The sequence below is a fragment of the Asterias rubens genome, chromosome 4, assembly GCF_902459465.1.
Source record: "Asterias rubens chromosome 4, eAstRub1.3, whole genome shotgun sequence".
Lineage (NCBI taxonomy): Eukaryota > Metazoa > Echinodermata > Asteroidea > Forcipulatida > Asteriidae > Asterias > Asterias rubens.
Window position 1 is genome coordinate 10,005,628 of NC_047065.1, and position 123,313 is coordinate 10,128,940.

Below are 123,313 nucleotides of genomic sequence, written 5' to 3' on the forward strand. Positions count from 1 at the left end.
ACAATGTTTTATACTATCAACCTCCCCCCATTTCTTGTAAACAAACGAGGTTTTATGCCGATAATTATTTTGAGTAATTACCAATAGTGTCCACTGCCTTTAAATTAACAGAAACTGATTTGCTAATAAGTAAACATTATTCATATATATGTGGGAAGTTTTGCTTGTAAACAAAGAGCATACTTATAATTAAAGGTATTTGTACTTTTTGTAGGACAAAAAACACAATGTCCACAGATTTACACTAAACTTACAGTTTGAAGATAATGATAGTTGAAAGCTTCCCTAAAAATATTACGTGCTGAGGTGCTGTAGTTTTTGGGAAATGAGTAAAACAATGTCATGAAAATAATTTTGGTCTCATGAGACCAAAATTATTTTAAGCATTTACAATTGTATTTTCATGACATTGTTTTACCCGTTTCTCAAAATCTACAGCACCTCAGTTATTTACATTTGAAGGGAAGCTTTTCACTATCATTATCTTCAAACACTGTAAGTTTTATGTAAATCTATGGACATTTTGAAATGGTACCCAAATCTTTTAAGAGGCATGTACCCTAAATAGGCTGCTCTATCAATTAATGAGTGTTGGGCACTGAATTCATTGGACAAAATGGCATTACAATATCGCATTGAGTGCCAGTTAGATTACTTACGCTTTTGTAAATAGGTTATAGCATTTTGATAAAAAATGGATCTTGAAATACGTATTGCATTTTCATGTTCACTCTATACACTGGTGACAATCCAAGAATATTTTATATGGATTGATTGATTGACACCTCCGACAAGTATTCACACGATTATTTACTACAAGAAGAACAATTAGTACTCAAGTTTAAATACAAATGTACACAGTTTTTACACTCAGCACCCGCATTTGTCAGTTATCATATTTGAGCAGAGCAAAGATTGGTGTCTGATGTATTGTATTTACACACACTTTTTCCAAGTGCAATATGAGCACCTGAAGGTCACGACTTCTGTCCCTGGGTCATTGTTTTATGAGCCTTCTCAAGGATCCATGGATGAGCTAGTACACCAGCGAGAGGGAGACGGTGGGAAGGGTTGTGCTTCAAAAGCTGTAGACAAATGGTAGATTAAGACATTGTTTTTATTATTGACCACTCAAAACCAGATGCAAGCACCCACAACTTTTTAGGGCACGCGACTAATCCGCTTTTGTAAACACCAGAATATTAAATGACACGCTTAGATATGAATAATAAAAATAATAACTACACAGCATTTATAAAGGCACACTTAATCTGATGTAAAACCATTCAAAGGCACCAAGCAATACAAGGGTACATGTATCAGAATTAATGCTCAAAATACAGCATATAGCCAGGGGTTTTGTGCTTCACAATGAACAAAAATTGATTTACTTTGTTTAATCAATGTTTAATCAATCAGCAGATTAAAAAAAAAAATTGAGAAAATATGAGTGCCTACTCGCTGTTAATCGCAGAACCTTGGCTGTGAGCCAGAGCCTATGATGGAAATTATGTCAGGATCTCGGACTTTACTCGACATGAGGTGGCTAGCCTATGTATTATAACTAACTGAAAACTTACCCCAATGTCATTTTGCATCTAAAGTGCGGCTCAATTTGTTCCATAATTTTGAAAAGTAGTTTCATTCATCCTACTCAAGCTATTTGGAAATCATTCCTGTTGGCAAATCTAAGTTTGCTGAGGACACGGTCCCAATTTGAGAATGTTTGTTCTTTAATAAAGCCAAGTGTCCAAGACTAATGGATATTTCATTACCTTCAACACTAAATCTCTTGCACCTGCCGAGACATGACTAGGGAAAGTAAAATCCACCTGTTAAAAAGAAAACAATTGAAATATGTGATTCAGCAATAAAGTTTCTTAGAACATTTGGTAAGTTAACAAACGCATCTTTCAAGTTATAACAAACTGAGTTGTTTTTATAAAGAAGAGGAGTGATGAACATACTACAAACAAAGATTGCTGTTGTGGATGTTCAAAGACAGAGTCAGAACTTAAGTGAAAAGAGTCAAAACAAGAGTACGAAAGAAACCCAGCAACACAGTGTTCCTCAATAGCTTTTGAAAATACTAACCTTTGCAATTTTCTTGTAAGTTTCACCGTGTCCTTGTGATTCAAATGGTGGTTTGCCAACCAAGAACTCATAGCATAGTACTCCAAGGCTCCAGAGATCTACTGTTTCATCATGGGTCTTGCCTTCGATCATCTCAGGGGGTAAGTAGTCCAGCGTACCGCACAGGGTTGCTCGCCTGTGAGATTAAAAAACAAAATAAAAACACTATCAACATATTTAATCGTCCAGTGCAAACAAAACTAACAGCAAAAACGAGCTGCTTAAAAAAATGTAGATTATAAACGGATACATGTACCAAGAGTTACATTTAATGTGGAAGTGTCGTGGCCGAGCGGTGAAGAGCACTGAATTCAAACTCTGGTGTTTCTGATCAGCAGAGTGTGTGTTCGAATCCCCAGCAAGACACTAGGCCTGGGCGAATTATTTGAATATCCGGTTAGTGGCGAATATGTTTTCCTATCCGTAACCGAGAATGCCTTTTTTTCTTAACCGGATAACCGCATAGGGCGCGAATACCTATTTATAAACCGGATAGTTCTGTAATTACAACCAAGTAGCCGGATATTCTTTTAATGTCCGAATATCCGTGGACGTCGGGCGACAACTGATAGGAATGTTTTGTCTGAATCCTTATGAAACTTCTATTAAGACAGCATAAAACAGCATACATTACGTATTTAACTATGCTCTCCTCCGTGAAGAGTTAAAACAATGACATTTCTGACGTAATCTGTTCAAAAGTTTTCCTTCACGTAGAGTCAATCACGATCAAAAGAAAAAGCAAATCGCAATCTTTAAATTAGATGGGGTTTTTACTATGAATGAACCGACTGACACTGTCTAAAACTAATATCAATCCGCCCATACGATCTCATTCAAAAATGAATAGCGCCCTCTAGCGGCGAAAAAAACTATTCGAATATCCAGTTAATTTTGGACAGTTGGCCAGTGGTATCCGAATATCAAAATTTCACTATTCGTCCAGCACTACAAGACACACTTGTGTCCTTATAAAATGCAAGACACCTTACCATTGCTTCGTCCCAGTGCACTAATCGAAAAGAGAAGGGGTTCGCCCCAGTGTATTCCTGGCTGTGGCTGCTGTATGCGCCGTAGCACCTTGTAAACCCTTATAAGGTGCTAAATAATTGGGTCTCAGAATTCATGACTGCAATAACCTATCTTTCTGAAAGTTTGCATATACTCACAGGCTAAGAGTACATTGTGTGGTAGATACGTGTGCGATATAAGATTTCAATATTATTACATTTAGCGGTGCGCATAAAAGATAGTTTTGATTTCTATAGACAGATTAATAAATTAATAAACAAAGTGCTAAATTGTTTTGTATTAAACCCTGCATTTGTATTTACCTTGATGAAGGGGCATGGACTGACCAACCAAAATCAGCAATCTTGAGACCACCTTTTATTCCTAGAAGTAGATTCTCTGGTTTGATGTCTCTGTGAATCACCTTCTTAGCATGGCAGTATACAAGTGCTTCAGCCAACTGGGCGATGTACTGCAATGTACAAGGGCATTAAAGATAAATAAATGATTTAAGCACTTGCATTTGTTACAAAATAATAGACTAACTTTCTTTTAAAGTCACCTGGAAGTGGTATTTTGCCAAAATAGAGCTTTTGTCACTAGTAGTGTGTTTTGGTGAGTGGAATGTGAATAAACAGTTAACTAAGGTTCATAAAAGTTAGTTCTTATCTTATTTACAAATTTAAGAGTAGGCCACAACCCAAAGGGTGCTGTTCATGATGTCAATAGTGGTGCGATATTTGAAGAGAAAATGCTTTACAGCGCTGAAAAAGGCGTTGAACCGTACCACTAGGCACTATTGCTCATTTGAGTCTGACCAGCCATTCAGACTGACCCCATCTTTAGTTGTTTTGCTGCATCCAGCAGCAGTACACTTGGTCGGCAATGGCATTGCCGGAAAAATGCAAGAAAGGTCAGTGATGATTAGTTCATACCAGTAGGCCTATATTAATATCAAGATAAATATTTCTGTTTGACAAACCGTCACAAACCTGCCAACATTGAAACCTCAGAACTGCTCAGAAATAGGAACACTAGTTTTACAAGTACTCAGGTGTGCAAGTAAAATTTATTACATGTTGTATACAAATGATGTATGTTGAATTTTTTGTTTTTAATCACCATATCCCGCAAGAAATTCTGTATCGTCACAAGCAAGTGCCACCCTCTTTGGCTCAAACTTTTTGATCGTGTTCATTATTGTCTCTTGTCAGAAAAATCAATGTTCTGATTGTGTGCGGCCTGTAATCTCAATAATCTGGACAATTCTAATTAAATCTAAATGTTCGCAGGTATGGTATCACTGTCAAAGTTAGGTTACCTTTTTAAGACCCTAAATTTATCATTGCTGTTACAGAAAAAAACAACCTGTTTTTAAAACTCACCTTGTCTAACTTCAGAAGCCCCATCTTTGCCATTACAAACTCAACCCAAGTCTTCTGAGCAGTTTGAAATATCCATTTTTAATTGAAATGCACAAAATTGGTGATGAAAGATAAGCCACCGCCAATTAAAGTGTGACAGACAAATTTGATAATTTGTTTACATATGTTTTGTTGTATGCAGTGTAAATACAACAAAAGCCAGTTATTTACAAAACTTAACTTCCCTCTGATTATTCAGACCATCTCAGGATGCGTGATACTATGCACTCTGCCAAGCGGTTACTGACTTTTGTTTAAAGGAACACGTTGCCTTGGATCGGTCGAGTTGGTCTTTGAAAGGCGTTCTATAACTGTTTGTTATAAAATCGGTATGGTTAGAAAGATGTTGTGAAAGTAGAATACAATGATCTACACAAATATGCCTTGATATTGTGTGGTTTTTGTTTTACCTCGTCGACAAACACGGTCGGTCAATTATGGGAGTCAAAAATCAAAATTTGTCTCCCACAAATGGCCGACCGTGTTAGTTCGTGACGTAAAATTAAAACCGTGCAATTTTGAGTGATACTTGTGTGGATCATTATATTCTACTTTTAAAACATCTTTCTAACCATATGCATTTCATAACAAACGGTTTCAAACGCTTTTCATACACCAACTTGACCGATCCAAGGCAACGTGTTCCTTTAATATGGAGAGGATCTATAATCAAACTGTGTGTACAGAGATAAATGAGATATTTAAATTTGTTATTGTTTATATTAACTCACCGTTGCTGATAATTCTTCATCAAAATGACCTGATTTCTGGGATTGCATCTCTTTGTACAACTCCCCTCTTGGTGCATACTCTAAGATAAGATACACTCTAGTGTCATCATAGAAGTATCCATACAGACGTAGAATGTGTTCATGTCTGTCAAATAATCAATAAGGACAATCAGCTAGTTGTCTAAGTACACAACTGTTAGAAAGTAATTTGCATGCTATGTCAACCTGTGGTTTATAAACCAATGTGTTGTTGTCCTTAAAGGCACTGGACACTATTGGTAATTTGAAAAGTAGGATTTGAAACTTTGCATGGTGGAAGTAAGATATAGAAAAGTTTGCGGTAACACCATGTAATAACAATCTCTAAATGAGTTGGGGTGGTTCTGAAAAGAACCGTTGGATTAACTCGACGTTTCGATCAGTATGCTCTGATCGTCTTCTGGAGAATGATCGTCTTTCTCCAGAAGACGATCAGAGCATACTGATCGAAACGTCGAGTTAATCCAACGGTTCTTTTCAGAACCACCCCAACTCATTTAGAGATTGTCATTACATGGTGTTACCGCAAACTTTTCTATATTGGTAATTACTCAAAATAATTGTCAGCCTAAAAACTTACTCGGTAAAGAGCGTCGAGCAATGCAGAGCTGTTATAGTATAAAACATTGTGATAAACGGCTCCCTCTTACGTAGCATTATTATCTTGCAATTTCAATAACCAACTGAGTTCAAATTTTCACAAGTTTGTTATTTTGTGCATTCATGTTTATGGACACACCAAGTGAGAAGACTGGTCTTTGACAATTACCGAAGGTGTCCAGTGTCTTTAAACAAACAATACTGCATTGGTATCCTATATGCCAGTGAAGTCTGGCCTGTAAATGACAACACTATGGTGCATTAGATACAATAAGCAAGATGGACACTGCACTGGTATGGGCACATCCAATTAATGCATGAAATACAAATTGAGGGAGTTTGCCTTTGTAAATGTGTGTGTAACTAATGGGCCCTGGTATCATGACATGGGTAGACAGTACACCTGAAAAATGCATGTTTAAATGCGATTAAATTGTCTAGGCATATCAAATACTTTCTAGCTTCATTAGCCAAGATACTGGAATTTTAGACACAAAAATAAATTGTGTTATCACCGAATATCTCAATATATTTAAATGCTAACCTTAAATTTTTAATGCTAACCTTAGATGTGACTGGATCTCTATTTCTCTTCTCAATTGATGTTCAACTTGAGCCTTCTGCAGCTGAGACTTGAACAACACCTTGAGTGCTACAATGAATTTAGAGCCCTTCTCTCTGGCCAGATACACATTGCCGAATTTGCCCTTACCCAAAGGCCTGCCAATATCAAAGTCAGCCAGACACCATTTGGATCTGCAAATAACCAAAAAACAAGAAAAAACCTTGAAGTAAACCTGAAGATCCCCTTTTTTATTATTTAAATACATTTTAAAGAAAATTCTATTTTAAAACCTGACACCATGCTTGGTGGATATAACAATGTGCCCCATCCACATGGTTACGCCTTACAAAAAGTGTGAAAAAACATGTTCTTAGTTTAAGACTAAGGGAATAAACGATAGCGACGAGTTTATAAACTGCCATTTAAAACCAGCAGGGTTGTGGCCATGCGATAAAGGCCCCAGCCTTCGGCTTGACCTTTTATCGCACGGCTACGACCCTACAAGGTTTGAAATGGCAGTTTAGGACCGAGTCACTATTCTTTTATTCCCACGGATTTATAAATGCCTGTTGGTTAAAAGGTGTAATTAAGTAAGAAACTCTGTAAAACTTATCCGTTTTCCGATGTCAAGCGTTGTAGCCACGGTGGGCGGGCCTGCCCAGCACCGACAATTTCCGCCCGGCACTTCAGCTGAAAAATTGACTGCCGCCCACCACAAAATTTCCCCCAAAATTAATAAAAAAAATTAAAGTTCTGCCGATATTGATTCACATTGCAAGACTAAAATGTCATGTTTTTTGTGTTTTGTAATTTTAAATGCAGTGTGTAATTTTTTTGAGCCGGAACTTCGAGAAATAAAAACCTCTAACGTGTTCCACACGTAACTTGCCTCTTTTGTTGCATCAATTTTCTTCGTGAAATGTGCCCTGACGTTTTTATTGAACGAACTATAGTTCAGTGTAGAAGGCATACCGTCTACAGTCTTACATACAGACGCAGTGTGCTGGTACCATGTACATGTACATGATGTATTGTACATGTGGTGTGCACCAGCCCTCGCTGTGGTGGACCGTAGAGTGCACTACAAGTCTAGTCGTGGGTTTTTCGCAGGGATTGCATTACTTGTACACTCAAACAGTATCGAGGGGTGTGTAAAGTCTAGTGTACCAGTTCGCGTATCCCGGATGTAGGCATGTAAACATGTTCGCTTTGTCCACCTGTTGTCATGCATGCTTGTGTGGACAGCAAGCTGGGTTTTAAATTGATACGTGTAAATTTTAAGATGGCCTCGCAGTGTACATGTAAGTTGGACGATTTGTTTTTGGGAAAACTGAAAAGATTGGATAATGATGATAGCAGTATATCTGGTGGAATACATGCGCGTTGCTCGCAATCTCTGACCAAATTTAAATTCAGCTGCCTACCACTAAAAATGTCCTAGCTACAACACTGCCGACGTCCTTTCTTTGAGCCCTGTATGTGTGTTGCATTTTTATGACTGAGATAGTTTTTGGATATGCATTTGTGGGCATAGTAGTAGGAGTATACATCCTCGTATTCATGAGCCAAAATGGGACAGCAAGATCAATCACCCATTAGAACAAGGTTGTGGGCTAACCCGCACAAACGTATCCAAAAACAACCGGTTATAAAGAGCTCCAGCTGGTCATCATCAATCGTTTAAACCCCCACATGACGCGCTCTCAATCAATAGGAATAGCAGCACCGTCTGAGGTATGAATATCTGCTAACAACCCAATGAACCCTTAGTAATAAAAAATAAAAAAAAAACCAAAACCCCAACATAATTATGTTTATGTATAGTACTAGGTGTAATAATACCAGCAAAAGCTTACGTCTCTTGGAGCTTCCGAGTTGAGGGGTTTGCTTTTGGAACATTATCTGCCTGTGAATCCTTGAGTGCTCGACTTGGTCCTGCTGGTTTATGTTGTTGATTATGCGACATGCTGTCTGGTTTATTCTCACTGCCGGTGTCTGGTCGATTGGGCACCATTCTTGCTGCAGGTTTTTGAATCGTCTGGTGAAACCCTGAAGCTATATTATGTCTATCTTGAGAACTACTGCTACTTGATGTCAATGGCTGTAACAAAAGCACAAAATCACTAATTTTAATCTCATCCGAATTCTGGAGAATAAAAGCAAAGGTTGATATTATGGGGATAACAATAATGATGGCAAAACTGCTACATAATACACGTGTAATTGTTGAATGAGTGTCTTACCAACCTTTCTGGGTCTAAACAACATAACACGTAGTAGGCAACTTGACAGGTTTTGTGCTTTAATAATTGTGGAATTGTTTGTGAAAATGGGGCTTCATGTAAATTTCTTTTATAAACATCTCTTACAGAAGAGACCTCATGCCCCAAAATCTTACACAGAAAAGATCCCCCCTTATTATAGCATCTTTTAGTTTTTAAATTAAAGAGGGTGTGCCTCCACAATCATAGTAAGTGACTAAACAGCCGTGTAAGTGACCACGCTTTTTTGAAGATAGATGAGTTGTCTAAAAAGAATATTTAAGATGAGATCTCAAAAAGAATATAATGATCCACACAAGTATCACTCAGAATTGCGTGGTTTTCCTTTTACATCGTCGACAAATATGGTCGGCCTTTTATGCGAGTTAAATTTTGTACTCCAACAAATAGCCGACAGTGTTAGTTCTTGCATAATGCGTTGCAGGAAAAGGACATCATCAAAGGGGGTTGTACCTTGCCATTCTGCAGTATTCTCGTTGCTTGTGTAGATAATCCTGCTGAAACACTGCCACCCATATTACCATAACTCCTATTTTGTGATGACATTACTCGTTTAGGAGCCATGTTGTGGCGAGGTGCACCAGTAGGTGTTGTGAACTGTAAATTAAAAATGTCCCACAAGAATTTTGGGTTAAATTCTAAGTTTTTTTTAACTGCAGTTTTTATTGATTACAAATAATAACTCAAAGCTCATTATTATCTCATTTTGATGGTGATGTATGGAATGGAACTTCACTTAGCAGTTTAGAAGTTTACATAATCAGTCAAAAGTCAGTGGGTTTAGAGTTGTGTGTTTTTGCTACTCTTACACTAAAAACAAAGTGAGCTTTTAAACTTGTTAACTTGATTTTCACACAAGTGATGTTTTTTCCAAACTTGTGTTTTTGCCCCGTCACATGTGAATAAAATGTGACTGTTTATTGAGTGTGAATCACACTGCGTTTACACAAGATCCAGAAAGATGGATTGATTGATTTAATTTATTTAACGACCGCAGATCAAGATCCACTGTGACTGATCCACTTTCACACATGCGCTGTATCTAGCTTCGATCCCACTTTGGAATCGGGTTTTTATAGGCAGTGACATCAAAAGTTTTAGGTTACGTTTGCTTAAATAAAAATTGAGTTTTAGAATAATTAGAAAAACAACAACCACGGAGTAACACAAATTGTTGGTTCTCAACTTCTTCATAGATAATCTGGACGCGCTAAAAAGTCACATGCTGAGGGCAATGCAAAGAAAATGCGTTAAATCTTGCTGAATCTTGAACCGGGTCTGATCCAGCTTTCTTGCTTATTTGTGTAAACTGGGTCTCAAAGACCAAGTTGTAAAATCTGGAGCATTCTGATAGACCACAGCCTAGTGACAAGGGCCCATCTTCTTTTCAGTTAGGCTTACTCTGTCATGATCTCAAGAGTTACATGTACTTCTTTTGATGTTTTCAAGCAAGAAAAATATAATTCAGGTTTTACGAAAATAAATGCTACAAGCTCATTTATGATTTATCAGTAAATTGCTGCAGATAAAAGGTCCAAAAAGGTCTGCATTTTACTTACCTTAGATTCAAGCTTGTAGGCAGCCATCCTTTATGTGCTTCCTTCACAGATGGACAAACAATGATGTGATGTTCTTAACTTTAAACAAAGAACAAATAAAATTCTCAAATGTAGCTTTAGACAAGCTTAATCAGCATTGAATTGCTAAATTGTTGATACCTGGGAAATAGATTTGTTTTAGAATAGCAATTTATAGGACATACTATTAAACTTTCTGCCTCTAGGCTATGTTTTCCCGCTGAAAAGTGAAAGATACATGTACATTGTAAAGTTCTTACTGAAGAATGTTTAATCGGACGGCAGTTACATTTTGGATGACATTAAGTTGATAAATCTAAAATATTTTGGGAGTCATTCCTCATTAAGAAAATATTATAATATTTGGTGCAATTTTGTTTTCATAAATTGAAACTCAAAAGCCTAAAAGAAGTCCAATCAAGCCTCAGCAGAAATCATTCATAAGTTGGATGCTATGAATTAATTTCCAAATTAATAATTTCCGCAATTAGTAGACAGTTCATTTCCAAACATGTGAAATACACCTTCGTACGAGTTGGTCATGTTGGGAGAACTTGGGGCACAAGTTGACCAATTAGTGTACGAGTTGGCAGGCGTTTGAGCATGTTGAGTTGGCATGCTGCGTAATAAGCAAGATGACCTGTTTTCGGCTACCCCCATCATCATAAAATGTCAGAAAATTATCAAATTAAGCATACAAACTACTCTAAACAATAACAATAAGTTAATAACATTTAAAACTAACAAAATATACAAAACAGTTGTCCATCCTTATTAAACAAATAATTAGGCCCTACCTAAATATAAAAATTATACAAATAAGGGGCTGTTCATAATTGTTGATGTTTTAAAATTTCTTTTCCAAAGATTTTTGACCCACCCAACCACCCCCAATTTCGATTATAAAAACATTGATTTGTTTATGCAGTATTACAAATAAAACTACACGTTGTTTGCATGTAATTTTACTTGTAATACATGTATATGTGCCCGGGGCCAGTAAACTAATTGACGAAGAATTTCCCAATGGCGTAGCTGTACGGGCGAGTCACTTTCCGGAAACCTTTCCATTGCTGTTGAGCAGTTGAAAAAGCCGTTTCTTTCGGATTTCTTGAGAGCAAGCAAGAAGCACAAACAAACCTCTCTCGTATAGTGAACAGGGAGTTTTCGTGATCAACGATTGTTGTGCCCAAAAACTGTGTAGATCGGTCGATATGTCGAATTTGACGTCCATGGTGGCAGCCATGTAATGTTTATCGTGGTTGAAAAGCTTGGATTCCAGGATAGAGTTATATATAAGAACTAGAGGGCGCACTGGCCTATATACGTGCTCCGGCATGTGCGCAGGTGGCCATTTTCTAAGTTGACAAAACTGGCATATCATAGCGTGTGTTTGTGCGGCCATTTTGTAAGTTGAACAAACAGCATCGCGTGAGCGTTCAATAAAAAAAAACTCAAATGTGTTTTTCATATTCAACGCGCGTGCAGAATGACGCGCTTGTCATCTTGCGGTCCCGTGCATTTGTGCACGAAGCATCACTCGTGCGCCCTCTAGTTCTTATATATAACTCTATGGATTCCAGTCAACTCGACCACCACTGCTTGCCAACTCGATTCCGACCAACTCGACCGTTTACCTGCTCGATCGTTGTTCTAAACTCGACTGTTGTGCTTTCAACTTAAAAGCTCAACTCGAATAGAAAAGTCAACTCGTCTGTTGTGCAGCGGCCCGTCCGCATATTTTTTTTCCATGACGAATGTGTGCACACATTTTATTACTCGTTTGTCCTGCTCACCCGGATGCGATCTACCCACGTTTATCCTAGGGGAAAAAAAATACGCGGCTAGTCTGGTTCCCAGACCCAAAAATCTCCGACTAGGCTCTGTCGAATTTAGGGTACGGTATCACCCAAAATCACGTGACCAAAAAGGAGGAATTCCTCCTCTTTCGAAGTTATCCGAAATGTTCCGAACGTGTTGTCGTTAACATTTGGACAGTATCGTTGATGTTCGGTACGGACTCGTAATGTCAGTCCTGTCGGCCGTAGATCCAGGAGTTTTTATGCCAGTTATTGCCAATGCAGGCGTTGTGCCTAAATAAAGCGTTTGCAAAGCGATGCGACAAGTTAAAAATATATAAACCTGGGAAATCGCTCCGGGATCTGGTAAGTTTTTGTCCTTTTTCGTCAAAAATATTTTTTCAAAGGTGTTTTTACTTGAGTGTTCATTAGACATTGATTGAGGATTAAGTTTCATGATTTTTAAAAGTGGTAAAAATGGGGCAAAATCTGGTGACTAGCTGTCGAAATTGCGTGTTGAACCAGATTGTAATTAATTGACGATCAAAATAATCTCGTAACCCTCCGGCCTGGTGGCCGTTTGGAGGAGGGTTACGTTATCGCAACTAGTAATACGTGCAGACATGGTTTACCTGGAGATGACCCCCGACCCCGACAAGCTGCGTCATGCTCTATTTTTAACCGTGGGTGATACCTGACCTAAGATTTTTAACAAGAGACGTTGGTACCCAGGCAAGTCAAACTTTGCTTTTTTATTCCTATTTACTAACTTTTTTATGAAAAGTGAATTTCGATTTTCAATTATTTACCTTGACTGAGGCTTGGCCCACCCCCACCCACTAACTCGAGAAAAAAAAACCCGAAATTTAAAAAACATCGACAATTATGAATGGCCCCTAAAGCCCTAAACAAACTTTAATTAAAAGAGAAAGAAAAAAAAGAGGTAAACTTGTCCAAGCATGGAGCGAGTTGTCCGAACGGACGAGTTGTCCGACTCTGACATTCAAACATTTTTACAAATAACAATTACATTTTGTTCCTCCGCCACACGGCACGGATCCAGTGCACGTCAACGTTCACCACAGAAAGCATCAGAAACACGGTCAAACTCGAGTTACCCGTTGAACTACAACATACTATTATAGACTACATTTAAAATTATGACATAAAATGAATTAACCCAAAAAACAATTCCTATGTGTCCAACGTCCGATTCACGATCAGGTCAATGATGAGCAAGACTTTTTTTTAAATTAAAACGTAAAAACAAATCAGACAGGTTCATTTTTCAACGGAATAAAACATATACACATCTCCTGTATTTCCTTCCGGAGAATCTTATATAGTTAATATATGATATCTTACCGAAAAAAGGGTAAATAAAAGCAATTACTCTTGGACCAAACTGTGTTGAAATCAGAGATCCGACGTCCAGTACGTGAGCTGCATGAAATCCAAGTGTGTACCTTTTAAATTCGAAACGCAAAGTGAGGCTCTTGATTGGCCATTATGAGATGCCGCTCCCTTTGAATATTCATGAGGTTCAAGTGACTCTTTATTTTAAGTTATAAAAGTATAGTTTGTTAAACAATATTTTTGATCTAACAAAAATATGAATTAATTATCAGTTATTTTAAACTTAGTATTAAGGTTATTTTCAAATGAAAAAAAAAAGCCTTTTATTTGCTAATAAAATAAAAACTACGACGAATTTAATCGTGTATCAGGTGATCAAACCACGTGATTATGTTTCGTGCGCGGCGACCTCGCGGTTGTGTTGTTGTTGACTGCAGTGTAGTGGCTCTCCTGCTGATGCGGAAGACTGTCAACATGGCTCGAAAATGCATGTTTTTCGTCCATTTCTTCATGTGGCTGAGTGTAGTAGACTCAGCATCTCAAAAACCAAATATTATTATTATGATGATGGATGATGTAAGTCAATATTTATTTGGGAATCCTTTATCATCATATCAATCATTAATCAATCACATTCAATTCATTCATGGAGTATTCCTCCATCATCATGACCATGATCATGATGACCTCCATGTATTAAATTACCTAAGTTATCTATTTATTATTCATAAATACCTCAGACAGTTTCGCTATTCCTATTGGTGGGGAGCAGGTCATGTGGGTGTGTATAAACCTGGAAAAGTTTCCGTATGGCGCCACCACTTTTTCATTCCAAATAAAATAATATACTATATATTTACCTGATTGATATATCCCTTTTTGTAAAAATGAGTGAAAAAGTGGTGGCGCCATACGGAAAGTTATCCAGCTGTTTTAACGGCTCCGCTTTACTATCGGTCTCATCACTGTCGCCACTACAGCCCACCTTCGATACATGTCTTTAACGCTAAGTTTTCAAAGGTCGCAAACTGCGTGGTAGTTTGATTGCAAATTTCTCCCATTTAAAAAAGTCCATTTAACTACCAAGTACCTCATTTTATTCCTTACATTTGTGGAATTACTATGACACATAACAGGGCTTACTAAATGATGACTTTGTCCAGATGTGATGATTTGAAAATTGGTCCAAAAAAACGTGTACAAAAATTACATTTAACGTGACATGTTCCCCTCATGTTGGACGTGAGAAGTCAGGGCACCAGGCAAATCGTGCGAGTCATGAATATCCGTTATCCAAGAGGTAATGTCACGTGACACAGTATGGCTACGCTGATTTACCAATTTGCGTGGTGTACAAAGTAAATATGAATATGTATGACGTTGTGCGATGGTAGTTTCCAGATACAGCGCATCGCTACCAGAGATGCCAAGTCCAGAGGCCAGCTATCCGTAAGCTTTTTCATAGCTCACCCCCCCCCACCCCCCCACCCCCGAAAAAAACAAATGGCAGTTTAAGAAGGCCTTTCAATTTTTTTTTAAATAAAATAAACAAAATTGCAGAAATTTAAATGTGGACAAAAAAGTGTTCCAAAATGCATCAAAAACCTCATCAGAATAATTATAACTCACATGAGGTACACAGGAGATGTTGATGGTTAATGTGGAGGTACGATTGTGTCAGATTATTTCCTTCCAAAATAAAAAAATCTACTAAAAATTATGTCCAAAATCCTCCCCTCACTTCTTCTGCCTGTTGTGTCTTCGCTAGTGGAGCGCATTTAACGAACTTGCTAAACGAATCGGGAAAAACTTGTGCACAGTAAGCGTTTTGCGTTCTGCCGAAATTTAGCTGAACCTGCTGGGAGAGCAAAAGCATGCGCAATCTGCAAATTTGCGCTCTGTTTGTACGGCAGCTCAAGTTGATGATTCTGATAAACTGCGTATAATCTGAAGATTGTGTAAAAAACATAGTAGATTGCATTTTTTGTACACACGAGCGCGATTTGGCAATGCATTGTCGTTAATTTTTATTTTTTTCCCGGTCTGGCCCCAATGCGTGAGAAAATGGTTGCTGAGCGTGAGACAGAGCCTAAATGCGCGAGTCTCACACCTAATGCATGAGACTTGGTAGGTCTGCGCTACGTCACCTTACACATATTCAGTTGTTACTGTACACGCACATAAGCCTAGCAATCATGACGTCACCTTATGGATATTCATGACTTCCAAGATTTGCCGGGTGCCCACGGTCAACAGGGAGGAGAATCATTAAAACATGGCGGCGCCCAAGAACATGTCACGTTAAATGTAATTTTTGTACACGATTTTTTGGACCAATTTTCAAATCATCACATCTGGACAAAGTCATCATTTAGTAAGCCCTGTTATGTGTCATAGTAATTCCACAAATGTAAGGAATAAAATGAGGTATGTTGGAGTAGTATAGGCCTTTTTTAAATGGGAGAAATTTGCAGTCAAACTACCACGCATTTTGCGACATGTATCGAAGGTGGGCTGTCATGGTGACAGTGACGAGACCGATGTTAAAACAGCTCAACAAGGTGGGCTACACGCGACCTTGCACCTGTTCTTATAAATAAGACAGTTTCTTCATTCCTATTATAGACCTTATGCACATGACGTCATTTCAGTAGGGCGCCCTCACCTAGAGGTCAAAAGGAGGTTGTTCATTGGCCAATCCTGTGCGCAGCGCATACAAATCTGTGCGTTTCGATTGTGTCGTCACCGTTTTTCCACTAAGATGGCCATTGGATGACGTCAATGCAAGGTCCATTGTTGGTCGAGAGCAACGGCTGAAACAGTTGTGGTGCCTCATCACGCGATCAATACGCGCGAAACGCACAGCATTCCCTAAATAAGGAGTTGTTTACCCGAGGGCAGCAGAGGACTTTACCATTTCATAGCTGGAGGGGTGTTGTGTTGAAAGAAATAATTTACCACTTTAACATTTTTGCATTTATTTTACTTTTTGACCAAAAACTGAAGATGTTTTTGACTGAAAAGGTATATATGAATGGGAATCAAAGTGTGTTGAATCGGTTTTCAACTAGTGGTTTAAACCCACCAAGGCCTGGTTCTTTATAATTTACCTCGACTTCGTCTCGGTAAAGTTATCAAGAACCAGGCCTCGTTGGGATTAAACCACTAGTTGAAAACCTCTTCACCACACATTGATTCCCTTATTAATTATGGAGGCTGGTCATCTCGCCACCTAGCAAGCTCTCCCCCTGCAAAGTCGCCCCCTAATAACCGGCTCGCCCCGAGTTGTTACAAAGTCAAAGTTGCCCCCTGACAATATTGCCTCCAAACAACGCGCCCCTAGCAAAGTCGCCCCCTGACAACAATGTCGCCCCCCTGACAACAATGTCGCCCTCAGCCAATGTCGCCCTCAGCCAATGTCGCCCCCTACTAGCAAAGTCGCCCCAAGAAAATAATAAAGGATTCTTTCGGTAATATAATGGCTTAATTATTGTATTGGTAGGGTAGAACTATTTCGGTTTCGTCCGACTATCGTCTCCCGTAACCTCATAGGTTTAACATCTCAATGTCTGAGGGGATGACCAGAGAATCCATTCCACAGTCTCAACAAATTTGAAAAATTATAAATTCTTATCCGTAATTCAGTCCCATACTACTCCGTTTTACCACTACACTACAGTCCCGAACTCTGCCGAACGCATCCCGAAGTCACGAGTGTTTGCATATTATTTTTTTCTCAGGACAAACGTGGAGAATTATCTGCACACGTTCGTCCTAGAATAAAAAAACACTTGATCCGTGCTTTGTGTACAAAAACATAGACACGCGTCTTGGAACCAGACGTCTGATTCCCAGACGGGTGTCCATATGTTTTGTACACAAAGCATGGATCGAGTGTTGTTTTTTTCTAGGACGAACGTGTGCAGATAATTCTCCATGTTTGTCCTGGGAACAAAATTATATGCGCACGCTCGTCACGTGTCGTGACTTCGCAATGCGTTTGGCAGAGTCCGGGGACAATCAGCATTTGTAGTGTTAGTGTAGTGGTAAAACGGAGTAGTATGGGACTGAATTACGGTAAAAATTTATAGTTAAAAAAAAAAATTGAGATTGTGGAGTGGATTCTCTGGTCGTCCCCTCAGACATTGAGAATACAAAGGACACATACATGTAGAGCCTAATTTTGGAGAGATTAAAAAAAAAGAAAGAAAGAGATTTGTGATTCCAAATATCATTGAACCATCATCGTTTTACGCGTGAGAGATATAAACCTATGAGGTTACGGGAGACGATAGCAGGACGGAACCGAAATAGTTCTAGGAGTAGGTTAGGGTTAGGGTTAATGTTTACCAGTTTTAACTATATTTTTTTACCATATAAGTATTGTAGCCTTAATTATTTTCCGAACAACATCTGGGGCGACTTTGCTAGGGGGAGACATTGGCTTGGGTCGACATTGTCACTAAGGGGGCGACTTTGCTAGTGGGCGACATTGTTTGGGGCGACATTGCCAGGGTGCGACTTTGTTGGGGGCGAGCTGTATCGCATGCTTTATTTATATTCATGTTAGTTGCACGCTGAAAATGTATCAATTTTGAAGTTACATGTGCGCGCGTGTAAACTCATTTGTTCATAATATGGTCTTGTTTACAGCAACATGCTACATGGACGCTGAGCTCATGCGCGCGTTTTAATGCTAAAAAAACAGCTATCGTCCAATCATTTGCCTCCTTTGACCCCAGTGAGGGCGCTGAACAGACCCATTCTTTAAAAGAGTCATTGGTTACAAATATCAGTAATGTGATTAACGCACGAAAGAGAAGGAGCCATCAAAAGCTGGCCCCTGAACATGTCTGGAAGTATCGCCGAGAGAAAAGTCATAAAATTTTGTTAAGTGTAGCAATTTTTTCCGTTAAAAAGGTATTTATTAGTGGGAATAACAGTGTTCAGACCTGGTCTTCACTTTCTTCACTGCGTGGTAATGACCTTGGTTGGTGGCTGGCGCTGTTAACAAACCTCGCCTCCGGCTCGATCCGTTAAAAGGAAAGAGTGGTTTTCAATAGAAATTAATCTGATTCAAAAACTGTCTGTAACTTCAACTTAGAGTAGGGAGATTGTGAAAACTGATTTTTGTTTCATTTGTATTCCAGTTTGAGCTTCAATGGGATTTTCTGAAGCTGCTAACACCCAGTACTACTTGAAATGTTTGTTTTCACTAGTAATTAAAACTCCATTCTTCTTGACATATTAATAGATGGGTTGGGGTGACCTTGGAATCTTGGGTCAACCAGCTAAAGAGACTCCACATCTTGATCAGATGGCAGCAGAGGGAACTTTGATGACAGATTTTTATGCGGCTAACCCTCTTTGCTCACCATGTAAGTATTCCGATGCCTAGTTAAATCCCAACCTTGTCCCCAGGGTGTGTCAAGCGGTTACAAGGTATTGGATCAGATGCATATGATCCAAAATTATTGGATACGTATGCAAATTAAAATAGTCTGGCTACTTAATAGCTTGTTTGTTCATTGTTGGTTGCCGGCGGCTGGCTGAACCTACGAATATGAAACATATTATAATATTGTTAAGTCCAATCAGGGTCCAAGTAAGGAGTTTCCCTCCCAGAGTTTACTATTTTAAACATGGTTGAAAATAAAGTAAACCATGTGGACAAGGTTGGGTTCAACCCCTATTTCCCAACAATCTTAGTGTATTTTTCTAATCCTAACCCCAATCCGAAGCCCAGCAAACAGATCTCAGGTGTTTTTCCTACAGAACATACATGTAGGGTTGTCTGAACACATGGGTGTGTGAATATAGAACAGTCACCCCTCTGATGAGGGATAGGAGGGTTGTCTAAACACATAGGTGTGTGAATATAGAACAGTCACCCCTCTGATGAGGGATAGGAGGGTTGTCTAAACACATAGGTGTGTGAATATAGAACAGTCACCCCTCTGATGAGGGATAGGAGGGTTGTCTAAACACATGGGTGTGTGAATATAGAACAGTCACCCCTCTGATGAGGGATAGGAGGGTTGTCTAAACACATGGGTGTGTGAATATAGAACAGTCACCCCTCTGATGAGGGATAGGAGGGTTGTCTAAACACATGGGTGTGTGAATATAGAACAGTCACCCCTCTGATGAGGGATAGGAGGGTTGTCTAAACACATGGGTGTGTGAATATAGAACAGTCACCCCTCTGATGAGGGATAGGAGGGTTGTCTAAACACATGGGTGTGTGAATATAGAACAGTCACCCCTCTGATGAGGGATAGGATGTGACAAGGTTACTCTAGTCTGGTATACAATGCTTAGTTATAACACAACACTTGTACCCCACACATGTACCCCATCCAACCCAGCAGATAAATAACATGTACTCCTCTAATTTTAATAAAATTCTTATCTTTGAGTTAATTTTGTGTACTTTTAAATTTGTTTCAAGTTAGGCATGTTGACAGAAATGTGCTATTTCATCAGTTTATCTTGCTTGAAGTAAAAAGTTAAATTTACTGGTATGAATACAAAACTTTACTAAAGCTTCTATATGCTAAGTTTGATTATATTAGATTATTAATAACCGCTTTTACATGAGAGATCAAAGTGCTGAACAAGAACAGAGAAGTTAACTAGGGTGTGTTGAAAAGAATTTGCAGTTTTTTAAGATGTAGTTCTTTAAACTAGTGAGAGTTCCTGATGCTAATGGAAAAAGTGTTACAAACTTAGGGGGCCAACTTTTGATAAGAGACCGAGCGTCGAGGGATTTGTAACTCGGGGGAAGGAGTGGTGGGAAGAAGTTTGTCTTGGGAAAATCTGATTCCCGCCCTGCTCGGTTGATACACAGTTAGAAGATTACACAAGAATTGAGGAGCAAGAGTTCAGCAGCGCTGCTGGTTAGGAGTCTTTAAAATGTATGTTTTTCAGCTTGTTTTTTTTTTCAGACTTGTTGAATGATCAAGGTCCAAACTAAATATATCTCTTAAATGCATGTGAATTTTTTTCAACACTAACATATATTGCTTAAAGGTTCACTTTTCCTAACACAAAACACAATGTCCACAAATTTACATTAAACTTACACAGTTTCAAGATTATGATAGTAGAAAGCTTTCCTTGAAATTGTACTTACTGAGGTGCTGTAGTTTTTGAGAAATGAGTAAAACAAATCACTTTTGTCTCAGTTTTAGGATGAAAAACCGTATTAACCAGTAATGCTATTATTATGGTATAATATCAGAACTGGTTAATGGGATTTTACATGCTAAAATAATTTTCTTCTCTTTGAGACAACAATTATGTTGTGACTGTTCACTCATTTCTCAAAAACTACAGCACCTGGGAAGCTTTTCACTATCATTTTCTTCAAACCCTGTAAGTTAAATGTAAATCTGTCAAAGACCAATTTTCTCACTTGGTGTATCCCAACATAAGCATAAAATAACAAGCCTGTGAAAATTTGAACTAAATTGGTCATCCAAGTTGCGAGAAAACGATGAGAGAAAAAACACCCTTGTTGGACTTCTAGCTAGAAGTCTTTTATTATTATAGTGAGAAAGTACCTCCTTCTCAAAAACTACATTGCTTAAGAGGGAGCCGTTTCCCACAATGTTTTATACTATCAATAGCTCTCCAATGGTCGTTACCAAGTCAGTTTTTAAGTTAATGTTTATTTTTAGTAATTACCAAACATGTACCTTTCCTTTAAGAGAACTGGATTACCAGATACAGTACAGAAAAACCTAATAACATGTGTTGTATTTCAATCCACAGCACGTGCTGCTCTTCTGAGTGGGAGGCTTCCAATTCGAAATGGTTTCTACACGACCAATCAGCATGCTCGTAATGCGTATGTGCCACAGTTTCTTGATGGTGGGATTCAAGATGGTGAAGTTCTATTGCCAGAACTTTTACGCACAGTTGGATATAAGAGCAAGATTATTGGCAAATGGTTTGTACAATAACACTCTATGCCCTAACTCATTCTGTATATTGACCATGTTGTATTGAAAATTATACTATTACCCCAAATTTTGAGGAAAAAAAGATGAATCCTGTCATTCTAAAAATTTAAAAATGTAATTGTCCTGTCATTCTAAAAATTTAAAAATGTAATTGTTTGAACAAAATAATCCTGTTGTTCCTCCCCCGCCAATATTGTTTTTTTTTTAATCTGAAGATGAGAAGAAAATATTCCTGCTAATTATCATGTAACACATGCATACAAAAAAAGGATAAATTGTGGCTTTTTCAACACAATCAGTGATCAAAAAGTGAAACATCATAACTTTTGTGGAAGTGTCGTGGCCGAGCAGTTAAGAGCACCAAATTCAAACTCCTGTGTTTCTGATAAGCAGAGTGTGGGTTTGAGCCCCAGTTGTGACACTTGTGTCCTTCGTCTTTCGAATTGGATGTGAAGCAGTTGGTCCCTTGTGTTGTGTAATGCGCACTTAGAACCCAGTGCACTTTATCAGAAAGATAAGGGGTTCGCCCTGTGTTTCTGGCTGGATTTGCTGCATATGCGTCACAACACCCTGTGAGTAATTTCATGGTGCTAAGAATAAGGTCTCATAATTCAAACGTAGTCCCACATACCTTGCAGAATATGCTGTATGTTAAAGGCAGTGGAAGCTATTGGTATTTACTATAAAAACAATTATTAGCATAAAACCTTACTCGGTAACGAGTAATGGGGAGCTGATAGTTTAAAACATTGTGAGATCTCCTCCCTCTGAAGTAACGTAGTTTTCGAGAAAAAAGTATTTTCCACAAATTTTATTTTGAGACCTCAGATTTAGAATTTGAGGTCTCGAAATCAATTATCTGAAAGCACACAACTTCGTGTGACAAGGGTGTTTTTTCATTATTATTACCTTGCAATGATGACCAGTTGAGCTCAGATTTTCACAGGTTTGTATGCATATGTTGGAATTTACCAAGTGAGAAGACTGGTCTTTGACAATTACCAATAGTGTCTTTAAAGCGCCTTGAGCATCACTGAGTGACGGACATGCGCGCTATATGAGAAGTCACTTGTATTAAATCAGAATGTTAAGTCCAACATTTTTCTGGCCTCAAGTTTTATTATAAAGAACCTCAAAAACGAGAAATTATAGTTAACATTTTTGTTACTAACTAGTAGTAAATCAGAATGGTAGGTCAAACATTTTTCCGGCATCAAGTTTTATATTATAAAGAACTTAAAAAACAAGAAACTATAGACGATGTGACGTATGTTTACATTCAAACCGCCCTCTGTTGAAAAAACACTGTATCGTCATGTTTTGCCGGGCAAAAAGACTTGTAGTCATGGTAAGATTGCATACACTTTCTAGCTGGCTGCCAAAACACAGAAGGTTTTGCCCGGCGGTATGCGCGCTCATGTTATGGTTTTCGTGTGACGTCACAGGTCACATCGTCTATTGTTAATTGTTCTTGTTACGAAATTGACTAAAACTAGCTGGCACATTGACAAGCTTTCTATCTTAAAGTTTGACTTTTCTCCCCTTGTTATTTAATGCAGGCATTTGGGCCACCAGACACAGTATTTACCGTTGAAACATGGCTTTGATGAGTTTTTTGGGTCACCTAATTGCCACTTTGGACCATACAACAACATTGGTACACCCAATATTCCTGTGTACAAGAATCAGGACATGGCTGGCCGTTACTATGATGACTTCATTATAACAAAAGCAGGAGAGTCTAACCTAACACAGTTGTATATTAAGGTATGTATCATTTTTTAAGTGTTTACTATTCTCTGTTAATGTTAGCTGTTTGGCGTTTTAAATTTGTTCAAAAGAAACTTTTGTCATAGCTTCAGAGAGAAAACTTTCTCAATGAAAAATTATCTTAAATCCAGACCTTTTTTCTATGTCTTCTGAAAAAAAGGAGGCCATCTTTGAAATCACTGAGTACTGTACATAGGTTTGAATCAGTATCTGTACATATAAATTATCAGAAGGGTGCGTCCTTGTCAGAGGCCAATTTTTAAACGCTCCTCAGTGCGCCATGAAAATTCAATCGATTTCCGGCTGTATCCAGAAATCGTTGGATAACTGTTGGTGTGATTATTTTCTTGTGTTACAAGTTGAGTTTATTTTGTAGAGGATGAAATCATCTTTTGAATGATTTTCACAGTTCCTTTGTTTGACTCACCAAATTCAAGCTTTCAGGTTGGAAACATAAGAGAGATCAACAAAAATTTGGAAACATTGTTTGCATATGAAGTGAAGGTTTGTTTACATGGAAAGTTGTGCACATAAGTTTTCTTAACTGTATTGTCGTCTGACAGGAAAACAAAGCTACAAAAAGTGGTCGAAAAAAAAACACTACATACCTTTAAAATGAAAATGAATGGCTCTATTACCCACAGATACCTTCTGTACCTAAAACACATCTTTGATGTCACAACCATTTTACACTATCACAATGTTTTAGGAGGCAATCAGCTTTATTGATGAACAACATGCAAGCAGCAATCCATTTCTTTTGTACTGGGTCCCAGACTCCACGCATACACCATTGTATGCTTCAGAGCCTTATCACGGCACCAGCCAGAGAGGTCTTTACGGAGACGCAGTGAGAGAGCTAGATGATGGCGTGGGTCAGATCCTAGCCAGGATCAAGAAGCATGGGATTACTAAGAATACCTTTGCATTTTTCACATCTGATAATGGTGGGGCGGCTTATGCCAGAGAAAAGGGTGAGGTTATTATGTGAGTTGCTGTTACTTAATACACCATACACCTTGATTCACGTAGCATCTCATTTGTTGAAAGTTTTCTTCACTACTAATTAGTCAACCTCTACATGTATGTGTGTAATGTTTTGTGTGTTTCACCTTTTTAAATCAGGTTGACTGTAGCCATTCCAAACCAAACAAAATGTTAGTCTATATAAACTGTAGCAGAAACCCTGATTCTTGAGCAGCTGCGATAACCTGACTTTTTATCACATTTTCAAAAAAACCTCAGGAAGCGCTTAGCTTTATTGAGGCTCAACATATAGCTAGTGAACCCTTCTTGCTGTATTGGGTTCCTGATGCAACTCACACTCCTCTTTACGCATCCAAATCGTTCCTGGGCAAAAGCCAACGTGGTCTCTATGGTGATGCTGTGCAGGAATTAGATAATGGAGTTGGGCAAATCCTCCAAAAATTGAAAGATATGGGTATCGACCAAAACACCTTTGCATTCTTCACTTCTGACAATGGTGCTGCTCTGGTAGGAAAGTTCCATGGTGAGATGTTCATGCATTTTTTCTTCCTCTCCTTTTGGTGGTAAGAAAAGCAGTTTCATTAGTGGCCCTTACCATTTCTAACGCTTCCATACATTTTCTTCTTTCTTTTTAAATCTGAACAATTGACAAATGAAAGAGGTGAAGCGCAATATGGGATAAACATGGGTAAATAGCTTTGAATTGTACACACTTTTGCATGTGTTAATCATGGTATAAACCTATACAGTTAAGTAAAGTACTAAAAAGTAGTTTGTTGCTATGAAAGTTCTTGCAGTTTTGTTTTTCGAATTAGTTAGTCTTAAAGTGCTACCACTACTTTTCTAAGTCAATTACAGGTGTTTTAGATTGCAGTTGCAGCAACCAATTTGCAATGTGGGCTTACAATCAATACTATCGTGGTGGCTGGTACATTTTTACGGGTGCCCCATTTTTGGGTAAATTTCCAAAAGATTGGCAATGCAAGTAATAAAAGTAGTACCAATACACAAAATCCGCTTGTAAACATGCTTCGGACGATACCTTTCCAAATATTTCCGGTTGAAATGAAAGAAAAAAACCCGGTCACAAATAGGGTATGGAACATTTCAACCTACTCACACCCTAGACTGATTGCACTCATTCATGTCTTTATACCATTGGTGACTTTAGTCCACTCACAAACATTCAACCCTGAAGTAGGCCATTTGTGATATAGCTGTAGTGTTGTCATCCTTAATACCCAAGCTCACCATCATTGGAAAGAGAACTATCAGATATTTCCATCTGTTCAAGTTGAAGTTGAAAGATCTGTGATACCAAACACCACCAGAACCCCCAATTGGTAGTGTACAAAACAGTTTGAGTTTACAGAATCACACTAAGGAAATACAGACCAAGAACTTTTAAATATAACAAACCCAATCATTCTACAGGGATACTACCCCCCCCCCCCCTCTCATTTGGGCAATAATAATAAATGCACACGGGCTCTGCCTCATTCTGTCATTCACTAGTAAACTATCACTTTACATATTGAATGCAGTCATGCAAGTAAGATAGTATTTAACCGCATTCTGGCAAAGAAAATTGCACAGGTCAAGTCACTGAATCACAGTTAGGTTTCAGTGAAGGGAATGGTACAATAGAGGCTACCTTCGTAAATCAGTATCTGAAGCCTACTACACGGCCAAGACTCCACTCCATCTGGCCTTCCTTGATTACAAAAAAGCCTTTGACTCCGGTAACCACGAGCTCATGTTTGCAAAACTTGGCGAACTCGGTGTTGATGTTGATGTACTGCGACTCAGTGAAGACCTGTACCTGTATGCAAATGGTCAACTCTGATGGAAGGGTCAACTCATACAGGTTTTTGACACCCCAGCTGGTGTGAGGCAAGGCTGCCCACACCCTCCAACACTTTTCAGCTTCTACACAGAATTTTGATGAGGGAGTTGTATTGCCATACAACGTATCTCAGAGCCCCCAATGTGAGTGGTCTCTATCAAAGAGCTGAGGTATGCTGATGATCTGGTATTGGTGGCTCTCACCAGAAAGCATTGCTTGCCATTCTTGGAGATATCTCGGAGGAGTATGGCCTTGTTATACATCCGGGTATATAAGACAGTACCTCGTCCTCCAGACGATGTTGACAGATGAGACGATTGCTTTCCATGGGGCCATGATACCCTGTCAGCAAGTGTCCCTATCTTGGCACCAGCTCAATGACAGCGAAGAGGTCCGAATAAGAATAGGGATTGGAAAGGATAATAAATGTTGGTGCTCTCCCATCCAGTGACGCTGTGTCTGTTGACTTGTCGTAAATTGAAACATGTATTGTATTGTATTAATACGATTCCAATTATTGTAACTGTGCTGTACTATTTCCACCGTTGTTATTATAAAATGGTGTTGATGGGAAATAGTTTAACCAGGAAATGTGACCCTTTAAGACCAAGTTGGTCTGTATGTGAACGAAAATGTTTTCGAGATTTGGGATATTTTTGCAGATCCTTGGGTAGCAATAACTAGTTTTCGGAAGTCATGTAAGCTTCCTCGTCAGTTGCATGTAAGGTTGCATTCAATGAATCGGGTAATCTCTTGTTTACATCTTGAAAAAGATGGGGGGAGCAACCAATATGGTAGGGTTTATGACATAGCTGTGGGTGTGTTTGTGTTTTTTTGAATAGATAACCAAGGCATGTACCGTTTGTTGGATAGTATTCAAAGTAAGGCAATCAGGTCCTCAAGTGTTTCTTGTAATTCTAGAGAATTATTTGCGGGAGAGGGATCGTCGAGGTCGCTTTCGGACTCAGTTGTGTCCGGTGGCAATTGGCTCTGATGATCATTTCCCGTATGTTTTTGTCTTTTTTGAAAGCAATGAAGGGTGTGTTCGGAAAAATTTCCGTGAGTGTTTCATCGCTTTGAATTAGAGGCCAATGTTTGGTGATTGGCGTGATATATCCTTGTGGAAAAGTGCCGGGTTGTATGTTGTGAAGACGAGAGGTGATTTATTGTTTTGCTGGTGTACTTCCAGTGGTTTGTGAATCATGTTAGCACGTTCATGATGTGATACCTTTTGTATCTGTGTGTTTATTTCATCATGTGTGTAACCTCTTGCTGTTAGTTTGTTTGTGAAGGTCTCAACTTTCTCTTGAAAATCCTCAATGTTGTTGGTGTTTCTTGCAAAGCGGAGTGTTTCCCCGTATATGAATGCGTTAAAAACATGTGGTGGGTGGGATGAGGATTTATGAAGGTATTGATATGTTTCTGTGGGTTTGGTGTCTAGTATACCGGTTTCACGGAATCTGTTACCTTTGAATATGGTTAAGTCAAGATAGTTCACTGAACAGTTTGAGGCCTCAAAAGTGAATTTGAGGGTGGGGTGCATTTGACTCATGGTATTTACCAGGTTTTTGAATTCTTCAATATTACCGCCATAGATTATGAGAATGTCATCTCTATAGTGCCACCAAGTGAGTATATTGTCAGCTTGTTGGAGGATTCGATTTTCGAGATCATGGAGGGTTATGTCACATATTTCTGAATGATTTGGCAAAACCTTCCGGGGCATAAAGTGGTCAGATTTCATAACAAACGAAAGGCTGGCTGAGCTGATTGGTGGATGTTGGTGTCTTACAGGGGAAGGCAAAGTGGTGCGCTCATGTGATCAGGGAGGCCTACCCGGTGCAGTTATAGATGGTCTGCCGATAGTACAATTGGAGGCAGAGGTCAGTCTAAGCTGCGCTGGATAGCCAATGTGACAAAGTGGAGTGGTTGGAGAGCTGAGAAGAGTAGCGATTGAAAGAGATCAGGTGATGGCGTCGACTCCAGCAGTGCGCCCTTGTTGCATTTCAAGGATGAGGCGGCTACAGGTGCAAGTTTACAGAATGATGATGATTGAATTCATAATGAGTACATTGGCACAGATTAAACCACAAGATTAAATCTGGACTGTTTCATTTCACTAAAAGAATGGAAAAGCTAGATTTCAATGAGTGATTCTATACTGGAACATCAACGAGCGAGATGCACTTTATTTTTTTTATATCTAACTTACACCTGTCATTTCTCTTCACAAAAACACAAAAAAGACACTGGAACTCGTTCACCCACACCATCATGAGCAGATCAATCAATTTATTTCTCAAGAGTCTTTAGCAGCCATTTTGTGAGCTAACTGTGACTGTTTTATTTTTAACCTATAGGATGCATTATTGTTCATTAAAGAGCAATACGAGACAGACACTCCATTCTTCCTGTATTGGGCCCCAGATTCCACTCATAGACCTCACTATGCATCTAAGACCTATCTTGGCTCAAGCCAACGTGGTTTATATGGTGACTCTGTACGGGAATTAGATGACGGTGTTGGGCAGATTTTATCCATTCTGCAAAAACTTGGGGTCGACAGAAATTCTTTTGTATTTTTCACATCGGATAATGGGGCACCATTAAATCCTCGTTTTGATTGTAAGTTGCATGACGTTTTATGATTAATATACATGTACATAAATCATTGACAGCCATTGAATCCCTTGAAACTTTGTGATGAAGCATTGGCGTAACTAGACAGGGAGCTCCCTCAGAACTCTCACCCATCCCATTGTCTCCCAAATGAGATTTTAAAGTTTGATACATTAAATAGCCTCCTCAAATGTTGCCCGTGCTTGCCTCTCTCCCAATGAAAATGTCTGCAATATTAACTTTTGCTACTAATTTGGTTGTTTTAAAATGTTTGATTTGAGATTTACTTCAAAACGGACAGTGGCATTCAAGCAGCACTGGCGAGGCTGTGTTGGGGGAGGGGGGGGGGGAGGTGTGTATGAACCATTGCCCCCTTCCCATACCCACAAGTGAGATTAACAAAAATTCACAATTGAATGGTGAGATATATCAAAAGCCCCTCCCCCATGAAAATGTCTAGTTATGCCACTGTCATGCTAACTTTGTTTTTACATCTTAGAAACTTGTACCTTTGACCATAGAGAAAGGACCATTAGAAGGAATTAGAACATTCCATCATCAAATGAACAATAATCTTGGCCGCCAGCACCAATGATTAGTATTCAAAGTGTGCACCACTCTCTTATCAAATTCTAAAAAGGACAAACGCCAAGTATTGTAACAAATGGCTGATGGCCACAGCTCGCCATCAACGGAGATGGTTCATCATTTCCTCAAAATCCTGCTGAGTTAATACAACTTTTCTCTGAATGTACTGCGTCCATAGGAAATTGTTTCATGATGTGAACATTCAATTCAATGGTTACTAATGGTTTGACAGCAGCGAAACTTTATCAACCAGGCTGACGATTACCATGGCAAGCAAATCGATGGCGACAATCATCACTGGAAGAGCAGCTGGTGATCACAATGCATTTTCTAAGGGACAAGCTTAGGGTGATGGTCTGTGGGTTTTCAATCTATTTCCTTTAGTGGTCTTTTCTCTACATGTTGTATGCTTTGGTTTTCTAATGATTTGGCTAAACAAGGTTTTGCAATTAACTTCTCGTTTTTTTTTTGGGGGGGGGGGGGGGTCATCATCCAAATGGAACTTTCTCTGTTCTTTTCTCTTCATTTATTTTCAGAGTTGCATGATTTATTGTCTTACCATTTACTAAAATGTATCATTTTTACTAATCTCCACATTTGTTAGCGATACAAGTTGCAAAATAACATTTTCATAGTAAATGAAAAAAATTGATTTGTGCTTCTAGACCATGGGATGATCGCTAAAATTTTTCAAACCGTTGCCCCCACTTTGGGACCATGCAATTTTTGTATGTAGGTATGAAATAAAATACAGAAAATCCATTAAAGAAAATCCATTGCTTGGCGAAAGTCGTGCACCGAATCCCGAAAAGAAACAATTACGGTGACAAATAGTGATCTAAAACTCCCCGGAAGCCTGCGATGTGGGTGACGTCATTCAAAGCATTATTGTGTTTTCGTTCCCACACGGTACCATTAAACAAACGGTGTATTTTTTTGAACCCCTGAATATAAGTATGTCGATTTACAGGCTTGTTCGATAAAATTATTAGTTATCACACAAGCAAGAGTGGAGTACGCACAAAATAGTGCGTCTGCGTCCCATATCCAACTCGACCGTGCGTGTGATGATAAACACAAGCACATCGTAGCAACGAAAAACAAATGGCATCGTACTTGATGTTCAATCAATAAAAATCATGGATTTTTGTTTTAGACCAAGGCCTATATATGCATGTTTAATGGGAAGAAAAGTTGAACATTAACATCGTTCACATTAACCGGTTGGAGAAAGTTCCTGCACTACTGTGCACGATGGGTAAATATTCCATATGAATATAGATATTATACAAAAAATATTGTTTTTGACAAACAATTACCCAAACATTGGTCTGTTCACGAACTGTGTAGTTTTAGAGCTTAGCAACAACCAAATTCGGATTCAGTACCATTGAAAACCCTTGTACGTCAAATTTCACGTCAAAAAATAGATCCGTTTTCAATACCCATCCCATGGTCTATTCATCATTAAACCTGAACACTTCTCAATGTTTATGAATTTGACAAGCCTTGTTGTACATCTCATATGGTTTACCTTGTATTATTAACTGTAACATGCACTCAAGTTTTCTTGTCCAGTAGTTTTCCCATTTTGGGAGTCAGATTCCCCGTTTTTGGTGCACACTTCCCATGCAGTGAAACGTTTATTTTTTCATGTATGACCCCAAAATGGCCGAGCATAGGTGGACTGTAGTTGCATTTGATGTCAGTGCGAGGGGTCTGTTATATTTGTTTCATTACATTATGTTACATTTATACTATTTTATTTAACCTAAAGGTGGCAGTAATGGACCATTCTTATGTGGTAAAGAGACAACATTCGAAGGTGGAATGAGAGAGCCAGCCATTGCATGGTGGCCTGGAACAATCAAAGCTGGACAGGTATGACAAGGTCAAACTAGATACAATCCGGAAATGTTTTAGTACGGCATAGTGTACATGGACAGGTATTTAAAAAACTGGCTTGTACATGTTATACAAAACCATTTCAAATGTTCATCCTCCCAACATTAGCATGCCTCAAATTATGTGGTTACCCTTATACGCCATGAACTAACAGGGCAAGCAATTTTGTGGAGTAAAATTTTACTCCACAAAATAGCCGACCATGTTACATGTAGTTTGTGAAGTAAAAAGGAAAACCATGCAATTTCGAGGCATGTTTGTGAAGATCATTATATTCTACTTTTCGAACATCTTTCTTTCCTTACCGATTTCATAACAAAGTGTTTCAAACACTTTTCATAGACCAACTCAACCGATCAAAGGCAACGTGTCCCTTGAAATAAAGAGACAAGTTTCTGACGGGATTTCTTCACAAAGAGTTTGATGCATTCCAAATCTTCTTCTCAAATGAAATTTTTGTTACAAAGATTATTTTTGTACCATCATTTTTCGGAACACAAATCTGATAAAAAGCCACTCTAGGTAAAGGGCTATAAGAAGAAAAAGATTAAACATGAAAATAACTCTAGAGAGCTTGAGGCAGGAATTCCTCGTAAAACAGTCCAGATTAAAGGATGGGGGGAAACATCCACCAGGCAAGGAGTTCTAAAAGAGATGCAGTTTGTGGAATAAAGCTGTTGGAGCGACTCTTTGTTCCACATCTCAACAAATCAAGAATGTATGGGTGAGAATGAGCAGAAAGTCTGGTTCATGCTCAAACACCCTAATAGCAGGAACTAGGTTGGATACACTGGTGGCACATGTACCATGGAAATATCTGTAGAATAGACAGCGGCTGGCTATAGACCTACAGTGGGAAAGAGGTTGTAACAATGACCCTAACACTTCACCAACAAGATTAATAATATGCTCTTGCACCCTATCTAATAAATTATATAAATGGGATTCCCTATATCTGCAGGTATCCCATCAGTTAGGAAGCATCATGGATCTATTTACTACGTCTCTGAGTATTGCTGGATTGAAGCCACCTTCTGATCGGATTATTGATGGTACTGATCTCCTGCCTCATCTTATCAATGGAACCGTTGATCTAAACAAACCAATTTACTATTACCGTGGTAATGAGATGATGGCTGTACGGATTGGTTTATACAAGGCACACTACTGGACATGGACCAACTCAATTTCAGAGTTTCTTGAACGGGTAATGTTGTCTAGCTTTTTGAGGAAATTTATCTACCGTTGGACCTTTCTAAGAAATTCTTAACTTTGACATTAATCTGCAGATAGACAAAATGTTGCTTCATATATTAAGGTATTTGTGCACCTACCCCAGCATTGGCAGCAATCAAACAACAAACGGGTCAAAAGTCAGTATTTGATACATGAAATTGCTAATGAGAATCCTTATTTGATGTTACCTTTTTATTCATTAAGACTTTAGTTTTAGAACCAAGGAAAACGTATACTCAAGAAGCTATAACAAAGAAAACTGCGAGTGGGCTTGGAAATGTTTTCATGACGGGCGTGAATAATAATAAACAACACTTATAAAGCGCCTTACATCCATGACTGGACCCCAAGGCGCTGTACACATTCAAAATAGCTGCAAACAAGAGCAAAATAAACCCAAAGAGCATAAAAGATTTCTAAAAATATAAACCACAAAATGGACCAGCCAATAGTTAAAACCACAAACCGCGAAATTGAAAAGTTATGGAAAAGCCCTACTATAACAACATTAGTTAAACTTACAATACTTTAAAAAGGTGTCCATAGGGAATACACTTACAATGATATCATAACAGGGGTCAATCCCGCAAAGAGTCAGGACCAGTCCCTTTAAGACTAGTCCCAAGAGATATAAAATGTATGGCCAGTCTTAAAATTAAGACGAGTAACTTAATGTCCTAACTTGAAAAAAGACTAGCCCTAACTCTCTAAGAATTCCACCCCATGAGAAACAATGTACTTAGTCATTTAAAACAACACACCAAAAAGTTATAAAGATATGAAAACAAATCACAAAAGAAAGCAAGTTAAAGTTACAAAAACAATTACATAACAAATGTCACTCAAGAAAAAAAACATGCATTATGAGTAGGCAATGTACTTAGTTAAAAGCCAGTTAAAAAAGATAAGTCTTCAGGATTGTCTTAAAATGATCCAGTGAATTAGATGCTTGTAGGTGTTCCGGTAGAGAGTTGCATAGACTTGGGGCTGGTTGGCACAGAAGATTCTTGGACGAAGACCGAAGAGTGCGATTTGGTTGGTATGGAGTTATGATCTCACTCAGATAAACAGGAGCGAGCTCATGTAGAATTTTATATGTTAGTAGCAGGAGTTTGAATTTGATTCTATGTGCCACGGGCAACCAGTGCAGACCGAAGAGCACAGGCTGTATGTGATCCCGTTATTTAGTTCTTGAGACAAGTCTCGCAGCTGAGTTTTGAATTCTCTGCAACTTGGCAATATCACTGGCAGGAAGACCAAATAGTAAACTATTACAGTAGCCTAAACGAGACGTTACAAAAGCATGTATCAGTCGTTCCGATGCCTTCTTGTCCAGGTATTTACGAATCCGACTAATTTTATGAAGAGCAAACGAAGATGATTTTGTGACGGAACGCACATGTTCTTTCATTGCCAAAGTGCTGTCAATGATGAAACCTACAATGTAGATCTCTTACAGAATTTGTTGTAGCAACTGGTGATTCTCCAATGATGATTTGAGGTAGGGAGGGAACTTTTAAAAATTGAGAACTCAGATGAACAACCTTAGTCTTTGTATCATTTAAGGCCATTTTGTTTTGGACTGCCTAAGCTTTGATGCCGCGGACACATCATTCAATTGTTGTGATGGCTTCCGAATGCGTAGAAGGATCAAATATCACATACAGCTGAGTATCATCTGCGTATTAAACTCATGTGATGTATTCCATGTGATGTATTCCATGACTGTTGATGATGTCGCTGATCGGAGCAGAATACGTTGTGAATAAGGTAGGTCCTAGTACGGAACCCTGTGGAACGCCCTCTTCAAGTGATAACTCTATTGATGGGACACCGGAGATATCTACATACTGACGACGGCCTTGAATGTAAGATGCAAACCAATCAAGTGCGGTAATCGAAATTCCGTGTCGGCAATGCAGGCGTTTAAGTAGGATGTCATGGTTTATCGTGTCGAATGCCGAAGAGAAATCAAGAAGCAATAGAATGGCTTCCTGATGACGATCGACAGCCTGAAGAAGATCGTTGTGGACGCGAACCAGCGCTGTCTCAGTTGAATGAAATCTACGATAGGCTGATTGTCTCTGTACATACAGACCGCGTTGCTGTAGGTAGGCATTCAACTGTGAAGATGCAACCTGTTCAATGGTTTTGAACAAGAACTTCAAATTTGATATCGGTCTGTAATTGTTGAGGTGTTCGACATCAAGAGATGGTTTCTTAATCAACGGCACGACTCTAGCAATTTTCAGTTCTGGTGGCACAACTCCGGTTGTCAATGATTGGTTGACAATACAGTGTATTATACACGTTATGCAAGGAACTAGCGAATCTAAACACTGTTTCATGACTGTTCCAGGAAGCGGGTCGAGTGGACATGACTTTATTCCAGATTCACTGATGACTTTTTGGATCTCACTTTCAGTTACTTCACTAAATGAGCTGAAGGTATGCTCACACAATTCTGACATATCAACAGATGTGGTAGGTTGTGGTATGGCGTCAAGGTTGCTGCAGAGATTCTTGGTCTTTGTATAAAAGAAGTCTGCGAAGTCTACTTGACGCTTGACGGGGGTAGCTCGAAAAAAGGTGTCAACAAGCTGAAACAATTGTTGAGTGTCACAGCCAACCACCTTGGCCCTATAGTACCTGCATTTAGCTTGCTCCAACATTCTTCTGTACTTTTTACATTGGTCAACGAAGAGCTGCTTATCGATGGCAAGTCCAGAAGCAATCCAGGCACGTTCAAGTTGGCGACGTTTCACCTTGATTTCTCGAAGGTCGTCAGTGTACCATGGTGCATTTGGTCGTAGTGTTATCAGTCTGGACTTCATTGGAGCATGACGATCCAACAATTCACTAAGTATCAGTTCATAGCGTGCAACAAATTGATGTAAGTCGGCAACAGGATTAGTAGCCAAAGCTGATTGTTCAATATCCTTGTTGAACTTGAGAAAGTCTATTTTGCGCAATTCCCGAGACTTAACCAGCTTCTTTATCGGGCGGGGTCGAGATAAATCGAGCTGGCATTTGACGGCATGGTGATCTGAGGGAAGACCTCGAACTATCTCAATGTCAGCGACTACATGTTCATCTATCCGGGTGATAACCAGATCCAGAGTATGGCCATGACGATGCGTTGACCCAGTGACATGCTGCTGAAGTCCAGTAGAATCCAGCATCTCCCGAAAAACTGTAGCGTCGCGATCATCGTTGACATCAATGTGAAAGTTTAAATCTTCAGCCATGGTTATATGACCTAGGTGAATAGTTATTGTCTCAAGCAGAGTAGAACAAACCGTGAAAAACATTGTACTAGTCAGTTTGTTAACTTGAGACGGTGGTGGCCGGTAGATAATGAAAAATGACGAACTGCCAACAGACACAGATAAGTCCAGACGGTGGTGGCCGGTAGATAATGAAAAATAACGAACTGCCAACAGACACAGATAAGTCCATGTATTCAAAGGATCTAAATTTGTTCTGATGGTTTTTCTTCACAACAATCCCTTGATGAGAAAAAAGGCACAGTCCACAACCACGAGGTTGATTGTAGACATTAAAATGAGGCAATGTTCTCTTCACATCAGCAAGTGGACAACTGTCACGATCATCTCCAGATTACCATGATTCGGTGATGGCGAAAAGGTAAATTTTTTCACGAATGATGAAATCGGTGAGAGAAGTTGTTTTCTTCTTCAATGAATTAGCATTCCATATTGCAAGCCTTGATTTTTGAGTTACAGTGACAGCCGGGGACGTTTCTGAAACGCACACTAAGTTATGCTCACCTACAGACCTACAGCATGGCTTTGTGAATGGTGAATGAGTTGGAGCTGTGACCACAGTTGGAATTTGAAATTTGTTACGTAACATGCCGCCACAGTATCCTCTCTTTGTAGTACGCACAATTTTAAGCACCTTGAGAGCGATCCATTTCTTGGAGGTAAAGGGTCGAGTAACGAGGTTGTGAGCCATTGTTCTCCTTATTTCAAGTAGAGCGTGTGCAGTATATGAATGCATAGTACAAGATGGATATCAATGTCAAGCTATGTACAAAACTCACATGGATCAGCGTGCTGTGCAGCTCCAAAACAGTTAAAATGAAGAAACTATGTAGAAATCATCACTAATACTGGTATCAAACTGGCTGACAAGTACCGACGACAGAGCAGTTAAACAATCAAACAGACTATATGGCACATAAATACTAAAATAAAGCAGAAATTCGATAGTGTTTGAAGAGCAAAATAAACAGCAGTGCAGCGTCACATTCAGTGGATAATGATTCAAACTTCAAATTTTGACTTTTAGGTTTCAGTCAATTTGGGTCCCACATTCATGGAATGACCCATGAACTTGGCAATGGCTGTTTCTGTGCTGCATTGTGAGCATGTCTAAATGGCCTCCGAGGGACAAGTGCTTGGTTGCTTACTGTAATGTCACGATTTGCCCTAAATGATCTAACTACACACATTCTGTTCCAACAAAATAAATAAGTTGTGTTTCTTTGTATAGTTGACAGTATACAGATATCTTTGGCTGAAATTGAAACTACAGTATGTACACGAGGGAATGCATCAAGTTTGTTCTTTTCTTTCTGTGCTGGTTTCAGGGTGTGAATTTTTGTCGAGGAGAAAATGTGACAGGAGTGATGACTCATGAGCAGACCAATCACAGCTCTTCTCCACTTCTCTTTCATCTTGGTCGAGACCCTGGAGAGAAATATCCTATCAGGTACAGATCGACAGAAATAAATCAAATCTTGCTATATAACAACGCAGTGGAGCTCTGACAAACTTTCATCAGGTCCCTTTGGTTTTTAGAAACTAAGCTTGGGCGATATCTCAATGTTATCGAAAATCGCGATTACCATATCAGCTAGATATTTTGTTAATCGAATTATCGGCAAATCGTGGTTTTGATGAAGCATATTACCTAATTGAGACAGCTTGCAACCACAAAGGGCTGTTTAAAAAAATGTAAAGTCCCAGAACCATCTGCAAGATTCCCCTTTTGATCCCGAAATGACAGGATTTCTTTGAAAAAGACAACATTAAACAATTAAAGTCTTTAGGACCAGGCAGTCTCACACAGACACTACAGAAGTAATACAATTGTATCATTTTTCCCCTGTGTGTGTGGAGCTGGTCCTTTGCCACAAAATGAAAACCACATTTGGATCATAAAACCATAAAACACACCACAACCCATCAGAAGTCACCACATGTGCATTATGGATGCTCTGGCTAGCTAGAATGAAATGGGCGGGATCTAGCAAAATATGCACACATGTAAGAACAGTCATGCGCAGTAGACACTTCAAAAGACACTTTACATGTATGTCAGTATGTGTGTGTAACTGAAAGGCCCAGGTTTGCACACCATGGGTAGACAGTACACCCGACAGATGTATACCTCAATTTATTTTTTACAGAGTATTAAAATTGTGCAACAAAGTTGTCAGAATTTTAGGTTCAGATGAATCACGATATAATCGAATATCGCGGTCTTTTTTTGACGGTACATTCTGAAATAATAAAAGCAATATTGCCCAAGTTTCTTAGAAACACAGAGTGACCTAATATGGTTAAAGTTTAATGGATGTTCAATGTAATATGTTAAATGAATTGGTTAAAAGTTGTTTTTAAACAAGTGATTTAGATTTAAATCCACTGGACACTGACTGGTAATTGTCAAAGACTAGTCTTCACATTTGATGTATCTCAACATATGTATAAAATAACAAACCTGTGTAAATTTGAGCTCAATCAGTCGTCCAAATTGCGAGATATTAATGAAAGAAAAAAACACCCTTGTCACACAAAGTTGTGTGCTTTCAGATGGTTGATTTCGAGACCTCAAATTCTAAATCTGAGGTCTCAAAATCAAATTCGTGGAAAATTACTTCTTTCTAAAAAAACTACGTCACTTCAGAGGGAGCTGTTTCTCACAATGGTTTATATATAAACCTCTCCCCATTACTCGTTACCAAGTAAGGTTTTATGGTAATAATTATTTTGAGTAATTACCAATAGTGTCCACTGCCTTTAAAAACTAACTGATGTGCTTATTTGATTTCAAAAAAATCAGTGATTCTGGTAGCCTTGCTCAAGGCAGTCGCATTATTCGCTCCGAAAAGACACCGCTGTAAACCCACCCGTATACCGTGCGTGGTGCGTGCGAACACACCGCATGGCCCACCCGTACACACTGTCACATCGTACGACTACTGTGCACACAAGTCATCCGCACTCGTACCACTAACCGCATGCGGAGGCCGTTAGGCCGACAGCCTTGTCGGGTCTGTAACTTCAGGGTTTAATGTGTTGTATTGGAAAATTTCCACTTGTGGAAAAAAATGGGGGGGCTCTCAGATATGCTAGTATGCAGCCCATGAATATGTATATCTTTCGTCAGACCTATCAGACAACACAGGATGTGAGGCAAATGAATTATTCATTTTGACGTCCAATCACGCACGCCTACCATGCTCGCTGAGCGTCCGTGGTGGTGGTGTGTGAAGACATAACTCGTCTTTCGCGGGCATTATGGTAATGAGCTGACCGTGGGAACTCTTTGCTTATTATAGTAATGAGGTCAGTGGCTTCAACACAGACCCTACAAGGCTGTCGGCCTGACGGCCGACGCATGCGGATAGTGTACGGGGGCATCGTGTCGTGCGATGTTACGCACAGTGAATACGGGTGGGTTTTTATACAGCGACTGTATAATTCGACTGCCTTGAGCAAGGCTATGATTCTGGTAAATTTATTCACTGCCCTTTGTTAGTTCTATGTCACAGTACCCACTGAAATAACTCCTCTGAAATTGTTACTTGAAGCCATGTTTCACTTCTACATAGCACCAATAGTAAACATACAGGTTCACAAAGAAATGTGAGATTTACCATAACTTGTGCATTGCCTCAGTAACATTTTGCATATAGCAGTGTACATCTTTCCCGCCATCTTATGATCTTTTTAAAGAGGATTTTGTTTGTATTTAATTTGTTCCTTCTATAATTGTTGACCTTAATTACCTTTTTAAAGAAAATAGTTTGTCAGAATTCATTACCTGATTAAACATCACTTGTCAGGCCAGTTGAGAAAAAAAATACATTAGGAGGCAAGACAAGATTGAGGGTACTCCTTTTGGAAAAGTGGGTGGGGTTTGTCAAATGATAAACTAGACTAAAAAGTTACCTATACACTGTATATACTGTACTCTGAATGTTATAGCAATGCATTCTACTGAAGTCATATTTGATGTTTGTGTTTAGAGTAGGCAATTCCTCATAAAGTATTAGTACTTTAGGTACATGTAAGTGGAGAGTTTTCATTTTTATGAAATTTGTTTAAAAGTTTTCATGCCTTTAAAACAGCTTATTTTCTGTGGGTGTTTTGTATGGGTACAATTTAAATTTTCAATATAGTTGTTTGATAAAAGTTTTCTGATTGAACACCTATCTGTGAATGGCCAAACATGGCTAAGTGTTGTTTTCTTTGTTTCTTTTTGGTAGCAATTCAACCCAGGAGTATAAGGATGTAATTATAGAAATAATGAACGTGGTCAAGGACCATAAAGACAAGCTCATACCCGGTGAACCACAGCTCAATATTTGTGATGCTGCAGTACAGGTAAAAACAGTTCTCATTCATCCCTTTGTTATTGTTTATTTTGTCTGCATGTTGTGAATTTGATGGTTTTTAAGCTTGTGACAACTTGATATTTCATTTATCTTTAAAACAAATCTAATGTAGTAGTACTCGCACAAACTCAAGTGCTACTTTTGTACCGTTTTGATGGTTCTCGAGTACCGGTACTCGCACTCGGATAGCAATCTACTCATACTCAAAGTCCATACTTACTATTCAATTGTAAAACGATCTGTACTCTGACTTCGATGTTATGTTATAAAGTACTCTGAGTCTGATCAAAATACCACTTCTTTTCCACTCTCCTACCTGTATGCGTTATGCAAGGAGTAGAGGCATAAAACTCATTCTAAAATTGAAATTGAAGTCGTCTATGATGTGTTTAAAACAGACATTAATCGTACATGTAACAAAGCACACTACAGTCAAGGAGTTAGTATAAAAAAAACACTCAATGTTTTTATACCTCATGTTGCAGTATTTGTGTAATGAAGTATTAATATTCCTACATGTATACTCATAAATATCCAAGTACTTTAGTACTCGGCTTTTGGACTGGCTATTCGGATATCAGAATACTTGGACACTTGTACTCATACTCGATGACACATACTTGAGTGAAAATCACTTGACAACACTTGTTTACATTGACCTAAAGCAAGTACATTTAGGTGAACATCTTTCATCAGATTATAAACATAATTATCTTTAAGCAGGCTTAAATTCTGATTGGTCGGTCCATAGCAACAAGAGTGTCATAAAAGCCTTTATTCATGTTATTGCACGGCCCATATCACAACCTGTGTCTTGTGTGTTATATGTCACGTGCCAAGTGTGCTTGAAGATATTCGGCCTCGTTGGATATGGGACACAGAAGCGCTATATTTTTACGTATTCCACTCGCGCTTGTGTGATAACTTATAATGACATTATAATTTGAATAAATACTAAATAAATGCGTGCTGGGCTTTCATGAATCTTAATTATTTCCTATTTTGATATACCTGGCCTGAAGTTCTTTACTGACATTGTTCTCTTTGGATCACCTGTCAGCTGGGAGCTGCTGATTCTACTTAATCATGAGCAAATATCCTTAGGCTATACATTTATTATATTTCATCTGATAACTTCTTGATTGGCAAGTTTCAAACAAGGTTCTGGCCATCTGCTAGGTAGATCAAAGGTCATTTGTCGCACAACCTAAACAAAATTAGTAGTCAATATGTGACCCAACTCCTTCATTATGTTTTGCCTTCGCAGAAGTGTTGCACTGTGTACATTTATAAAACTGTTTCAAATTCCCCACGTACTTGAACAAACTATTTTTAATGTAGTTTTTTATGATGTGTTGAGTGTCAAAGTGTATGGGATAAGTGCCTTCAATTTCATTATTTGTAAAGAAAAACCTTCATCAAAAGATTTGTTTTATTTTACTGTTAAATACAACTAATATTATAATGATTTTTTTGTTCAGTGTGTTTTATAGCTGTATTGAGTTGAACCCTCATAATTTATAAGGCTATATTTCTTGTGTTTCTAACATGGTTTTATTATCACTAGTCTAATAGACAGACCAATCCAGCTTGGTATGTACATGTACATCCATATGGCTTTTTGTACATGAACATGTATGCATGGGTACTGTATGTTTGTTATTGATTTCTGAATAATGTTTAGTGTCATTTGTATGTCTACAATGTTTCATGTATTAGTTTCCATCACGCAACTGATAAATCAATGATACTAATAACTATACCAATCAACACATGTCGACTTATTGTGATGAATTTGCTTTTTCCCGTCTCTTTAGAATTGGGCCCCACCAGGATGTGAGAAATTAGGGGATTGTCTCCCAATACCAAAGTCCAATCCTTATAAGTGTGGATGGCCTCACTAAGCATTGGATACATCTTGGTAAGCTATCCCATTATAGTGATGTAATTTAATGTCAATTAGCAAAAATAATATTAAATCTCTCAAAGAGAAGGTTCATGTTTTATAACTGACAATGTCGCTGTGCAAAAAATGAATCATCCACAGAATATTTTATGAGCCAAATTCAAAATTTATTTTACCTCAATTTCACAAGTTGGATTTAGAAACATAGGTCAAATTAGAAATTTGCAGGGAAAATTAAAGACAACAATAACTGTGTAAACTGGCTTCCCATTAAGCATCACTGCCAGTCAGGTTTAATGTTCATCATATACTCGGGCAAAAACTACACATTATGTACAGGCATAGTGTATTAAAGACACTGGACACTATTGGTAATTGTCAAAGACCAGTCTTCTCGTATGGTGTATGTCAACATATACATAAAATAACAAACCTGTGAAAATTTGAGCTCAAACAGTCGTAGAAGTTGCGAGATAATAATGAAAGAAAAAAACACCCTTGTCACACGAAGTTGTGTGCTTTCAGATGCATGATTTCGAGACCTCAAGTTCTAAATCTGAGGTCTCAAAATCAAATTTGTGGAAAACTACTTCTGTTTCTCACAATGTTTTGTACTATCAACCTCTCCCCATTACTCATTACCAAGTAAGGTTTTATGATAATAATTATTTTGAGTAATTACCAATAGTGTCCACTGTCAAATTAGCTTTGACAACTAATTGTCAATATTTATACAGTTAAACCTTCCCTTACCCATCCTATTACTAAAATAAAAATCACACATTGATTATAATATGATTATAACATCTACACACTAATTAAAGTCTCATAACTAATCCTCAATCCAAAAAAGGCTCATTAATTATAAAAATCATCAAAGTCCCGCAAAATCAATTGTACAATGTAGCTACACATCTAAGTGAATCATTGTGTGACGATAGTTCCAAGTATAAATCGCATATTCTTGTCCAAAGGATGTTGAGGGATCTTAATGCAGTGAAGGATTCCTTATCAAAATACCAGGTCATATATTTTTTTTAGAGGTAACAACATTCTTAGTGTGTTATCTGTATAGTAGTCAAGGTAGTCCATACAGCAAAAGATGCACTTTATGTAATGTCAGTTTTATTGAAACATGAAACAAAAGAAGACTCTAAAATGAAACACTACTCAGCTAATGTTCTGAGCACACAGAATACAACCAAATGATTTGTTTTCTCAAACTATTTCTTCATAAGCTTGACTACAGTGTGTAGTAGTATGGGATGGTTGTATAGGTCCCTTAAAATGGCTGCCATCATTGAGATCAAACAATGAAAGTGTGCAGTTGTATGCGGAACTCTCAGCCAATGCCAGGTCTTCATTGACCTCAGGGTGCTGTTTAGTTGACATCATATGAAAGGGATCTATTGATTAACAAGTTGCCAAAACGACACACTTTTTGATCTTATTATAAAACTGTACAGTCTTTTGGTTTTACCATGAAAGTCAAAAAGTGTATTAAAGTCAAAAAGTGTATTGGAAACAAATTAAAAAGTGTAGCTATATTTTAAGCAATGTTTAACTTAAAACTATAAATGTCAATACTTAAAGGCAGTGGACACTGTTTGTAATTACTCCAAATAATTTTAGCATAAAGACTTACTTGGTAATGAGTAATGGAGAGCTATTGATAGTATAAAACACTGTGATAAACGGCTGCCTCTGATATAACAAAGTTTTTGAGAAAGAAGTAATTTTCCACGAATTTGATTTGAGACCTCAGAGTTAGATTTTGAGGTCTCGAAATCAAGCATCTGAAAGCACACAACTTCGTGTGACAAGTGTTTTTTTTATTTCATTCATATCTCGCAACTTCGATGACCCATTGAGCTCAAATTCTCACAGGTTTGTTATTGTATGCATGTTGAAAGAGTGGGAAGACTGGCCTTTTTACAATTACCAATAGTGTCCAGTGTCTTTAATGCCAACATTTTAAACGACAAAGACAAATAAATAAACAAATTAACCGTAGAGAATTATTATTGTTGGATTGAACAGAGAGAGACAAATTTACCACCCACCTCCGAGTTTACATGTAAAAATAACAAAATAACAAATCTCACCCAATAATTGCCCAGTCAAGTTCCATTGTGGTTTATTACTTGATATAAAGAAAGGTTGCATCCCCTTACAATGCTGCTTCCCAAGTTGTGTAATAAACGAATGCAATCTACTGATATATGGTTGTATAGTTGTATGAATTTGACTGATGGCCTTGAACAGGTTATTGACAGAACAGGGACACTGCAACTACTTGACTTGTCTCGCCTCAAAAAGTTGCGACTTCAACACTAGTCAACCTAGAGGTTCAAATCCCTAAATACCCTAAATATGATTTACAATTACCCTAATCCAGTCAGTCTCTTATGTGGTTTGTTACTTGAAATATCATTGTGGAAACTTTTCTTATATTAGTTTATGTTTTATATAAGATAGTTATTTAACTACATAGTACTTATTTTCTCTACAGTATTTGTCTTTCCCTATGTTAAACAGCAGCTTCAGAATAATCTCAATGTTTTAACTTTTACCCTTTTTTGGCCAAACAGACATCGTAGATGCCGATTTATAACCATTTTACAAATTTGCATTTGGTAATAAATAATTCAAGTCAAAAAATGCACCTCTCTGCACGCCTTTTTCAGCAGAGAGTCAAAAACGGTATTTATTATAATGATCCCTTGGCGTCAGTGGCGATTTTTCCCTAATTTAGTTTGGACACAGTTCTCCAGCTTTGGCAAACTGAGGGCGCTATTTTCCACATCAAATAGCCGCCAATGACATCACAATTCCTTTGTCACGCGTGTTTGTTTGACCTCACGTTTTTCTGAACTTGAATTGGCATGGAGTGTTTCGGAGAAACCATTTTTACCATGTTTTAACGTGAGGTACAAGACTCGTTATATGGTTTTTCTGTTTCCTGTGGACTGCATCTATTACATAAAATGTTACAACTATGTATTTCTGAGCATTCTGCGGCCGCTGTTTAACATACTCAAGAGAAGGGATTAAACATGGGTGTTGTTATATGCTATCACTATACCTCAAACATAATCGTGACCGAGAGTCGAGTGCTCATTGGTCCAATCATCATCATGTGTCAGGTGTTAATTCTGCTAATTACCAAGCATGCACGCAAGTATTCATGCAAGTGGTAAATGTGCATCACAAGTAATAGCTCCCCGGGAGCTATTCTACTTGCCATGAGCACTGCCATTGCGCGCAAGACGTCATCCCAGGGCGCTATTCTCCTTGTCATGCTTTTACAATTAGAGTACTGTTTTGTATACACGCACGAACGCTCTCTTAGCGACATCCAACACATGAACAAAGTTATCATGTGAATTTTGTTTCACAGTCATCATTTTCTTTTGCTCAAACCTCATATACAGTGGCGTAACCAGAGGGGGGGGGCAGGGGGGGGGGGGCCGTCGCCCCCCTCCCCCCGCTCAGAACCCTTGCCCCCCCCCCCCCATATGAAATCAGGGAAAAGTATACTCTTATAGGCCTAATATATAAATCGTTTAAGGCTGCATGAAATGCTGCCGTAAAAAGGAAAACTTTTATTCATATCAGTAGGCCCGGTGGACTACTATAACATGAAAAATGCATGGAAACGCGCGCGCGATCGTATTGGCGGTAAAAATTGTTTGTTGTGGTTTTGTGGTTACGGAGAGTGCAGGATGTGACAAAGTTCTGTTAAAGGCAGTGGACACTATTGGTAATTACTCAAAATCATTATTAGCATAAAACATTTCTTGATTACGAGTAATGGGGAGAGGTTGATAGTATAAAACATTGTGAGAAATGGCTCCCTCTGAAGTGACATAGTTTTTCGAGAAAGAAGTAATTTTCCACGAATTTGATTTTTGAGACCTCAAGTTTAGAATTGGTGGTCTCGAAATCAAGCATCTAAAAGCACACAACTTCGTGTGACACGCGTGTTTTTTTCTTGCATAGTTATTTCGCAACTCTGACAACCAAACGAGCTCAAATTTTCACAGGTTTGTTATTTTATGCATATGCTGATATACACCAAGTGAGAAGACTGGTCTTTGACAATGACCAATAGTGTCCACTGTCTTTAAATACGTTGTGGTCTGAACGCAGACCAATGGCTCCGTTAACACAACTTAGTCAGATCATGGAGGTAGAACCTCCATGGTCATCTGACCGTGGAGGTAGAAATTTCTACATCTGCACTACAAAGAAATTTACTACAGCAAAATGGCCAGCGAAAAAGGTTGCTTAGACCATTTCTTCTCCTTTGAAGCAAGCAGTGCAATGGGAGACTTTCTGGGACGATAGAGGGCAGCAGACTTACCGGGTAAATCCATTGTTCTCAGAATTATGCGCATGTTCAGAACTACGTAAACAATGGAAATTTACCCAATATGTCTGCTGCCGCCTAGCGTTGGAAAGTCTCCTATTGAGAGGTATGCCTATTTTAAATATCCGTTTCATAACTAAAATGTGATTATTAAACACCCACATTTCAATCCTGTTTTTTTTTACACTTGTTACAATAGAAGTAAAAAAAAGAAGAAACATGTTTAGTGTGTGGGTTTCTCAAAAAAAGGAAGGAGGAGGGGCTTTTCATTTTTTATTTCAAGATGGCCGCCATGAATGTCAAATATAAATTGTTTTTTTCTGCTGCTGAAATACACAAAACATTAATGAAACAGTTTGGTCAAGGCATTCAGACAAGGCATTCAGATTTTTTTTGTTTTTGCGGAGATCATTTAAAATAACCCTTTTTCAAAAAAAAAAAATTTGCATAAAAAAAACTTAAGAAAAAAAAGGAGGTGTCCTGTAAAAAGGAAGCGGGCGGGGACGCTTAACATTTCTATTTTTATATATTTACTTGGCCTAATAGTATTATGTTTTGGTTATTTACGCACCCACAGAGCCTATTTGAGAATGCCGTGTACAACTCTAAATTGGTACTTGGTGATCACAGTTGGAAAGTTTTATCTTATACAAAATGACAAGTTCTCTAAGATTTTGTTGTTTTCGCAATCTTTTGTTACCTGCTGACTTTGTAGACTGTTTTAGAACTGCATTGGTGTGTATCAACTATATATCAGTTAACATATTTAATGATAATCTTGCACTTCTTTGGCCCCCCCCCCCCCCCCCCCCCCCAATTTAATCTTTGCCCCCACTTGCCCCACCAAATGAAAATGTCTAGTTACGCCGCTGCTCATATAACATATAATATATATGAAGTACAGTAAAATAAATACATGTATAACATGGTTTATTTCTGGTGACTAGTCGATGAGCTCCCCTCGGTATTGGAAGTTGACAAACTGTAGTTCCCTCGGAAAACACCTCGGGGAGCTTATATCGACCAGTCACCCTCAAACCATGTTATACTTGTATATTAGTTATCACAAAAGCAATAGTGGAACAAGGAAATATTAAGCGTTTTTTCGTCCCATTTCCAACATGGTGTATGGGACGCAGGCATGCTATATTTTCCCCTATTCCATGACTGTGTGTTAACAAACTTATCTTTGAGTGAACTTGATGGGTAGCATTAAATGGTCCAATTAGCTGAGTCCGAACAGCTTTAATAGAGCTAAGGTTTGATATTGGCTTTGCAAAATAGGTTGATATCAAACTTGTTAATATGGCTGGACCCATAGGATTCAAACAATAACAGTTCAAAACCCAACAGTATACTTTTCTTCTAAGGAAGTAGTTTTGTTTTTATAGTAAAACCTAAATGGTACACATATCATTATTTAATGTTACTTTACTAATATTTGTATCATAGGATTCTATTTGAAAAATTTTCTTTCAAAATGGAAAGTGTGTTTATTACCTTATTAGTTAAAAAACATGCTATTTTATATCACATAGTATACCCTTTTGTAATAAAACAATCTCTTTGCATTCAAACTCTAAACCAACCTTTAATAGATTCAAAATGTATAATTTTTGTTAATTGTCCTGAAAACATTATTAATATAATAATTTTATCAAAAAACTGATTCCTCTTTATCATAACTATCACTCTTTGGAGGAATTTAAGGTTCTTTTCTTATTGAAGGTACAATCATGTACGTTTGTATTGGGAAGTTATTATTTGTACATATTATTCACATCTACATGTACATGCTTTGAAGACGTATCACACATTAAAATATATAGCACTCATTTCAACAAGTTTTTAATTTGGAGATCATTATGTATTGTAAAGATTTAAAGGAACATTACAGAATTTATTTTGCTAACAAGACAGTTGCTGGCAGTGTTAGCGCTTTATGTAAAACACCATATACATGAACAAACAAACCTGTAGAAGTTTAAGATCGATCAGCCATCTGGTCACGAGAAAATAGTGAAAAACTTATTACACATTTTGCATGACATCGATTAATTTTTTTTTTAAATAAAATGCTCACTGAGCGATAAACTCCACAAGGGAAATTAGTTTTGTTTATTTCTTTGTCATCAACATTAGACCGAGTAAGTTTTATGTTAATCTGTGATCTTAGACGATTTTTTTCTTACAATATCTGTAATGCTCCTTTAACCAAGAACAAGCCCAAGTCATTTACTCTGGCTGAGGTAATGAGCAAATGTCTTGTTCTCCAGTAATTCCACCCCACAAATCTACTCCATGGAATGCAGATGAGAAATTAAGTCACTTATAAAGATCATTTCTACTTCCCATCTTACATAATAAATTTGGATACAGCATTGTTCTTTGGAAGTTTATATTTATCATTCAATCTCTCTGATCTTTAATAATAGCTAACCCAAGGTCATTGCTTAATTTAACCATCCTTTCACAGTCTTTGAGCACCATGTTGGAATGATGCATGCACCAAAACGTTATTATACCAGCCACTGGTGTGTTGGGCTCATTCATTCTTGTTCCATGCAAGACAGACATCGTAAAAACATTAGCATGAGTCCAGGAGCCACTGTCAAAAGTGAATTTGGATTTCTTTATTTGGATGAAGAGGCTGTGCAGCACTTCTCCTGAATGACTCGTTGTACTGGTTAGCACGTACCCAAGGGGAATCAGGATCCACATAAGGTCTCTGCTGCCGGGGTTCAAATCCTAGCTCACTGTCCATGATTTTCTCATATTCCTTCATCTGGTTATTAGTCATTGGAAAGTCATGGCTAGAGGTGGAAACCCCTGGCCCCCCAGTATTGTTGTTTGTGCGTGTAGATGGAAACTGACTGTACTGTGTGTTATATTTGTCCCCTAGTGAGTTCATTTCATGAGACTCTTGGTTCTCTTTATCCATCATGAGCTGCACCTGCTGGTTCATCATTCTCCTCTTAGATGCCATTGTCTTAGCTTTCTCTCTTGTCCTTAGACATGAATGTCTGCATGTTACACAGGTTGTTATGACGGTTACAGATACAATAATTCCCATGGTAACAGCCAACACTATATCAACTTTACCATCCATCCAGCCAGTCTGGTCTTTAACTTCTGAAATATCATAAAAGCACATGAACTTTTCAATAGGTTTTAGCATTGTATGACCAACCTTGTGCACTGTGATGCAACCTTCCCTTGCCAATTGTTTGGACGAATGAGCCATAACAATTGCTTTGGGAATGACGCTGAGAATCAGCATAGAAAGTCAATGTACACCGTCCTATATTTAGTTCCATATATGACAGTCCAATTGCGGCAGTAAATACATTGCAAACTAAAGGATGATACGTGACATTTGCTCCACCAATCGTGAATAAGGATCTATGTGTGACTTTTATAAAACCTATCAACTTTGCAGTGTAACATGATAACCTTTGTTTGCAACTCTGCACAGTCTACCCGCAGTACACTCAATATAATAAGTCTCTTTTGTTATCTGCGCGAGTTAGCGTGATTTTTCATGCGTGACCTCGGTTTGAATACTAATTAGTCCAAAGGGCTTCTGAAATTCAGTCTTTTTCAGCCTTATCTGAAAAGTATTGACATAAATAATGTAGAAGTACACTGAAATGAAGAGCATATCTGTCGTGTTGTATGAAAAAAACTTGCTGCAACTCAAATTTTAAAAAGAGAAATTTGAACGTAAAAAATGGCTTCCAAAATAAAGAAAACAAGTCACATATCTATAGGGCGCCGTTTATGACTTTATTACGACACCAATGTATATAGAATGACACCAATATATATGGAATGAAACCAATATATATAGAACGAAATAAATATAATGAATAGGGTAGATGGCCTTAGCTTTTGATCCAATCCGGACCTTCTTCAGAGGCATAAAACAAGTACAAACAAATACATATCCATTTATAGAAAAAGAGAGGGGGAAAGGGATTAAGGAAAGGATCCAGAAAGAAGCGGGAAAATAACAGCCAATCAAAGTTTCTATTTCAGAGACAATTTTGGTGGCTATGAACCAATAGGAGTGAAGTGGCGAGGACAAAGGATGTTTAGAATGAAAGGATGGGTTAATGGACCATAAAAGTGGTAAATGTATTGTTCGACAACAATGCAGGGAGACATGAAAGGGTAGGATTAGAGAGCAAGTTGCATCATGATGCAACTAACAATGGTCAATTAATAAGAATAGCAAGATCAAAGGTATGATGATTTTAAAAATAGGTATGTGGGACCTGTGGAAAAATAGGGGGGCGGGGTTACTTACATCAGATAGTTACAGTGATGAATTGATAAAAACAACTTTAAACTAGATTAATTTATACTTTATGTACAGAATATATACAGCAATAAGTTCTTAGGCAGAAGTGAAGTGGAGGGTAATGAGAAGTTATTTAACACCAGTGTTTATAAGTAGGATTTGAAACTTCGCATGGTGGAAGTAAGATATAGAAAAGTTTGCGGTAACACCATGTAATAACAATCTCTAAATGAGTTGGGGTGGTTCCAACGGTTCTTTTCAGAACCACCCCAACTCATTTAGAGATTGTTATTACATGGTGTTACCGCAAACTTTTCTATACCAGTGTTTATGTTGAGTCCAAAGGGTTTGACTGTCTTGAGTTGGTGGATCCAGTGTGATTTTCTACTCTTGCGATGTGTCATCACCATTGCAAGCTTCAATCACCAGAAGTTCAACATCAATGACACTATGATTGGGGCTGTTGAAGTGGATAGAGACTGGGTACGGTTTCTTAGTCTTTATGGAAGAGACATGATTCGCTAAGCGAAGACTAAGTTTGGTCTTAGTCTCTCCCACATATTGTAGCCCACATCTCTTACATGATATTACATAGACTACATTAGACGTGCTGCATTCAGAGTCGGTCTTGATGTTGTATGAAGAGCCAGTGGTATGACTCTTCACCTTAAGTGAGGGCTTAATGTGCAGACACGTTTTGCATTTGGAACGGGTACATTTGTGACAGCCCAGTATATCTGTCGGGGGTTGTGTTTGGACTATACCTGGGGGAAGTTTGGCCCTGACTAGTATGTCACCAAGGTTCTTAGGGCGGCGGAATGCAACCATGGGAACCTCAGGGATTGCTGAGTGTAACCTGCTGGAGGAGTGAAGTATAGGCATGTTATTATTGAGAATTGAGGGAAGTTTGGGTAATTTGGGGTGGAAGGTGGTGACCAAAGCAACTCTATTGGTAGGAGCTTTTTTAGCTCCTGTGTTAGTCAACAGAGTATGACGAGGTACGTTGAGAGCCCTGTTGATAGCAAGTTGGACCCTACGTTCGCTGTGTCCCCTAGATACAAGGTGTTTCCTTAGCTCTGATGAGCGCCTCTTGTACAGATACGCCTGATACGTAAGGCCTGACTGTAAGCAATTGCCTTCTTACAGTGACTAGGGTGACAGCTATTGGAGAGAAGGTACTGGTGGGTGTCGGTGGGTATACTGTAAACATCTGTGACAAGGCCATTAGGAGACTTGGTTATTGTCACATCTAGAAAGTTCACACTGGTGAGAGATTGTTCGGTACTGAACTTTATGGTGGGGTGAAATGAGTTGATATGGTCAATAAACTCATCCAAGCTGTCTTGGTCACCACACCAGATGGAGAAAATATCATCAATAAATCTCCACCAAACTAGTGGTCGGTTAGGGGCGGAGGACAGGAGTCTGTCCTCCAACTGAGACATGAATAGGTTGGCATATGAGGGTGCCATTTTGGTACCCATGGCAGTACCCTGTACCTGTAGAAAATGCCTGTCAGAAAATGTGAAATATTCTTCATTAGAATGTGGCTCATGAGTTCCTTAATATGACTCACTGAGGGGCGGGACTGATTACTAGCATTGAGGGCAGAGACACATGCACTCATGCCTTCATGATGGGGTATGTTAGTATACAGTGATGAAACATCAAAAGTAACCAAAATAGCAGAGTCGGGTACTTGGTGCTTGACCTTATCTAGTTTGTGGAGAAAGTCTTTGGTATCCTTGATGAAGGAAGGAATACGGCAGACTATAAGGGTTTGAGGAAGCTATCTACAAACTCAGAAATGCGCTCTGTGGGGCTACCATTCCCAGATACAATAGGTCTCCCCGGGTTATTGGGCTTGTGTATCTTAGGTAGAAGGTAGAACCTTGCTGTACGGGGGTCATGTGGGAGGAGATAGTTAAATGTATCTTTCTCGATACCATTGGCGTTATAAATCCTAACCAGGGTGTCACTGATATCTTGGGAGAAAGATTCAGTGGGATCAGAAGCACATTCAATGTAATGATCAGTGTTACTGAGCTGTCTAAGGCCCTCAGCAATGTAGCCATGTGTGTTCATGACTACAACTGCGGACCCCTTGTCAGCCCGTTTAATCACTATGTCTGGTGATTGGTAGTCTTTGTTCAGGACTCTCCTGGATTTGTAACAAGAAAGCGCGCTATCACCCCCAACGCGCTATCAACCATATCAAACATAATGCGCGTGCGTAGGTTTCCCGGCCGCGCGCCCCTTTTTTTGGGGGGGGGGGAGATTTAACGAATGTGCCAAGACTCTCCTGTGATAGCGGTTCTCGGGTGATAGCGGTTCGTGGTTGATAGCGCGTTGGGGGTGATAGCGCGCCCTGTTGTGACAAATCCAGGTGATTGGCGGAGTTGTGTCAGGGCGTGACGCTCATCTTGGGGGAGGTTATTGGGAGTAGGGGTACTGGGGGCATTAAGAACCTCGGAGTTAACCGAATTGATGTATGTCTATAGAGACACATCTCGGTTCTTAGGGGGTACCCAAGTACTCTTTTCCCTGAAGCGGTTGCGGGGAATAGGTTGGGTCTCCACAGATGACTCGTCATCCATGGAGGGCTCTACATGAAAGTATTCACGTAGGCATAACCTACAATTGAATTGGGCCATGTCCTATTGGAAAAGAAGTTTGTTAGGTTCTCTGGGTGTGGGGCAAAACTTAAGACCCCTTGAGAGGAGTTTAACCTGTGGGTCAGTAAGGACCATGTCAGACAGGTTAACTACAGTATTGGTCTCTGGCGACCTAACAGTAGGAGGAGCAATGGTGGCTCTCTTACTGTGGAAACGTCTATGGGTGTGTTTCTTATGGTTAGCCTGGACATTCATACGTTTCTTGTTCTGTGTGTCCATTAGGGTGGACCTTAAGTGTTTGACGTTACTTAGTATGGTATCTTGTAACTGTTCAAACCCTTCAATAGAACATGACTCCTGGAGTTGAGACTCAGTGTCTGTTATCTCAAGCAACTGGTTATCAATGAATTGTTGGCATTGATTTTCCAGCAACTTGATCAAACGGAAAGACGTATTAGTGAGTGTCTTGTTCCATTTCTTCAAAAAGGGTGGGACAAGGTCCCCAAAGGAAGGGGTACACTTGATCTGTAGGCTTTTGGGAATGATACGGGACAAATGATAAAAACGGTAGTTATCAAGATGTGACATGTAACGGGTGTTCTTTTCCTTAAGTTTACGAAGCTTGCGGATAATGCACTTGGTGTCGGGAGCAAGTGCCATAGTGGATGGGGAAATACAGTCAAGGGGAAATATGTATAGGACGAAATAAAAAATATATAGAACGAAATATGAAATATATAGAACAAAAATAAATATATAGAACGAAAATAAATATAGAGAATGAAGTAAAAAACATATAGAACAAAAATAAATATATAGAACAAAAAATATATAGAACCTAACAAAAATATATAGAACGAAATAAAATATATATAGAATAAAATAAAGTATAATTATATAGTATGACAAAATATTATAGAACAAAATACATATATACATATAACCAAATAAAAAATATATAGAACAAAACAGTAATATATGGAACGAAACATTAAATAGAACGAAGCGCCCCCTTCGACGAATAAGGGCCAGGCCGCACAGTGCGGCCTCTTCGTTCTATATATTTTTGTTTCATTCATTTCTGTTCCGCGCTATTAGCGTAGGTGCATGAACATTAGCATAATAGCAGGAAGCGCCGCCCGCGGGACGGACCAGTATTTTAGACTTGAAATCAAGTCGTTAGACAACAGAGTCGTCGTGCACACTTCCTTACTGCTGATGATAAACGTTTAATTATCGATCGCTGTTATAAGGAGGGCTACACGACTGGACATAATAACTCAAAATGTTCAATGATCTTAGATTATCACACAGCCATAGACAATTTTCCCAATTTGGAGGAACAAACTGCAACTTAAATTCAGGCTGGTTTATGACGATTCAGTTCCAAGTGCAGCTGAAAGAAACATTTATTACAAAAATAATTGCAGATATGGGAGTGTTTTTTGAACATTGCCCTAACAAATTCACGGCTATTTCGGCCCGACGATTTACTATTTCGACCGCGGGTGATTTATTGTCGTTTTTAAAACGAAATACGTTAATGTTTTGTTGTTGCTGTTCACGGGTTCAAGTCAAGAGAGGGCGCTGTAACCAAACCCTATTTTCATAGTGCCCGCCCGCCCGCCCACAAAAAACGCGCGCACGATCACGACTAGATCTAGTTCATGACCATGTTTCACTGAGCCAGCCAGAATACAGAACGTTTCAAGATACGCAGCGTTGCTTACGTTTCAAGATATGCAGCTACGTTTACGTTTCAAGATACGCAGCTACGCTTACGTTTCAAGATACGCAGCGTTGCTTACGTTTCAAGATATGCAGCTACGTTTACGTTTCAAGATACGCAGCTACGCTTACGCTTCAAGATACGCAGCGTCGCTTACGTTTCAAGATATGCAGCTACGCTTACGTTTCAAGATACACTTCTCATGGGCACTTTCGAATCCTTCTAAATTCCCTCCCCTTCCCCAAGATGCTTTAAAAAATTCGTTCACATACCAGGGCCCACCAGTTTTATCTGTTGAGCAGAAAATACTGCTTAAAAAAATTTCTTTACTAGCCAAAGTTTTTGGTATTGGCACCAGCCACAAGTCCAAACATTTCAATTTTAAGTACTTTTTGATATTCAACCTCTAGTCTTGATGACCCATACTTAAATTTTTAATCATAACGTGCACTACCTTGTTTTGCAACACATTCCAATCATCCTCGCCTGACACACTACAGAATTCATCCCCCTCTAGCCACCCTTACCTTTAGCATAATCGATTCTCCTTCCTTTGTTTCAAGTTACCATATTATATCTTTTAATAATAACCTTTTGTACTATTAGTGCTATTATTTGTTTTTATGCTGATTGGTGTTGTAGTTGAAGAAAATACTTGTTTTTTTTTAGAGTCTCAGAGAAGTTCTTCTTGCACCACTTTTGTTATAAATAGGCTATCAATGAACATTGCATAAAAATATTTCAACCCCGGCGGCGTAATTTACTTCATAATATCAGCAATGCCTGCTTCTCAAGGTGTTATGGCTTTTGATTTGTAATCTGTTAAAAAAAAAACATTGGCACCGTGTTCTTGGTTTATTTGTAGTCATGGCTTAGTATTTATAGTTTTGATCTTGAATTTTGCTGGCTGAAGTGAGTTCCCCTAGTGCTAGTTACATAATACTCTGAAAGTTGGATTCCTGTTTTCTTATAACGTATGCTGCATGCCGTGGTGACCGAAACAAAAGAAGGAAGAGTTCTGAAACTCAGCAATCCAAGCTGATGCATGCATCCCCCTTTTTTCTCTATATTATTGTTTGGTAATTTCACTTCAAACCAGCCTGAATGTAGTCTTATCCCTTTAGTTTGTTTCCCAAAATTGGGAAAAATTCTCTGTGGCTGTGTGGTTATCGATAAGGTCATTGATTTTTTTAAGTTAACATGTCCAGTCGTGTAGCCATCCTTGTGCACGACGACTCTGTTATCTAACGACTTGATTTCAAGTCTAGCATACTGGTCTGTCGCGCGGGCGGCGCTTCCTGCTATTTATGCTTATGTTCGTGCTACTAAAGTACTATGCTAATGTTCGTGCTACTAAAGTACTATGCTAATGTTCGTGCTACTAAAGTACTATGCTAATGTCGTGCCGTGCAGCTATGCTAATGTTTGTGCTATTACGCTAATGTTGTACAACCCCTGGCCCTTATTCGTCGAAGGGGGCGCTTCGTTCTATTTATTTATGTTTCGTCCCATATATTTCTGTTTTGTTCTATATTATTTTTATATTGTTATTTCGTTATATTTCATTCTATATATATTTTATTTCACTCTATTATATATTTTTGTTACGTTCTATATATTTCTTTTTCGTTCTATATATTTATTTTCGTTCTATATATTTTTTATTTCGTTCTCAATATTTTTATTTCATTCTATATATATTTTATTTCGTTCTATATGTTTATTTTCATTCTATATATTTATTTTCGTTCTATATATTTCATATTTCGTTCTATATATTTTTTGTTTCGTCCTATATATATTTATTTCGTTCTATATATATTGGTTTCATTCCATATATATTGGTGTCATTCTATAAACATTGGTGTCGTAATAAAGTCATAAACGGCGCGGCGCCCCATACATATCCCTGCAGATAAATAACAAAGGAGATTAGTGTACTGCGGGTAGACTGTGCAGATTGGTGTATAAGCTTGGGTGAACAATTTGATGTTTGTTAAAATGAGTCTTGTTTCATTACTGCAAGCACAAAACCAATCGGAAACAGGGGTCTTCCATTTTGAATCTAATAAAGAGCCCAAACACAAGCTTTACGGCACAGACAGTTCATTGCATTGATGAGGGTGCAGTCATCCTTTAAGTCTAGCACTTACCACACATTGAAGCTTCTTCATCAAAACCATAACTCCAGCAGTTCTCTCTGCCATTGCATACAAGAGACTTGTTTAAACACATGTATGGTCCACATGGGAATACAATGTTTTCATCACAAGGTCCTGTGAATAGATCAGATTGAAAATCCATGAGCTCATTTCACTTTATTCAATGACTTTTTAAAACAAAGATCTCCATAATCACATGGATCTCCATATTCTGAGACTATTCATTATCAATTTTTAAGCTGCAAAATTATTGATTAATTTTGTTTTATCACACTTTACACTACAGTGGCAATGGCAGAGAAACTAAACATTGCGCCTAAAGTTAACAAAATAGTTAAGATCTTTAATTGATGGTTTGATTTTCACTTTTGACTTTATCAATACAGGAGTTCCCATGATCTAACTATATAGACTCTTATTTTATTCAAGTATGATTGCAAATGTTTATCTCAAATTTGACAAATTTCAGTTATTTGATTCAACTGATTTAAAACTCAAATCAGGTAAACTTACTGTCTGTATATGCTGTAAACATCATGTTCACATTGTTGTATGAACTTTGGTTGGATGCCACAAAACGAACGAACATACGATTGCTGATTGTCATTGCTGCGGGCGCTGTTGTACTGCAATACTCGCCTATCAACCACTCTTCGGCACTATACATGTCATAAATCATGATGCGGTTTTTCATACATTCATTTTTGTTGTTTAGTTCGAATTTATCAAATTTTATCAATATCTGTTGAAGAAAAGAAAAAAGTACATTAATCTTTGAACATAATTGTAGAAGTGCTCTGCCCCCTTTCAATGAACAGTGTACCTTATCAAGAGAACAAATAACCTTTGTTTGAAGGCAGTATTTCTTATGCACTTTGCCTGTGACGTCACTTCTGCACCATCCTAGTATAGTTATAGATAGCTGAATAAGGATTCCACCATTGAAGATTGAAGATTGAAGTAGACAAGTTGTTGAAAACCAGTGTTCTCACTTGTTGTAGAGAGAGGTTGCGTGACCCCGCAAAAAGTTCGTTGTGCGCGCTGGCGGCCATGTTGAGTGGTAACGCGTCGTCTGCTCGCAACAGCAGACGCACGTTTGTAACCGAGAAAGTTGGTTTTTCTCTGATAGACAAATATTTTGTGAAGGTCTGGTCGACTGGTCTCCAAACATTGAACTATTCTCAGCAGTGTCGTAGCCAGATGTTATTAAATACCGTTACTCTGAGCGCATTTAAGTCCATTGATGCACCAAATTCGATGGGTGACGGAGGTAAAGGTGCACATCGAGGAAAATTTGCTCGTGAAAGTAATCAAACTTAGCAGTTTTACTGTTGAGGCCGCACTTATTGCGAAACATTATTTATTTTGTATGGACGTGCACATGGCTACCAACTACCTACCACATCACGGTACCACCACTGTAGAAAACAAATTATTTTTGTTAAAATCGGCACTCTGGGATTTTAGATAAATGTTTTCGGCAATGGTGGTGCGGTATTTGGCTGGCCTCATCGGCACTCTGGTATATTTTAGATTCAACTATCTGAAGAGGGCGATTCACGTTGACAAAATGTCTTGGCATAGATTTGATTTATTTTGAGATGGTTTATTAATAATACAACAAAAATATTCTCGGCCAGAGGCCGAAAAACATTTTGTACATATCATGTACACATTTAAAAACTTCCAATATACAAAAGACAAGATTGAAGAAAGCAAAGATGTCTTAAGCAAGTCAAAATTAAGTTTAAGAGAGTGAAATTAGAGAGAAAACAACGATACAGGCAGTGGACACTATTGGTAATTACTCAAAATAATTATTACCATAAAACCTTACTTGGTAACAAGTAATGGGGAGCCGTTGATAGTATAAAACATTGTGAGAAACGGCTCCCTCTGAAGTAACGTAATTTTCGAGAAGTAATTTTTCACGAATTTGATTTCGAGAATTCAGATTTAGTATTTGAGGTCTCGAAATCAAGCATCTGAAAGCACACAACTTGTTTCTTTATTGCTACCTCGCAACTTCGACGACCAATAAATTGAGCGCAACTTTTCACAGGTTTATTTTCAGCATAAAAAATATGTTGAGATACACCAAGTGAGAAGATTGGTCTTTGACAGTTACCAATAGTGTCCAGTGTCTTGAACACATAAATATTTGGGACTGGAATGGAAGTTCAAAACTTAAGTGTCATCTCAAAAGACTCTTTAAAGACAGTGGACACTACTATTGGTAGTTGTCAAAAATTAGTCTTCACAGTTGGTGTATCTCAACATATGCATAAACAAAACAACAAACTTGTGAAAATTTTAGCTCAATCGGATGCGAAGCTGCGAGATATTAATGAAAGAAAAAACACCCTTGTCACACACAGATACGTGCGTTCGGATGCTTGATTTCGAGACCTCAACTCTAAATCTGAGGTCTCGAAATCAAATTTATGGAAAATTACTTCATTCTCGAAAACTACATTACTTCAGAGGAGCCGTTTTTCACAATGTTTTGAACTATCAACCTCTCCCCATTACTCGTTACCAAGTAAGGTTTTATGCTGATAATTATTTTGAGTAGATACCAATAGTGTCCACTCCCTTTAAAAGGTTGACTGAATTTCAATTCTATGTTGTTTACCTTTGACACATCTTCCACATCTATCTGCCATGTGCAGTCTATTGGAGCATGTGGATCTGTGTGACGAATAAGATCTCTAGCTTCCTTGACTGAAAACGCTCCATCATACAAATTAGCAATATGGAAGAAACATTCTGTGGGACAAATGAGCAATGTGTAAGAAACATTCTCTAATACAACATTGAGCAATATGTAAGAAACATTCTCTAATATAACATTGAGCAATATGTAAGAAACTTTCTCTAATACAACATTGAGCAATATGTAAGAAACATTCTCTAATACAACATTGAGCATTATGTAAGAAACGTTCTCTAATACAACATTGAGCAATATGTAAGAAACATTCTCTAATATAACATTGAGCAATGTGTAAGAAACATTCTCTAATATAACATTGAGCAATATGTAAGAAACATTCTCTAATACAACATTGAGCAATATGTAAGAAACATTCTCTAATACAACATTGAGCAATATGTAAGAAACATTCTCTAATACAACATTGAGCAATATGTAAGAAACATTCTCTAATACAACATTGAGCAATATGTAAGAAACATTCTCTAATATAACATTGAGCAATATGTAAGAAACATTCTCTAATACAACATTGAGCAATATGTAAGAAACATTCTCTAATATAACATTGAGCAATATGTAAGAAACATTCTCTAATACAACATTTAGCAATATGTAAGAAACATTCTCTAATACAACATTGAGCAATATGTAAGAAACGTTCTCTAATACAAAATTGAGCAATATGTAAGAAACATTCTCTAATACAACATTGAGCAATGTTGCAGAAACATGTTTCAATTGAAATGAGCAGTATTGCAGAAACATACAGAAACAAATGAGCAATATGGAAGGTTCTGTGTTTTAATTAACGTCCGTCGATATATCGAAAATACTCAAAAACTCGATATTTTTTTGACATCGAAATCGCCGATGTCACTTTTATAATCATATCGTAATATCGGATTTTCGATATATATCGAAAAATTTCGATATTTTGAAAATTTCGATGTTCCTAAATGATATCGAAAATACCAAAAGAGTGTCCGATTATTTAAAAGAAATCTGTGTTTGAAAAGCCGTCGTCGTTATGTAGTTTCATCATTTTGAGTTGCCCTATTAAATAAAATACGTTTTACAAGCAAGTATGTCTGCATGTTCTTTGTGTTTTCGCCATCAGCCGCCGGCCCGCCGCAGAAGTTCACGACCCCGCGGCGAGCGCACTGTAAAACCTCAAAAGAAACCGCCGCTGCTGCCCCAGCCTATCGGCTGTTTAAGATGCAACTTCCCATTGTGCATGTGATCAAAATCAATGCGTCTTCATCACAGCATTATTGACTTTGCAAAAATACCCCGCAAAAACTTCCCCGAATCAACAAGACAAACAAAACAAGGAAGAAAACAATCTTACAATAATCTTTCTATCAATCCATGGTATCGTAATGGCGTCATTTTGGTCAAATAAAGCCTACACGTTGTGTTGTTTTCGGTGAACAAGCTAACATTTCCGAGGAACTATATGCTTCGCAGACCACGCTGTCGGCGGCTATTGCGTGCGTACCAGCGAAGACTATGCTGTTGTACGGTTTAAGCGTGCACACCAGCGTGTATGGTTATTGCAATTCGGGGGGAAAACCCGTTTGCCCAAGCATGCGCAGACACATGCAGTCTTTGGTCAAGGCGGTATCGCGTGATGCACTGCGTTATTTCGACAATAGAGGGCGTTCTAGCATTCAATGTTTCTTGCCTTGGTTATAGAATGCAAAGTAAAAAGACTACGAGCCTTTATTGGAGACTATGTGACTGCATGCTGCGTGCGTTGTATATTGTGATCGCTGAGTGGTAGGTCTGTGTTTTGCGGGACTTTCTAGTGATTTTTTTTCGACGATTATCTCAACCATTTTCAACCGTAAAGGTAGTCCGCGCACCCGTCGGACAACTTGATTGACACTTCTACGTCAATGCATCGGCAACTGACACCTAAATGTCGGCGAGTCACGCAGCTCACAAAGGCTCTGTGTCATTTTGAGACGGCCAATCATGGCCAATCACGAATCGAGAATTGTGGTGAGCGTTCACCAATTGGCCAAGCCAGCGGTAGCGGCGATCATACTTTGTTGTAAAACCAGAAATAATCGGGGCGGGACTACGCAATCTGAAATTGTTTGGACTACAAACAAGTTCGGGGGATCAGACAAAAACAAGTTGAAATGTAACCCTATTAAACTGTCAGTCTATGGTATAAATATTTCTACCTCCATGAGTATACCAAGTGCTGTTTTTAGGCTTCCATCTTGCGCGCGGGAAATACTCGATATATCGAGTATACTCGATATTAAATTTTCGATATATCGATAATGGGAAAAAACCGACATCGACGGACGTTAGTTTTAATCATGACAATATGGACCGGAGCTCAAAGAAAAAAAACTTGTAATAACTTTAAGAGCACTGTAGAATCCCTTGAGCAAAAGTTTTTATATTTTGAATATATAAACATGTAAATGAATATCAAGGACAGTAGATTTCTGAAATGTCAAGTCATAATAACCTGCATGTAAGAATGGTTGTCAAGTTGGTACATCAATCTTAAATTAATGGCTGTATAATTCTTTCAACATTTCTAACAATCTCGAATGCTAAATTCCTTGGTTTTATGATTCAATGAATTCTGGATCGGGCAAAACCGATGCAATAAAAACAGCGACAAACCAGCCATTTATAGGAAGTGCAAGAAGGTGCACTATGGATAGCACTTGAGTCAAAGACTCTTTCAGTGCCATTTTTTTTTATAAGCTAAATTTACGTGAATGAAAAAAGAAAAGAAAACAAACCTGAATGCATAAAATAGTTTTAAAAACATTGAAACTATTTACAATTACCGATGTTATATTTTACTCTGGTAATATCTCAAAGGTTCAGATTTTAAATTGGGATATCAGACAGGGGGGATGGCATTTGTCAATGTTCTTTTCAAATTGTTGATGATTCTTAAAAAATCAAAAGCGACATTTTTGGAAACGTGGATATTTAAAGAAAGGGACAACAAAATTTGTTTCCCTGAAATAATTTTGTTATTCATTATTCAGTAATTTTCTCCAGTCAAAATGTATGCTGCCTATAAAATTTCCAAATATTTGAGCAAATAGGACTTCGGCTTACATCATGTCTAAGATTCATTTGTTCCAAAATAAGGGCTTGACTGAAACAGCCAATTTTGTGTCGTTTTTTTGTAACTTTTTAACAAAAATTTGAATCTTCAATTGAAACTAAAAACCAACTTTTGCTTTATAAAGGCAGTGGACTATTGGTTATTACTCCAAATAATTATTAGCTTAAAACCTTTCTTGGTGACGAGTAATGGGGAGAGGTTGATAGTATAAAACATTGTGAGAAACGGCTCTCTCTGAAGTGTCATAGTTTTTGAGAAAGAAGTAATTTCCACGAATTTGATTTCATGACCTCAGATTAAGAACTTGAATTCTCGAAATCAACCATCTAAACGCACATAAATTCGTGTGACAAAGGTGTTTTTTCTTTCATTACTATCTCGCAACTTCGATGACCAATTGAGCTCAAATTTTCACAGGTTTGTTATTTTATGCATATGTTGAGATACACCAACTGTGAATGCTAGTCTTTGACAATTACCAATATAAGTGTCCACTGCCTTTTAACGGTTGGCAACCCCAGTCCATGACAGGGAGATGATAGAAAGGGAGATCTAGTTCCATTGATACGATCAGCAAGGTCGATGCTTACCTTCAGGTCGAGGTGTCTCGGTTGGTGGAGCTGATGGATAACAAACAGAACAGTCAGTTATACGTATTTTAATAGAAATATGTGTAGTTATAATAAAGTGTTTTTTTTTAAGACACTGGACACTTTTTTAGTAATTGTCAAAGACCAGTATTCTCACTTGGTGTAATCCCAACATATGCAGGAAATAACAAACTTAACAACAAATTTGGAACAAATTTTCGTCAAAGTTGCGAGAGAATAATGGAAGAACTTGTCACACAGAGTTGTGTGCTTTCAGATGCTTGATTTCGGGACCTCAAAATCTAATTCTGGAAAATTTAAATTCATGGAAAATTTCTTCTTTCTCGAAAACTATTTACTTAAGAGCGGTCTCTGCATGGACTCCTTCCCGTAAAGGTTTCGTGATCAACTACACAAAGTGTCTACCCTTTTATTGCAATTTTTAAATGTCGTAATTATATACACATAGTAATTTGTTGTTTATTAATTCCCCCTCTTGTAAAAAAAAAAAAAACCTTTGAAACACAACCCTTTTCCCCTTATAAATATGTTGTATGCATTAATGCACAGTAGATACCGCACTGGAAAAAAAAGGGGGGGGGGTGCAGGAAACAACAAACATTTCTTAACCGTTTTGGTGATGTCTTTTTCCCTGGTGTAAAAAGGGCATTTTGAAAGAGTATAATACTGACTACTGTGTTGCATATTTCTTCAAACTCTGATGCGATGCGGGTATCCGTTTTTATCGGAGTACAATAATATCCAGATCCAGATCCAGAACTGATATGTCTTGTAACAAAATTAAATTAGGCCTATCTTTGCCCAAATAAAAAAAACGCCTAAGTTCTACAGTTCAAATTTAAAAGGTGTTTTTGTTCTTTTGTTTCAATCATCGATTTGATATCTGTTATTGGCCTTTAGATTGCACCACATTGCATAGACCCCATGCCGTAAATGCATTGCGCTCTCCCCTGCAGTGCATGCTCCATCCTTGACAGATTTGACCACCACAAGTGTGAAAGACGCAGAAACTGCACAGTATAACGGTCTCCCGTGTTAAAGTTTTTTGAGATAATTTTAGTATTCACTTTCTGTTTAGTTGTATATTTAATTAGTATGCATAATGTTGCCATACCATACATGTATATTGCCAGGAAGACAGTCCTCAACTCGCCTTGTCCATGTATTCGTGTACAAATCATAGCACTGCCCAAACCTAAAGCCATGGCGGCGCAGCCACAGCCCCACAGACCAATCAACCCCTTCCCCATGGTTTATTTTATTATTTTTTAAACGTGTTCCCAAAAGTGGTCATTTTCGTACTTCTCAACATATCATGGATACGAGGTTGCAGACCAGTGTGCAGCTCTTGCGGGGTTGAAACAACATAACGGCTCTATCGCAACTATCGCGAGACTGCTGTATGCTCTCCGCGAGATTTCTGTACACGACGAAACTGCTCTTATAGGCCCTGTTTGATAACAAGGCTTCGGCTTTGGATTCGGCTTCAGGATCCGTCCTCTCGTCTGAAGCCCTGAGAACGTACACAAAGCACGCGCAATTATTGTCAAAACAACCGCGGGGCCAAGCTAGCCTAAGCCGAATCTGGAGCCGCAGCCTAACATTCGAAAAGGGGCCATAGTCATGAGAGCAGCATTCTCGCGCGCACTGTTTAGCGAGATAGTTCTAGGAGAGCCGTTTCATTATCACGGCAACAGCCATCAACGACCTGTCCACAAAGTACCAAGAAGACGGAGAAACACTACGTGACACCAATGGACTTCCGTAGTAGCAACAAGATCACTGTATAGCTCTTTGAATTTGGCAATGTACGGATAACATTTCATGATGAATTCATGTACCCCCCCCCCACCCCCTAAAAAACATGAATTATTGAATAAATAATTTTTGGGTAAAATACGCAGTTCAAAGTCACTCGTTTTTTCCTCGGTAATTATTGATCAGGAGCCGCGGCCGTCCGAAGTCATTACCTAAATAGGCAGTTACTTTCAAACTCTGGCGTTGCAATTGCGAGCACCTTTTCTTTGTTTTGGGGTTGTTTGTGTAACAGAAAGAAGAATCAGGTTCGGGTTTTTGTGGACTTAGTTTTGGATATTCAAGTTATAATTATTATATTTGTATATTTATTACCTGGGATGAATCGAAAATATGCCTCAAATCCAGTATACTCCAGGTCTTCATCAGCTACGAACAAAATCCAGAGGTAGCGGCTGGTGGTGGTGAAATTAATGGGTGCTTTGTCCCCGCAATATTTGCCAATTAATGGCGAGAAGCCGTACCTTCCATCTCGAACCTCAAGGTAGTCGTACACACACTCATCATGATACTCAATCTCGAAATCAGCATTGAAGGTTACCTCAACTACCTCGTTCTCTCCCGCTAAAATGCAATCAAAATACCGTTATAGATAATCAGGGGGGTGATTGTAAAAAGATCTTTATCTGTCAAAGTGATTTAATATATGCAATATAATGCATGGTCTTGATGAGTTTATGCATTTTGTTCGCTGCAACTCCACAGACATCCTTTGCCAATTTGTCATTGAGCGAAATCGTGCTCTTGGTATGCAAAGGAATATAACTAATTGAATGATCGGTATTTATAAGACCATGTGTTTTTATTACTCTATCAACTTCATGGCTGACAGGTGTGGGAGTCTTTTTGAGTGGAACTGACAAGACTTAAGACGTTATAAGAAGGTTATTTAGTTTGATATGCAAACACATATCGAAAGAGCCATAACATTGTTTCTAGAAAAGAAATGGAAAAATTCCTACAATTTTGTACAATAAGGGATATTGTTTTACTGAACAACCACCAAGGAATTATTTTGAACGATAAATCGATTCGAAGAAAGAAAGAAAGGTGTTGAAAAAGTGTGGAACAGCTACCTCCATTTTATACAACCGTGGTAAGTTTCTTATGTAAGCCTATATAAGCATATTGTACGACGTATATCGGTTGTCAATTCAAATACTCAACATATGCATGAAATAACAAACCTGTGAAAATTTGAGCTCAATTGGTCATCAAAGTTGCGAGATAATAATGAAAGAAACAAAACACCCTTGTCACACGAAGTTGTGTGCGTTTGGATGGTTGATTTCGAGACCTCAAGTTCTAAATCTGAGGTCTCGAAGTCAAGTTCGTGGAGAATTACTTCTTTCTCGAAAACTGTGGCACTTCAGAGGGAACCGTTTCTCACAATGTTTTATACCATCAACCTCTCCCCATTACTCGTCACCAAGAAAGGTTGTATGCTAGTAATTCTTTTGAGTAACTACCAATGGTGTCCACTGCCTTTAAACGGGTTTGGAGTAAGACCAGTATTCGGAGAAAGTGATTTTTCAACTGCAACCACCTCGTTGGCATTTTTTCAGAAACTGCCACTACCCCCTACTACACTACCTCCCGCCCCACCCCGCTGATAATGGCCAATTATGTACAAAACCCCATTACAAATTGTTTAGCTTCTTCTCGTAGAGCATGATGGAGGTCGTTCCTCTTCAAACTGTCTAAGAAGTTTGCGTTTATCATTAAAGATGCTATGTCAGATTTTTTGCCGATTTGACCCAAACATGTTTATTTAAACTTCAATAGGTATTTTGATGGGGGTCGAGAAAGAAGGCTCAATCGGTCATCGGAGTCGGAAGAAAATAACGGGAAAACTCACTCTTGTTTTTGCACGTTTCGCCGTGTCATGACATGTGTTTACTATAAATCCGTAATTCTCGATTTCGAGAGTTGATAATTGTTTCAATGTTTTCTTAAAAAGTAAAGCATTTCATGGAATAATATTTCATGGGAAGTCTTTTACCATTACCTTCTGTAAACCCTGCAAGTTACTTGTAAATCTGTGAGCTTTTATTTTGTTTCTGTTCCGAAAGGGTATAATGGCTTTAAAGGGAGGGTACCTATGACCTTAAACACTATACTCATAACTACTAGAAAGAATTCACTTCATGGAAAGAGAGTTATTCAAAAACATTTTAATCTGAGTAACGTTTCTGCATAAAGCGTTTCTTTTTTATTGCCTATTCAAACTACGGATTAGTCTTCCTCCGTGGACCAAACCGCTCCAGATTTTTACCAATGTCTCAAAACGGTACCAGCTTTTGAATTCCACTGGTCGGATCAACCATACCCCCCCCCTACCTACAATCATGATCAAAGTAATCGAACCATTCCAAACATTTCTTTGCCTTTAACTCATCGCCTTTCTGCTGAAATGAAAGATTTCGATTTTGACGATCATGACAAAAATGGTCGGTGAAAGGCATGCATGCCTCCATATAAGGTCGTGTAGTCTCATATACACGCAGACTATAATTATAACAGCTGATTTGCGTCAGGAATCATTTTGTGGATTTCATTCAAAGTCGTACGTTAGAGATTCTTTTGCAACGGCATAAAAAAGCAATGATCAACGATCTAAGCTTATTTTAAACTTTGCAGTTTGCGGAGTGAAGTTTGCGGTTGAATTATTATAAGCAGCTCTCATAAATAAACACCCAAGTAGGCTGAGGTGTAAAAAAAATTACGATACGGTCATACTCTGTTCCTAAGGGAATATTATTCAGATCAGTTTTTTTCCAAATATTACTTTCCCGGACTTTACCTTCAAAAAAATACTGGATTTCGAGTGAAGCCGGGTAGACAGCAGGGTAGTAGAAACTATTGAAGTAGAATTCATCTTGTGGTGTGTCAGTATCAAACAACCACTCATACTGTGTTGCAGACTTATACGTATTTGGCTCAGGGAAGATCACCCGGGGACCATCATCAGCTGAAAGCAACAAGCAAAACAACAGTCTACGGTCAATTTGTAACAATGGGTTGGGACAATGAAAATTGGGCTTAAAAAATTGTTTTTCATTTTTTTTTTTTATTATTGTCATGAATGTTTGATTTAGTATTTTTGATTTGATATAATAAATGAACTAGATAACCATGCAAAAAGCTTGCGGGATAACATGTGTAGCCTAAATCTTGTCTGGGCCGAGCGTTGGTTCAAGAGCCGATGTGATATCGACGTTTCGAACACTCTTCTCAGAGATGAGAAGACAGCAGACTTTGGCAACCGTTCGAAACGTCGAAATGTCGATGATCCTCTTTCTGAGCTAACACTTGTACCGCATACCGGCACGTATACATTAAAGAGTAAATAAGTTGGTGGTTCAGCAAGCCCTCCAAAAAAAAATAACCCTTATCACATGGTTCTCTATCACGCATGAAATTATCACAATTATTTCGAATATTTAAAAAGATTCTGTTTGTTAAAATAAAAACACAACGCTAGATTAGTAAACACTATATTATAAGAAGTGGGAAAAAGTGTCAAACGGGTCGACTTACAATGTTAAATCAAATAAATAAAAGAGCCACATGATGTAGCTGGGGACGGTTCAACATTCTGGCTCAACCAAGAGCTATCAGCAACAACTTATGCCAACCAAAGGTAGCACCAAGAACCCACAAGTTGCGCTGGCAATGTAACGGAAACTTGGATCGATTACACAAAGAGTTACGATTGATCAGATTAAGCTCTGTATCGATCTTAATTGCTAAGCAAAGTGTGATATCACAATCACTATGGTAATACTGACAACCCGTCTCAAGATGAATCTTGCTTTGTGAAATCGGCCCCTGACGTTATAACCAGGGATAAGAAAGCCCTGTAGAACGTCAGACTCCGTACATGCAGTGGTAAACGGAGACTGACGCCATAGACCTTTACCACGGTGTGGTTATCTTGATTTAACTCCAATCCAGCTCATTGTATAACCCAAACTGAGGCTGGACGAATCAATAGTCTGGTGCCAAGCAATGATTGTTAGCATTGATTACTGTTATGGAAACAGGGAGACATGACAAAGGTGGTGACAGCGTGATAAAGGTCTATAACTGGCAGTCAGGGTGACTCAGTGGATTTTTTTCTCAATGCCTTTCACCTCTGTTGGCCCCGGTTATAGCCCAGACCTGAGCATTGCATGGATTGGGTTTTCTAGTCCCTGAACGCGTGGGTTTTCCCTGTAGGGGTTCGCCTCTCCACGTCTAAAACTAAAACGTCTTTATTGTCTTCACAACAACAAGTTTGTGATGTGTTTCCATAATAGGACAAGTGTGGCTGTAGAATTCAGATTCAGAAAACCATGCAGCGCTATCCAAGGAACCACGGCCTCATTTCTTAACACAAGAATTAGGTAAAGTGACCACTCACCCCCATCCTGACCACAGCAACCAAGGATAATCACCAGGAGTAGCACTGCAAAGATATCAAAAGAGGGAAAACAAATCATCTGATTTTAAATATTTATCATCTTTCAATATGCCTTGATGTACAGAGCTAGCTCTTTATAGGCCTTTTTTAGTAGAATAAACACTGTATGGTTTGGGTGTACAACAGAATTACCCATAAACCAAATTCTTTTGTTGTTGAATGTATTCATCATAAACTCAAAACTGCTTATAATAATATGGACTATCTCGCGCCAATGTAGAGTGATTGAACGCTCCACAAACTGTCAGAGTATGCGCAAGTCATACACAACCTCTTGTTATTGTCATAAATATGCAAATAATAAAATTTCGAAATTATTCCTTTAAATGAAGCCCCCCCCCCCCAGCTTTCACAAAATTTCATTAGACACCTAAACTTGTATCTTCACCGATTATGTATAACGTGTTTGTTTTAGTTTTTTAGGGTGCTTTTACTGTTGGCACACAACTGCAATATTATTGTTTCAGGCAAAAACAACAGCATAATGTTGTATTGTATCTACAGTATCACAAAAATGTGAAGTGTGGGCTTGAGAGTAAAAAAGATCTGGCTTGAACACGCCCACACAGTCATTTTGTGTTTTCAGTTTTAGAGAAAACATGATTTTTCTTTAGTACAGAACAGAGAATGTCAATAGAGTGTGTGTTGGTAATTGTGGGCTTACAGAGGGGTCCTTATTGGGTCTTTTACACACTGGAACATGGGACACCACAACGGAACTCTTTGAAAAGGGAAAAATTGAACCGCAATGACACCACCAACGGACCCAGTTGGTTGTACCGTCTCTTTTTGTGCACACCTTTTTGAGACTAATGGTAAAACAAAACGTGGATTACAAAAAAAACTCCAAGGCGGAGTTCTAAAGACCGGGGTGCTTCAAAAGGAAATGTGTGCACAAAGTCTATTCAATACCTAACTCAAGCTTATCATTGCACGGGCACAAAGTCTATACGATACCTAACTCAAGCTTATCATTGCACGGGCACAAAGTCTATACGATACCTAACTCAAGCTTATCATTGCACGGGCACAAAGTCTATACGATACCTAACTCAAGCTTATCATTGCACGGACACAAAGTCTATACGATACCTAAATCAAGCTTATCATTGCACGGGCACAAAGTCTATACGATACCTAACTCAAGCTTATCATTGCACGGGCAGCATTCGTTCGCTCATGGCATGTCGCATGGCACATCGTAATGTTAATCATGTTTAATAACCAAAGATCTTATTGTTTATGCTTTGATGGTAAATCCCGTCTACTCGTTGATAATCTGTTTGGATAGATCTAGGCGAGAGAACAATTTTATTTGCATTCATTTTGAAAGCAAGACCAACACGCTTTAGATCTCAGTCTTTGTTTGTACTATGAGTAACCAGTTGTTCGAATAGTAGGTCTACCGGTAGATAAAAATGTATCACACAATTCCATGTTATAATGGAATAACCATTGATATTACATGTCACATGCAATTTTTAACATAAGAAACGTTGTCTTACCCCCATATTTTATTATTTATTATATTTCAATAATAAGTTCCTGTTATTTTTTTATTTCATTACCTTCAGCATAATTTTGTTGTAAGCGCAGATTACACTCGCTGTTTATACTCAAAGCTACAGAAATTGGCGTGTTACCCAAAGTTGATACACAACAATAATTTGTATCCTGGAGTTAAAAAAAGAAAATTGCTCGAAGAAGTCAGTACCCAGTTGAACCAATATTAAGCGGGGTCCTTAGAAGCGAATTTTCTTTGATATCTACCTCCATGATATAATCATGAATTTAGTTATCAAAGGCAAATTTTTGTTGACTGGTGTTCATACTCGTCCCTAAGAAAATATTTATATTAAAAGTACAAACAAACTGTAATTAAAACATGTGATTTCAACAGTAAACAGGCAAATTTTTGTTGACTTGTGTACATAATCGTACATACGAAAATATGTACATTAAAAGTACAAACAAACTGTAATTAAAACATGTGATTTCAAATGTATACAGTTTCAATTTAACACAAACTTCCACGAAAGCAAAGTATATGGATTCTTGTCGTCTATTAAAAAATATCGGACATGATGTGGACATAATGTGTACTAGCGGGATGCCGCTTTGCGCGGCACCCCGCTAGATGAGGAGGATTCTAGTATACAAATGTTGTAAAAGGTAATGTGGGGGCAAGGGAGGTATTCTTACAGGTAATAATCATTTCGTAGGATTGGAGAAGAAATTGTATTTATGATCGGTATGGAAATTTGTCATTAATGTTGTATTTTGATAAAAACTAATTGTTGAGCGCGCACAACTTAGTTGTGAAACGTCGCGACGCGTCGCCTCCTCTCCTCACCTTCTCTCTTGCGTTCTCCAACTAAAGGAATTGGTGTTTGTTTCTGGAATTGAGCTTTAATATTGGGGATGGGTGTACTTGGCAATGATGGTACTTGGCATGATATGTAGGGTATTTCGTAATATTTTAGTGTTGATCTTTTACGCATAGTTTTAATTCAATCGGCTTTTGTCATTGTGTCAATTTTATCCACTGCACTGAGTATTTCCCAGCTAAGATGACTGTAAGGGTAATAACGCTTAGACGACTAAAAATATAGCACGTACACTGCTCCAATGACACACTTGTGACTCATCCTGAGTCCCGCCCAAACTGCTTTCATTATAGTTACGAACTTTGTGAAACATTTGCCTTGTTATTTTGAGGGTCTGTACGTCCAGTTTTGGTTAATTTATATGAAGATGGGCCAATCGGACAATGTATAACACGCTGAATGTGGAATCAGCAGTGGTATTTGGTTCCCTTAGCAACAAATCCATAGTCACCGATAGCCACGGATTTGAGTGGTCTAAGTCTGGTCTCCCCCCTCAACAATTATAACCGCTGCTAATAGTAATAGCAGAGGAGAAATCCGACTGAAAAGGCTTGTATGAAAGTGGTATACCCTCTTTTAAAACAAACTCACAATCACAGCCACTAATAGCCGCGGAGTTTATCTGACTGAAAAGGAAGCTTCGAAGAAGTTCTGGTATACAACAGATACAAAAAAAAACGTGTCAGTTGGTATGGACTTTAACGACAAAGTCAATTTCTGCAAAATTGTATTGAAAATAAAAATATTTAATGATTGGTTGCTATAACTGTTGAATGATTTTTGCTTTGTTTCCAATGAGGTGTACACGATTTTAGAATCTAAGGCCCCATTCATCGTGATTTATTGAGCGTACGTCCAACGACGCAAACAAAGTTGTCTGAGCACCAAATAAAGCGAGTTTTCGGAACATGCTGTGCAACATCGTATCTACTGTTTTTACCACCGCTTTTGGGAGTAACAGAGCGTCGGCCTCATTAATTTTTAGTTTATTCTCATATCAATTAATTCTCATGTAAACTTTCTGGTGAACATCCGCCGGGGCGCGCCCCGCGTGACGAAGTCCCCTGATAAAACATCCAATTATATATGTTATCATAATTATCTGTGGAACCCTAGACGAACTAAAATAATAGAAACGGTAATTTTATTGGTCTTTAATAACTACTCCTACATTCTCTCACTTAATTCACTTTCAGAAAACATTTGCCTAGTTATTTTGAGGGTTTGTATGCCAGCTACCCCTACATCCTCTCACTTAATTCACTTTCAGAAAACATTTGCCTTTTTGTTTTAAGGGTTTGTAGGTCAGTTTGGTTAATTTCGTATGGAGAAATTCGTAAAAAGTACCCAATGCAGCTGCACATGAGGGCTCTTTCGATAACAAAACCCGACGGTTGGCAAAATCTACATCCTGAGTCCTGACCAAACTGCGTTCTAACAATTTTGTTGCTTCAGAACTTTGAATGGAATGTTCGTTTACAGCTTCAAAACAGCCGTTGATGTTTCACAAAGTTCGTAACTATGAAAGCTTACTATTCTTAAACGGTGATTTCATGTACTCTTTTGTAGGTTTAACTGGCAAAACCTATACAATGTATATGAAAAGAATCAGTAATGTATTTACTTTCTTTTTGAAAATGTTTCAACTTTTGCGTGTGTACGTTCTGTGTGTGGGGGATGACATGGACTGTACCACTAATGGTGCAGAGTTAAATGGAACAAATAAAGTTTCACAACAATGGGTTGCTGATGTTTGATGCGTTTAAAAAATGCTGGAAAGTTGGGTAGGCCTACATGAGTGACTTAATTGTAATAAACACATATGTAACAGATGCATGTATTAAAGCCTAATGTTTTTTATTTAACACGCGAAATTAAACCCCCTTGTACAAAATGGTTTATACACAATGCCATTTACCCCTCTGCGAAACATCAATGAGTCACTCTGGAATGTTAATGGGAGTCCAAGGTTGCCACCCACTTCAAACCTAAAGAGGTGGCTCTGTGTGCAGCCTACAGCTCCCCCCCCCCTTAGACCAACAGGTGGCCCATATCAAAACCAGACAACCACAGAGGTGACTCTGTGTGCAGCCAACGGCTTCCCCCTTCGACCAACAGGTGGCCCATATCAAAACCAGACAACCACACATGTAAGGAGATATCGCTCGTGACTCCAGCCAATCAGACAACTCGTAAGAGGGAGTTCGGTTCAGGGTTTTGTAGACTTGCAACCCGACGTCTGTAACGACACAACCGTGTTGGATTCCACAAGGATGCCATGCCACTGGACCTTCTAATTTTCAATCCAAGATGGCGCGGGTTACGCTTTTAATAGTATAGATGTAGTATAGATGTAAGTATGCCTGTCTAGTGATTGTGTGCGAACATAAGTAATACAACTGATTTACTACGTGAAAAGAAAGATAAACCGTTTAGTCTTTGTTTTTGAACACCGGTACGTTGGTCCAACTGTGTCCCACGTCTATGAGCAAAACATACGTTGGGCCGATTTGATTGGTCAGCATTGGTGGCCAGAGCGTATGTTAGAAGTGGGCTGTCGTCATGACCATAACTTGGGCTTTATTTGACTGTACTCAGATTTGACTGTAACAAAATAATTTATTGTGCATACAAAATTGTGGAGCGGTGGCCAGTGTGTTATACGTCTGCAAGGGGGTCAACGCTGCTGGTGGTCGGTGAGGTCACGTGCGCGTTTTTTATGCACAGATTTTGTCCACGGAGCTAATGCACTGCTTCACAGTGTGACGTCATATGCAATGGATCAATATATTGACCCCTTGAACTGACGTCATATGTCGCCTATAAAAAGTGCATGCGGGAACAATGACATCCAAAATGGCGACAAAGAATATTTGGATGATGACGTCATACTCATATGACGAGAATTTGGTCACTACGCACCAATGTTGTCTCATATTGGCAGTTAGACCCAATAATAACTAGTGCACACAAGCAATGTTTATTTTACTTGTTTCATGGGAAGGGTCATACGAGATTTGCTAATTACATTCACGCGTACATGCATGGACTACTTCGCAAACATATTTTACGCGCAAAATATCCGCACAATGAGGTACAAGCTATAGCATTTTACGGTTATCTAACGTGTGCGTAAAACGTTTCTGCAAAGTCCCTCCGTTAAAGTGCAAGATTCGCGCGCACCGGAACGAGAAAACAGGTCAAACGAAGAACATGTCCTATCAAATGATCGTCTAAAGTTATATTTATGACAAAATGTGAACAATAAAAATACTCATTATGTTTTATAAAAATTAGTTTCTAGCTTTTATATTATACTTAAATAATTTGTTACTTATTATTGAAAATGTTAATTCTGGGAGAATGATGTTTACCTAGTCTGAACGTTATGGAAAGCCCTTTGGAGTTTAGCGATAATAGACGCAGGAACTGCACGGTAAGGTCCCTAGATGTGTTACATCGGCAAGGTATTTCGACAGAATTTCAGTTTTTACTTTCTGTTTAGTTTCACATAATTTTGCCTTATGCTGTTCTGTCAGGAAAAGTCTGCAAATCATTGAGGAAGACATTTGCATTTGCCTCGCGTAGAAAACATTGCGCTGCCGCGACCTAGCAATCCACAGGCAGCGTGTGCCACTTATGGTGCGCTTGGAACGGTCTACAAGTTTCGTGATCGCGGAGGTTGGCACGAATTCTATTTTTGTGTGTGCAAGAAACCAGAAGCTGAGGTTAATTTAAATTCTCGTTTTTAATTGTTTTACTTTCATATAGTTTATCGCTTAGTACGAAGTAAAATAATTTTCGAAATAAAATCTCACATTTATTGTGCAAACATGGCACCAGGCTATTTTTTTTCATCCAACCTCAGTTTGGTTACAATGAGTTAGAATAAAGTAAAATCAAGATGGCCACACCGTGATGGTCTAGTATATAGCAAAGGAATGGTAAAATATCCACAACCTTAAATAGGGAGATCATTGACGTTATCTGTCCCTAAATTAAACATGCCTCCGGCATTAGCCCATGTGTGAAAAATCTCCTCGATTAATGTATTGTATCATAGAGCAGAACACGTTTGTTTTTCAGTATTCCCGCACGCATTAAGTTAATTAGAAATCAGGAAACGAGCAGGTGTCGATTTCTGTCTTCCTGAATCTCAACTCGATACAAACACAAAAAATTACATTATTTTCAAAGCATAAAATATTCTATAAAAAATGGTTACTGAGAGATGTCCGAGAGGAAAATAAACAGTTGTGTTGAGTTGAGCGGCATCCCCACAGGACTTCCTTAATTAAGCTGAAGGTATGCTAGGATACACAGTGCCATTTGAGCTTACGGCAGCATCTCGCGTCCTCAAGATGTCAGGTGATAAGTAGAGACTTTGTGGCATGACATACAAGATTCATTGGGACATCATGCCAAGAGTAATTATTATTGTCTGTTCAATAAACTCCGAGATTGTATCGTATCAGAGGCCTTCTGTATTAATAACTAATCTATTCGGATAGTTATTCAGTTCAAGCCTGTAGCATAAAACAGTGTCAAACTTAATTAATGGCATAATGATGTCTAATTCACGCATAATAATGGTTAAGTCACGCTATATGAGCTCAATAATTTGACCTTGCTGATAAAGGTCCGTTTGCTACTTTAAGAATGACGAATTTATTACCACAGTCCATGTTGGTAACTGGTGTCGATATTTTGAGGATTTGCGGCATATTATGATCTCTTCTCCTTTTATCACAGTGAACCTTGGTGGTCTTGTGGTTGAGCTATCTGCTCACTAGAATGTAGTCTTGGTGCAAGACGTTTCTCGTTTCCCTTTCACGCGCACCGCGGCCAATTCACCGACAGCGCGCGCACCGACTCACCTGACTTTGGCCGCGGTGTGCGTGAAAAGCAAACGAGAAACGTCTTGCACCAAGACTAACTAGAATGTGGATGATCGTGAGTTTCATCAAACCACACCCAAGCAGCACCTGTGATTCTTCGTGAATGTACATATATACAGTGTCAACACTGCATCAATGAGATACCACCACAAATTTACTAAACGGAAATGATATTGGTATTACTCAACGTAATGATAGAGGTGGGAGACTTGGGGCATAAATATACTGTGGCCTGTTCGAAACCACGGCTTGGGTTCAGGCTTGGGCTCACTCATTAAGATTGATAACTTGGACGGTGTGTAAGCCGGGACCTTCCTAAGCCTAAACCTTGTTTTGTCTTGGTATATTGTGTAAACAGGGTAAAACATTCTCAATCACGACTATAAGTTTGAACGTGCTCGTCAAATTTACAGATGGTACCCGTGCCCTGCCATTTACAAGGTCGCAGCTCGAATCCCACCTGAACGGAGCATGTATAGATAGGGTTTTGCACGTCATTCGACTCGAGGCTTTCAGTCCCCCCTATAACGCGAGTTTCCCATGCTTTGGGGGTTTCATCTAAGACTGAAGAAAACAAATCGACGTCTTCTGCTACCGGTATCTTTAGGTCTTTTGGTTTCAACACATAAGTCTTAATGACATAAACCTAGGACTCCACACGGCCATGGCGTTCCACTTCAACTTTCACTTTCATTTGTACATCATTATGGTGCAATTGCAATAATGTTAAATGTCAAGTGACCGAACGTAGGCCCAAATGGTAGAGCCAAGGTAAGAGATCGTTCTCAATATTACATTAACATTGCTGATGATTTTGAAGGCAACTTTCGCTGCTTCTGCCCACGATGAAAATTTCGATTTTTTTCCCAAGACACCACATTAATGTAATCTCATTTAAACTAATACCAAAGCTTCTTTCCATGTGTGAGCAAAACTTCCTGTGTCTTCCAAGGTTTATTTTCTGCCAATACCTTGAGTATACGTCGAAGATTATAAACTAATTTTCTCTTCTCGAAATTAAATGTTTGCTTTTCTTTTTGGCTATTTTAAAATTATTTCAGTGATACCTCAAAAGAATGTTGACATCATAGCCGAATCACAAAATCAAGTGAGATAAAGAAGCCTCTTTCAACGCGTCTCCACATGAGACTGTAGACAGTTGATTAGATGTAATTAACTTAGTGAGTTGCCGGCTGTCCTTTTCATTCTCCTCCTACATAGTCAAAATGGCGCATCAATCAATCATCAAAGAGCCAGCAGACTCTCGCAATCGTTATAAGCCACTCATCAAGCACGGATATAGGTACCAAGGTAATCATTCATTAGTCTTGGATTTATTTAGGAAATAACGTGACTGTGACTAATCTTCAACTGTAGCATTCCTCACCATCAGTGCTAGCAAATTAACCTCCCGCTTTCTATCATTAATACAATCAATTATTAAGCTGTTTAGAGGAAGACCGGAATAATTAAATGATAAATCACAGAGAGGTGTTTGAACACTAGCGTTTGTTTCCTCCGAACAGATCAATGGGCGTTGGTGGTAATAGCTGAAAATTGAACGTCTGATACAGCGTTCTTTTATTTCGACGGACCCCCCCCCTGTAATAAGCCTCGTTAAAATGATACCCTTATAGAGAAAGTAACGTACCAGTAACGCTCATAGGAAGCACACGAGACAACAGAAGCCTCGAAAACACATTGAAAAGTGGAAAGACAAATATATTAAAAACAAATTATCAAAGCTGTTTTTATTATGATTCCTAAGAATATCTAGACCCCCTGTTTAAAAAACCCAACGCCAATTGCCAGCTAGCAGGGCCCCGTGCTACGCAAAGAACCTGTTTTCTCTTAAGCAATCAAGCTGGCTCAAAAGGTTTTTTTCAGGGCGATGTGTTTTATTTTAATTAACCAATTAATCTTATTGTGCTGATGATTTGATGAGTTATAATTTCAGTGTTTGACACTAATTTTGGTGTCCACGTTTTGACGCATGCGTTTGCAGTTTCAACGCGCCAAAAGTCACACAACGCATGCAACCCATTTATAGAATATATTCTATATCTATGATGCAACCTAATAAAATCGCGTTCAATAAAAGTGATGAGCTTTGAGCTTGAATGGACCTAAATTATTTTACTATAATTAATGATAGAGATAGACGGAAAGGGTGTATGTGTTTTAACAGAAACTTAGCGTGCAAAATCTGTATAATATAGTCGCATTATGCACGCTGTTGAAAATGTGGCTGCGTACATTTTAAGCAAACGTGAACGTGAACGTTAACCTATTCATCGACTTAGTTAATACTTTAATCATGGAGGTACCTCCATCCTTTAATTGAAAAGGGGGTTTCTGAGTTGAAAGGAACTTCCTGTAAAAACCAATGATTCGTGCTCGCATTTCAACTTATTTAAATTGATTGCGCGGTTTAGCATACATAATTTGGTTCTCACTCAATCATCTTGACAGGTGCGGTGTTAGGTGGTAAGCTGCAACAATAAGCAGGCTTTCAACGTTTTTTCTAAGATATCATATGTCTCGGTTGTTAACATACGGTTCCCTCCCATGCTCGGATCAAGTTATTCCTTTAAAATAAATAGACAGATAATGAGCTATAATAGTTGTTCCAACTTGTCTGTCAAGAGATCTAGACCATGATATTTTCTCATCATAGCCATTGACCCTTAACTTCATCAAAGGAAACTGTCTTTGCAGTCCTCCATAATGTTCACTTCAAATGACACAGAACAAATTCATGTACCACGGGAAATCGAACCTCGTAGGGCCTATAAACAACGCAAAGCTATAAATCAATTACAGACAAAGAGACTTTCGTCAGTAAAGGAAACTGAATATTATTCTAAACATTGAATATAGTGTGCTGATTAGCATACCCTCCATGATCTCGTTATATCGAATAGTGTAAATGGCGCCCTTTGCATGGTTCGTATTTGGGGGAAGGGGGAAAGGATTCAGATCATCTTGACCGTGTTGTCTGCACTTTGAATAAGGAGTAGAGTGTAATACGAGCTTTATCATTCTACTACACGAGCTTATTGTATACGATCAATGCAGCGTCTGATGGGAACGAATCAATGAGGATGTGAAGTGCTGCTCAGCTGCTTAGAAGACCAATCGTCAATCACTATCTATTGAATATTTTTACACAAAATAGTCAGAGTGCTTCAAATCACATTAAACGTGGAATTAAGCAATTGAGGCGCCTATACTTCTTTGTATAAAATCCCCTAGTCTTGAATCAACTATTAGACGACGTCCCAGGTGAGGAGCAAGTGCAATTGCTTTCTCATATCAGGGATGAACATCGGAATAAAGTACGTGCGTGTTTTTGGTCCATGTTTAGGGTTATAAGTTCGTTTTTACGAAAGCCCGTTGATTTGTTTGCAAGTATTTTAATCGTCTTGTATTGGGAAGTCTATTAGTTAGCGTAATATTGTTTCTTTGATGTAATGTCTTGTTTGGGGAAGTCTATAGATAGAGCGAATCTTGATAAGATTTGCTTTAATAGACGCCAACAAAACTACTCATTTTGTACTTGCAAAAAAGCTATTTCGATGGCACTAACGGGCTTTCGTGAATTTGCAATTTGTTTCTTTAAAATAATTTAAGATTGCGAGGTTCCACATTAAAGGTCGGCTTCCCCACACTGTGCTGTTGTGCGCCTAAGTGATGTTGGGTCAGATGGCTTAAATGCGCCAAATAATGATGGATACTTCCGTCTTTTAGTTGGGATTCTCCGACATCGCTGCGAGTTCATCCAGTCTATCAGACTAACAAACTGAGCAAATTTCATTAAGAAAGGTGTCTACGTTTTCGAGCAGACCGAGAGGAAACCGGTTTTTATAATTTACTTCAGACGGACTTTTCCTCTTGACGATTGGTATTAAATAAATGCGGTTAAAGTGCTAATCGCTTGAAAATCATAATAATGTTATCATGATAACGGCAGTGGACACTATTGGTTATTACTCAAATTAATTATCAGCATAAAACCTCACTTGGTAACGAGTAACGGGGAGAGGTTGATAGTATAAAACATTGTGAGAAACGGCTCCCTCTAAAGTGACGTAGGTTTCGAGAAAGAAGTAATTTTCCACGAATTTGATTTCGAGACCTCAAGTTTAGACTTTTCCTCTTGACAATTGGTATTAAATAAATGCGGTTAAAGTGCTAATCGCTTGAAAGTCGACATTTAATGTCATTTTAAGACTATTAAACATATTTGGTTGAGTTGAGCATAAGTAAGAAGTTCCAAATGTTGTATCATAGAAATAATGACATTAGCTATAAAGCATTATGAAAATAATGTCAACATCAAAGTAATAAATTGGAAAAGCGTCGAGAGTTAACTAATTGTTAACATTTGTTTTGGCCTACATAGACATAACAACAAACTTCCAGCAATTAGAAAAGTTGGCATCCAATGTGACAATCATATTTAAAGCTGTATAAAGACATGAAGGGAAGGTATAAGTTTGGTTATCAATCTTAATATTTACAATACAAACGTACTTGGTTTAAAGTACAGCCGCTTGCGCGTCAGTGTACAAAGCATTTTTAGAATCATTTCACTTTATATCATTTCAGATATAAGTTTTATCTCCCAAAGTTTGCATCTGTACATAAACGTCTTTAAGATTGTGTATTTCAATTAACCGATTCTTCTTCCCTTACGTGGACAAAATCACTCCGGGTTTTCTACCACCTGAACACCAATGTGTTAGCATAACAAATTACCTGTATAAGCAATTAATGGAGATAAACCATTACAAGAAACGACTCCCTCTGAAGTGACGCAGTTTTCGAGAAAGAAATAATTTTCACTAACAAGATAATTGAATTTGATTTCGGACCTCAGAATTAGATTTTGAGGTCCCGATATCAAGCATCTGAAAGCAAATCAACTTCGTGTGGCAAGGGTGTTTTTTCTTACATTATTATCTCGCAATTTCTACGACCAATAGTGCGTTAAAATTTTCACAGGTTTTTTATTTTGTGCAATATTATGTTGAGATACATCAAGTGGGAAGAATGGTCTTTGACAATTTACCAAAGGTGTCCGGTGTCTTAAAATTGAAATTTGTATAGGTTATGTTTTTTGTATAACAGTACCTTTACATGACTGTATTGATAAAATACAGAATCAAAACAACCGGACGGTTCCAAAAACAGAAGGTATACTTTCCCTTTAAAGGCAGTGAACACTATTCGTAATTATTACTCAAAATAATTATCAGCATAAATTATCACTTGGTAACGAGTAAAGGGGAGAGGTTGATAAGTAAGTTTGAAACATTGTGAGAAACGGCTCCCTCTGAAGTGACGTAGTTGTCGAGAAAGAAGTCATTTTCCACGAATTTGATTTCGATACCTCAAGTTTAGAATTTGAGGTCTCGAAATCAAGCATCAGAAAGCACACAACTTGTGTGACAAAGGTGTTTTTTCTTTCATAGTTATCTCGCAACTCCGACGACCAATCGAGCTCAAATCAGGTTTGTTATTTTATGCATAACGTAGAGATACACCAAGTGAGAAGACTGGTCTTTGACATTTACAAATAGTGTCCAGTGTCTTTAAAGGCAGTGGACACTATTGGTAATTACTCAAAAGAATTATTAGCATAAAACCTTACTTGGTGACGAGTATAGGGGATAGGTTGATGGTATAAAACATTGTGAGAAACGGCTCCCTCTGAAGTGCCATAGTTTTCGAGAAAGAAGTAATTTTCCAAGAATTTAATTTCGAGACCTCAGATTTAGAACTTGAGGTCTCGAAATCAACCATCTAAACGCACACAACTTCGTGTGACAAGGGTTATTTTTCTTTCATTATTATCTCGCAACTTTGATGACCGATTGAGCTAAAATTTTCACAGGTTTGTTATTTTATGCATATGTTAAGATACACCAACTGTGAAGGCTGGTCTTTGACAATGACCAATAGTGTCCAGTGCCTTTAAAGGCAGCAGCTCTTCCGTGAATGAGTAACATGCATATTGAATTTTTGAATTTTTGATAAAGCAGAAGAAAAGACAAATGCAGTGATATTAGCGATGTGTTATTTTGCGACGGTCTTTGTGCAGTTTACACGAATGTTGTTTGGCATCGCAGTAAGCCTAATGAGAAAAGGAGATCCGGTGCATATCATTAATATACAGCGAGGTCTATACGAATTAAGCATCTATTGCGTTAATGCCAGGGTGTGGACCGAATTCACCGTATAATGAGATCATGTTGATTACAGGTGCATTGTCAAGCATTGAATAGCTTATATTATACAGACACCATTACTGCTCCCTATAGTTCACATTAGACGCTTATCGTATTATAGAGGTGGATTAAATATCCGCTGACGGTTGCAGTAGTTCAAGAAAAAAACAGTGAATTTTCAGCCCGTAGTCTGTGCTTTTTCTGAGAAGGCACATGATCACAGTAATGTATACTATTGGGTATAGGTGTTTTATAGGCAACTTCAATTCATTCTCTGATTTGCAATGTGAAATTTACGTCTGCGTATATTAAGTAAGTTTTCAAAATGCTATTAAATTGCGTTCGATTTTATAGTTCGAAGTTATTTTATAACGATGCTATAAGTAAAGCAAAAGGTTGTTAATGAAGAACCTTTTGTTTTTAAAGCAATGACCATCGTGCAACTAGGACCTATGCATGTAATTGATAAGTCATCAATGTTTACATGGGAACAATATTGAATTGCATTTTTTGTTTATATTCGCCGAATTCCATTCATTAAAACATGAATCCAACTGGTTTCTGACCACCTAGCACATTCAGCTGAATATTGAAATGCTAATATATTAATAGTATTTGCTTTTATCCATAACACACCGATAGGTGCAAATAACTACAAGTACTTCCCTTCATCCTGTGGCATAATTTCACGGACTCGGGTGTGATTCGAACCCTCCTTCGGGCGGGTACATCGTTGAGTTAATGAGCCATACGTGGGCGTGACGTCACTGGCAGCGTGTAACAATTTATATGTATATCCTGTATAATTTGTGTTTATTACCCCACGAAAAAATATATTTATTTGTTTATCTGCCCAACAAAATCTAAAGCAACTGCCTGTATATTATAAACCCCCTATAATAAACACACATTACCTGAACATATTCTGGGAACGAGGAATGCATGCAGTTCCAAACCTGCATAATTGTCCCCAAACAGTGAGGCAAAGTTTTAAGATGCGTGACGCAGAAGAGGCCATTATAACCCTGTGTTTAATTGAATGTTAACAATGAGTGACATTCCAAAGTTAATTAACCATCAGAAAAAAAATACTAAATTTACAATTGAATCGTCGCTAAACCATAAAAGTAACCTGAATATAAAAGGACATGTAATTAAATCTGATGATAAGGCGCATTGTTAAATGGATCTTATTGTCTCACTGTTTTATTATCGACTTTAGCCTTGGAACAAACAGGACCGGTATTGCTGCACCTAAAAATACCGCTTTCTGATAAATGTATTGAAAACAGCATATTACATAAAAAATGTTTCAAAATATATTATCTATACAAATTGCATTGCATGGCGCTGCCATACACATAAAAACAAGCGAAACAGTTCATGCTTAAAGGGAGGGTACACGTTTGGTAATTGTCAAAGACCAGTGTTCTCACTTGGTGTATCCATACATAACCATATAAAGTAACAAGCCTGTGAAAATATGGGCTCAATTGGTCATCGAAGTTGCAAGAAAATGATGAAAGAAAAACACCCTTGTTGAACGGAATTGTGTGCTTTCAGATAGGAATAAAAGACTTCTAGCTAGAAGTCTTTTATTATTTTTAGTGAGAAATTACCTCTTTCTCAAAAACTAAGTTACTTCAGAGGGAGTCGTTTCCCACAATGTTTTATACTATCAACAGCTCCCCAATGCTCGTTACCAAGTCAGTTTTTAAGTGAATATTTGTTTTGAGTAATTACCAAACGTGTACATTCCCTTTAAGTCATAATATGGAAGTCATTTGAATTTGGTTATTCCAAGGTGTAGTTTTAAGTTCGTTCAAGTCAACAAAATGCAAATGGAAAAACATTGATGAGGTGAAGTGTTAGTACAAAAATAGGGTTACTTTGTGCAAATGTTTTTATCAATATTTGTGTACAGTATTATTGAAAATGCTTGTCCTCGCCTGTGTATTAGAATATTAAGTGTATGTTAAGTCTGCATTCACAGTCTATCAGTTTGTGTGTATTTCCATATGGACGGGCTTGTAATAATACTAGACATAAACACAGTGTTACTGGTATACCTCTCGTTACTCTAATCCAACCGAGCACGTGTTCTGACAGCTTCAAGTTCCACTGATACAGTTCTATTTAGATTGACAATGTCCCAGCCAGCATGTTCTCTCATTAACGATATATGCGATGCGTGCACTTAAGTGAAAATGTCAGTTGCGCAGACGAGGTCATTGTCGCCCATATTCACCCAATGGAAATATATATATATATGTATCATGATTGGAGAATTATACTCACAAATGAGTTCATTATAATAAAGGAAAATATGCCAAACGGTTGTTTACTAAACCCCCCATACCGCACTGATTGACAAGATAACCATTCTATTGTAGTTTCATTTATATGCAAATATTGCAAACATTGTCACAGTATTTGTTTATTACAGGGCATACATCATTGACACTTATGTACTAATGTGGTTTTCGCATGACCAAGTAGTTAGTTCAAATAAGAGATGGTTGAGAAGTTGCGCTAAAAAGATATCCCTTAATTGGTCCATGTGGCAACCTTCAAATCGACACAACAATATATTTTGCGGAGAGGAATATACCAGCTCAACAGCTGCTATTTCAGGATGGCTCAGAAAATGTGTTAATTAGTACGTTTGTATTTACTATGCATTCATACACGGGTAGCCCCCCTTACCTATACGTGTTTTCCATCGGTCTAACAACCCGTGGATTGGTGACATTAGGTCTGATAATAGCGAATTTTGCAAAATGAGTTCGCACTCTCGGTTTTTAAATGTGTGCAAAATAGGCATGTTGCTTGATATGCTTTTTATGTATCAATTTTTTATATTTTTGCTGCTCCTTGCACTTGCCTATATACTTAAAATGGTTATTTTTCTTCTATGTGGCTTTTAACTATTGTTTCTGCATTTCGTGCTATCTTTTCGCAAGTGTTATTTCGCGTTTGAGGTGTCTTGAGGCCTATCATGAAGGCGCTATATCGGCCCCTAAATACTTTGTTATCATTATTATTTGAGAACCAATCATAAGCAGGGGACTACAGTCATGAGCAATACACACTAATACGTTTTAAATGTTACTCATTTTGCTCGGCAGCGTCTTTCTGCGTTAATCAGATTTATTATTATGGCACACCGATTTTGAAAAACCAATAATAATGATCAACGCATATACTTTATATCAGTAAAAATGCAGCAAGATACCAGTCACACGTGACATTGTGATTTGACTAGCCATACCTTATTCTTGTCAGCAAATTGTTGTTGGTATGTTTAATGTGCAGCTCTTTGGAATTGAGCTGTGTGACATAATTAATTAACCGTTTGTTGCTTTATACAGGATAGGCCTATACATCAATCATAACGTGTTTAGCCATGAAAGTTGGTTTCGGACAACTGGTCAAAGCACTTTAAAAGATAACGGCACTGTATAGTACTTCGCTTCAACCCATGATTGGCTTGACTTGATAGACATTTATAACAATTTTAAAATATTATGAATATTTTTAGAGTAAGCTTAGTGTTTGTCGTCCTGTACACATGAACAGACTCAAATGTTGCCGTTCGGACTGCAATGTACGATCTGACAGTTAAAGCTGACTTAAAGAATTGATTTATCTCGTGCAGCGTATCACGTCACATGAAATAAGATATTATCCTTCGACTCTGTGTGCTCTCAGTTTGTGTCTTCAAGTCTTCCATAGCCTAGATATGCACCGGTACTATTTCATCATTAGTCATGCTTTTCCAGGGACGGGTTTAAGGATATTTGGTTTCAAATTACTTACTTTAATCGTCCTCTCCGAAATATACAAAGCTTTCAATTTTGATGACTTTGAAGTGAAACTTCATTGTCACGTGCCCATCGGCATAAGAACCGGAAAACAATTTATATTATTTGACCAATTATTCTCGTCTGTGTTTGTTTCTTCTAATAAGTTGTACTCAGTTTAACGGTCATTTCTCTATATGGTTTGGCAACTTGCAAGATGTTACACTGAATACTAATTTGGGACAGTCTGATTAGAATGGCTCACTTACCTTTTTTCACACGATGGATAAGACGAATGGCTAAAGAGTCGCTGTTGGACATGTTGATTGAATGTCTGACACAGTTTAACAACATCGCTAACCAACGGTAAGTTCACGACTGCAGTTTATACTTCGACATGCACCGCCGGTCATGCACACACCAAGCTAGTGGCTTTACAGGCAACTAAAATAGGTCATGTAGGTTGGAGATGGAGCCCACAAAATCACCCTCTTCCAGTTGAAATGAAGAGAAACATAGACGTGTAGAAACTATAGATGTAAAGCGAGCAGGCAGCGTATGGAACCTTACCCCTTGAGTCGTTACCTCAAACCCTCTCATCAATATTGCCTTTCAACAAACTCCTTTACTTCATCCATTCCCAATTGAAGAATTTCATTAGACCTGCTGCAAATGAGACTTGCAAAACTGGCTTCCAAGTAGTTTCATGTACACAACCAGGGCGACGTAAAGCCAGAGTGAGACAGAGTAGTGGTAATTATAGTGGCTCTACTGCATTCCTAATGACAGGCTGCAATGAGACAGCCGGCAAGTTCATTTGACTGCCATGTCGACCTGCACGTGTGCTATGAATATGCCGGCCCCTGCCCTATAGCTCGCAATGGTACATGGGTAAAAACAATTGATTCCTCCGTCATGGTGGCTGACGTAAAACGTCAGTTTCATTCATGTGTGGATTGAACATGATGGGAATGTATGCTAATTAGAATCAATCGATGATAATAATGTGTCCCTTAAATATTTAAAGAATTTTCAATTACGATTTGTTTATTTCTGTGCAGGGCAGAGGCTGCTGATAATCACAGGCATCTTTCTCGTTAATACTAACCCTTCGGATGACTAATTCACTTTAGAGTAAATAATGTAATACAAATCTATACAAAGCTGGCATTACAATCAAACCAGAAAAAAAGTAGTTAAAATGCTTCCTGTGTTAAGTGACTCAAACCGCCATTAAATGTTATTCCATGATTTTGTTTTACCTACTACAAATTAATAACCCTCATACATTAATATCCTTCCAAAATATAATTACTTTTGATTGTCAAATTTGAATTTTTAAACAATACATATAAAAGTATCATTAAAAAACACACAATAACCTCATGATTCAATCTCATCTTCAAATTCACCCTTCTCCAATTTAAATATAAACACTATTTAGTATTTGTCAACTGTCATGTGACCCATGTTCAATATGGTCCACATTGAACACCTATACAATGACTACTCCAGCCCTTTCGATTGCCGCTTTTTATCCAAAAGGATCCCTAAACGCACCTGCTTCAAAATACACTAAATAAAGCGGCTTCTCCACGCTGGATCAGAGTCTGGTGTCAGTATCAAGACAACATACTTCCTCTGGTCATAATGAAAGAAAGATTCCCAAATGAAAACTAACTGTCATTCTATGTCGCAACGAGACCTCTCCTCAATGATACCTGTTTTTGGTTGTAACCTTGCTATCTATTTGCCTGTGAGCCCGGTCATCTACTGTGTGCATCGTAACAAGTCAAACTGAACCCTTAGGCTTAGACACTTGATGATGCTGAGTGCCACTCGCTCCCCAAGAGTAAGCGATATTGATTTACGGATTGGACTCTTGTTTCCAATCCGAGGGTGATGTTCTATCCGTAGTTTTCAATCAGCGATCTATTCGCCAGGAGATATGTTTTTATGTGGGAGCCTTTTTGGAGGGAGTCACGTTGTGTTTAGTAGACTGCCTCCAGACTTAAGACTCGGTCGGTACATCGTTACATCTACCGATACAAGATTGTATTCTAGCTCTCGAGGATGTAAAGTGAGGTAGTCGGACTCCAATGATCATTTCAGTTAGGAATCGGATTCTGATATTTGAAACTCCACTTACTTATTCGCTTCGATCCGCATAAACGTATATGAGAAAGGTCCGTGTCGACACGACATGGCTGAACCAACAATACTAAATTTATGTTTATTACTCTGTGTGAAACATTGTGCAACATTATGAAGTTTTGATACGACTGTGGAATATATCAAGCAATGCTGTGTCTGAATGTAGCATTAGATATTCCAGTCAGGTTTCAGCATAATCAAAGGGTTTGGAATTGGTGTTTTTTTACATGCGTTTCCAAACGTAATCACTTCACAATTCCTAAACAGGACATCAATCAATCTCCATTTAAATTCACCACGGATGTCTTCATTCCAAATTTAAATGATTGAGTTAATCAATCTTGTTAAGCCACTTGTATTATAGATTATCTGTTGGGTTTCATTTTAACCCTAACAGGTCGGGCTTTAATTCAAACTGAGATTACCGCGCGCACTGGACCCGGTGCCCTTGACATTCACGGCAGGTTTTCGAAAAACTTTCCTAAAAGTAAAAATTCCTTTAACCCAAATCTACTTTGCAAACGCCCCCCCCCCAAAAAAAAAAGAGAAAAAAAGTAATAATAAAATAAAATAAAAATAAAATAATAATAATAATTAATTAAAGACCATCACGTAGTTTCAGCAGAGGGTGATAGGGGTAAATGTGTGTAAAATTAATTGGCAATTTTGTTTCCTCCATATTTCCGTAACTTTAGGCCCACCACTTTTGTTTTAAATGCAGACAAGTATTCAGTCATGACACAAGAAGTATAATATGGAGGAAATTTTCTAAGGTCACCGTGTGGCTCTTTATCTCAAAATATAACGAACAAACAAAAATGCAACGGCTTTTTAAAAATTCTTATAATGAACTACTGATTGTCACGCAGTATTAATATTTTCACTTTATCGGGGACAAAATAAAAATAACAAACAGTGTGCATTTTAAGTGTAAATAAATATACACAAAGTTCGCTTACCGAGGAAAATACAACCATGGAGGTAGGATTCTGCCTTGGTAATCGTAGATCTTTCTAACTTTATTATTAATATTTAGTTTCATTATTAAAAAGTTATGAACAAAACTGTAGGGAGATTACGAGGAGGAGTTCAGAGCATGATATTGAATCACGTGAATCTCTATAGAGAGAGGCCTCAAGCATATAGGTCAACCTTTGTCTATCTTCACCTTTCACATTATTCATATGCAGACGATCGCAAGTGCAGCCAAACGTCACCTCGGACCAAACAAAACACAGATATAGAAAGCTTACGTCACTGCATCTAATGAAATGATTGTATCCATGAAATCACTAGTGCTGAAAAGCAAGTACCTGTCAATGGGTGCATTCGTTTAGCCATAGAGGAAGGGTTTAGCTTCCCTGGGTGGACCCCGGAGTGTGGCGGGTTTTTAACACGTAGGTAATTATCTTCTCACGTTCGTCCTAAAAAAAAAAACGCCACACACCGGGGTCGACCCAGGGAAGCTAAACGAACGCACCCTTTATTTATCCTTACAGGGGCCCAGTCTTATTCCCATAGCCTTTGACTGATATGCATGTAAACGATATTTTCACCTTAGGGGGCGCTCTGACTACACAATGATGATTAATGAAGATAACGTTTGTCTCCGCAATGAACCAGACACGCAGTATCGACGGTTGTGTTCTGCTGGAAATCACTCAATTACATTAGTCATGAACCGTAGAACTGTCTATTATTTTATTTTCTTCAGACAGGTTTTTATATTTGATATATTAACAATATCAACTGAATTATCTTTTTGTTTATTTATTTGTTTATTTTTATTTAATTTGTATTTACTATGAAACGGCTTTGGGGTTTAACAGGGTGCTGTGACGCAATCAACCGAGCAACCTATATGCTTTGTCGGGGTGCCAGACAGAATCAAATCAATCTGTAACTGCCAAAACCTGAGATCACCTTGAGGGGTTGCGATTATTTCAAATATCAAGTAGGTTAAATAAGCTTAAGTTTAATTTTTAGTTGAACAAGGACAAATAGCTGGATTTGAACCTGCGACCTCCGGATTAGGTGATCCCTTTCCTGCCGCTTTCCATACAAGTTGTATGGACTCATCACATTTATCATGTAGTTTGAATTTTGAATTATTGTTCATGTGGGTTCGCTTACTGAACCCGTTTCGTCATTGGTGTGTCAACTTGCAAACCACGTTTAAGGGCTTTAACATCTCGTTTTCGTTTAGCTTTTCTTTCTTTTTTCTTCACTGAGAGTCCCAAATTCAATGTCAATCAGTTTCCCATTCTGTTGACCCATCAAACACGCACATTGTTAAACCATCAACCCAATTCAATAATACAGTAATATTTAATGTTGACGAGGTGCTGAATAACACTGCATGGGTCATCTTGGGTTCAAGTTTGACACGAAGATGCATCGAGGAGATATTTCCTTGAGCGTTGGTGTGGTGGTTTTGCTATTAACCTCGATAACTTAATAGAATAGCTGAACAGATTTACTTTCCCCCTAAGCTTTAGCCTTGGTGAGTTCCACAGTGATCCTTTACATCTAGATGTACTTTCTGTGTTACTGTTTGTTGTAGATACCAACCAAGACCTGGGTTCATCTTCCATTTTCTTACGTGAGAGCTTTTGATAAATTATTATGCAAACTTGTGAGAAACGGCTCCCTCTGAAGTAACGTAGTTTATGTCTCGAAATCAAGCACACAACCTGTGCGACATGGGTGTTCTTCTTCTATTCGCAACTTCGACGACCAATTGAGTTCAAATATGCACAGGTTTGTTATATTATACATATGTTGAGATACACCAAGTGATAAGTCTGGTCTTTGACAATACAACAATTTTCCAGTACCTTTAAGCCTTCAAAGCCAATTATTCTTCAACGTTGCCGCAGCAGCCAACGACAATAGCCGTAGCCGAGATTGCTTTATTTTGCAAAGTTTGCACAGAAACACTCGAAACTTATCGTTGACTGATGTCCTGATTCTGTCAATCAATTACTTTTGCGTTCTCAACTAAGTTCTCAGTCAATTTCTTAAGTTGGTTTCTTCAAGTGTTTACGTCGCACCCGACGCTTCTATCCAACTACATGTTTCTAGAAGGGACTCAGTGTGCTGCAACAAAAGGGTTGGACTGTTTCTGTCCGCGAGGATAAAGAAAGGTGTCGTTATTTTAAAGACAGTGGACACTATTGGTAATTGTCAAAGACTATAGTCTTCACAGTTGGTGTATCTCAACATATGCATGAGATAACAAACCTGTGGAAATTTGAGCTTAATCCGTCGTCAATGAGTTGCGAGATAATGATGAAAGAAAAACACCCTTGTCATACAAAGTTGTGTGCTTTCTGATGCTTGATTTCGAGACCTCAAATTCAAAACTTGAGGTCTCGAAATCAAATTCGTGGAAAATTACTTCTTTCTCGAAAACTACGTCACTCCAGAAGGAGCTGTTTCTCTCAATGTTGTATACTATCAAATCAACCTCTCCCCATAACTCGTAATCAAGAAAGTTTTTTAGGATAATTATTTTGAGTACCAATAATTACCAATAGTGTCCTTTTTTTTACAAAGATTTCATTTGATCTATTGATTTCATTGTTTTTTATTGGTCCGAGATTTGTCAGCTGCATGTTAGGCGGACGTCTGCATGCAGCGTGCTCAATGTTTGTACAATATATGCAAGTCATGTTGTTTTATACACAAGTTCGAAGGATTTGACTGCGAATCTCCTTTTGAAATAAATGCAAGGTCAAAGGTGACATTTGGACGGGAATTGATGTAGGATTGAGGATAATATCGTACATAAAAATTGACGAAACTCGAACACTGATGTTCCAGCTACGAAAGTATTAGCCTGAACACCGTTAAAGGCAGTGGACACTATTGGTAATTACTCAAAATTATTGGCATAAACCTTTCTTGGTGACGAGTAATGGGGATAGGTTGATGGTATAAAACATTGTGAGAAACGGCTCCCTCTGAAGTGCCATAGTTTTCGAGAAAGAAGTAATTTTCCACGAATTTGATTTCAAGACCTCAGATTTAGACTTTGAGGTCTCGTAATCAACCATCTAAACGCACACAACTTCGTGTGACAAGGGTTATTTTTCTTTTATTATTATCTCGCAACTTTGATGACCGATTGAGCTCAAATTTTCACAGGTTTGTTATTTTATGCATATGTTGAGATACACCAACTGTCAAGGCTAGTCTTTGACAATAACCAATAGTGTCCACTGCCTTTAAAGCGCTTTATAAATGCGATTAAGTTATGTTAAGTTATCAGTAAAAACCGGTTGACCGAGTAAAGCGAGATTTGAGGTACAGCAAGCACTTGAGGGCGCTCGACATACCGCACCGCAACCTTTTTTTGCCTTGCGTTATTGGGTAAAAGGGAATCTATTGGAGTAGCCATAGTGATCGTGTCCAAAGATTATATAGCGCCGCAAGGTGCAAGATGCGGAACTCGGGCTGGAATGTGAAATCCAACTGGACGCCATTTCGGCAAGTAACTATTTTGATACAACAATAGACCTTTGCAGATCAGTGTAGACAATGACCATTCCTATCGATGGGAAACAAAACATTCACTTGCTGAAATGGCGCCCATGCGTGTTTCACGTTCCAACAATAGATAAAGCTTCAGTTCGGCATCTTGCGCCTTGCGGCGCTCTAAAATCTTTGATCGTGTCCTATAGTAAGGAGTGAATCCATTTATATTCCCCGTCTAAGTTGGATAATATGAACCATGAGGGAGTTGTTTTAGCTCCCATTGCAACCATAAGACGCAAAATGGATGCTTCAACGTGTACATAAACACCGGACACTTTATTATTGAGTCCAATTAGTGGGAGCCACCAACACTCGCCAAACACGGCTCTCTCCTCCATGCGGCACGCAGGTCCAGTTACCTTAACACTATATCACTTCGTTAAGGTGCCGATTAGTCCCTGTTTTGACTTCACAAAGTCGGCACCATCCCCAAAGAGGATGTTATATGTCGTGAACAAAACAAAAACACTTAAGAAGCCTAAAATTAAAAAATTGTAGCCTTTGAGAAATACAAACATTTAAAGTAATTGTAATGTTTTGCGTCGTAGGTTCCAATACAGTTTGAAACAGCAAATTCAAACGTGACTGATGTTGGCTGAATACAATCAGAAATAATTAAGGTCAAGGGTCACCGTGACCTTGTTGTACCAGTGTATTTAACAATAAATATACGTAATTTTACAATTCTTGATAAGAATGCTGTACACAAAGAAAACAAATCCGCATGATCAAATTAATAAGGTATCCGCAAAAAGGTCGTTTATGAATCCTTTGTATTCATATCTTATACCGAATCGGCAAAACATTTTAACAAGAGCTATAATAAAATAGACAACATCGGATGTTGTCTATTTTAAATTATAGTTCTTATTAAAATGTTTTGTCGACGCGAAAGCCATTGTGTGTGCTTTGCATACTGATAGCACGAGTACTGCGTTAATACCGATGCGAGTGTGGTCAACCGATATGTGTTTGCAAAATTCTCCATGACGTGCGTTTTCTAGTCAATAATTGTACTTTACTCGCTAAGAATAAGGAAAATGGAACAAATAGACTATATTGTTTTGAGTCTCGCGATAATTTCTGTTCAACGGTTCACTAAATGCCAAGAGATATCGGCAATTTGCAACACTAAAGACATTACGCATAAAATAACAAACATGTGAAAGTTTGGGCTCAATTGGTCATCTAAATTTGCATGAGAATAATGAAAGACAAAACACCCTTGTTGCACAACTTTGTATGCTTTCAGATGCATAATAAACGGCTTCAGCTGAAGTCTTTTATTATATTTGAGTGAAAAGTTAACGTTTTTTCAAAAACAGCTCTCCATTGCTCGTTACCAAGTAAGTTTTATGCTAACAATTATGTTGAGTAATTGCCAAGAGTGTCCATTGCCTTTAAACGACAGTTTCGTTTTAAAAGCTTGAAACAACCTTGCGCTTTATCTCATTAAAAAAACTCGTACAAAATGCGGGTTTGTCAAAAATGAATCCCGAAACTTTAAATCGTGATGAATACAAGTAAATAGCAATCATGAAGAATAGTCTCTTTCAACACGTCTTAATGGAATCCAAGAAGAGGAGACTATATAGTCAGTCGTGCCTTGGTAATGATACGGTGCAGACGAGCATGTAATATACTAACGGGACAGAACCTTTTACGGTGAAATCAATAAAGCACCGTAGGGTTACCCGACAGTCCGGATGCAGCTGGGGGGGGGGGGGTACTGAAGTCACATGGTATACATGCACACTGTTCTCAGCAATTCATGCACATATCCTGCATTGGTCACTGTAAAAAAAATTTTTAGATATCTGCTAACATGTCAAGATGATAAATTTGATTCAAAAGTGTTGTTTTTTGTTAACCAGAGGTAAAAACAATTTAAACAACTGTAGGTTATTTCTATGATTTACAACATCACGATAGCTAAAATTTGATTGGAAACTGTATTGATTTGGTGGGAAAGAATTTGATTTTTCAAGTAAACACTTTGGATTTTCTTGACCTTGCTCTATGATTGTACCAACGGATACACGAATTGTCTAGCGGTATCTGCCCATTCGCTCACTTTCCATGAGATGAGATGCTGTAGTCTAACAGGATTTTGTTTAGATAATAAAACAAAGAATATAAGAAATCAACAAATTAAATATATAATGTTGCTAGTGGGGTTAAGTAGTAGTAACGAAATTAATCCTTAAAAAGGCATCTGCATTACGAAATCACTGTCGAGGTGGTATTTAATGTGTGTTTTTTCTATCTAAATCGATTGGAAAAGGGAATCCTTCATAAAATACAAAAGGACATTTTTTTCAAGATTGCAGTTCTAAAAACTAAAAACGGTGGTGACCCAGTGTCGTGGGTTGGCCGGGTGCATTTTGTTCCCGTGTGACACGGGAATTACTGAGTAATGTATTAACAATGTCTATATTCATCGATCTAAGAGTACAACGCACAAATAAATACTGTAAGTTTCAAAGACAGCAGCGAAAACACCAAAATATTGCTCACACAGCCTGCGTGTTATCGCGCACTGTTTTATGCGATCTTTTTTACTATCTGATAGTTAAAACTATAAAATACATTTGCAGGTAAGGCTTTAAACGAATACTTATATTATTACTGTTGTAAAGGGCATCAAGCAATCTAACGACTCAGTTTACAAGGTTACATGGAGAGGCAAGTGCCGAGAGTTGTGTAGGGAACGTTACGGTGGTTGAATGGGTCCCGCGCGCGTCGGATCAAGTGCCTCTCGGTTAACGTTAACGTGCATATTATACACCTACAATCCAGGCCAAAATGCTTGGGCCACCCATTCTTAACGTTACATAAGAACATTTTCTGTATACTTCCCACTGACAATAATCATTCCCTCCCCGTCCCCCGTCACCCATCCCCGTCCCCCCCCCCCCCGCTCAATGTTGACTGCAACGTAGCCTTTAGTCAAGGCGCACGCGGCACACCGAATGGCACGCACAACCCCCAAAAAATGTAACGCACGAAAAAAGACTATCACCGCGAGCGGCGAAGCCGCGAAGCGCCTTTACCAACTCGTTTTGGGGGCCTCATTTGCCAACGATTTTGGTGGGAGAAAATGTAATGCATAATGAATTAGCGTGGTGAGTTGCTGGCCAATAAGAAGCCACAATTACTTGCATGACGTCAAGCAAGTTCGTTCGATGCAAATTCGATGCAAATTCGTTACATTTTCTCCCACCAAAATCGTTGGCAAATGTAAAGAAAAACATAAGGCCCCCAAAACGAGTTGGTAAAGGCGCTCTTCGCGGCTTCGCCGCTCGCGGTGATAGTCTTTTTTCGTGCGTTCCATTTTTGGGGCTGTGCGTGCTATCCGGTGTGCCGCGTGCGCCTTGACTAAAGGCTAACTGGAACGCAGATGACCGGCAATATTGGGACCAACATTAAAGGGGGCAGTGGGCCCAACGAGATATGGCCGGGATTGTAGGCCCTTTGCTGTTTGTCATTCAGTGGCAGTGAATTACATGCTAGAATCAGAATTGAACTTCAACTACACCTTGCTTTATGGTTACATGTACATGTATTTCGTTTCATTACAATGTTATGTTCTTGTTGATGGAAATGACCTAAAGAAAGTCAATTGCAATCCTAATACAATGCTCACATTGGCGATACAAAGTGTACTTTGTAAAACTCATTACAGCATTCTAGTCACTTCCACTAGTAGTATAGACGATGTGACCTGTGACATCACATGATGACAAGAGCCACTGAGCCTGGACTTCCTGCAGACATGATTTTTACACAGCTAAATGAAAGAAATAATAAAATCTTATATTATATGGAGATTGCAATGTCCAATTTTAACCAAATTTTAATATGATGAAAGGGAGCACATCTCAAAACTTGAGCAGCTTTTACTTTCATAACTCTTGGTTTTATGTGGAAATTCTGACACAAAATGTAAACTTTCCCATAGGACCAGTGTAGTATCTTGCCTGCCAGAATACTGAAATAATTTACAAGGTCACACTATTTGTAAACAAGGTTCACATGGTCTATAATGAGGAACAAACGCTATCTGAAGCTTCTTGACAGACATGTACTTCAAAGCTAATTTCCTTGCTTTGACTTATTGTGGGCATCAAGTTGTTAACATGACTTCTTAATAAGTGTGATCAGTTGATGATGGGATTTGAATGAATGTTTTCCTCAAATAAACAGTGTTGGACACTACTCAAGTAGCATTTCAAGTTTGCTGATCAAATGACAACGGTGTTTGCATTTACAGACCTGATGCTTGGTGCATTATTTATGCATATTTCATGGAATGCCTACGGCATGACCTATAGCTCATATTCCATCTCCTAATAGTGAATCCCACCATGTTAATTTTTCCAAAATTAAAGGCAGACAACATACCAGCATAAACTAGAGACCTCTCAAACAGTAGTGTTCATTATGATGTGTTTGTGTGAAGTGTAGTAAAACTGTTTCAATATTTTACCTTTAACCCTTAAAGACAATGGACTCTATGTTTAATTGTCAAAGACCAGTCTTCTCACTTGGTGTATCTCAACATATACATATTTTTAAAAGACTGTGAAAATTTATATATAGATATAATAGATATAACATAATACAATGATCAACACAAGTATCACTCGAAATTGCGTGGTTTTCCTTTTACTTCGTCGACAAATACACTGGTCGGCCATTTATGGGAGTCAAATTTTTGATTCCCATAAATGGCTGACCGCGTTATTTCGCAAAGTAAAAGGAAAACCACACAATTTCGTGGCAAACTTGTGTGGATCATTGTATTCTACTTTTAAAACCTCTTTCTCTAGCCATGCATTTTATAACAAACGGTTACAAAACGCTTTTCAAAGACCAACTCGACCGATCCAAGGCAACGTGTTCCTTTAAGCTTACCATTCCGTCGGATTGCAATTTTCGATCAGAGAAAATAACCGTTATTTTGGAAAAATGAAACTTGAACACCTTGTTGTTTATTTCTTGAATTGGAACAAACAGAATGATGATGACTTTCTAACCAGAGTTCATTCACTGATAAAGGGCATTCATCAAATATTGTAATAATTACAATAAGATATCGCTGTGTTGTGATTATTCGAATACCGCCATGGAAATTATTTTCTTTCAAGGAGTAGGTCTCTTTACAATTGGAATAAACTATGCAGACAGAGTGTTGAATGTTGTGACGTCGTCATCAATGATCTCACACTCAGACAATTTCCAGGTCAGCATTGACCTGGTTCCGGGTCCTGGTGGGTCCGATACATTTCCTGGTCAGTTTGACTCGGAATCTGTGTCCAAATGACCCAGAGATGGGTCAAACTGACGTAGAATTCGATTTGAAATCCCATGTTAACACCACTTTCTGGATTAATCTGACCAAGAAAAAGGTCAGACCTTCGCGGACCCGGAATCCGAGTCAATTCTGATCCAGGCGTTTCTAAAGTGCACCGTTGTTCCTATCAATGTTTAAGAAAAACCTCAAAGAACTAATTTTAGTGCCACTTGATGTACATGCCAAATGTACAGTATATTGCACCCGTACATAGGTGACATTTCGGGGTCACCTTCATATATTGTACGATGGTGGATTGTGTGATGAATGGCGGTTATCTTGGGAGGAAACGTGCGTAGCTAGTTGCCTTCCAGGACATAACCAGTTTAATTTAGGTTGTGGTGGGCATGGACGCATTGAGACTCCCTGTCAAGTTTATCAACCCACAACGAACACAAAAGTAAAATGACGAATGATCAAGAAATACAATAGCGACAAGGCTAATAAATGAATAGAACTAGTGCTCCAAGGCTTTACTTGACTCAGTTCTTATGCAGATTTAACTTAACTCAGCCGCAAAACGCAATATCTGACGAGGTTGACATGGCTTAGCCTTGACTTCGACCTAATGGACGTGACTCGACTCGGAGCACAATATTTGTCTCATGTCAGATAAGACTAAAACGTAGATTTGACTGTTTAGTGACTCAAAACGTATTACGGATAAGGCTGGAAGCGGACGTTACACATAATGGGCTTGATTGATCAGCCAGAAGACAATATTGAATAGGCCAAGTGGGTCGTAAAAAACACGACTGAGACGACTACAGGTAACAGAATGTTCGGCCGTGTTCGAAACTCTAACTATGGACTTGGGCTTGGTCTGGGCTATTGTTTTGGTTCCGTCAATGAATTAGAATGCATGTGGGCAATTCCACGGTCAGTCGCATTACACTTTTCAGTGTCATTTCTCGATCTTGGTGCTAGAAGTTCTATGTGAGATATTCTTTCCACTAAGTTTATAGACTGATTTGTACTTGACACCCAAGACTTTGAATTGATAATATTAGAAATGTTGTGGGCGTTGTACTCTGGATGTTATAACGTTGTAAATAGCGGTCAGTCGCATTTCACAAAAAGGACATGGTAAAAAAAAACTTGTCACAATTCAAAAATGTCCAATATCAAAAAGCTTGCGTAAGTGTTACTATTATGTAACACCCAACTCTTATACATGAGTATCCAACAGGATACTTATAAATGGTCAGCAACTTGAACTTTTAGGTATACATGGCCAAACCATGGTCAGTCACAATATTACGGTCAGTCGCATTACAGTTTTCCAGACAATATAGCCACGCCTACATGGAGCCCAAGCTGAGTTCTCATTTGAAAAAATTAGGTTAATTCCTTGTCAACAACTAAAATTAAATTGGTTTTATATGTTAGCTATAACGTCGAGTTTAGTAGTTCTAATCGTCTACCGCATTCAAAATGGTGACGCGGGAGAGTCAATAGTAATGTTTTTTTATGATGTCAACTCGACATATATAACGTTCACCATTTTAATCGTTGCGTCCATCGTTTACAGTGACTGGCGTTCAACGTCTTGTTTTAAAAATCAATTATAGTTTAATTCTGAAATCTATAGATTATGTTTGTTACAGTGTAGATCTACATCCTTTCCCAGAATACAAAAGCATTGTACATAGGTATTCTCCTCCAAAAGAGCACGCCCGGCTAAAAAAAAAATATTAAATTGACAAGGCAAGAGCGCGACGTCTGTAACCACCTCGTGCAACAGCCCGTTCTACACAACAGTGTCGAACCTAAATCAAAGTTTCGCGCTAAACGTCGATCTTTTGTCGAATTTTTTACGAAAAATTTGTTCCAGTCCGACACGCCAATCAACCAAACAACTTTCTAGCCAGAAGTATAATGTAACACTTCAGACTTAATTTTCTTTGAAAGCAATTAAGGGCACGTGTTGAAATATTCCATATATTAGAAAAACACACAAATTTAATCTGAGTATAAAGTGTAAACAAACAGTGCATAGCAATCATTTCTTGTGCCAGGTTTTATTAATGACATATCTATAGGGTTTTAATAAATGTACTAGTCAATAAACCAATGTTGCTTTAAACGATTCCGTTGACGTTCTTGAAAAATAAACCAAGACAGAACCGCCGTGCCTGGAATTCCAGTAGTCTCAAGAGTCATTTCGATATGTTGGTATGTACAATATGCAAGCAACAGCCGCTAGGAGGAGTGTCAAGGAGGTATTAACTCACTATATGTTGTTTAATGAGATGTGGATTGATTGAGCTCCCATCTCATGCTTTTATAATTACGACTAAATGCTCACTGATGAGTTTATCGAGCTAAGTTTTCTTTAATTCCAACCTCTACCCCAGACACAACCTCTACACAAGACTCGTTTGAAAGAGAGAGAGAGGGAGAGCGCAAGTCTCAGTGAACTTTTTAGTAGATTTCTTATAATAGGCCCTACATCAGCTACGGAGTGTACTCCACGCCACTCAGTTTATCTGGAAAATCAAATGTTTGACTTGTGGAAGTTGATATAAAATAATGCAGATACTCAAGGCTGTATTGAATACACATTGTTGAATAGTGGAATGTGTACGTGGGACACGTTTGGTGATTATCAAGGGAGAAAATAACAATATAATATTCAGAAGCTAAAACTTGATATAAATTGCTGGTATACTCGTTGTCGTGGCTATATTTCTTCACAGAAAACAACACAAACTCACATAGTGTTCAAGCAGTGCTTCATGGTAAAACTGTTCACATATAAAAAATATATATATGATATTACTACCGGGAGTTTTATTTGTGTGAAACCTGAACGAGTTGCGATCGGTTTAACCACAGACTTTGAAGTGATGCCCTTAAAACATTCCCTGGGCACTTTTGAACCTAGTTAATATATTTGGCATTGGTCAAGCGTCTTTTAAATAAAGATCCCTTAAAGACACTGGACACCTTCGGTAATTGTCAAAGACCACGATTCTCACTTGATGTATCTCAACATATGCATACAATAACAAATCTGTGAAAGTTTGGACTTGTTGCTTTTTATCAAAATATAAGGTAAACAAAGTATCCAATCAACAATTATTTTGATTAATTTAATTATAATACCGTAAAACATTTGACGAGGGCAATGTTGGTGTCATATAGTTTGAATGACATCTCTCAGGTTACGTCGGTCCTGATCACGAGTTTCTCCCTTGACGCCGTCACTGTTGGTACACCCCCAAAATAAAAGGGATCGGTACAACATTATTTTCATTAAAAACATCAAATAAAGTGAAGTATGCAGACTGAAGACTTAAGATATAGTTATCAAAAGCAAAAGATTTGCTTGAAACAGTTTGAATTGGGTTGTAGAGAAAATCTCAACAAAAATGTAAAGACTTTAACAGGCAAATACAATAAATACCCTTATTAAAGAGTTTTGAGACAGTCTTAAAAAAAAATATTTTTCAAATAAAAAATGGTGTCCATAAGAAATAGTTGTTCGTGAAACACTTAGGTTGAATCACCATGAAGGTAATACAAGGTGTCAATCAATAGTTAGCAAGAGGTGGACTATAGTTTTTACCATGAATGCAAGTTGGCTTTACTTGGCTAATCTATAACAATGTAAAAAAGGTTATATCCATTATAAGTTTCCTTTTGTATCCCTAAATGCCTATGTCCGCAGTAGTCTTGCTGTTCGCACTCATTTTGAATCGCAATGTCTGAAAAACAGTCAAAAGCCACGAAAAAGCATGAGAGGACCACACAGATCGCCATTGCCTATAAGAAGCAATCATACCACACAGATCGCCATTGCCTATATAAGAAGCAATCATACCACACAGATCGCCATTGCCTATAAGAAGCAATCATACCACACAGATCGCCATTGCCTATAAGAAGCAATCATACCACACAAATCGCCATTGCCTATAAGAAGCAATCATACCACACAGATCGCCATTGCCTATAAGAAGCAATCATACCACACAGATCGCCATTGCCTATAAGAAGCAATCATACCACACAGATCGCCATTGCCTGTAAGAAGCAATCATACCACACAAATCGCCATTGCCTATATACAGAAGCAATCATACCACACAGCAGGAGGATGAATTTGAATCTTTGTGGTTGAAGGTCAGTAGCACATGACTTGCTATTTTGAGGTTGCACACTTCTGGACTATTACTTTATGTAATTGTATCTCTACCTAATGAGCACTTAACTCATTCAAGCTAAAAGAAGCAATCCTTTTTATAATCTGGGTAAGTATTCGTAACCTCAATGTTATTGGTCTCATCATGGAGGAATAAATTACTAATTTATTCCTCCATGGTCTCATCTATTGCTGATATTGTTCCGACCATGTTTAATGTTACAATCATTAAATCATTTACCGAAAACATCTTGCAACATGAATGTCAACGAGCAGACTCAAGTTCAAAGATGATGCCAGTCAATGCGGAACAATACTAGGGAGGTTTCTCACGAGAACGTAATAGCATACGCATACGATTAGCTATCCGTACCTACTTACGTGTAGCAAGCAGGATTGTCGTCTGCACGTATAGTGGATAGCGAGTAGCGTATGACGTCATAGTGATGACGTATCCGTCGCACTAACCGTATCCGTTCGCATTCGAAACCTCTATTATTTTGGGTTGTTTTTACCCACACACTGATGTGTGTTAGCACTATATACTCAGTACTTTCCCGAGTCCTGTGAAAAAAATATCACGGCATGTTACTCGGGTGGGATTCGAATCCACGACCCTTGCCATTCTAGAGCAGTGTCTTACCAACTAGACCACCGAGGTTGCCCGGTAGCTAGAGGCAGTTCGAATCCTATCTGTTCCAAATCGCCAACAACAAAACGTATGATTCTGGGGAGGGATAACAGGGAGCGCGGGGCGAGTACTGGGAGAGCGTGCACCTCTTGTATGAGCAGGGATTAGATTAACCCCATCTTTGTTGGTGAATACGGTAATCCTATTTAAGCAGTCATTACTCGACTGATGTCAAGGAGGGTAAACAACGCAATTTAACGGGAGCCACTTTAGATGAGCTATCCTTTTAAAGAACTCAAAGTCGATGTTTAAGACTGTTACAAACAATGCTTACGTAATGTCCTCTATGTTTATTATTGTGGTGGTCCTGTGGAAGAAAACACAATACCTAAATAATGACGTCATAATACAATTATATTGAAGGTTTCACAATTCGCCCCCAAGTAACGAAAATTAACTTTAAAAATCACGGCAAAAAATTGAAGTCTTCGGTATTGGGGTTACTCGCAGATGTAACAGCAAAGTAATACGGTTGAGTTTTGCTGTTTTAATAATGTATTATTAATTTATGAAGATATATAAACAATAAATCATTCTGTGAAAAAAATCATTACAAAACCTGATATTTTGAGATATTGTCGAAAAACTAGAGTGGCTATGTCCACGCAGAAATCCGTAACAATTGAAGAAACGTTTCAGGCTGAAACAGGGAATCGTTTCTCAAAATGTATCTTACCAACAGCTTCAGTGTTTCGTCTTACCATGTCAGTTTTAGTGGTCATGAATCGTTGTAATTTCCAAAGGTTTACACTCCCTTATTGACGTCGTGATATAGGCAAGAAAGTATCAGACGTTCAATTTAGCGTCAAGTTTCACGACTTTGGGAGTAAGTTTTACAATATTGTTCATGAGTTTGACGTCAAAAAAACTCTTTTAATTTAGTAATAACCTTTCAATACGCTGTTTTAACAGCCCGCACTTTTGATTGCAATTTACTAAAGTGTGAGGCATTTCAGCTCGATTATGTTTTATACTGTCGACTTAATCTATTAATGAATAGCTGATGAGTATTGCATTGTTCGACTGAGTGTAATAATTGGATACCGACAACACTTTGTGCAGTAGCTCAAGCTTAAATAATATAGCGAGGTGTTAACCTTTTAGTTATTTAGGCCTCCTACACCTTTGGTTCAAAGTCGGCAGTTTGGCGCAAACATCATCCGCACTGACACACAGTTTTAAGAAAGTGATATAGCTGACTAAAACAGCCATTAGAGTATTGACATTAACTAGGCAAATAAGTAGCTACTGTTAAAATTTGATAATAGAGAAGATAATAAAAGTCATCATAAAATTATACACTACGAAGGCAATAATTGGCGTGGTCCTTTAGCTGAATTTAGTCTGGGTCGTCAGTAAACTGACGACGTAACTGCTAGGCACCAGTTCTCGATTCGACCAGCCACCGTCCCTTAATGCACTGGTAAATATGTTGTATAGCTAAGTAATGTTCGCCTCCTTGTCGAAATTATTTTCGTACACTGTTTTACAAATTTCTCAAAAACTACATCACCTCAGCAAGTAATATTTTAAGGGAAGCTTTCTAATTCTACTATCATTATCTTCAAACCGTGAAAGTTTTATGTAAATCGGTGGACTTTTTTTTTTTTGGGGGGGTATACAAAAAGTACCCACACCCTTTAAAAGAGTGGCTGGTCTATCGATGTAATGAACGTAGCCTAGCGTGCTGTTTCTATTCGTTTTGAAGTGTGATGGTGGCTATACAGTCGACTGTTTACGTACATCATGAGATTTAAAATTCGTAGTCAACGAGCTTTGTCAATTCAGTTTACAGTTGTCGTTGTTGCTTTGGCGCTTAACCTAAATCACAGTACGTTTATTCAATGTTGCAGAAGTCACAGTAATTAAAAATGAATAATACAAAATGCCATAATAATATAGTCAAAATGATAATACATGTTCATTTTATAAAATTAATACAGAAGTGAACAAATGGCGACATCTCAGTACCGTTTCGTCTACTACCAACTTTAAATCACCAATGTTTGTGATATTGTTATGAGACATCACATATCTTTTCATTTAACAATATTCACAATTAAGGGAGTTAACAACGACGCGACTGTTTTCTTTACTATCTGATCTACCAAAACGTCTGTCTTATGTTATCTTAGCACATACAGCCTTGATATTTACACTCAAAACAACCACTTTGTAGTCCAGAGGGAACAAATCAAGGGTAAGAACACTGGCTTATGGATAAACAAATTTCACTTCCATCGACTAGATTTCAATAAGTATACCACACAACCATCAACCAGTATGAATGTTGCCTTGAATTAAAGTGATCTGTTTTGTAGTTTATGTTATGTAATGATTGTTTTCATGTTATGTTTATCGGAATTATTTTTGACAGGGTTGCGCAACGGTGATTTGTGGTGGTATTACTGCTATTATTAAAATAATCCGGAAAGACTAATATCTCTGAGGGATCACTAATTTTATTCGATTATAATTTTTCGTTTAGTACATAGACTAAATTGATATCAAATTCATGACACATGTCATAAGCTACTATCAAAACAAACCATGGTAAGGTGATGTATTATTAAAGGCTGTGGACACTATTGGTAACTGTCAAAGACTAGCCTTCACAGTTGGTGTATCTCAACATACGCATAAAATAACAAACCTGTGTAAATTTGAGCTCAATCGGTCATCGAACTTGGGAGATAATAATGAAAGAAAAAACACCCTTGTCACATGAAGATGTGTGCATTTATATAGTTGATTTCGAGACCTCAAGTTATAAACTTAAGGTCTCGAAATCAAATTCGTGGAAAATTACTTATTTTTCGAAAACTATGGCACTTCAGAGGGAGCCATTTCTCACAATGTTTTATACCATCAACCTCTCCCCATTACTCGTCACCGAAGATAGATTTTACGCTAATAATTATTTTGAGTAATTACCAATAGTGTCCACTGCCTTTAAGTTTTAATGAAATGCCCTCAGGAATACTTGTTCACTCTTAAAAGCACTGATGGTATTGTTCTATTTCTGTCTGCAAAGTGGGATATACAATCGCCCTAATGGAGGGAACTTGTTATATCATGTAATGGTTAGAGGAACCGAGTTTCTCTATCTGTCTGCATAGTGGGATATACAATAATAATAAAAACACCCCAATGGATGGAACTTGTTATATCATGTAATGGTTAGAGGAACCGAGTTTCTCTATCTGTCTGCATAGTGGGATATACAATAATAAATAAAAAAGTCACCCCAATGGAGGGAACTTGTTATATCATGTAATAGAAGAGGAACGGAGTTTCTCTATCTGTCTGCGTGGGATATACAATAATAATAAAAAAGCAATGGATGGAACTAGTTGTATCTTGGAAGATGAACTGAGTTTATGTGGGATACACGTGTTTTTCTACTGAACGAAAGTTATGCTTGAAGCTGTGCTGCGGGATCTTTAATCAATCGTGTGCAGAAAGCATCAAGATAATATGAAAACCAATTTCATTTCATTTATTTCATTCATTTCATTCATTTCATTTCATTTCATTTATTTCATTCATTTCATTCATTTCATTTCATTTAGTTTCTATCCCAGACGATTTCACTTTAGCCTTGAACAACGAAAATGGAAATTAAAAAAGTTTGTCCATGAGTTGATGACGTAATTGTTTCCAAACGAGTTCGCATTCAAATTTGGTATGATTACTTTTATTTATTTCAACATTGTTATCTATTAAATTTAGTATAATATTAAAGACACTGGACACTCACTTTGTGTATCTCAACATATGCATAAAATAACAAACCTGTGAAAATTTGAGCTCAATCGGTCGTCGAAGTTGCGAGATAATAATGAAAGAAAAAACACCCTTGCAACACGAAGTTATGTGCTTTTATATGCTTGATTTCAAGACCTCAAATCTGAGGTTTCAAAATCAAATTTGTGGAAAATTACTTCTTTCTCGAAAACTACGTTTAATACTTCAGAGGGAGTCGTTTCTCACAATGTTGTATTCTATCAACCTCCCCCCATTACTTGTTACCAAGTAAGGTTGACAATCAGATTGTCATCAGATTATCAATGTATATATTTGTGTCTTCTTTCCAACAAGCTATTAGTTCAGAAGTATTGTTAAGTTTATAGGAGCCATTAAAAAAAGACACGAGAAGGATGTGATCTGTAACTGATTGGTACATATTGATGGATGTTTAAGTGCTTGGAATTCTTAACTGTACCAATGCTACAGAGAGAGAAAGTTCGAGACGATCATAGCAGATGTATAAAGCCATAACTCTCAACTGTAATCTACCTCATGTTAGTTTGATAGCCCCAACAGATAAATCTCTGACCCCAATTAGCTTAGTGGCTTGCAACAATTTCTTTTCATAATGATCCACACTAATGTACAATAGCATATTCTAAACATTTCAGCTTTTAAAAGGGAATTCAACGTTGATTTCCTAATATGTAGTTTTGTTAACTTGAATTTTTATTTTGCATTTCGATTTTGTGGAGAACCTGACAAAAGTCGCATAAAAGCAGAGAAAAATAACTGCTTACAAAAAAATATGTTATTCGTTTATTCTCAATTCCCCGGTTCGAATCCCGTCTTATCAACAGCTCTCCATTGCTTGTTACAGAGTAAGTTGTTCTGCTAACAATTATTTGGAGTAAATACCAATAGTGTCCACTGCATTTAAGTGCGTTGCAGTGAATGGCACTCTACCGCGGATCCATTGGTTAATTATCAAGTAAGATACAAAGTACAAATCACATCAATGTCTGACTTGTTTTAGATCTCATCAAGGTTGTAGGGCCCAATAATCCGGCTCTATTTATAACTTTAATTATGACAATGACACCGTTATACAAACAGACATCTCGAAAATTCTCGATGAGCATCTTTAGGTCTGTATAATGAGGTGCGAACTATTACAGGGGCAAGGCTGTGTATGGCCAAGGTATCAGAACGGTTTCCGATGTGAATTTCTGCACTGCAGCTTTAACAAATCTGCAACAAAAACACCATCGTTTCATCATGGCTGATATTAGTACAACAATGATGATACTTTAAATGCAATGACCGAATAGCAACTCAATGGTATATGAATACAATCGCAATAATAGGTCTGTTCTGCCACTATATTGTAAACACTCACCAGTTATATACTTAACACCTTCAAGGTACGGTCATTTATTATAATTATTGTTAGCATTTTCAAATTAAACCTACATAAAATATTATATAAAATAAGTATTAATTTGCACTCCTTTTTAAAGTTGTGACATCTGTTACATTTGTGCATGCTTCCTCTGTTATTTGAACAACATACTTACCAAGTGATAGTCTGATGAGAGACCAGGATAATCTGTCAGCCAGCCGTGTCTCTGAGTCACATGTCCAAGGAGGATGGACCGTCCTCAATGCGTAACGTTCCCTCGATCCAATCATGACAAACTCCGTTGTGATTGTTATGTCACTCGCTGGGGGATATCTGAAGAAGCAACATTATCCAACGTTTAAAATCCATCCCGAGGAGTAGAGCAATAACATAGTCTCTGCACGCAGTGAGGTTTAGTGCGTTACCTTGTAATACTAGTCCAGGCGATGATGATCCCAGTCACTGCGTCTTGCTCTGCTCTTATACATGAGCGGATATTGCAGTTGCATGTGATTCGGGGATGAACGTGCAGTTTTCACTCAACAAGCGATCGTGTATTTACAAAAGTGCAGTACACGGGGCTCGTCGGAAGTGCAAAATGATGCGCGGGCAATTAAATGCGGATAGTTTGAAAGGAAAAGTTTGCCTCTATCTATCAATGAACGTAAAGGAAGCAACCAACGATGATTTTTTTTTGCGGCTGTAATGACTTCTCGACCGACAGTCTCTTGAGTTAATTGGCAGAGGCCCTACGCGAGTTAAAGCTTTTTGCGTTAAAATCAATCAACATTTCCAACTTCTTTTGATTAAAGAACAACCATTCACTAATCACGAATGAGAAATGTGCGCATTCTTAATGGCGTCCGTCGTGGCCTAATGGTTAATCGTGACGTGTTTGCCAGTGACATCTTGAACTCAGTCATATTGAGTGGAGTGCATAGTCAAAAGGCAGCTGTTACCAATGTATTGGCATCCACTGGAGTATGCCAATCCTGACGGGTGCTCTTGTGCAGCATTAAATCATGACCCAATTATACAAGGTCTGTACAAATCAAAATGATCTTTCTTTTTTTACGGCAACCATGTAGGTTAATGGTTAAATAAGTATTTAGCTATTGATAATGTGCACGAACACTGGGAACCTAGTCCTTTTATTAATTTTATCAGTCTTTTCGTCGCAAAATATGTACTGGTAGACCTACTGGTACTCTATGCTTGAACTGAGTCACGTGCGTCTTTGGGAAATTAACTACTGGTAATTAACTGAGAAAGGTGCTGGTTTGAGGCAACAAAATCCTACAGAATGGTAGCCAATTTGAAGTACATGTTGTAGGATCAAATTTCATGACAAAGAGAGCGAGCGATGAGTATTAAGTCGGTTTCGTCTGGGATGCCCAAGGCGCGTGCAGTGGGAGGTAGTGGGCCGTCTCTTCGTTGATCTTCGCTCTAGAATCCTCCACATAGAACCCTGAGCAAGACTAAACCATGCCTGCCACCGTTCATCAACGATCGTAACAACTGTTAAAGGTTGACATACAACTCCATGCCAGTGTACTTAAATGCCCTATGTCCTTTGCGTGCTACAAACACCGAAGAACTCTCGCTATTTCGTTGTAGGTGGTATATTCCTTTATCCGGCCCCTGGCATTCAATTTGAAAAATTGTTGAGAGAGCATATAATGCAGCTGATCATACCGGGTATACGCCTTCGCTCAGACAAGCACATCTCAAACTACGGTTTCTTTTCATTTCATGTAACCTCTTGAACAGGTAGCCTACAGCCTGTGCAAATAACGTTGGAGCGAATAGATAACACCTGATGGGTCGGTACATGTTGTGTATAGTTTCCAACCAATAGGATCGATTGTGAATCGATCCCGAATGTAACGTGTAACTAATCCCCTGGTGCACAATAATGGCTCCATGAGAAGAAGTGCCGGACATAAATGACAGAACAGTGGGTACACCTTCCCTACAGGTAGAAACATAGATACATAAACAACGATTTGTATACAGAAGGGAACAATGATAGTATTGATTTTTTTTTTTTTTTTTTTTTGGGTATGGGGGCTAAATCCCCCCCCCCTCCCACACCACACCATAGCATCCATTTGAAGACCTTGGGGAAAATAATTCACATCTTCATGCATGAATTATTCAAAGGTTTAGTCTAGCCTTAAAAGTTCATGTCACAACCCTACAAAAATATTCGTTTCTCAAAATGTAATACAATATCGACAGCTGCAATGCTTCTTACCAATTAAATGTTTGTATGGACCGTCATTAAATATTTTGAGCAGTTGCCAAAGGTAAACCTAGTCACTGTAGTACAATACGAAAGTGTAAGGCCGCCAGGGCTAAGGTAAACTCCCCTTTTACAAGGATAATAGTCTGACATAAAACATACCGGCACTCTTGAATTCACTTATCAAGTTTACGCGTAAATGAAGATGAATTTCACCCAAGTCTATCTGCTTGGCAGGACATTATTATCATAGCTTATGTGATCAGGATTGATTGAGTTAGACACATTCACTATAACATAATCATAGCTTATGTGATCAGGATTGATTGAGTTGGACACATAGCTTATGTGATCAGGATTGATTGAGTTAGACACATTCACTATTATTATCATAGCTTATGTGATCAGGATTGATTGAGTTAGACACATTCACTGTATCCATACTAAAGTGTGCAATGAGAAACGTTTCGTGCATGAAACGTTTCTCAGATCGTGAATACCAATGGATTTTAGAACGCTAGGTGGTAGCACACCTAAATTTCAATTGTTTACGTAGTTCTGAGTATGCGCACATTTCTGAGAACCATTGATACCTACCCGTAAGTCTGCTGCCACCTATTCTTCCTGTTTGATTTTCTGCGATATATCAAAAGCACAACTATACTATACTACAAAATTATGCATCTAAAGGCACACAATATTTTTCTTTCATTAAAGGAACACGTTGCCTTGGATCGGACGAGTTGCTCTATAATTGGCGCTTGTAACCGTTTGTTATCAAATTCATATGATTAGAAAGATGTTTTAAAAGTAGAATACAATGATCCACAAATTTTCCTCGAAATTGCGTGGTTTTCCTTTTACTTTGCGAACTAACATGTTCGGCCATTAATTATGGGATTCAAAAAATTGACTCTGTGCCTTTAAAGAGAATGTGCCGCATCGAATCAGCATCAAAAACTGCTGAGATACATACCAAAAAAGAAAGGGGAACAGGTTTGTTTCTTCATAAATATGACCCTGTGTTCGTTGTTATTGTTGCTTTTTATTTTGTTTTTACCCTTTTTTCTTTTCTTTTTTTTCGGTAAAGGTGTACATATGTTGCTGTAGTGATGGCATATAGAGTAACGGAAGTCATCTCGAGTCATTTCTCTGAGTCGTAAAACTGAAGTCGTGACTTATTATGCATTGCCTATTCCAACCACACTGTATGTTTTCATTTCAGTAACTATCAGAGCATTGTTTGTTATTTGTTTATATATGTTTTATTATGTTTTATTTGATTGTCATCGTGGCCTTCACTGAAAACAGGTTTTGACTCAATAATGCACCTTAGCCAGGAATAATCTCATTTGATGAGTTATATTTTTCCATTTGTATGGTGTCCAGTTTAAATTATAATTTGAGAAAGGAGATCATGATCTTCTTGAGTCAAAAATGTATTACCATTATAGTAACTAAAAATGTATTCAGCACAACCGAGAGAAGTGACTATGCAGTTAACTGAAAGGAACCAATGTCTGTTCGATGTATTCAGCACAACCGAGAGAAGTGACTATGCAGTTAACTGAAAGGAACCAATGTCTGTTCGCTTTCTATATGAAAATAGTTGAGCGTACAACAATCGTAAAAGACACATCGTTTTTTTTTTAATAAATGTGAGTTCAAATGTGAGTTAAATTGTAAATTATTCACATTCATAACGCAAATCGCGAATCAGACGCAAGAGATCAGAGGTTGTACTAGAAATAAGATTAGGCCCTATAGTTTCAATTTGATTTGGTTGGCTCATTAGATATCGTTGCAGTAAACAAAGTCAACCTAAATCTCAAAATTGAGGTAGCCTGTTTACAAAAGAATGAGGGAATCATGCATGAAAGGGAATTACTTATATCGATGTTTACTTGTTTTGTACTAATTATATATACATACAATGAATAGGGTATATGGCCTTAGCTTTCGATCCAGTCCGGACCTTCTTCAGAGGCATAAAACAAGTACAAACAAATACATATCCATTTATTAAAAAAAGAGAGGGGAAAGGGATGAAGGGAAGGATCCGGAAAGAAGCGGGAAAATAACAGCCAATCAAAGTTTCTATTTCAGAAACAATTGGTGGCTCGTTTAGTATGAAAGGATGGATTCCTGGACCATAAAAGTGGTAAATGCATTGTTCGATAACAATGCAGGGAAACATGAAAGGGTAAAATTAGGGAGCAAGTTGCATCATGATGCAACTAACAATGGTCAATTAATAAAGACTAGCAAGAATTATATATACATATATTAATACGATACGGGAGAGATCAGGGTCCATTCTAAAAGGGTCGCCATTTATTAGACGCACTGACTTTTACCCTGCCTTGAATATATAAATACCTTCCGATGAAATGGCAAAAATAGATCACCATAACATTGTAAAGGTCGGCTGTGGTGACGTACTGACTGCCATAGTGTTTTGTACAATACCGACTACGGTATGGACACATTCCAGGATGTCATCAAGGCCTCTGTTGTCAAAACAACCATCGAATTCCAGTCTATACAATTTGGATATGATCGTTTTTATTACCGTTATTTGTTTTTATTTAGTGGTGTCTACATTTGGTTCGTTGATTTGAAAGTTAAAGAAGCGGGTATTTAGGTTTTTGAGTTTAATTGCCAGTTAAATTTTTAATTTGCAAAATAATTAATTTGCTTTAAATATTAATGGAAACATTAAAGTCACCGGGAAATAGATTTTGTTTTCTTTCAAACATAAGAGTATATACTTACGAACAATAAAACCTTTTTTGTTTATTAATTGTTTGTCACGATTTATATGTTTAAAAAAAATTTAAAGTTGTTTTGGGGCTGACTCCGCCTACCCCTTTTGTGACGTCAATCGAGGCAGACTTTGCCTGCAATGCGTATAGTAAACACACTTGCAAAGTACATGTACGTCCAAGTCGTGAGTTGGTACATTTCAAAAAGTGTTTTTCTGCATTCAGCAGCAATACACCTGGTCGGCATGGCCGGAATTTTTTTTTTTTTTGTTGAAACGTACAAACTCACGACTTGGTCCGTACATGTACTTTGCAATTGTGTTTACTCTACGCAATACAGGCAAAGTCTGCCTCGATTGACGTCACGAACAGCGCCCTCTCGGGTCGGGGTCTACTCTTAAATTTGTAAATAACATAAGAACTGATTTTTTTAAAACCTTAGTTAACTGTTTATTCACATTCCACTCATCAAAACACATATATTAGAGACAAAAGCTTTATTTTGAAAAATACCACTTCCAGGTGACTTTAAATATTATTGAGAACTGTATAGGAACTATATGTGGACGTACTTTGGTACTTTCGGCCTTCTATTTAAGTGTGACTTGATTTGACCTGGTGAGTTTGTGTAGTCAGTCACACTATAGTCTCATTTTCTACAAAGACGTAATTTGAATTCTTTATATTATTTTGAATCTTAAACATATACACAATAATTACAAGTACGACTGGGGTTGTCAAGGTTATACAAAAAGATAAAAACTGTCATCTGATGACAGTTTTGAGATACTAACAACCACCCCCATACAAATGATAGACATGTAACTATATAGTTATAAAACAAGAGAAGGTACTCAAACGCTGTTAAAATCACAGTAAGAGCAATAAAACCAAAGTAAATCCAAAACCATTCCGAATTCGTTCCATTCCGAGAGTAGAAGATCTATGCAAGAATAATTATCTTTATTCACGAGGAGAAAGTTGTGTTTTTATGTGTTTTTTTAAATTTAAATAAAGTGTAAGTTGGAGACGTCTAGATGTTGCATCGGATCCTGAAATGGTCTCATGGCGTTGCAATCTGATATACCATTCCATAATGAGATTGTGTATTCACTTTCAATCATTACAAAATCATTTCCACTTCACGGCGATGCCCGAGTGAAAGTGATACCCGATAGGCACACATTTTGCCCGAACATTTTTCGTAAAGGGGAAATGGTTACAGATAATCATTCCCAAATATTCAAACCTGAGAATGTGCATTATTGGCAAATAACCAGTGAAAGCTCACCCATCAAATACAATGCATACAAACAAATTATAACATCTAGACCTAAAGAGATAACTTTTATTGCTCATCGGTTTGTTTCGAGTATTATTTCCTCACTTATATTATTTACTTTAAGTTTTGTTACGTTATTTGTTTAAGTAAGTTTTATAACTATTGTTTAAGTTACCCTGTCTTTAGGTTGACAGAGAGATAAACGCTGAGATAACTTGGATGATTGTACTTATTTCGGCGAATGAGTTCGCGGAGGTCGAATATCAACATGCAATTGCTATTTTTAGTGATAGATTTGTCATCCCACATTTCAATGGTCATAGGCTTTAAGGGCGTGTTGTCGTGTCACGATTTAGTTGAGTTCGTCATAGTCCTTTTGACGATGTCTCACCTCGGCATTGGCTTTGATTGGGGGAAACGAATTTCAATTTCACAACAAACCATTCACAACAATGGTTGAAAATCCGGGGCAATATAGAAAATAATATCAAAGAGAAGTATATTTGGGGTGGGAATAGGCAAACCCACCCCTTTGTGACATTTTGTTATCTAGTTCATTGGAATTACGCACTGTGGGGGAAAACGGTATAGGATCCTGGCTTCATAATGCTGGTCACCACTGCTTCAAAGCGTAATAAGAACATTCGGCTATTTGTAAACACGAAACGCAAACATTGGACAACATGAGTTTTAATTAAGCCAAATGCGGGCTAAAAGTTATATTGCAAAACTCCGTCCGCAGCAGAATTTTGAAGTTATCACAGTGTGAGTTTCCTTGCTAAATTATGAATCCGTATTTGGGCAACGTGAATGACTCTTGATACTTGTTTGAACCATGCCAAGCGACTAACGCTCTAGACTCCATGACAACGTTAACAAATATGCCTTGTCACTGCGACCCCGTAGCCATGCATCTGCCGAATCCACCAGTTCCGACACGTCCTTGCCAGGCAGGGGTCTACTTCACACCAGCGTCCCGTTTATCCGAGTGATTCTTTTATGAACATTCATAATATTATGTTGACTCACTTTGAAATATGAATGTTGCATTGCTAATGGGGGACTTCCATTCTCACTTATAAAAAGCGGGAGTTTTCCCCTACATCTTTGTTTCGTTGGTTCATCCGGAAAAGAGCATGCATCTCGTCTTCCCATTATTCGGATATTAAAAAACTAAAAAACTCGGAGATCAGTGTTTTTACATAGTTAAGTGACCGCCTTAGTTCACTAAAACAAACAAAATATACGCTGTTCTTTTGTTCAAATAAAAAATCGCACACAAACGTAATTGTTACTTGAATGTGTATGTCCCATTCGGTTCACATCGATGAATTTGAAATGTCCATTCCATAAGAGAAGAGTGACCGGTCATAACTTCTGTCAGTCTCTCTCCATTTCTGTCAGTCTCTCTCCAACAAAGACATCAATAATATACACTTTAATAAATAAACAGTTACAGCAGGCAAAGTCCTGGTCACTGATACATGCTGTTCTTGTGTCTGGTGACCTGTCCGAGAAAGTCTCGATTTCCGAAACCAATGAAGGTCGTTCTATTATTCGTATTATTCGTGGCCCAACCGATCAATTGTTGACGACCTTGACAACGTTTTCGTTAAGGCCGTCCACTGCCCACCCTCCCCCAAATCCGACCTAACCCAACCCCTACACGGGTTTAACAAACTATGTGTTAAATGATAGTTGTTGCTTTCTCGTAATGCTTTTGGAAAATCAAGAGGTATACTGGTGGACAATTTAACATTGGTGGATTTGTATTAACAGATTGAGAAAACTTAAACTTAAGACACCAGCTCAATACCAACGGAACTAGTGAACTCAATGTGACTTCGGATAAGTCACGCAGACTTAACTTATGAAAAAGAGAATTTGGTTTCCTTCTTGTTTTCATGAGCAGAGTTGACACACAACGCTGTGAATTGGTGCTTTTTGCACATTATGTTTTGTTCCCGGTGAAGGCAAAATGACCAGTTGATCCAAGACCAGTATTCTCACACATAAAATAAAAGATCTGTGAAATTTTGCTCGGTTAGTCATCGAGATTGCACGAAAATAGTGAAAGAAAACAACACCCTTGTTGCACAAAATATTTGTGTGCTTTCCAATGCCTGGAGAGAAAGGCTTTAGGCCTGAATACTTTCTCAGAATCAATATTTTTAGTTAGAAATTACTTCTTTCTGAAAAAAAATTACGTCAGAGGGAATCGTTTCTCACGATATGTTAAACAATTCTCTGTTTCTCGTTACCAAGTAAGTTTGTAGCATATTTTGCTAATACATCCCTGTATACTTATACAAGTGTTTCAATTTTGTTTTGTTACTCCATAATCACATGTTGTTTTATTTCTCAGAGAATTTTGGGAGTTAGATTTTATCTGAACTGGATGTTCTGACTGTATGACTGATAGGAGCTTTATTGATAGGGTTTTCAAGATGTGATGATATATATGAACAAACTTTGCTTTGACGAATATTCGATGCGCCCTCTGTTGGCATAACTGTATTCGATATAAACATTAATGAGGCTAAACAAATTTATGAACCAAGTTAATTTTACTTATGTAAGTCATAATAATTAATTGAATTTAATTAACTGTATTCGATCTAAACATTAATGAGGCTAAACAAATTTATGAACCAAGTTAATTTACTTATGTAAGTCATAATAATTAATTGGGGGGAAAAATGATATGGTATCATGAGTCATGGTATAATTATATACAACGTGTTGACTTACTACATATTTCAAGGATCTTTCACGAAAACAGAAAAACCCACAACTCGACGGACAATAATATTTATGTCCATTTAGTTAGCCTACGCATCTTGTCAGCTGTACCTTGAAAGTCCCATATTGGTAACAAAGGGAGGTTTCTGTTCCATAGCCCGTAGATTTACGAAACCCTCATAAATTTATTTCGAAAAACAAATTCAAATACAAAGACATGAATCTCATTTCCAATCACTACCAGACTGATGACCTCGCCTCCGAACAATTTAAGCGTGTTTACATTCAACCTACAATCCCGGCCAAAATGCTTGGGCCACCCTTTCCTGAAAGGACAATTCCCTGTGCACTTCCCATTCACATTCACATTAAAGACATTTGCCCGCCCCCACCCCCCACCCCTCCCCGCAAAAAAACAAAACACCACTACCCCATAAAATAATCACTGTTAAAATTAGAAATTCACTTTGTTTGGACATTCATTATTTTTCCAAAGCGTTCTTTGCATGTAAAAAAAAATTCAAAAAATCACTCAGACAATCCCGGCCAAAATGCTTGGGCCACCCTTTCCTGAAACGACAATTCCCTGTGCACTTCCCATTCACATTCACATTAAAGACATTTGCCCGCCCCCACCCTCCCCGCAAAAAAACAAAACACCACTACCCCCAAAAAATAATCACTGTTAAAATTAGAAATTCACTTTGTTTGGACATTCATTATCTTTCCAAAGCGTTCTTTGCATGTAAAAAATTTCAAAAAATCACTCAGACAATTCCGGCCAAAATGCTTGGGCCACCCTTTCCTGAAACAACAGTTCCCTGTGCACTTCCCATTCACACTCACATTAAAAACATTTGCCCGCCCCCCGCCCCGCTCAATGTTGCCTGAATTCGGAAGACAGTCGGCAAATGGAACCAACATTGAAAGGGGGCAGGGGGGCCCAACGAGATTTGGCCGGGATTGTAGCCTCCCACCGCCACCGAAGTATGTTAACAGTAACTTCCGTTTGGCCTAAGAGGGTATTTTGTTATTTTTAAAGGAACGTTACAGAATTGGTAAGAACACAAAACGTTAAGATTACAGATTTACATAATACTTACACAGTTTAATGATGGTGATATTAGAAAACTTCCCTTGAAATAAATAAAATGAGAAATAAATAAACACTAATTCCCGTTTGGAGTATCACTCACTAATGAACGTTTTAACCATTTAAGTTTTTGCATCGATGTCATGCAAAAAGTGTGTATGCCTATTAAACGGTTTTTCATTATTTTCTCGTGACCCAGATGGCCGATCGATCTCAAACTTAATTCTAGAGGTTTGTCAGCGAAAAACATTAAATCAATATAAACCACAAGGGAAACTGACTGGGTAAAGTATTAAATGATTTTTGTGATTGAACAAAGATTTGACTACAGTGGGATTCGAACCAACGACCTCCGGTTTAACGTGCCGGCGCTCTACCAACTGAGCTATCTATCCCTTTATTGGCGGTGTCCCTATTTTGTCAATATCTTTGTTCGGGGGTGCCAGTCAGAAGCCATACAACCGTTAACTGCCGTGTAGCCAGGGATAACACCCAAATTACGATTCAACCTGGGAAGCGGCAGCTAGGGGATCACCTTAAGGGGATGCGACTTTTTGTGTCAGATATCAATATAAACCACAAGGGAAACTGACTGGGTAAAGTATTAAATGATTTTTGTGATTGAACAAAGAATTGACTAGAGTAGGATTCGAACCAACGACCTCCGGATTAACGTGCCGGCGCTCTACCAACTGAGCTATCTTGCCCTATATTGGCGGTGTCCTTATTTTGTCAATATCTTTGTTCGGGGTGCCAGTCAGAAGGTAGCCATGGATCACACTCAAATTACAATAAATAATAATAATATTAAACAACGCTTATAAAGCGCCTTACATCCATGACTGGACCCCAAGGCGCTGTACACATTAAAAATAGCTGCAAACAAGAGCAAAAATAACCAAAGAGCATAAACCATTTCTAAAAATATAAAGCACAAAAATGGACCAGCCAATAATTAAAACTCCAAACCGCGAAATTAAAAAAGTTATGGAAAAGCACAACTATAAAAAGATTAGATAAACTTACACTGCTTTAAAAAGGTGTCCATAGGAAATACACTTACAATGATATCATATCAGGGGTCGATCCCGCAAAGAGTCAGGACCAGTCCCTTTAAGACTAGTCCCAAGAGATATTAAAATGTATGGCCAGTAACGAGTAACTTGTCCGAACTTGAAAAAAGACTAGCCCTAGCTCTCCAAGAAATCCACCCCTTAGGAGAAACAATGTACTTAGTCATTTACAACAACAACACACCAAAAAGTTATAAAGATATGAAAATAACTCACGAAAGAAAGCATGTTAAAGTTATAACAACAATTACATAAGAAATGTCACTCAAGAGAAAAAACATGCATTATGAGTAGTCAATGTACTTAGTTAAAAGCCAGTTTAAAAAGATAAGTCTTCAGGATTGTCTTAAAATGATCCAGTGAATTTGATGCTTGTTTGTGTTCCGGTAGAGAGTTGCATAGACTTGGGGCTGACTATGAGAACGCTCAATCCCCATAAAAAGCAGTTGGTACAGACGATTCTTGGACAAAGACCGAAGGATTCGGTTGGTATGGAATTATGGTCTCACTCAGATAAACAGGAGCGAGCTCATGGAGAATTTATTAATTCCAAATTAGTTTTTTTTGCCGGATGGAGGAAGAATAAACAGGGTTATTAAAAAAAAGGGTGTTGTGATTGTACTGAATCGCTCGTCCAAGACGATTCAAGTCTTGTCGATCAAATACCAGTCAATCAAATACATTGATTTTGCTTGGTAAAGATCAATTTGCTTACCTTGTAGACAGTTCTGAGTTAGTCATCTGTGAACTGCGGAGGCGTACGATTGTACGGTATGGTTTATGTGGGAACTTAGTTGTGTGTGGATGTAGGCCAGTATCAAGGTTGCATGAGTTAAGGTCCACCACACCGACCAAATGCTGCATTGAACTTGGCCCCATTGGCGTGTTTAGAATTTTGATGGGTTTTTGTTTATGATAACTTAATCAACCATCTACTTCAATCAATGAAATTTTGCTTTACGTTTCCAAAAGTATACAGTGGGTGTACGTTGTGCTAAAGTGACGGCGGTTATGCTTAAAAGCAGTCGACACTATTGGTAATTACTCAAAATAATTATCATCATAAAACCTTTCTTGATTACGAGTAATGGGGAGAGGTTGATGGTATCAAACATTGTGAGAAACGGCTCCCTCTGAAGTGACGTAGTTTTCGAGAAAGAAGTAGTTTTCCATGAATTTGATTTCGAGACCTCAAGTTTAGAATTTGAGGTCTCGAAATCAAGCATCTGAAAGCACACAACTTCGTGTTACAAGGGTGTTTTTACTTCATTCTTATCTTGCAACTTCGACGACCAATTGAGCTCAAATTTTCACAGGTTTGTTATTTTATGCATATGTTTAGATACACTAAGTGAGAAGAGTGGTCTTTGACAATTACCAACAGTGTCCAGTGTCTTTAAAGCATGTAAATTTTAAGCTTCAGTTTCAATCTATGTTTTTAGTCAGCGTATGCACATGCAGTGTAAATAACATTCATGCATTTCCAGTTTGTTACATCACTGCGTTTTTGAAACGAATAGTTTGAATAATTGAATGACTGTTTGGTGGTCACTTATAATATGGAGCTATCAGAAATACGACTCCCCGTAATACGTGCCTTGTGTCTCCTGTCGAAGAACGTTCTGACCTATAAGAACTCACTCTGCGGTGGTACTATTATATAACCATGTAAACTAAAGTAGTAGTCCCGGCCGATTTTCTACCTTCCGCCCAGCAGGACGGTGTGCAATTTTCTGGTATCCAGACCTGTGTTTTCATTTCACTGGTATAGGGCCTATCTAAATGAACGACGTGATCAAGGAGAGGCGTGCAGCTTTTGAAGTTTGTGTGTTTGGAAATAAGCAGTGGGACTGGGGAGGGTCTCTCGACAATAATAGAAAACGTGACAAGTTCACCATTGGATAACGACGTGCAGGTGATACTTAGTAACAATAACAGCTCATAGCATTGTTACAAGAACTGATCAAGGTGTTTTATGCAATAAATGGAACCTTGTCAACCGTGCAAAAAAAAAAAAAAAAAAAAAAAAAAATCACGCTCACAAAATTTTACATGTGAATTGCATGTTCGTTGGGGTGTATGTTGATTTACTTTTATTTTAATTTTATTTATTTATTTTATTGGTTATCGAAATACATGGAGTTCAGTTGTAAAACAAATACTAAGTTATTAAAAAGACATCGATCCCCTTGTTATCTTTGAGTGTTTTATAGTGTTTTAAAATATTTATGAAAATATTATTTCGGCCCTCCGGTGAAATACACGCAAAACGTTACAGACACATCGTGAAATTCTATGAAGGCAAAGCTAAACACGTGAACCAGCATCATTGTGTGTTTTTTTGTTTTGTTTCTTCTTCAAATAATTCCAATTAGGCTAACAAGTTTTAACAAAGATATACGTATCTTTCGAAAATGTGAATTAAATAACGAAAACAGTTCATATCCTGTCATAAGTTGGTGGTTTTTGGAGATCTTCCAATACTATTACCTCATGTTGAACAATAACTTTAGCCGAAAACACCTCTCCCAAATTATTGTTTTAAAATTACAACTATAAGCCAATTCAACGATACTACGTTTTGACCTAATGGCTGAATAGTTAATTTTGGTTGGTAGTCACTTCGCAACAGCAAAGTATTTTCTCGAAATTATAATAAGTGAGCTGTCTGATAAAAAATTATAATATTGTTCTCTCGATAATAGTGTAGGCTACTTTATATTTCAGATGATTAAAAAAAATCCACTCCACTCCTCTCATTTCAAAGAAACTTCTCTTGATTCTATTAGAAGATAAGAAAGCTATTAAGGGTATTTCGATTTGTTTTTGTACTGACAATTCGATTTCAGTATTGGGAAAAG

General features: G+C 38.0%; 3 protein-coding genes across 5 annotated transcripts; 1 reads left to right on the plus strand and 2 right to left on the minus strand.

Moving 5' to 3' along the window:
* Positions 1-477: 477 nt before the first annotated feature.
* On the minus strand, positions 478-13,621 carry LOC117289747 (aurora kinase-like). The gene is made up of 10 exons (XM_033771010.1): positions 13,527-13,621; positions 10,345-10,422; positions 9,239-9,382; positions 8,360-8,604; positions 6,503-6,694; positions 5,300-5,444; positions 3,468-3,616; positions 2,095-2,269; positions 1,776-1,832; positions 478-1,085 (listed from the first exon to the last, which is right to left on the minus strand). The coding sequence occupies exons 2-10, from the start codon at positions 10,369-10,371 to the stop codon at positions 978-980; spliced, it is 1,242 nt and encodes a 413-aa protein (XP_033626901.1). The 5' UTR covers positions 10,372-10,422; positions 13,527-13,621; the 3' UTR covers positions 478-977.
* A 305-nt stretch (positions 13,622-13,926) lies between these two features.
* LOC117289225 (N-acetylgalactosamine-6-sulfatase-like) lies at positions 13,927-42,411 on the plus strand. Of its 3 annotated transcripts, none has more exons than XM_033770245.1 (10): positions 13,927-14,093; positions 18,772-18,895; positions 21,294-21,471; positions 23,044-23,251; positions 23,964-24,228; positions 31,072-31,175; positions 32,161-32,406; positions 37,051-37,172; positions 39,958-40,075; positions 41,904-42,411. In XM_033770245.1, exons 1-10 carry the CDS (start codon positions 13,974-13,976, stop codon positions 41,988-41,990), a joined length of 1,572 nt encoding a protein of 523 aa, XP_033626136.1. In that variant the 5' UTR covers positions 13,927-13,973; the 3' UTR covers positions 41,991-42,411. The 3 variants fall into 3 exon arrangements, with proteins under 3 accessions (XP_033626136.1, XP_033626135.1, XP_033626134.1); XM_033770244.1 differs by lacking the exon at positions 23,964-24,228 and adding an exon at positions 24,500-24,764; XM_033770243.1 differs by lacking the exon at positions 23,964-24,228 and adding an exon at positions 28,448-28,712.
* Positions 42,412-48,492: 6,081 nt separating this feature from the next.
* On the minus strand, positions 48,493-87,970 carry LOC117289745 (neuropilin and tolloid-like protein 2). Its single transcript, XM_033771007.1, has 9 exons — positions 87,483-87,970; positions 69,833-69,877; positions 68,231-68,398; positions 65,743-65,991; positions 63,592-63,621; positions 59,809-59,942; positions 57,687-57,915; positions 57,165-57,287; positions 48,493-49,496 (listed from the first exon to the last, which is right to left on the minus strand). Exons 1-9 carry the CDS (start codon positions 87,565-87,567, stop codon positions 48,976-48,978), a joined length of 1,584 nt encoding a protein of 527 aa, XP_033626898.1. The 5' UTR covers positions 87,568-87,970; the 3' UTR covers positions 48,493-48,975.
* Positions 87,971-123,313: the final 35,343 nt, after the last annotated feature.

Excerpts from the sequence above, each read along its gene's own strand:
- LOC117289225 (XM_033770245.1), top strand. The coding sequence starts at position 13,974 with ATGCGGAAGACTGTCAACATGGCTCGAAAATGCATGTTTTTCGTCCAT. Across the intron at positions 32,407-37,050 it reads TTTCAGAGTTTCTTGAACGG|GGTGTGAATTTTTGTCGAGG; the intron begins GTAATGTTGTCT and ends TGCTGGTTTCAG. Across the intron at positions 37,173-39,957 it reads GGAGAGAAATATCCTATCAG|CAATTCAACCCAGGAGTATA; the intron begins GTACAGATCGAC and ends TCTTTTTGGTAG.
- LOC117289745 (XM_033771007.1), bottom strand. The coding sequence starts at position 87,567 with ATGTTGTTAAACTGTGTCAGACATTCAATCAACATGTCCAACAGCGAC. Across the intron at positions 68,399-69,832 it reads TTGCTGTGGTCAGGATGGGG|CTGATGATGGTCCCCGGGTG; the intron begins GTGAGTGGTCAC and ends TGTTGCTTTCAG. Across the intron at positions 65,992-68,230 it reads AATCCAGTATTTTTTTGAAG|CGGGAGAGAACGAGGTAGTT; the intron begins GTAAAGTCCGGG and ends ATTGCATTTTAG.
- LOC117289747 (XM_033771010.1), bottom strand. The coding sequence starts at position 10,371 with ATGGCTGCCTACAAGCTTGAATCTAAG. Across the intron at positions 9,383-10,344 it reads CCTACAAGCTTGAATCTAAG|TTCACAACACCTACTGGTGC; the intron begins GTAAGTAAAATG and ends TTTAATTTACAG. Across the intron at positions 6,695-8,359 it reads ACTCGGAAGCTCCAAGAGAC|ATCCAAATGGTGTCTGGCTG; the intron begins GTAAGCTTTTGC and ends GGTTATTTGCAG.